At 38.1% G+C, this 144,179-nt stretch overlaps 3 protein-coding genes and 1 pseudogene across 7 annotated transcripts; 3 read left to right on the top strand and 1 right to left on the bottom strand.

Moving 5' to 3' along the window:
• Positions 1–9,695: 9,695 nt before the first annotated feature.
• Positions 9,696–46,518, top strand: LOC306872700 (hedgehog-interacting protein-like). Its single transcript, XM_079421457.1, has 13 exons — positions 9,696–10,367; positions 13,059–13,251; positions 18,187–18,328; positions 20,891–21,092; positions 26,658–26,809; positions 27,566–27,739; positions 27,856–27,999; positions 28,519–28,640; positions 29,951–30,074; positions 30,592–30,722; positions 32,066–32,150; positions 43,866–44,014; positions 44,103–46,518. The coding sequence occupies exons 1-13, from the start codon at positions 10,098–10,100 to the stop codon at positions 44,297–44,299; spliced, it is 2,085 nt and encodes a 694-aa protein (XP_079277583.1). The 5' UTR covers positions 9,696–10,097; the 3' UTR covers positions 44,300–46,518.
• Positions 46,519–82,978: 36,460 nt separating this feature from the next.
• On the bottom strand, positions 82,979–102,135 carry LOC306872797 (mothers against decapentaplegic homolog 1-like). Of its 4 annotated transcripts, XM_079421639.1 has the most exons (8): positions 102,059–102,135; positions 99,861–99,922; positions 94,872–95,461; positions 90,525–90,803; positions 89,273–89,389; positions 85,430–85,651; positions 84,993–85,249; positions 82,979–84,438 (listed from the first exon to the last, which is right to left on the bottom strand). In XM_079421639.1, exons 3-8 carry the CDS (start codon positions 95,269–95,271, stop codon positions 84,295–84,297), a joined length of 1,419 nt encoding a protein of 472 aa, XP_079277765.1. In that variant the 5' UTR covers positions 95,272–95,461; positions 99,861–99,922; positions 102,059–102,135; the 3' UTR covers positions 82,979–84,294. The 4 variants fall into 4 exon arrangements, with proteins under 4 accessions (XP_079277765.1, XP_079277764.1, XP_079277767.1 ...); XM_079421638.1 differs by lacking the exon at positions 99,861–99,922; XM_079421641.1 differs by lacking the exon at positions 89,273–89,389 and having other exon boundaries at positions 102,059–102,132.
• A 16,482-nt stretch (positions 102,136–118,617) lies between these two features.
• On the top strand, positions 118,618–125,332 carry LOC306872355 (methylmalonic aciduria type A protein, mitochondrial-like). Its single transcript, XM_079420869.1, has 7 exons — positions 118,618–118,775; positions 119,887–120,310; positions 120,411–120,533; positions 121,187–121,357; positions 121,463–121,548; positions 121,953–122,102; positions 123,450–125,332. The coding sequence occupies exons 2-7, from the start codon at positions 119,917–119,919 to the stop codon at positions 123,735–123,737; spliced, it is 1,212 nt and encodes a 403-aa protein (XP_079276995.1). The 5' UTR covers positions 118,618–118,775; positions 119,887–119,916; the 3' UTR covers positions 123,738–125,332.
• A 3,525-nt stretch (positions 125,333–128,857) lies between these two features.
• On the top strand, positions 128,858–139,228 carry LOC306872707 (annotated as a pseudogene). The gene is made up of 15 exons: positions 128,858–128,969; positions 129,579–131,344; positions 135,098–135,302; positions 135,395–135,591; positions 135,730–135,870; positions 135,958–136,072; positions 136,181–136,252; positions 137,200–137,340; positions 137,503–137,616; positions 137,694–137,767; positions 137,974–138,078; positions 138,173–138,288; positions 138,378–138,516; positions 138,674–138,794; positions 139,137–139,228. The product of its transcript is annotated as an uncharacterized misc_RNA (transcript).
• The last annotated feature ends 4,951 nt before the right edge of the window (positions 139,229–144,179 follow it).

The following is a 144,179-nucleotide window of genomic DNA, read 5'->3' as shown; positions in this document are numbered from 1 at the left end:
TCAAAACAGGCCGTGTGAACTCAGCGATGCAGATTTGCTGTGAGAACCCCGCAAATTTGGTGGGCCAAATGTATCCGATTGTAATGTCTCAGCTCATTAAACGTTTAATAAAAAACACACCTTGTGGCCTTGTTGCTTGGCACAAGGAACTACAGAGATGGACTCGCTTTGCAAGAATCAAAGGGGTGCATGCAAATGCTACATTGATTCAGAGATTGATTAGAAACACTGGAAGGATGTGTGATATGACACACACACACACAAACCAAGATGCTAAAATGAATACCTTCTGGATTAGATATTTATGCCTCATTAGCTGATTTTCAATATTTCCTATCCAGGCCATGCATTACAATGGAAAATTCCCATCTGTAGCACAGTGATGACAGCTGGAGAATACAGTATGTTTCTTTTCTCGATCCCGTTTCACATACTGTTCTCTTGATGTGTTTGTGCCTGTGTCTTCTGATAGATTACAGCACATCTCAACTATTGGAACTTTCATAAGCATTTCTGAATAACACTGTTATGCTGAGTTCAGGTGCTTATGACGTGTGATGCTAAATGGCAAAATCTAAAATATGCACATAAATTATAGCTGTGGTTTATACAGGTTTCCTTCTCTTCATGTTAAGTTTCTGCTTCATGAGACAGAGAAGAACCAGCAAACAGCAGAACACTGTTCTGTTCGGGAAGCACAGGCCTCACTGTCAAGCCACAAAATGGACAGCCAGTGTAGCAAAGCCCTTTATCTGAGTCTATATACATCTTAAGTCAATAAAGGGTACTTTGTGTCTTTGGTGGTCCGCTGGTGCTATCAGGATCTGGAATGCAGCAAATTCAGTGCGGACCACAACTAGCTCAAGGCCTGGCCGTGTGTCCTTGCAATTAGCTTAAGATAAACCTGGGGTTTTGCATTTGAACTGATTTATACTTTGTTCTCTTGGATATTTACATAATTGGCTTTCCAGCACAAAAGCAGCAGGACCTAGTGTCTGTTTGTAGTTATTGGCACTGCTTAATTTATTGCCAGTCTGAAGAGGTCCCAGGATGACAGAAGGGGATGATGTTTATCCAGAGATTCGGTGAATTTGTGTGGTCCAGAGATTGAGTGAATTTGTGTGGGATAGTTTACCCAAAATTGAAAATTCTGTCATTAATTACTCACCCTTACGTCGTTCAAAACCTGTAAGACCCTCGTTCATTTTCGGACCACAAATTAAGATATTTTTGATGAAATGACCCTACAAAGACAGCAACATAACTACCACGTTCAAGGCCCAGGAATATAGTAAGGACATTGTTAAAACAGTCCTTGTTACATCAGTGGTTCAACCGTAATTAATGACAGAATTTTTGTTTGGGTGAACCTTTAATTATATGTTTTGTGTGTGAGAGAATTTGTGTGCAAGGCTATTTTAATTCATGCACGTTTTTAAAAACAGGCTTTTAAACTTTTTGATCCTGAGGACCCTCAAATATGATGATACATAGCAGCTATATATATATTATTGAAGATCCATATAGTGTTTGTAAAATTTAATAATTATGAAGCCCAAAACATATTTTTGAAAAATATTATTTAAATGTATTTTTTTATAATTGATTTCAGTTGTAGTATATCATTCTACTTTCATGTATTTCTTTCTTTGTATTTTATATATATATATAGCAATTTTACAGTTTGACAGCCATACAAAATACAGTTTGTAAATAGATTTTTCTTGCTGTCTTTCCACAGAGCCACAAGAACCATTTTGTGAGGCCCCAGAGGTCCCAGATTAGAAATATAATATATAAAGTGCTAAAATATAGTTTATAAAACTAAAAAATATTATAATAATAAACACATAATACCTACATTTAAAATTTATCAAATCATAACAAAGTAAAACTAAAATAAAAAATAAATAAATTAAAACCGTTAAACCTACTAAAAACAAAAAACTTACAAAAAAAAGTTTAAATATTTGTTTACCTGCATGTCATGTGGTCATTAACCAACATCAAATAGCCATGAATATGCAAATGTGTTGTTCAATAATGAAAAGTTACTTTAAAATCCATTTTAGGTTGAAGGAATTTGGCTGACCCTGTTCTAGTCTAGCACATCTTACATGTATATAAACTATGGTGAGTTGAAGGACAGAAGTTGTCATATGCCTGCTGAGTTTCAGCAGAACAGACTGTCCCATGGCTCTCTCTGGCTCCATGACACAGCTGAGGAATGAGAGAAGACGTGTGGTTATTAGACAGGGTGATGACCCCACTGCTTGCAAGGGTGAAGGCCCTGATGGGAAAAGTCTGAGGCCCCGGTCCCACTAGCGAAATCACATTGGCTCAAGCCACCGCTCGCTGGGTGGACCTGATGGAACACCCTGACACCAGCGTCATCCGGGAGCTAATGAGAACCTTCAGGCGGACCTCACTAACACCCATATGTATGATAGAAATAACAGACGCATAAATAGCAAACGCTTTGACTGTCAGCAACTTTGCGAAATACTCAGGAAAACACTTCAGACCAAATGGAGTGAAGCAACACGGGAGGGCACAAAAGTAATTCCATGTGAATGCTTGACCTGCACTGTACAGCCAAATACTCAAATACTGTATCAGCAAATACAACACCGGCCGCAGTTTGTGTTTCATTCAGGGTGGCAGGATGGAAAAAATACACTGAAGCTGTTGTTCTATGGTTTCTTTTGTACTTACCTTCTCCTTTAAAGAGAAAAAAAAGATATAATAAAAACATATGGACGTAGAAAGCTGAGCTTACTAGTGGAATGAGTCGTTGCTGGTAATAAGATGCACGTCAAAGGGAAGTTTACACTTTGGTTTTTGATATAAAAGAATAGCCGGAGGACTAAGCTGGGAAATATTATTCTGTGAATGAGACCTCAGACCCTTCCCTGGGACAATAAAACATGGTGCAGTTACAAACCCGTGACCTTTTGAACTGAGATGAAAGTGAGAGCTCAGCACGGAGCACACTGGACCAATCTACCACCTGCCCACTGTGTGTCTGGGCCTCTCGGCACTATCTGATCTGGGCACCCGTTCTTACTGGGAAAAAAGGCAGACTGAGTCAACATTGTTTCCATGTCACATTTCAGATTCCCACACACATTGTAGATCACAACCTTACAGTGCAAAGGTTTAGTTCACCCAAAAATAAAAATTCTGTCAGTCACTTTCCCTCGTGTGTTTTATGCTCCTTCTTCTTCGTAACACAACTGACGATATTTTTCATTTATTTTGGTCTAAGTCTAGTTAATCAACATTTTTAAGCTTCAAAAAGTACATAAAGACATTGTAAAAGTATTCCAAGTCTTCAGAAGAGACACAATTGCTTTACATAAAGAAACAGATTTAATTTAGGCTTTTATTCACGTATAAAGATTTTACCATAAACAGAAGCTCAACCATACTTGCTTGATGCACAAGAACCAATAAGGTTTGAAGTACAGTTGAGCTTCCGTTCACCATACTGGACAATAACTATACCAATAAGGTAATGTAAGGAAATGAATCCAACACCACATTGATACATTTCCTTCCCTAGATCTTTTCTATCTCACCATCATGTTGTTAAAAACCCATCTGACTTTCTGTCATCTGAAAAACACACACAAACTAAATATATTTTGAAGGATGTTTCCACTTTATTTGACCATGCAGTCAATGATAATGGGTCTAAAACAACATTAGACCTTATTGACTTCATTGTCTTGTGTGGACAAAACCAAGAAACAAACAAACAGAAAACAGAATATCTTATCCACAGAAGAAAGTAAATGAGGTTGCATAAATAGTGTTTTTGAGTGCTTTAAAATATGTTGCAGTGCTAATATGCAACCAATACACAAAATAATATGTAAGTTCAAATATGCCCAAACAATTTGTACAAAAACGAAAAGTATCTTATGCTCACCAAGGCTGGATTTATTTGATCAAAAATACAGTAAAAACATATTTTTTAAAAAAGTATTATTACAATTTAAAATGTTCTTTAATATATTTTAAAAGGTATTTTATTCCTGTGACGGCAAAGCTGAACTTTGAGCAGCCATTACTCCAGTCTTCAGTGTCGTATGATCCTTCAGAAATCATTCTGATATGCTGATTTTATGCTCAAGAAACATTATTATAAATGTTGTACTGCTTAATATTTTTTGTGGAAACACCTTTCAAAAGTAACAGTAAAGATATGTGTAATGTTATAAATGTTTTCTTTCAAATGATTGCTGTTCTGTGTAACCTTCTATTCATTAAAGAATCCTGTTTTCAATGTAATAATTTAATGATAATAATAATAAGAACCATTATTAATCATTGAGCCCCAGTAATAATTCACAACAACTGAGCACCAAATAAACATATTAGAATGATTACAGTGGAAACTGGAGTAATGGCAGCTAAAAAAATGAGTTTGCCATCACAGGAATTAATTACATTTTAAAATATATTAAAATATAAAACAGTTATTTTAAATTGAATAATACTGTTCCACAATATTGCTGTATTTGTTGTATTTTTGATCAAATTCAGCCTTTCGGACCGGTAGTGTACATCTTTTTTTTTTTTCTCAGATCTGAGGAGCTGAGGACTCCCACATCGTTTGTGTGCCACTCTCTCATTTGTCACAAGCACACGGCGGTAGATTTGGTCAACACTGGTGGAGTGTCCTGTCAGTCTGGGTTTCATAAAACAGTGGAAGTCTGATAGAGATTTGAGTAGGTCGAGTCGGAACAGATGGGCCAAGCATGGGGCACTGGTGGGATCATGTTGAAGGACCACCATCAATGCCGCTACACACAGCACAACATGTTTGTGGCCCATTCCTCCCTTTCAACTCATTTGTAGTAAAGCTCAAGATGCAAAATCAGAACGAAGCCCCTGTTGCAATTTGCACTGACATATGGGAGGAAAATCTATGGGTCTACTTTGGGTAGTGCCGTTGGCCAGTACTGGAACCGTTTACAAATAATTAGCCTAGGGACAGGAAAAAAGAACGAGAAAAAAGAAAATCCATCTGTGTGCTAACCCTATGGTAACCTTTCAGGATGGGAAGCTTTGTGTGATCAGAATGAAATTTGGGAGGCCAAGCATAAAATGGACATAAATGATGTGGTTTATTTGACATTATCCAATCCGTTAGACCTCATAGCACACAGTGCAGGTTCCTTCTGGTCTGCGGAGGAATCAGAAAGAGATGGTCATGGATGATGAAAGGCATGTGTGAGTGTGCGTGTGATGGGGTGGTAGTGGTGTCGGGAGTGTGTGTGTGGTAAATGAATGCCTCTATGATGAAAAACCAGCATTACGCACAGGTCAGGGAACAGCTTTGGGTCACGCTTTGGTGGGGTCTCTTGAAAAGCCTGCTTTTGCCATATACCAATCACTAATCTGTGTTCTTGATAGGACTGCGCTTCCTGTAAGAAACTGAATCCAACACTGCACCGATCCATTTCCTTCCCTACAGCAATGTCTAGCATCTTGCTGTTTAAAAGTAGTATCGCTCTTTGGCTTTAGCATGAAAGAGGGCAAACATTGAAGAATCAAGTGTCGTGTTAACAGTTATTGAACTAATCCAGTTTCTTGACTTCTTTGCCTTACTGCACTGTCTGTAGGTAGCTATAATGGGATAGATGTGTGTCTTGTTGAGAATGAGTATTATATAGACGATTTCTAAGAAAGAATGAATGATCAAAGGAATATTCCAAGTTAAGCTCAACTGACAGCTTTTGAGTCATAATGTTGATCACTCCTTTTCTTTAAAAAGGTTACAGTGAGGTACTATGGGCCAATTACAATACAGTAATTCATGTGTTAAAATTAAATAATATTTCTAATCATTTTGATGTTTACATTATGATGTTTTCCAAGATGTAAATTAATTTTTATATTTTTTACATTTTGAAACTTTTGAAACTGAGTATTTTAAATGTTTGTAAATTGGTCCCATTCACTTCCATTGTAAAGACTTCAGTGTAACCCAGAGTTCTTTTTTTTTTGAAGGACAAGTGGAAATTAGTTTATGGTAATCAACATGCCATTATGCGGTCAATTGATCTGAACTTCAACTGCACCCAGAATATTCTTTTAACAGGAAAAAATGAATAAAAGATAAACAAGGGGACATAAGATGCATTAAGATGGAAAGAAAGGAAGAAATTAGAAAAGAGGAGATACACAGATAACTAGCTAAAAAATTGAATGGTAGGGATGTGACTACGTTTGGGAAAAACGGAGTGATACGAACAGAGGCAGGTAGTCAAACTGAAACGGATTAAAAGACGGGAATGAAGGAAACTTCGTGTGGTCCGATGGGAAAGGCCAATGATTTAGAGGTTGTTGATCCCGGGCAGGCGGCCCAGCGGCTCATCGCAACCAATGACTCACTCACTCTCTCACACTCACTGGGAGCTGGCTTTCTGTCTAAGTCACCACACTTAAAACATCCTTATGTGTTTAGAGTCATTGAAGTGGAAACCAGGGCCTGCACCCATTGCTGGAAAGAGCTACTGAATCCCTCTCTCCCGCTCTCACTCTCCAGAATGTTCATAAACAGATGGCCGGACCTCATTAGCCATGTCACAACTACTGAGAACATGATGGACACATTGCATTCTCTCTGAATATGAAAGCCTGAACATGAAAAACCATAAACAATTACCATTAGTGCTGAAATAAGAAAGAAGGAGAGTAGGTTAAAGGAGGGGTTTTCAAACTTTTTTCATGCCACAGACCCTCAAATGTGGTGATCCCCTTGAGAGGAACACTAAAATATAAAGGCAGCTATATATTTTTATGTACAAAGTCCCATTTTTACTTTATGAGAAAAATGTAATATTATTAAAAACAACATGTTTGCAAAATTGTACAATTGGATTTCATATTATTGCTGTACTGGAAGCTGAAATAATTTAGGCACTACAACATATCCACCACAGCAATTAAATGAAATAAACAGACTTTGTATTTAACATTTGGGTTCAAACATTTTTAGTTTTAGTCTACATGCCTTTTATTTATGATAATTGAATTCAGAGTGAACACTTGCTGGTGTACATGTTATTTTAGTTCATTTTTTGCCTGTGTTTCTCATTGTACATGCAGTTCTTGTAAAGATTTACCATGATGGAGACAAATAGTTTGCCGTTTTCCTCTCTGCTATTAAACTGCGTTGTGTGCAGACATTTGAGTGTAGCGTAATACTCAGATAGGCGCCACTTAAGAAAAACATTGACAAATGGCTGTCGACAGGACATTGTCACCTTTTCTCTTGCCTCTTAAGATATTTGCTTGAGTGTGGTTTACCACCTCTGATCTGTGAGTTCAAGGGTGTTACTGGATTCTGTGTGGTCAGGGACTATCCACCCCTTGGTGGGCAGTATTTTTTCTTCAAGGGCTATTGGACCAGAGCTGAGCCTTGTTATTGCTGAATGAGACAACAGATCTAACCCAGGGACTTTCCCAAATGACAAAGCAAGAAATGTCCTGCCATCTCCAACCTCAATTGACGACTATATATTAGGTTCTGGTCAGGACATAACTTCTCGTATAAAACCAAAAAGGATAGTGCATATTGTTGTTAACGTCCTCGGTACTAAATCAGAGCATATGTGAAATTGCGGTTTCGCTTGAAATTGAAACTTTAAGAGTTTTCTCATAACAAAAACTCATTTCGCCATCTGTTGTTTGTTGAAACAGGGACCTGGAAAGGGTTACAAATTACTCATAATGTCTAATAGAATGCCTAAATATTACCAATGGTGTCATAATAGTCACAAAGTGTTTGTCACAAAAGCAATGCTGAAAAGGACGCTTGAATGCATCATTTTAAAACTCATAAATTCTCATAGAGTCACGAAAAAATTGGAACAGTAACTCTCAGATATTTGTGGATATTTGTTGCCTTCATGGTAAGTAGCCATGATATCAGTGCAGCAGGATGCCGGTGGAAGAATAGTGTAGCTTCTGCACAATGGGAAGGGTTATATCTCTCCAGACAGATGTATACCCAAACCACAGCTGTATCGCACATGTCTTTATGTCACCCACCAATACTGGACTGATCACAAATCGGCCTAAGCCGTCGCTTGAGGACCTCAGCTTAGCCTCAGCATGTATGTGAATCACTGTGATTTTTGCAGTGCAAAGAGACAGTCGCTTCTGTACGCAGAACAGGCCTGGCTGGATATGGTGGCAGGCTGTTCAATGCTTAGGGCCATATCCATAATTACCCAACAGTCCAATCACTGTGGATTCCTGCAACTCCTGATCTCTGCTGATAATCAGCCTGTGTTCTGGTCAGCACTGGACCCCCAAGGATGAACAGGTGCGGTAATGCGACTGATTGCAACTGATGCAACTGAGGTCTGTTCAGAGAGGACATTCCCCTCTGGACCTGCAATCTGAAGATCTCTCTATAGATGAGAAGAAAAGAGGACTTGTCCTGCATTTGGCTCAGTCTTATCAGAAACCCTCTGAAGAGCAAGAATGCCAGACATTCTCACAACTCTGTTAACGTAAGAGTGTCGGACACTCGGATCAACAAACTGTCCTGCTGTAGCCCCTGATCGCCAACAGAGAACTTGGATGTTAGCACCTAATAGAAATAATTAATCATGCAGGCGCATAAATAAATAAACAATAAATGAGAGATAATGTATTAGTGAAATAAAGAATCACGTTATCTCATATGTTGCATTTAGGCTATTCAATAGCAATTGCTACATCTAAATCCACAGCTGTGTATGACTTTGAACTAAAGAGCAAATGCAAAGGATATACTGAACTTTAGATTTGTATAAAAGACTGATTTTTGTTGAGAACAAAATAATAATGAAAAAAAAATATTGAACATAATTTACTCCATGTTTGGATTTAAAAAAGAAATTTCAGTAAAAACAAGTATCTCTGGTTGTCAGAAAACTGTTATATAAAATATAAAATGTTAATTATTATTAATTGTTATTAATATCTATAATATTTAATAGTAATCTTTTTCATTAAGCTTCAACGTGTAAAAAAAAGTAGTACTCCTTCCACATTTGAGCACAAACAGAAATGCTGAAAAGTGCGAGCAGCCCTTTACACACATGCAAAGAGAGACATAATAGAGCTCTTAAACATGGGAAATAAAGTCCTTACATTTCTGCATTTCATTTAAAGGCCATTGATATTTGTCTTGATAGTACATGTGGCATTATGGAAAGCATCATGATGACTTTGGATGAAGTTCATTAAAAGTGGTCTTTCCAGCAACTGCGGGCATATTATTTATTACTTATTAGCTTATTACTATAAGGTAGACCACAGTGCCACACACAAAGACAAGTCAGTGTGACTCGCATGTCAGTGAAATAATGCAATCAACATTAAATTAAGATATAATGCAACATAAAAGACTCAAAAAATATATTCTTTTAATCTAGCCTATATTTTACAGTCAATAAAATGGTAACAGATTTGAACTGTGATGACCAAATGGAGGCGCATAAACATGCACTCAGTAAAATGTGTATTGAACGCGATGTAACATTATTTTCCGTGAACATGACACTTAGTGTGTATAATACTTTTCTTTACTTACACGATGACGCGCGTTCCCGGACTGGATAGACGTCATCGTGCGCGTTCCCCTTCTCGCGCGCTGGTTAAAAAGAAGGTGGAAAGAGCAAAGGGAAACATGTGAGTGCACTGAAGAGCATGCAACAGACAACTTAGTGCAACTTTTGATCACATGCATCAACGGGATTTAACTTTTGGGAAAGGAGACGTACAATTTCTGTATATGGGCTAATCCGATCCCTTCTTGTTTTTTATTGTTTAATCTCTTATTAAAATACAGTATCATGTTTTTTCCACTTTAACAACATCAACCAGCACTTGTCTTAATGTGTTATCGTAATTTCTTTATTTTTTCGTTCTTTTACTATTATTTAATTTAGACTGCTTTATTGGCGAATAGTTGCTTTAATCAAAATTAGTAATTTCATAACAACTTTCTGGACGCGTGGGGACTGTCATACAGCGGTCCTGATTTCTGAACAGTCGCGTGTTCCGCTTTTGGTTTAATCCCTCTGAAAATGATGCATTTGAAATTGGTGCTCTTGTTGGCCATCGCGGCCAATTTTGGGGAATGTAGTGATGCGAAATTCGGCGAGAAAGGAGAATTAAGTCCAAGGAGGAGGAGATGTTACGATGGAAGTCTGCCGAAACGCCTGAAGAAGAAGGAGAGAAAACTGTCACTGGAGGAAAGCGGCGGAGGGGAGGTTTGTCACAGGCTCTATCCTCGCGTGTCCTGCTGTCCGTCCAGAAGAGCTCCGTATCAGATCCTCCATCGGAGAGATGCTCGGGTATGTTCAGGCTTCCTGCAGCCTCAAACTGACCTATTGATTCTCATGCGTGTTTTGTTATGGCAACGGGTTTATGCATTGATTTAAATATGTTTGCAACAGCAGTATGTTGTGGGATAATGGTTGATGTTGTAATGAACATATGGACACATATGCGCACTGTGTGCATTGAACGCGTTTTGCATTAAAAACAGCAAGACGCAGCGCAGTGTAACAGATCGCGCGAGTCGCGGTTTTAAAAGTTGATAAATGCTGATAAACACGGCGAGATCGTTCACAATGGCTAAAGACGTCCGTCTCGCGCATGTTTACATAGAAAAACAATTAAAAACAGCTCGGTTAGAGCGCGTGCAGTGCTGTTCACTCGCGAGCACGAGGCGTATGAATGAAATCGCTTAATTTTCATGCTCCCCTGCTGCAATATTGTGCTTCCGAAATCGGAATCGCTGTTAAAAGCGGTGTTCCTGCAGTTAAATGGTTGTATGTATAGATTAGACGTTTTGCGCAACTTTTCGCGCTTTCAGTGACAGCATGTGCTTCTCGTAGTGATGGATATATAATTTACATAAAACAGATGGGAAACAAATGTCTCTCTATCGGTAATGAATCGCACCTTTCTGAGGCTTTCTATAGACGTGAGAAGATCCATCTCAATAGTTTTATCAATGAACACTTTCTATGCCGAGAAATCGCTCTCTTTTCTCATGTAAACAACCTCCGCAAATCGACATACGCGGCTGGGTGGCATCGCACGTCGGTTTGTGACAAAAAGCCATATTGCATCATTTAATTTGCTCAAGTCATGCAAATAAGAGCGAGGCTGAATGGAACAAAAAAGAGTCGACATCTCCTCCTCCCCACTACACTGCCCACACACGGAGTCTTTTTGCTTATGGCAAAAGAATAACAACAACACCATTGTGTTTGTTAGTTTCACTAATGGGTGAAGCTGGAGAACATCATTCTCCCCCAGTTCTTGGCTCTGTCCAAGTGTTAGTTAATGCCTTTGAGTGAGTATTTGTCCTGCTCCCCACCCCAAACTTACTTACACCAATTCCCAGAGGGCCAAAATGGTTTCACTTAAGCTGTTTAATACAAGCTTTCAGGTTTTGTGGGGACGTTAGCTCAGTTGTGGTTTCGTTTGTGGAGGGGGGGGGGATCATGTCAGGTGATTCATTCAGTAAATCGCCAGTTTGTTTAATCTTATATGGTTGTGGTAACTTCGATCATCGATCTCTTTTTTTCTGGATCCTTAACTTGCCAGCTGTAGTTGCCCTCATTATTTGTCATTAAATAACGAGCCATTTTTTTCAAATGAGTCTTTGTGTTTACGTTTGTTCTGTCAATTCCAGTGACAAAGGATACTGTGTGCTGTGATGCATAATCCCAACATCTGCTCAGATTTCGCTATTTAAATATGACTGTCATGACTTCATGCCCAACCACACTATTTCAAAGCATCTACTATTAACCAATAACTAAGTAATGGACAGTTATTTATATGCCTCTTATTTACACTGGCTTGATTCGACAGTTGTTACGTATGGCCTTAAAAGGCTGTGATGTAGACCGTGGTGTGATTTGAAGCAGCTTTGAACAACTTTTGGCATTTTTTGGAAAACACAAAAAACAAAGGTCTTCTTGTTGCTGGTGAGGGTGATGGCAACATTGGAGCCCATCCCAGCAACATATGGGTAGAGTGCATGGTTGAGAGCACACAAATGCTTCTCTCCATGGACCATGTGCCAGTCCATGGCTCACTAAATCAATGGGCAATTTAAAGCAGGAGAGTTGCCACTCACAGACCAGGCTAACACACCAACCACTGCAAGACTGAGAGCGAAGAGAGCTCGAAAATTCACGTTCCAAACTCTCTGGTTCATATGGAGGTATCAATACATTTTGTGGACACCGTTTTATCTTCCACCCACAAACATGGTTTTGATTCACTTGAAAGAATCCGGAGAATCAAAATCAAAGAAATCTGTCAAAATGGTGTACTACGCAGAGCAGTGGGCCGGGGGGGTCTATACGCTGTCTGCTGGGTGTGCTGGTCTAATTGACTTGGACAGACTGCTAATTTGTTGATACCAGCATGGGAATGATGTGCCCGTCTATCTATAAATTGGTGTTTACACATGGACCTCACACAGAGAGAGGGAGGTTTACCAGACTGCTGCGGCACAGGCGCATGTCTGGGGAAGGGAGCAGATTACATTGTTGTTTTATTACAGCTAATTTGTTACATAAATAAGCCTGCTCATTTTCTCGGCCCTAATCTACTGTTTACTTTTGTTTGGTGACTTAAGAAACATTTTGAGTATCCTCATTTTGGTCCGTTCGCTCCAGCATGAGTTCAGCTGCCATGCGAGGTGCAATTTTGGCTTGCTGTTTGTGAGCTCAAATAAACAAATCAGGAGAAATCAAGTCCACATGGATGTGTGGTGTTTGTTAAGAGAGATGTTTAGAATGTGAATTGCATCCAATTAACGAGAAAACATTCCAAAAATGTGTCAAACCACCTAGTTTGATTTTTCTTTTATTATATATACATATATACACACACACACACACACACACACAATACACGGTCATTATATAGGAACAGCTTTGTAGCTTGAGTAAAATGTGGATTAGGCATTCAATTAGAACCACAGTTCTAACCTTTACTGGTTGTTTTTTGCTCCTCAGATTTTCTCAACCAATAACACAGAGTGTTCTAGACTGCTGGAGGAGATTAAGTGTGCCGATTGCTCACCACATGCCCAGATGCTCTTCCACTCACCCAAACTTGAAAAGGCACCACACAGAGAACAACATCTACCCCACTTATGTCACGACTACTGCCAACAGTTCTACTACACCTGCCGGGGACACGTACCAGGTAACATACAAGATCAATGCAAGAGTTTTATTTAAAGAACATTAGTAACTTCATCAGGAACATCGCTCTTCTGACTCGTGTATTGCAATTATTCTAAGTCCAGGTGAACAAGTGACCTCAGGTTAATGCATCAGACTGTAAAGTTAGATTGTGGGAGGAAGCAAAGTATCCGTGACAGCTCCTGCACAGCAAAGTTACTTGAAACGGAGTTATTCGTTCATCTGACGTTCAAGAAATGCCATCCAGGAACCACTTGTTGCTGTTTCTTTCTTTCTTTTTTAAACTTTGTAATGACTTAAGCATCACAAAAGGCCTTAAATTATTGGTATTATAGAAATACAAATGATAAAAATGTTATATTTAAAATAAATAACAGAATAGAAGTTTGAAGTTGTAACAAACTAAATGAAGAACTCAAAAACACCCCAAACAAAGCTCTAAAAGATGTAGCTGTAAATGAATGATTTTATGACCTGTTTCTTCCCTTCGGTCCTTTGGCAAGCATCTTATTTTACGTCAACACAGCCTGCCAAGATGTGTTTGGTGTTTATGTGCGTCTGTCTCTGGGTATGTGTGTGTGTGCATGGTCTGACTATGGTCTAGACATGACTGACACTCACACCTCACACGACACACACTTTACAGGATGCAGCGGAAAACGAGGCCTGTTCAAGGCAATGTTCACATAATCAGTTTGTTTTTCTTGGTGGCAGCCTACATTCAATGAAAAGACAAACATTAAGGCCTCTGAAACATAAGGGGGGAAAAACAGATGGCAGTGGGGAGGAGTCCGAAGACCTGAAAAACTCTAAGCCATCATGAGGTTTGTATTTTTTCCCAAAAATGAATGACATCAGGAGCAAACATCCAATAGCTGCTCTATAGTGTTGCAACATTCGCTGCATGATGCATTCCATCAGATGGAATGGTATGCAAAAGCTGGCCACCAGACCGAACCTTCTTCCTATCAGTGCAGCCATAACAGATTAGATGGGGGCCGATATGCAAACAGAGAGCAAACGAAAGCCACACGCACATACGCACCCACGGAAATGCGAATTGACCAACACAAATGAGACAGTGTATGCATACAGTTTACCTTTCAGTCTTCCTCTGCTAAACAGATAAATAAGGGTGTGCTGTCTGTTGCGTCTCTTTGTAGAGGGAGTGAGCGTATGGGAAAGAGAGAGAGAGAAAATAGTGGTAAAGACTCAGAGAACAGGAGCTGGGGCCAAAAGACTCTATCCCCTCCCCTCTCCCCCTCCCAAATCAGCATATGTGGTGACGAATGACACATTTATTTTTCTACAAAGGTTGTGTATATGTAAAACTGCTGAAGTGCATCAAGATGTCAAGTACTTTGGGTGGCCACCCAGGTTGCTTTGGAAGATAACCAGATGGAAGTATAACTATAGCGCTGAGGATGTGGAGTCTCTTTCTCTCTGACCTGTTTCTTGTAGGCCAGTACAATAAAACTAGAGCATATTGTGGAGGGGTTGAGGCCACACAGTGTTTTCGCCATGTTTAGGGAAGTTATAAATTGTTCAACTTAGACAGTCCTTTCAGTTCATGTGATTCATTTCTATCCATATTTTTGAACCTTGCTTTTAGAAAGTGATTGCACATTGGTTTTCAACAGTAATAAAAAAATATTCATCCAAATATTCATTTACAGTTTTCTGTTCAATGTGTTGATCTCATTTGATTTAGTGAAGATTAAACTTTAAATTGGTTTGGTTAAGGTTAGCTTTTAATAAAAAAAAATGCATAACACATCTAAAATATTCAGCAATGTTATAGCACAACTGGTTGGGAGGTTAAGACTCGACCTGTGGCAGATATTGCCACCAAAAAGTAGTTTCGAGAAGATATATTCACACCCCACATCAGCAGACACCTTTTTTGATCCCCATGACCTCATAGATATAATGGAGACATAAACAGTTTCCCACACACAAAAAAGATTACAAAAGGGGGTTTTGCGATATAATAGTCAAGTCAAGTCAAGTCTGCTTTATTGTCAATTCTTCCACATGTACAGCACATACATACAGAGAATTGAAATTGCGTTACCCTCAAACCCTTGGTGTAAACAGTTAACATTAAACACGTTCAAATACAGATAATACAGTTTAAACATATGTACATACAACTACAAGTAAGGACATTGTAGAAAAAAAAAAAAGAAATAGATAAAGTGGCATAAGGCGCAGATAGTGCAAACCAGTTAAATAAAAACAAAACTGTGCAGATATATTTGTAGTGCAAAAAGAGCTCATCAATCTGAGAACATTGTAGAAAAATAAAAAAGATAGATAAAGTGACATAAGGCACATGGCAGAATAGATGGAGTGCAAACCAGTTAAATAAACCAAAACTGTGCAGATATATGTGTAGTGCAAAAAGAGCTTGTCAGTCTGTTAAATTGACAGGAGAACAGTCTTTTTATGAGACTATCCGAGGAGGTAGTTTGCAGTCAATGCTGGATGAGGTAGTGATCAGTCCAATGCTGCACAAGTGAGAGGTGCTGGTCACAGTTTGTAAGTAGGTGGGGGTGGCTGGTCCTGGGGGTGTGGGGAGTCGGAGGGGGGGGGGGGGGGGGGGGGGTCTCATAGTGTCAGAGTTCAGTGTTGTATGGGGTAAAAGCTGTCCTTCAGTCTGCTGGTCCTTGCCTGGAGACTCCGCAGTCTCCTCCCTGATGGCAGCAGACTGAAGAAGCTGTGTGTCGGGTGGGTGGGATCACCTGCAATGCGGAGGGCTTTGCGGGTGAGATGGGTGCTGTAGATGTCCTGGAGGGAGGGGAGAGAGACACCAATGATCTTCTCAGCTGCTCTCACTATTCGCTGAAGTGACTTGCGGCAGGATGCGTTGCAAGCGCCATACCACACAGTGATGCAGCTGGTTAGGATGCTCTTGATGGTGCCTCTGTAGAAGGTGCACATGATGGGTGTCGGGGCTCTGGCTCTTCTGAGTTTGCGGAGGAAGTAGAGACGCTGCTGTGCTTTCTTGGCCAGTGCTACAGTGTTGTTAGTCCAGGAGAGGTCCTCTGTGATGTGCACACCCAGGAACTTGGTGCTGCTCACTCTCTCCACAGTCGCACCGTTGATGGTCAGAGGGGCATGCTGAGTGTGTACTCTCCTGAAGTCAACAACAATCTCCTTCGTCTTCTCCACATTCAGAGAGAGATTGTTGTCACTGCACCACCCGGCCAGGCGGCTCACCTCGCTCCTGTAGTTTGTCTCATCTCTGTTGCTAATGAGACCCACCACAGTTGTGTCATCCGCAAATTTAATGATCAGAACCATTTTGGGTTTCCCAAAGAACCTTTCAAAGAACCATTTTTTCTTAGTATAAAGAACATTTTAATAATCTGAATAACCATTTTCAATTACAAGGAACCCTCTGTCTGTTGGAAATACTGCATTGATTTTAAGGTTCTTCATGGAAGTATTGATGTCAAAAAAGAACCTTTATTTTTAAGTCATGAAAAACCAAGTTTATTTTAAAATGTTGTTCTCTAAGGCTTAGAAATGCTATGGTCTTTATAAATAATGATTTCAAATGATTTTGTTGTAATTTTGAGCGACTCTTTATTTTGAATTGTTCATTTGAATAAGAACAGGTTGAACTGGTTCCCACATTAGTCTGAATGATTGTTTTTTTTATTTTATCCATCAATATGAAAAATGTACATTGAAGGATATGAAAAGTCATGGAGATTCAAAAGTGTGGGAACTGCATAAAGATTCTGACCTCTCAGGTGCTATTGACAGCAACTCCCAGACCCTTACCGCTCACACCAGCGGGCCCAAGATAACCACTGCGGTTTGCTTGTGGGTGGTATGGCAGTGTGAGTGGAGGTGGTGGTGGTGGGTGTGTGTGTGTTTGATCTCACTGTTGTGTTTAGATGTTTAGGGATATCCTATCACCTCTGTTGTTGGTGCTGTTGCTTCCCTCCCGCACACAGCCCCCTTCCTCATGTGGCATGAGGAGCTCGCTGGAGATGAAAGGAAGGGGAGGAGTGTGTTTGTGTTTCTATCACTGCTGTATTTGCTCTACTCCTCCCCATGAGAGGGCTTAGCTAAGGTGGTAACCGTATCAATGAGGTTTTTAGGTCACAGAGGCTGCCAAACCGAGTCCTGTTCTCCTTGTTGTCGTGCTGCTCATTCAACCAAAAGGTTCCTAGAAACCGACTGTGATTTAATTGCCACACAGTTCATTTTCTGAATTTTCATTACACATTCCTCAACTCTAGATGTCTGAATTATGGTGAATTTATTTGGGCTACGATTGGAGAAATAAATAAGTGTGTTTTCCATGGAAGTAAGCAAGCAAACCTAATCTTTTAAATATAATCAATCAGTTTGGGTGTGCACTTATCATTTATTTGGATTTGACCTGCAAGTTTCTGCAGAAAGATATAACGGCAAAGAAGATACAGACTGAGCGTTTGGGATTTTTGGGTTTAATTAAACTCACAAACTTTCCACGTATGGACCACACATGTCTGAAGCGATTTGTAATACCTCACTGGGGTTCAACCATCACATAATTGTAGCACCCAGAAGTGTTTATCATTGTGGCTCTGTCAGATATGATCGTTTTTAACAAATGGTTAAAGGTCTGGAGTCTGGACCGATATGAATGACCATGACTTGCACTTGTCAGATATGAGAGGCAAAAACAAATGTCTTGATTTGAGACCCAGTACTTCATAAATGCACCATAGTCAAGATAGGAATTAAGCTTGGCACCGGAATCACCACCAAAACGCCCACACAATAAGCCGTCTGATGGCTGAGGACATACTTGACTCGAGTACAGCTTTGACTGTAGGGGACTCAGTTGGTTTTGGAGGTGATTACATCATCCATGGACCCTGTGTGGTGTCTATCTCAGGCTGAGACCAGTTGTCTGTCTGTCTGTGTTTTTTAGAACTGTTCCAAGCCGACGTGGATGAGTTCTGCCATTACTATGGAAGGAAGGATGGAGGCCTGTGCTTTCCAGATTTTCACAGAAAGAAACTGCGCAGAGATTCCAACTACCTGTTAGATGAAAAAATAGAAGCGATTAACAGGTATGCTTAATTCAGTTTTACACACACATTTTTTTGTTGAACAGTAGAGAAATAGTTCTCCTGAAAATAAAAATCTGTCAATATTTATCTACTCATGTCATCCCAGATACAAAAGGTGAATTTATGAAGAATGTCCTGGTTAATCTTTTCAATATAATGAAAGTAAAATGGGGCTGTCAAGCTCCAAAATGCCATACCCCCATATATATGTCTTGACAACTGTACTAACTTTTTTACTAACTGGACTTTAATTAGTGTATGTAAGATAATTAACAATGTCTGATTTGTGAGTTAATTATTCTTTTTAGTAAGAATCGGTTGATCCAGTTCACAAAACCAGTCTGAATGATTCATAAATGGTTCTAATTGGTTCTAAGGTTCAGCTCAGAATCCTGTGGCAAGGAAGATTATCAGTGAATATCGACTTGGTTTAGCACAAATTGTACTGTAGAACTTTTTAGGTACTTTTGGATACTTTAGGTTCAGTTATTTTTAGGTACTTTTGGATCCTTTTTATTGCATGAGCGTTCCAGTTCCCATTCATTGTAACATTGTGACATGAAGGTAATTAAATAATGATAGAATTTAAATTTTTTGGGTGAGCTATTCCCTGTAGATGACATCTGCATGTAGCGACATTCATCATCAGGCATGAGAGAAGCTTCCTTACGGTCATCTAATGTCCCATGGCCCAGTATGACTGGCCTGCTTAGACTACTAGGTCATCATGACACCCCCAACAATGTCACTAGAGACAAGACACGCCTGACTAGCCTTCCATGTCACAACATTCCTGCATGTACTTTTTGACTGGTCCATTGCCCCCCTTTCCAAGCCAGAGCTTTGTGTCCAGACTGAGTTTAGCCAGCTTTAAGAACACAAAGAAAGTGCTTATACTGCAGGAACTATGAGCTCTTGGTGACAGCCAGAGGGCTTTGACCATTTGTGACAGGACATAGCAAGGGATGTCATTTGGGGCTGGCTCTGATTTAGCTCATAGCTGAATATCCTGTTGATTCTAACTTCATATTAGTATTAGGAAATGGCTTAAGTATTCACTTTTCGCAACTTACAATGATGGATTCATATGTTTAGTCAACAAGACCACCTACAGGACTCCCAAAAACATTGTTAGCCAACTATGGTCGCAAGTTCTATTGTTACTAACATTTCGGTGTTTCCCATTTCTCGCAACTATAATTTCTCTAACTATGCTTCATACCGTGGTAGTTAAAGGGATAGTTTACCTAAAATATCAATTCTGTCATAAATTACATGCCATTCCAAACCCGTAAGACCTTTGTTCATCTTCAGAACACAAATAAAGATCTTTTTGATGAAATCCGAGAGCTTTCTGACCCTGCATAGCAAGCAAGGGAACTACCACATTCAAGGACATTGTTAAAATAGTCCATGTGACATCAGTGGTTCAACCTTAATTTTATGAAGCTACGAGAATACCTTTTGTGCACAAAGATAACAAAAATAACAGCTTTATTCAACAATTTCTTCTCTTCCGTGTCAGCCTTTCAACTCGCATTTATGGCAGTACCACAGCGCATTACGGTTGAACCACTGGTGTCACATGGACAACTTTAGCGATGTCTTCACTACCTTTCTGGGCCATGAAGGTCTCAGTTACATGTCTATGGAGGGTCAGAACACTCTCGGATTTCATCAAAAATACCTTAATTTGTGTTCCCAAGATGAACAAAGGTCTTACAGGTTTGGAATGGCATGAGGGTGAGTAATTAATGGCAGAATTTGCATTTTTGGGTGAAATATCCCTTTAAGCAGTTAGTTAGTTCTTTCTTAATGACGGATGTGTAATTATCACCCTCAGCATACCTTCACTCCAGTTATTAAACCGATCTGATTTCATGACATCTATCAGTGCAGTGTGCCCTCAACACCTTTAGTTTTAACAGTAATAAATGCCTTGCTTTCGTGTGACCTTCTGAGGCAAATAATGATGAGCTGTGAATCCCACAACCCACAGTCATTGTAAATGAACGGCATAATTCTTAATCGGACCTCCCATTGCGAAGGGCCAATAAAGCAGCATATCTGATCAGGCACAGTCACTGCAAGCACGTCAGACTGACGTGATTATACAACTCAGGCACAAGATGTCAGACATACATTTGCTGCCAGTTCACCCCCTATTACATCTATGGAAAATCCCTTCAAGACTGCTTGTTAACAGGAGCACCCACACTGCTGATACCCTTGTTTTATTTAAGGCATAATGTGAGTTGGCGTGTCCCCACATCAGATGTGATTTGTGGTTATTGGAACACTTGTTTCAGAGCTTGAGAGCCCCCAACTTCTGACTATGTTAAATTAACTTCTCCTGTGGCGTTTTATTCAGTCTACTCCCAAACCAGTCTGTCAAGCAGAAAAGATTTTGTTGTGTTCCTAACCGTAATAAACTTGTTTATAATAATTAAACTTATACAGTTCTACTGTTTACAACAAAAAATAGACATTAGGCAACAACTTAAATGCCTGATGCATAAACTAACCAATCTAAATTTCTAATCTTTCATTCCTTTCCTACAGAAAACATAAGCACAACTGCTACTGCACTCAGGAGATCCTTAGTGGTCTTCGACATCCTGTTGGTGTGGTGCATTGTGGGGATGGATCACAGCGGCTTTTTATTTTGGAGAAGGAAGGCTTTGTTCGTATCCTAACACATGACATGGAGCTCCTGAAAGAGCCTTTTCTGGACATTCATAAGCTAGTACAAAGTGGCATAAAGGTAAGTGAAAGCTCTTGTTCAATTTATGCATTCATGTGTTCAAATTTTTTTTTGACCTCATTATGTTCAGTTAAAATGCCATAACTTGCCATTAAAATGCCATGTTTCACTCTGATGTACAAAAAATGCCATGTCAGCTAATGCAACTAAACCAAAAATGACTGAGAGCACCTTTGATATATGATACAATGCCATTAATTTATTAGGAGACTGTTTATTCTAAATCATATCCCAGTGGATTGGTACATTCTTTCAAGCATTTTTGTTAGGTGCTAATAATGGTGAATTTTAGCGTTTTCACTCCCGGCATTGCTGACATATCTGCCTCTGAAGAGGAAATAGCTCCTATTTGATATTCATGCAGCCTGACCTCCCACCATCAGAGAAGTCTGTCTCGCATAAATCAGGAAGCCTCGCTGAAACTTGAAAGATCTGTTGTTCATCATTTTGGATTGGCACCTTCTCAGATGAAGCCGAGGTGGGAGAAATGAAGCACCCTAACAGAATACAATCTTTAAGGAGCACAATAACAGCTTCTATGGATTTATTTCCATTTTTCCTCTCCTCCCACCACAAATCAAAACCTGAATGGAGGGTGATACTGACGCCAAAAATAGTGTTGGCGCAAAAATTTTATTATTATACAAATGTATTCTGTATGTGGGCTTCTATGTGTGTGGTTTTCTTGCTGTCAACCTGACTGCCAGCAGAGGAAACCTTGTGTTTGATTGTTGAGGATCAGTGAGAAAGGCTGAAATGTTGCCAGCTGTAGCGTTCGCTTACATGCATGTCTGTCAGTAGTAGTTATGGCGTGTGTCACAACAGATGTTTATCTGCCCCCACAAGAACTGAAGCATTCTGTAATTCGAGAACATTTTGTTTAGCAAGTGTCCGGAGATGTAGGAAGAGACCTGCTTTTTGACAGGAAGTTTATGTATATTGCATACTTCCTATGGCTTCACGTATAAAAGGCGAAAGAGCAATTGTGGAGTCAACATGCAACAGCCCCACAGGAAAGACCCCCAATGTGCCTTATCGTCATTAAACATAATTGGTTGTGGATAAAGCAATCATTATGACAATTAGAGTAAGCTCAAGCCCCGGCAGACCCAAGAGTGCTATTCTGTCAAGTTTAGCAGTTATCATTCCGAGTCGGCTGTGTTTACTCGGAGCATCAACAGGACATGTGGCCTTTGTGCCTGTGGAAGGCCTGGAGACCCGCTGGGACCCGACTTGGGCATGAAGGAGGATGATAGTGATTTATCATGACTTTGATTCTAATGTTCTGTATCTCCTTCAAGCCCAATCCCCTTACTGCCAGTTAAGCTAAACTGCTTGGAAACAATGCTCTGTCTACTTAAGAGAGTCTCCCAGAGCGCCGTGGGTGTTCTCTGATGAAACCGTATCTCTTCAGTCACTCACACACGCACACACACAAACTGTGTGACATTATCAAATATGCTGTGCTACTTGTGCTTCTCCAATTACTGACAGAAGTTTTGTACTGAAATGCAGAGACACGACTGATCATCTCCCCTTCCCTTTATTTTTACCACCTTTATGATGTTTTTTACATCACAGGTGGGTCAGTGAAGTTCTCATTTTTATTTTTTGTCCAGATGTATTGATAAAACATACAATAACTTGAATACGCATGTTATAAGATGGCATGGTTTTAATTTCTTAATTAAAATTCATTTTCATATCTTTTGGGGGGCATAAAGTCTAAATGTCCTAATATAATAAATAAGAACAACTTTTAATTGGTCTTTTATGATTATTATTGCAGTTATTTAAAACACCAAGACATTTGAACAGACCTTTGTCCACCAATTCAAAGTAACATTGATCACCAACCAGCAGAATCATACAGAAAAAGCAGGAAGTTATATGATAAAGAGGACACCTTCAGACACTCATGACTGTCAAGGTCAATAATCATCTTAAAATATTAGATAATTTGACCTTTTTTGATATTCATAAATTAATAATTCATGCTATTAAAAATATAAACTATTGAAAACTCACATTCATTCAAAATGTAAGAAAAATATGACCTTTTACTTTATGGTTACACCGCATGACATTTTTAGTGTCATCGAAATGTTTTATAAACTATACATTTTTTAAAACTGTATGATACCAACATGCATACAAAGAGCATATTCCTTAGAACTTGGTCATTTGATTTAAGTTAGATTTTTGACAGTCTTGTTTGTCACTGACCCAGATGTTTCAATTCAGATCTTCCAAATAAAGTGTCAAAGATCAAACATCTAATGCCTTATTGTTTTTTTGGCTTCTGCTGCATAGATCTAGCAAGGTGGATTGCACTGGCTACTGTGGAAGCATGTTGTAGGACTGCTGTCCTATTTGATTTATTGCAAACTAAATTACTTTATTACACTCTCACATCTGTGGCTGGTCTCCAAGCGCAACCCTGCACCATTCTGATTGGTTTCAACAAAGTAAGAGTGCTATCAGTGGAGGGGCTTAAATAGTTAACTAGCAGTTATTTATTTTGAGATATCTTGTAAACTAGTTACCGTGTCCCAAATGCCGAAAAATAGAGTCATACAGTGATCCTGAAGCGTAGGATTTCAGCGCTCTAAAGTGTTTATCTTCTAAACTATTTGTGTGAAAGAGCCCTGATTTAGTTCAGATTGACATGATAGGTACACAAGTATGGTACCACTTTGTTGTTGCCCTTGCTAGACGTAGTGAAGAAGACATCTGCACGCAATGTGAGCGGAGTTCCATTGTGGTGTATCAACTAACTCAAGGGGTCCAGCTGCAAAAAACTATTTCTTGCCGAAGCAAATAGATCACAGCATGTTGTGCACTCTGTCACTTGACACGCACAGCTGTTGAGCTCTTTCAGCTCGACGAGCAGGAGGGCTCTCGACTCTGTCAAAAAATAAGTATCCTAGCTTTGACAAATGGATCTTTTCCTCTCTCGTCTTTTGACTCTTTGAACAGTTCTCTTTGAGAAACGGCTTCTGCTTAGCTGTCATCTCACATAGCTTCCTGGCCGAGGTTTTGACTTTGCAAGGACCCCCGAGACAGGATGAGCACCTGTGATGGAGCCATTCAGAAGATTTGTGGATTGCTCCAGAGAGCTGCCTCTGCAATAAGTGAATGTTATCCTACGATTCGATCTGCTCTTTTCACCGCTTGAAAGTGAGCGATCCTCACTCCAGTGCTGTCACAGGATTAATGTGTGTTAACAGGTGGAGGAGGGGGATTTGACTTGGGTCTTGGGATTCATTGTGTTGAACTAAATGGAACTCTGAATTAGTGTGAGCATTTCAGATTGCCTTTGAGGTAGGCACGCATTGTTTTTCTCCAATCATCTCGGGTGGAATGCCTCTTTATGTAGGATTGCCTGAGCCAATAAGGATCAAAAGGTGCTCAGAAACAATGTGCAAGCCAGGCCATGCATCAAGCCCTGAAAAGCAAGCAGCTGCCGATGGGGAGGATGGGGGTCCAGGAGGGGGGCGGTAGTGCTCCCTGTTCCTGTCTGCGAATACATCTGACCCCGATGTATTCTCACTAGCATTCTTTTCAAGAAGCTGTTACAACCTAATCTTCGTACTGTCAAAGCAACAGGCAATGCGCAGAATGCTAACATAGCGTTGAACCTCTGCCCATGACGTTTTGAAGCCAGATTTCGGAGATGAACTGTTCCTATCGACATCAGCATGCTGCAAGGTTAACCTGATGAAATGTCTAAGCAAAGTTCTCATGGCTGCTTCAGTGAAACAATATGTACCAGCGTTGCAACTAAGCAGAGGCTTGAACACGTAGCCCTACATCTGCTATGATGGATGGAGGGAAAATATCATGAAGTTTGTCTTCTCTTAATTAAGTTTTTGGTAGCACCCAGAGGAACGGGCCTGGAAAAAGGAAGGGTTTTTTGTGCCTACTTGTTGAGGGAACGATCATTAGCAAAAGCTAATATTTCAGCTAATTTTGTTCTTTGGTGGTCCCTGGCCTAAGATCATACGACTTTCTGGAATTCTTAACTTGACCTGCTCCCTCTGTGTTTGTTTTGGGATTCAGGTCAGTGCATCAGGAGTCCAACATGTTGAGAGGGAGTTTTTGGGGAAAGGAAGAACTTTTCATTCGAAAAAGCAGAGCATGGATATCAACCTGCTGTTAACTCAACCCAACCTCGTTTTGTGTTTGACTAATGTAGAACAGACATTTAATGGGTACCACAAAGTTTTGCTTGTGATTTCACTCTTTGTGGTCTACTAAAGAGTCCTCCTGAGTGTTATTATTCATGTCCCTACAGATCCAATTCGAATTCCTCCAAAGCATTCCAGAGATGGAGCGCTAGCACTTGAAGCCTATTCGAATTGGATTACTTCAGCACAGCCCAACAGAGTCGCTCTGACCAATTTATGATCTGTATGTTTTGGCGTGTACTGTGAGCTGAACCACACCGTTAACTTGAATCCACAGAAGACCTCTCTTTGCTGAATTCCTGTGAGAAATCCTAAAGGAATGCCGCAGAGATGGCACAGCCAGCTAATTTCATGAAAACTCTTTGTTTACTTATTTGACAGCCAATATCACTAAATTGTTAGTGCATGTGCTGTAATTAAACTGGTGTTATGTCTTATCCCAAAGCATTAAATCATAATCGTTTTTTAAGGGACTTGCCTCAAACCCATTTGTTCATTCATTGATTCATTCATGAGGCATACGCTTAGCAATCTGTTCATTCATTTCATTTGTGTTGCCAGAAGGAAAACAAAGTTGGAAAGATGAAAGGGAGTAAAGCCCAACATTATTACTTTCCCCAGGAACTAAAGTGACATAGCTGCTTATTACAACGGACTATGATGAGTGGACCACCAGAGTAGTGACAACTCATGTAGTAGCCTCCGGGATGAGAGGTTTTACCTATTACGCAAGCAATTTCAATGTTTTCTAACTTTTTGCCAAGACAGTGGGAGTGTTGGGGTTTTTTTTTCTTTTCTGCCCATTCTTTTTCTTTCTTCTCTCAAATTTTGCACGGGTTTAAAAATAAAAAAAGAGAGAGAGAGGGAAGAGGGTGGACGGGGGGCCAAAGGAATCCTGGACTTTTGTGCTCTCTATGAACTGCGAGCGAGCTAATGAATTGTTTCAGCCACTCGGCACTGCATTCACGGATATCCCCCAAAGATTACACACACAAATCACTTGCACAATGGAGGCCGCAAGGAGGGCCTGGGCATCCCTGAGGAGCCTGGCCCCAAATACAAGCGCTTATAACCAAGACAGGGTTGTGGTGAAAAGGTTGGTGTGGGGGGGTTTGCTTGAAGTCAAATGTTTTATAATCGTTTGTAATGCAGTAGTCAAGGAGGGGGGAGGTAAGAAAAAAAGCAAGGGGGCAAGAGGGCATGGGGTAACTGGCCCCCATATGGAGAGAGACCGAGATGGAGAAAGGCTGAGAGAAAAAGGAAAGAGAGAGGGGGACATGGGGAGGCCCGGCTTTAGCTTTTTGCAGCCCAGCCCAATCTAAAAAAGGGACATAATTAACTTCTGGATTCTTTGTGTACCCCATCTGACTTGCAGGGAGGAGATGAAAGGGGCTTGCTAAGCCTTGCATTCCACCCCAATTATAAGAAAAATGGAAAGCTCTACGTCTCCTACACAACCAACCAAGAGCGTTGGGCTATCGGACCACACGACCACATTCTTCGTGTAGTCGAGTACACTGTGTCCAGGTAATGAGAAACCAAAACCTGAGCAAGCATAGGGACCACTAACCAGAGCTGTAACCATCACAAACAATTGGGGGATGTGTCCTTCCTCATATTCAGATATTGTCAAACTGTCCGCCTTGATGTTCCAAAGGGCAAAACAAGGAAGGGGGAAAAAATCTGTTAGGGACAAAACCCTGCCCTACCCCAATGTCAATTTGTGGTTACAGCCTTGGATCAAACACTTTACACATGGACATGTATGCGTAATGTTTGTTTTCCATGCGGTTTTGGATAAGTCATGAGAAGGCGAGCTCCTCATGAAATGCTTTCACTGACAGTGATGATTGTTTTATAGAGATATGTAATCACAACATATAATTACCACGAAGGCTGACATCCATTCTGATTGTTTTCAGCTCCCCAGCGGCAATGCAAAACACCCAGCATTAACAAACCCTCTAAAGTATACATTTTGAAAATTAGACTTTCAAATGCCAAACTAACCAGAGTCATCTGATTTAAACGAAATGTTTTTTTTTTGCATTTTCTGTGGTGATTTTTAGTAAATAATCACTTGCCAGTTTTAAACTATTAAATTAATAAATATATTTTGAAACTATTTTTTTAAATAATACATTAATTCAGTTTTGTATTTAAATGCATTTAGTTTTCTATTTTCTAGGCTCAGATAGAGAAAATGGATGGATTGATGGATTTAGGTTTATATATAAATGTTTTAATATATAAATATTGGTGTAATTATATAAATGTTTTAAGGAAAAACCCAAACCAGGTGGACACAAGAACCACTCGGGTTTTAATGGAAGTAGCTGAGCTCCACCGAAAGCATCTGGGAGGGCAGCTCCTCTTTGGCCCTGATGGGCTTCTGCACATCTTTTTAGGTGATGGCATGATCACTTTGGACGATATGGAGGAGATGGATGGTCTGAGGTAAGTACTGAATGCTTATGGCTGTAATAAATCAGGCACTAGTGATGAGTCAAGCTATGTAATAGTTATATAAGCATTGTTTCAAATATTTTCAATGGAGTGTTTTTCTTCCTTAGTGATTTCACAGGATCTGTCCTTCGGGTGGATCTGGACACAGATTGCTGTAGCACTCCTTACTCTATACCCAGAAACAACCCCTATTTCAACAGCACAAATCAGCCCCCTGAAATCTTTGCCCATGGACTGCATGACCCAGGGAGGTAAGGTCAAACATTTTACTGAATTTGAAATCAATCAAAAAATGGATTGTTAGATTGTTAGGGAAAGCTACTCTATGAATTCTTTTCATTATATGTTGGAACATGGATGTGAGAATTTGCACCTTTACATCAGTGAGCTCAGGCACTGATGTTGGGCGATGGGGTCTGGTTTGAAGTCCTCATTCCAGTTCATTGGGGTTCAGGTCTAGGTTTTGTGAAGGCTAGTGAAGTTCTTCTGCACCAGATGCAGTAAATCATTTGTTTATGGACCTCACTTTGGAAAAGCGCCCACCCAAACTGTTACCATAAAGGTGGAAGCACAGAGTTTCTCAAGAATGTAACTTAAGTGTTAAGATTTGTCTGGAATTAAGGGACGTTGCCAATCTTGCCTGTTAGAATGAGAAGTGCATGCCAAAACATATACCATATAATTAAATAAAGTGTCATATAAGAAATAGCAGTGTGGTTTACACTGCTGCTGTCTTGCAAAATGCATTAAAATGGTATTTTGTGCTCTAGGTGTGCAGTAGATAAGCTCCGCATGGACACCAACGGGAGTCTGCTGATCCTGTGCACAGATACTGTTGGCAAAAATACGACAACAGGCAGGATCCTACAGGTCATCAAAGGGAAAGACTACGGTATGTATGTTAGAAGTGGCTGGTTTCTAAAAACACGATGGATTACTGTACAAGCAGAAAGGCTTTTCAACAAGCCAAATCGTTCCAACCAGGCAACCACTCAAGAAGTTCCTGTATTGTATTTCAGAAAACATTAAATTCTCCCTCCATGTACTGGTTATGAAATAATGTTAAGATTTTATGCTGAGAACAGAATGTCTTCGATGGAATGGGGGTACGTTCCAAAACAATTATTTAAGACTTTCCGTACAAACCGATCAATGCTTTATTCAAGAAAACCATTACAACACTATCGTTTCATAACGTGAGAACACACTTTAAATATGAAATGCTTCTTTTAATGCCTGGGGACTTGAAAGTATATGTACAACTATGTAATTTATTGCTGTCGAAGAGCATTTAGATAGTCATTTAGTACATTGTTGAAACACAAAACGACCAGCATGGCAGTCCATCTCTCAGTCGTGCTGACTAAGACCCCTAAATCAATACCATAAGTGAATATATATTATTTCATATGGCCAAAGTAATGGATTGGCTTTCTCGTACTCCTCCTTACACATTGGCAGCAAACAAATATGGCTCTCTCCCAGCCAATGCATTTAAACTCCAAAAAGATTGTCTTGCAAGTGTGCAAAATTAACCCAAACTCCAAGCCATTTACGATGTTAAACCATCACCATGGTGAATGACTTACTTCATTAAATCACATTTTATTGTTTGACTGTAAGGTTATAATACTGGCCATTCCCTAAACTGCTGTAATCTTTGTAGCCAGACAAACTTAAACAAATATACACAAACACTCAATAGTAATTGTAGGATTACCTCACCCTTTCCTCTTGTGTCCTTTTCCTAATCTATTTGAGCTATAATGTGAACTTAACAGTGCTTAATAAGGACATTTAGTGAAATGAACATAGCCCTCGATATCAAGTTTACATTGTGTTTTTATAACCGTCTGGGGAATAGCTAATTAAAACCAGCCTGTGTGAAGTGCTAATGGTCTCTTGACAGATTGTGGTAAACATGGATATCCCTTACACAAACAAAGAAAACTGTTATTATGGGGATAAATTAACTTTGCGACACATGTAGGATGGTGATTGAAGACATCTAGTGTGGAAAAAAGTGTAAAATTGAGTTATCTAAACAATGCAGATGATTTCCGTTAACTCATTTGAATTTTTAAGATCTAATCTCATAAAAATAACCTAAAACTCATAAAATGTACAACCACATGTCGACTTGTTACCGGCTTGCTCTGCTTTTCTCTCTTGATGGTGAGTTGTTGGTGTGTCTGCCCACAGAAAATGAGCCATCTATGTTTGATTTGGGGTCAAATGAAGGTGCCGTCCCAGTTGGTGGATTCATCTACCGGGGATGCCAGTCAAGAAGACTTTATGGAAGTTATGTATTTGGAGACAGAAATGGGTATGTTGTGTTACTATACAAAACTACTTTGTATTTCCCATTAACAGTCAGAGAAACTGAATAGTTATGCTTCCAAAAAACACATATTGAACTTTCATTTTCATATTGCTCCTCTTTGGGTTTTTGTGGTAATTGTTAAACTGCGAATGGAAACTGCTATCTTTCCTGTGTTATTGACTGTGCCAGCACACACACTCGCCACATACCCCAATGAAGAAAAATAGCTTTTTCGGGGTAAATTGATAGCCGTTTTCCTGCCAGGTCAATGGGCCGCTGGTATATGTTTTTCACACTTTACGCAGGTTTATAATTCATCCTCACTATCAGCCTGCCTTTTTGTCAACAGTGAGAGATAAACTGTATAAAGTAAATTGTTCCTGGAAATCCAAAGCAGTAAATTATGCCTGATTTTTTGCCATGTAACTTTGTGTTTTGTAACAAATAAATTTGTTCGCTCAAGTCTGCTGGGTAGACAGAGCAATGACATTTTTAACCCCTGACTTTATGATCGTTACAGGAACTTCAGAATTTTTCAGAGGCCTTCAGAAGACAGGTCGTGGCAAGAGAAGCCTCTTTGTCTTGGTACTAGCAGTTCCTGTGGTTCCTCGCTGGTCGGCCACATCCTGGGGTTTGGCGAAGATGAATTAGGTCAGTGAGCTCTTAAAAAGCTTTATGTGTGTTCGTTTCTCCGCACATTTTGTGTGCTTCTGTCATAACCTTTCTTCATGGTTCTGTCAAGTTTAAAACTGTATTATGCAGAAGATACATTGTTCATTTTGGTTATTTTTTTAATTGAAAGAAATAAATGCTTTTATTCAGCAAGGATGCATTACATTGATCAGAAGTGACAGTGAAGACATTTACATAGCTACAAAAAATACATTTCAAATAAATGCTGTTCTTTTGAATTTTCTATTCATCAAAGAATCCTGGAATACACATTTTAAAAATATATTAAAATAGAAAACTCTTATTTTATTCATTTTATTATATAATTGTAATAATATTTCTGATTTTACAGTATTTTGATCAAATAAATGCAGCCTTGGTGAGTTTAACAGGCATCTGAACATTTGAACAGGCATTTCTTAAAAGGACTAATGCAAAAAAAAAAGAAAACAAAGGATTTGTTTAGTTTAGACAAGGTCTATTGAAGTGATAATTTTACATTAGAATGTGTATACCGTAGTCACAGGAAGGAGAAAAAACTGGCTCCTGAATCCAAGAATCGTCTGAATGATACAAAACAGAAAGAAAACCAATCCCTTGTCCTACCTCCCATTTTCAAATATATTTCCTCCAAAGAACATTTTGCTATGATACAGTACTCCTTTAGTTTCCTGACAGATTACTTCCTCTTTTTTGCTGCTAACAGAAGGTACAATTGGAAATCAAAGGTCAGCGCAATCCGTCACCATATAGGGTTTACATGTGCAATCTTCTCCATTTCCTTTGTTGTTCTTTCAACATTGATAACTGAATTCTGGCTTACTGGAATAGTAATGGGGGTCATTTTTATATGAACTTGATGCCAGCCCCTCCGACAGCGCCTTGCCAAAGCAAAGTTATGCACACTCACTGCTGCTACGCTGTACTCTCTGCCACCATGTAATATCCCCACAGCTCAGTGCATCACAGGGAACATAAACTCTCGAATCCAAACACCAGGTCAAGTGTGACAGAGAATAAATCTCGTGCTTTGCCAAGAGTGGGCCTCTGTGAGGGAGAGATAGCATTTGTTGCTGATTTGTAAGAGGGATTCAGTGGAAGGCTGTACTGGAGACCCACATGGCAGTCTCTTGACACATGTTTACAATCTGTGCACAGTGCTGCAAGCTTGCTCCTCATTAAATTACTTGCATGACGATTTAATGAGCCCCTCTCGAAACCCTGTCATGCACTAGTGTCAAGTGCAACGAGTAGGAAGGAAGGAAGGTGAGAGAAGACAAATGAGATCCCTGTAAGACCTACATGTTTTCTATCCTCTGCAGGTGAGGTCTACATCCTCTCTTCCAGCAAAAGCACGGCGATACAGTCGCACAACGGAAAACTCTACAAGTTGGTGGACCCTAAAAGGTGTGTTGAGCTTCAGATACACAGAGCAGCATGTTGTATACAACGGAGTTTATGCAACAGCCTCTCTGTTTTTCCGTTTTCATTGCTCGCATGTGAAATATGTGATGTTACTTCTGAGCAATGCTAATATTGAAACTCGTGTAATTAATTCCATTTTTATTCGGCATTACAAAACATCTCCCGGTATTCTTCTTACGTGCTATGGTTTGAACATCTGCGTGATTAGTTCATACCAAGAGAGAAGGTTATTTTGAAGAATGTTACAACTGGATTTGTTCATATAATGAAAATCAGTGGGGTCCAAAACAACATTTGTTGACACTCGTTGTGGTGTGTGGCCAAATATGGTGGCCCATACTCGGAATTTGTGCTCTGCATTTAACCCATCCAAGTGTACACACAGTAGTGAACATACACCCGGAGCAGTGGGAAGCCATTGCTGCCGTGCCCGGGGAGCAGTTGGGGGTTCGGTGCCTTGCTCAAGGGTCTCACCTCAGTTGTGGTATTGAGGGTGGAGAGAGTGCTGGTTATTCACTCCCCCACCTACAATCCCTGCCGGACCTGAGACTCGAACCCACAACCTTCGGGTTTACAAGTCCAACTCTCTATCCATTAGGCCACAACTGCCAACTGCCTCCATATTGACAGATGTTTGTGTGGACAGACATATCTTTCTTTTGTGGTTGAGTTAATGATGACAGAATGTTCATTTGTGGGTGAATTATCCCGTTAAAGCACTACTCGTTTTCGCTCACAGACACGCACAAGGACTCTAGCTTCCCTTAAACAAATCATCACACAACTGCCGGTCTCAGCCAACACAAACCTCGGCCATAATTGGAGAGTAAGCATACCATTTCCAAATGTTAGTGTAACGTGTTTCTAACACCAACACAGTCAAGGTGGCTTGGACACAGCGCTGGTTAACTAGCAAGCCTGTGTGGTCGTCGGTTGGGTGTTTTCCTTGCTTTGACAGGACTTACACACCTGTCTTCAACAGAGGGAATGTTTTCCTTGAGAACCTTGAGTACATTCAAATGCTGGGGTATCTTGCAGCCGAATAAAATTGATCCAATTGACATACATGTGCACCGGTTCACGGCGAGAGATTCAGCACATGTGAGTTGGTTAAAGGATTTAATCATTTCTGTATGCTAGTGGGCTTTTTTCAATATGGCGTAATTTAACCCGTGTGTTTTACACCACTAAAATCCACTTTTACGATAGATCTTGAAAATATGTCGTTCTCACCAAGCCAAGTACATATGAAAGGCATATCATCTATTAGAAATGAGCATATGAATTCCCACGTAACAACTGCCAAAAGTGTTTGCATTTTTAATAGATCAAATATATCATTTCCAGAAAAAAGGGACATTACAATAGGCACAGGCAGATCTGTCAAATCTCTAATTCAAACCAATCCCTCATGAAACTTGTTTTTGTGCTTTCTACGCCATTGAAAGTCCTTTTACTGGACCCTTTTACACCATGAGAGCTATATAATTTACCCTCAATTATCAGGTGAAATGATTCAAAACTTTATTACTTACGTGCTAAATTATTCAGATCCTAACCAATTTTATAATTTTGCTGAAGTACAAATGAAAATTTCACTTAAAATGTGCTTATTTAGTCTGTGATATGTCAAAGCATCTCACATTTTAATAAATCCACCTTGCAATAGTTGTACTACTCAATGGTCGAATGCAACTCTTAGGAATTGCATTTCATGAAAAAATGTTTTTTGAATAAAAAAAATCATTCATAATATGCATGCTTATTTAAGTAAGGACTGAAGGCTAAACGAAAACTACAAGCATTCCAGGGAAAAGTACAAAAAACGTGATTATCCAAGAGGTTCAGTTATCTGGATGTGGAAGGCCACCCATACAATGGCTACAGTAGGTTGTTCTTCAAAACTCTCAATTCAAACATGAAGCAGAAAGGCTTATGATCACTTTAAAAAGCTACGAAGTTCAATTTCTAAGAATTACAGAGAGGTGCACCAGTCAATTATAAGATAAGAGTTATTTGTAACGCTGATAGTTATAGGGGACCACGAGACGGCACATCTGAAGTTTGCCTTAGTAGTGGCCCTGTTGCAGTTGTGCTCCAGATAAGGCCTAGATTCAAAGCAATATGTGTGGTGCAAATCTAACACTGCCCACATCTTAGTGTATGCTATACCTGCAGTGAAGTATGTTGGTGAACACATCATGGGGGCTGTGTTTCATCAACAGGAAATGGCTTGTTAGAATAAAAAAGAATATGTACCAACACTATTTTCAGAAATTCCAGTAACAAAATTGTCAGTGCCCTATAATGACCTAGTCTAAAGGCCCGTTCACACCAAGGATGAAAACTATAAAGATAACAATAAAGATATAGTTCTAAAAATCATTCTCAATATTAAGGAATAGCAGAGTCCACACCACAGCTATAATGATAAAGCCACAGAGAAACAATATCGTTGGAATCACTTCCAGAACGATTATTTTTTCCAGCTGATGAACGATACAAACATTGAGAGCCAATCAGAATCCATCCTGCTGTATCGAGCTCAAGAATTTAAAGCAGCAGACGAGTGTGTGCTTAGAATAAACAGATGATATCGTTCACTGCTGTGGATGCTAATATCGTTATCTTTATAGTTATTTGCCTTGGTGCGAACGGGGCTCAAGTCTGATCTCAATTCAAAAAAAATTTCAGTCCATACTGAAACCTGGAGAAAATCTGTCTGGAAGAATGGGCCAATATCACATCTAATAAATAAATAGACATTGTAATTACTGTAAAAAGTGACTTTTAAAGGGGTCATCGGATGCAAAATTCACTTTACAAGTTGTTTGAAAATAAATGTGTTTTGGAAGTGTGTGTATACATACATTTGTATAAAGATACAAATCCACCCAGTTTTTTTTTTTTTAAATCCTTATTTTGAAATTCACTTTCTCAAATCAGGCTGCTCTGAGATTCCTGTCAGAATGACGTAGTTCTGTGCAGGCCGCTCCCACAAGAGTTCATTGACAAGACCATCTTACCTTAGACCTGCCCTGAGTGAGCTGTGAGCTGTCCTCCATTGTGCTGACTCCAGTGCAGGGGAAGACAAGATGTCTCTGATTAAGCGATTGAGGTGTTTTGTTGTTGGATGTAGTAATGAATATAGCAGTCGTCAGTTACTCCCGACATCTGAGCCGCTGAAGATGCAGAGAATTAACATTACTTTCGTTTTGAATGGAATGCACCAATCTCGATCTGCCTAAATGCATCTGTGTTCGCACAAATCATTGGTGATCCAGCTTCGTCTACAGAAGAAGTGAGTATAAGGGTTTTTTATGAATCTTTGCAAATCGCCTTTCCTAATAATGTGCTAGTTAGCAAGTTTCACGGCTGGAGTTTACAGTCTGCAACATGGCCTAAAAAACGGCTTGCTGAAAACTGCTGATTTTGACAGGGTAAAAAGGTTTTTTTTTTTTTACACTACCATTGAGAAATGTATATGTTATGTTATAGACTTTTCATTAAGACCCTAAAGAATCATATCAACTTGTGGAAAGTGGACATCCGATAACCCCTTTAAAATACAAAAAAAAAAAAAATTATTGAATCAGTATGCAAACTATGAAATCAGTTAAAAAAAGCAGATATCTCAGAAACCAATATTTGTATGTAGGATTTCAGCAAGCATTGAGAGAAAATTGCTTGAAGGTCTGAATATTTTTGTGAGGCACTGTATACCCAGGTGACGACAGTGCCACCCAAGTCTAATGCTATTAATTACCACAGATGTTTCCATGAGTCTCCTAAACAAGGCCCCTCAAACTTACTTTATTTATGTTTTCTGGCATTGCCGCATTTTTCCAAAGAACAATTCTTTCCACCATTGATTGGAGTTGTTTAGTCTTTTGGACCTGTAGTGTTGGGTTCACTGTTTTATATATCATGTCACTTTTTGTGATCTTATTACCAAATAAAAGAGGTGATATAACATTTCTGAGTGACTAGCACTGTCAAGTGGGGTGGTCTAGCATTTACATTTCTAGTATCTACATTTACATCTTTTCTGCACCTTTTAACCTTTGCGTTCTGGCTAGGGCTTCAAAATACCTACTTTGTGTTTGGAATATGATCTGCCACATTGCGTTTTTGGGTTGTAGAAATGTGGGGTAGGGCAGAAAGCATAAAATATATAATGGAATATCATATCAAATGTTTGAGGTATTGCAGTAAACCTCACTGGGATGACTGCACCCATCTGAGTTTGTTTTGCAGTCTGTTAATGTAGAAGCCACCGCATACTGAAATGTACATGTATCGAAGGCCAATGTGGACAAGAGAGAGGCTGTAGGATTGTTTATTGGCTGGTAGTTATAACTGAGAAGATGCCAGTAAGTGAACTATTTATAATTTGTTTTTTTTTTCTGTAATATTAAATACAAACTGATGCACATCCTCAGTTTTATTCATTTTTTTTAATGGTCCAGTATATGCAATGTTGAAATGTTTGTTATCTCAGTAGGCGTACTCCCTGTAAGCAAAATTTAGCCCAGCAAGCAAATTTTACCCCATGTAGCAATTCTTTTGGGAGATACAGTCTGTTCTGACAGCTGAATGACAACATTTCAGCAGAAATCAAGGAATGTTTGAAGAACACATCTCGTTGTTTCGTCACCAAAAAAAAAATGTTGAGTTTTGGTTGAGTGTTACTTAAGTGATTTCTGAAATGACCTTAAGTCATTTTAGAACCACAGACGTGAGGATATGTCAGAGAGAAAACATGGAGTTTATCTCCCATGACTTTGGATTTTGTTGTATGAATGTGTCAAATAGGTTCTTTAGATGCACTTTTCTATAGCAATATAGAGGTAACAAATTCCTCTAGGCATAAGTGTGTGTGTCAAGAGCAGGATATACAAACACTTTAAAAAGTGCTCACATTCTCCTGGTCTCCATCCTTCACAAGTCTCCTTTATTTCATGGTCTCTCCTAAATCTCTCCTGCTCACAACCGTGTTCCTCCCCTTGACAAAGACCCTTAGGGGTGGTACTGAATGAACAGCTACAATACACAGTAATTTTTTTGATACAATGTAACCACAAAGAGGTACAAACAAAAGACAGACATGACAAAAAGGACAGAGGAGTCACACAGAGTGCCTTGATGAAGGCTTTTTTATGCTGTGTTCGTTGAACACCCCTCAGCCCTTCACTCACCCCTATACTTGCTTTCATCAAATAATTCAACTTGTTGGCTTTGATAGGAAGAAACAGTTAATCCAAGAGATATTAAACTGTCTCCTGAAGAAAAGCTCAGAGCTACTGGAGTCATTACCCATTCTGAAATTCCACAGAAAGCACCACAGATTTCCACAGAATTGGACCACTCATCATTCACCAAGTTGTACAAGTCTCCCACCCCATTTATACAATATTTTGGCTTAATTTTTTCATTTACAGCATTTAAAACACCCACAACGTCAATTTCTCAATTCCAGTGTAGATTATTTCAGCCTAGGTAGATGGCGTAGAACAGGGACTGGGATCATGGCTGGCATATTGTGCCAAACAGTCCTTGAATGGACAAAAAGAGAAGTTGTGCAGCTGATGTGTTCAACCTCCCATTCAAGCTACAGGACAGTCTTAAACCAATAAGCTGGGGCATTCTTTTAATTTATCAGTCTGTTTTATGCAAGTGGCCTCACAGAGCTGATACATTCCCACAGTGCCTGTTGACCCAGCTGTCTTTGTCAAGTTCCACGGCAGCAGGTGTTGTTTTCATGGCCACCCTGCCAGTAATACAAACTGTTTAGTAGCGCCACTGACCCCGACGTCATTAACAGTGTTAGTCCAATCCTTTGTAGCGCCTCTTTCTCTCCTTTCCCTCCCTCCCTCTTTTTCTTTTTCACTATCCATCTCTATTTATTTCTCTTCCTCATCTTTTCTGTCTCTTTCTGATTTTTAACATCCTAACAGCCTGTCACAACAACACAAAAAAACAAAAACAAATGTGGATGAGAGACAAGGGAGACCTGATATGGGTGCTGAAAGTGGTTAAGGGGAGCATGGGAACTGCACCCCCAATAGACCCCCCAGCACATCCTGACACAATTCCCTTGTTACCACCCTATTCCTGCCATCAGTCACTGAAGCTGTCAGTGGTACTCAGAGGTCCAACATCCCACTCTCTCACATAGACATTCCCAAGGCTGGTTCATACAATGCTGACAAGCACCGACATCCAACGGTTGTTGGGTTTCATCAATCAGTTTGTTAAACCTATAGATTGTAAAAAAAAAAAAAATAGACATAGTGTCCGTGACATCACCTGTAGGTTTCTGAAGAGCATTTTTGAAGCTCAAAGTGCGCGGAGACTGCCATCGCCACCTTGGCAGCCGTCACTCCCGGATAATCGCAAATGGACAAAAAGGCAGGACATGGGTGGAGCTGGTTGCTGAAACCACGCTCACCTAGCGCAACAGTGGTGACAGCAGCAGCAATTTACCTGTCACGCAAGTGGCCACGCCCTTAATTATGCAGAACTTTAAGGCTTAATATAATTTAAACGGATGAGTTATAAAAAAAAATCATCCCCCTCACAGTTGTAATGAAGGGCAAAGTTAGCTATATAGACCAAAACCACTTTTTATACCAGACTGTAAACATATTTTTTCTGCTGTAAAGTTGGGCATTTTAACATGGGAGGTCTATGGGACTGACTCCCTTTTGGAGCCAGTCTCTAGTGGCTAGTCGATGAATTGCAGTTTAAGTCACATCCGTCTTGGTTTCAAGATGGAGACCGGGAGGTTGCCACTTGGTTAAACCTGATGGCATCTGTTTTTACCAAATTAACATCAGTTTTTTTTTTTTTTTACAAATTCCAACAAACACTGACATAAGACAACTGCAAACCCTTGTTATAGCTGAGAGGTAAGTATCCCTGCCAGCTCTATAGAAACAACTGTGCATAGCTGTCCTCCCCGGAGCCCATTGAGTTTTATCAGACCCCTAAAGCATACGGTGGGTTTGGTGGGGGGTAATTGAGAATGAATGGGGGAAAGTCACATGAGAGGAGGCAGTGCCCCGCAATATGATTGGATATCACTGGTTATGATCGGCTGTGATTGGTTCATATGATTAAATAGCGCCTCTTGTGTTTGTGCATGCTCCGCATTCACAAATCCATCTAAATGAACGATATAATGGCATTAATAGGAAGACAAATAAAAAAGTAAGTGAACAACTCACACATATGTATCACCACTTTGTCAAAATCAAACTTCAAATGGCCTGAAAACAAGCTCTGTGGGGGTTTTAGTGAGCAAACAGCTTGTTGAAATTAAAGGTACATCTCCGCATCTGTGACCAGTGTTAATCCAGCTCTCATGATTGACGATCTGAAAATAAGTTTTATTATTAAAAAGAACAGCTGAACATCAGTTCATAAATAAAATATATTTTTTTAAATAAACAATTTGAACTTTCCACCTACATGTCGTCAAACTCTCAGAGTATTCTGCCGTGCAAAGGCAAAAGACTGTAACTTCGATTTTTGTTGAAAATGAGCTTTGGGACATTCAAGACATCCTTTATCATGTGCATAAGTATCTTGAGTCAATTTCGTTGTTTTTCCGAGAAAATAATGGGTCATCTCAACCGTAACTTCAAAAAGCCCCGGAGAAAGCAAGGCAGAACACCGTATAACACCAGTTACTGCTCTTTCACTTTGTTTGGAATGCTCAAATTGAGTTACGGCGTTCTGCCTTTGTTTAACTGCTCGTCAAAATGAAGTTACGGTTACAGCTTGGAGTTATACGGTGTTCTGCCTTTTTTTCTTTACTGTCCATTAAAGTCTGCCACATTTTAATTACAGTGTAGACAAACGAATTAGATCGCAATCTACCAAACAGCTCCATATAACAAAGCACTGTAAAGACTAGACACCTTGGCAGCAATACATAATCGTGAATAAACTTTAAAGATTTTTTTTTTCCTTTTTGTAATGCAGATTATTCACCGGGCTGTCAATTTTAGTTGGACGCGTGTGTACTTGAATGCCATAGCATGATCAATCATAAAATCAGTAGCCTAACATTTCGCAATTAAATCCATATCCTACCTTTTCTTGTAACCTGATAAAATCAATCCATGGTGCTGAACGTCGTCGGAGATGTTTAACCCACACGCATTTCTGAGCATGCCTGCTTGCTGTTCACATAAATCAAGTCAATATAACCAATTATGCTATGTCTAGCATTCTTTTACGTTACTGAGCATAGCAAATAAATTTGTTGCAAAACGGTATCAAAATAATAATATTAATAATATATTACGGTCAAAATAATAATAATAATATAGTCGCATTACTATATGCAATAGCCTATATGAGATAGCCCATGATCATTAGGTTTTATACAGGTGTTACTATAATGATTTTGTAAATGGTGATCAGCAACCAAATAATGATCATGTGGAAGTGACTGTCTTTTGTCTTGGTATGACTTCACTTTTTGCTGACAATGCAAAAGCAGAGTACATTCACTTCAAAATAGGGTTAAAAATCAAGTTTGAGCTCACCATTTTTTAATGTAGATAATTTTCATTACTAAAACATCTAATTGCCCAATTTCCAGTGTCCTACCTATAATAAATTTGGCTGGACAAGTAAAATAACTTTAAAGTAATTTTCTCAGTTTCACAGTCTAGCGAGTTAAGGTCGTTTGCCAATCTAACACCAACCTTACCACTCTACTAATAGTCTACTAACACTCTAGTGAGACTTAGTAGATATGTTGGTGCAACGTTACTTATAGTCAACAGAATGTTTTAAAAGAGCAATAAAAATGGAAGTGTATAAAGCCAAAAAAAAAAAAAATAATAAAGCCTCCTCATTTCAGAACACCACTGCACACCACTAAAATACTACAGATATGTAATATTTATTCCATATTTTATATATCATGATAGTCACAATTAAATGCAAGTAGTGATGTATCGTTTCTCATGCATTATAACATACATCAGAGTGAAATAGAAAAAAAAGCAGGGCGGAGACTTGGTTTTGTCCATCAGATGTTGATTGGATGCAGACTAAGTGATTGGAAAATCCAACTAATATACAACTAATTACAATAAATTATGATAAAAAAGATGCGAGTCAATAAAAGACACATGCAAACACTAATTGTTCATAATAAGAGCAATGATATGCATTTAGGAAATTAGAAGCTAACTGGATGCAGTTAAAATTGCCTATAGACCACTAGATTGTCATGAGATGGCAACTGAAGTGTTGATATTTATCAGTAATGTGTTAGCCGATAGCAAAAAAAAAAAATGTTTCAAGCTATCGATTGTGCCCGATGTTGCCTAAGCCCACACTATACAAGCTTCATAGAAGTCAAGCTTAAAATAGCTTACTTGCCTACATACTCGGCTCTGCACATTAAACGTAAGTATTTTAACATAGGAAAAATGACACACTTCAGCTTTAAATGCTCAGATTCCACCTCCATTCTTTTCCACAACCCTCATCGTTAAGCACAGAATCATTGGCCACCTAACTTTCCCATACGCCACCTTTAGTGAGATAGACAGGATGTGAACTCACCAAGAGCTCTCCAGCCCGTTTCCCATACAGTTACTGCTTCACTGGAGTCCAATTACAGTGTGTGTGTTTGTGTGTGTGTGCTGGCCTGTTGGGTATGTCAACAGCCCTGCTGCTCACTAATAGACAGCCTTGAAGAGATTTGCCTGGCTCATTAAGCAGTGTGTTTAGCTGAGTGAGGCATAAGAATGTTTGGAGAGCTGAACTTCAGGACAGGTTCATCACAAACCACTTAGTTTGACACTGAGGTTTTGCATTTGAAATCCATTACACACAAAAGCATTATTGTTTCTAGATTTTGATACACGGAGCCCGAAATTTGATGTGTTATTGCAGGAATTATGCACAAACTGTTCATAGTGCAGGAAATTCCCATTCACTTGAATGTAGGTGTGGGGTAATATAAGGGTGTAGGAGAGAATTAAGTAATTCACAAACATTAACTAATGAAATCAGTAAGTCTGTCTTCCTGTCTATATTCATATAAAAAGTATCATCTTTTTCACATTTACAGAACTTCTGCCAATTGAAACCTAAATAAATGTGTTGCTTATAAGCATATTAAGCTGCAGTATACATATTACAAACACTAATTTCACAGTACAATACATTTAGTCAGTTACTTGTTTGTTTAAAGATTTTAAAATAAATTGTAATATAAATACATAAACTATACTATAAATAAGTAAATTAAATATTGACTTGTACTCTTAACAACCAGATTAAGTAATTGCCATTGGTTTATTTTGTATAATGTGTCTGTGACACAACAGTATATAAAAAGATCAGCATATGATTGCATCACACAAACAAGTGACTGTAAGTAAATGACATACAGTATTTTTTTACAGTAATAAAATTAGATGTGACAGTTGAGAGTCTGTTTGAGACAGACAAACATTTGTTAGTCTTTGTGTAGGGATTCACAAATATTAAAATTCTGCTCAATTGGGCTTCACATATGTACTTAATACACTTACAGAATTTAAAATTAAATTGCTTTGTTTAATAGTTGTAATATTAAAGAAACATGTAAGAGATATTAAATATCGGTATGTTACTGATATATTGTGCATCTTTATCTTTGCGAATAAAGTCTCCACTCAATTGCTGCATCTCATTTTGAAGGCTGCATTGTATTTGTCGATCACATATATAATTGAGAATCTCATTTAAGAAAAGTAACCGATAGATTGCAAAGAAAGAAATTACAGTATTTTACACCTCACAAGGTATAACAGTCTGTTTTATTACAGTTACTTTTCTTAAATGAGACATCCTTGATGATGCATGCAGCCTACAAATGCAACCTCTGGAGGACACAGCCTCTAAAATGAGACGCAGCTCATATTTCAAAAATTAGCGTGACCATCCCATGATAAAATGACTCTTTGTCTCTAAACAAGTTTTCCAAATATGTAAGATTGTTTATGAAATACTTCCCTGATTAATACACGTTTGAATGCTTGGCAAGTGTTTAGTTTGTGATCTGCAAGGGAAAATACACTATATTGCCAAAAGTATTGGGTCACCCCCTTCTAATGAACATGTTTGTCTGCTGCTGTGCGCACGTGAGACTGTTACTTAAAACTGTGCTTTATGCTGGACAGTATTTATTTATCGTGAGTTGTTCAAATCGTGGGAATTGAATACGGTTTTAATGATAATTCAAAAATGAAATGGTAATACTAACCGTGGGGAATTTTATCACGACATTGGCTCAAGGTCTGCATTTAAAATCACACCAGAGGTGTTCAGCTGGGATCAGGACTTGGCTTTCTGCAGACCAGTCAAGTTCTTCCACACTGACTGAACCATCATGTCTTTTTGAACCATGCCTTATACACAGAGGCACTGTCACGTTAGAATAGAAAAGGGTCCTGTCCAAACTGTTGCTATAAAATTAGAAGCACACAATTCCCTAGAATATCATTATATGCTTAAACATTAAGATTTGTACGCATAGAAATGACTAAAGTAGTCAAACTTGTTCATTAGAAGGGGGTCTAATAATTATACCCAATACTTTTGGCAATATTATGTATGTCAGAGAGTAGGGTGAGAAAAGCAGACCTTTAGTTGACCATCAATGCTCTGTGACTCATGCAGGCCACAGGTCCCTAAGGAGTGCAGACGGCCAGTAGAGGATCCAGAGATGCTAAGCACCGCTTGCTCCCGTGAATGCAAGAATGGCCACTGTACACCAACTGGCAAGTGTTGCTGCAGTTCTGGCTGGGATGGCCCCTTCTGCTTACGAGGTACAGAGTTTATAAGAGCAATTTATCTGTGTCAAAGTTGGTCAAACTTCCAACCTTTTTTAATGGCTTCTATGTTTGTCATTTGCAGCCAAATGTGAACCGGCCTGTCGCAACGGCGGGGTCTGCGTGGAGCCCAACAAGTGTCTCTGCAAGGAAGGTTTCTCTGGCAGCCAGTGCGAGAAAGGAGAACGAGGGACACGAGGGGACGGTGAGAAAGACAGCATCCTGGAGCACATCATTGACATGACGTCTTACCTACTGGACCTCACCAGTTATATTGTATAAAAAACAGGGCAGGATGATAACACGCTCTTCACCGGTTGGCAGACTAAACGTTAAGGAGGTCTTTCAAGAGTTTGCCTTCAGGACACCATCCCCAATTTCCAACTGCCCCTCACCTGATCCTCCTCTCCCACCACTGTTTCATGAGCCACAGGCTTTGATCTCCATGCTCCCCTACACCATCTGCACTCCCAACCCTATGCACAAATACACACGGAAAACAATAACAGGGTGGCCAATGGAACCTCAAGGCGCATAGCTGAAGGGGTCGCATGTTGGAGGTCCCACGCAGGGCTCCCCGTTTTTTTACTGCTGGTATGGTGTGTAAACTCTGGTCCACTTTAAAGTCAAGTGTCCCTGCAGGTGGACTCGCAAAGCACTGGAAGCCCCACATGAGACCAACTCGGATGTTCAGTCCAATCCCAACATGGGCACCAGTTTGTACTACAGGACTAATTGGGATTTTAGGGAGTCAAGAATAGCAACACTCATTTAGGAAAGTCAGATGAACAGTCTACCAAACTGAACTGCACCATTAAGAAAATCACTGCCATGGATTCACAAGTTGTTTGAAGAACGGAGGGGAATTAGCTGTCAATTCAGCCACAAAACATACTACAGACATATCCAGTGGGTCTGTGTATAACTGGAGAATCATTATGATGGGACTAGATGCCAGTTTACATGCAGTTTAGAAACGCATGCAGTATAATTGCTGAAACGCTCAATGAGGATCCAGCAGAGTCAGTATCCCATTGACATTTCATTTAGATGAAAACGTCAAGTGAAATGTAACTCTATAAGAATGTTTGGACAGTCACTTTGATTATGTTAATTTAATACATTAGTTGGAGTTGACTGGTTAAGAGGTAACTGCTCTGGTTAAAGTTGCAGTATCAGCTATATTATTTTCCAATAGTTGTTCATGACCATGCACGCTGCTTTCATTGCAAATTGTATATCTTATCATATTTTAAACTGTTCATGTATCTTCTTTCTGTGTGATATCGAGCACAGAAGCTTGTTTTTTCTTCATATGGAAAACCCTTGTAAGGTGATTTTAGCAAATACTACAATCTTTTCACAGATTCTTTGACTCACAATGGAAAGCTTCATTTTTAATGTCCTCCATATTTTTTTTTTCTAAACACCAAACCATATTCAGTTTTGTCATAACAAAAGGGAACAAGACTGGTGACTGGTGTACATTTCATATAGTACAGATACGTACTACTTAGATTTGCCATTGTTTTAATAGAGGAGGGTTTATTTTTTTAAGGAATAATATATGGGAGAGGAGCAGTTTTGCATTAAGCCTGTAAATTCATTTTATGGATTTTACTAGATACTTACACAGTTCTGTTGATGATACAACATCTATAAAAGTCTAATTTAAAGCTATAACATTGTTCTCTTACGACAAGAGTGCTTTGACAGAAAAAAATTAAACACAGATCTTTCCTTCTGAATATTTGATGTTTCTCTAAAACAAGGCTCAAGCTAAAATTTTTAGAGCGTTTTATTTTCCCCCGACCTGCTCATGAATGGGAGGATGTTAAATATAGTCCATGATGTAATCAAGACCCCATAGTATCCTTTGAAAAACCGATGCTTTATAGAGCGAATCCAGTAGATGAATTAGCAAAATGCACTCTTAACTCAAATAGAAATTTTCCCATACTTTTTTTGTTTTAATCTGAATAAAATGCGACCACATTCTGTTCAACTTTAGAATTTAGAAATGTGTAATCAGTGAGGTCATAAATATTACCCAGCTTTCATTGAGCCTATTTTTGATGTGATTCTTGTCATTGAAAACTTACAGTGCCCTCTGAGATTGACAGGTGTATTATATAATCACTTATTCCTCCCGAAGACAAGTACATCAACAACAACCCCCACATGTTTATGACTTTCTATTCAGTGCATTTGAACATTCTTTGTTACATGTAAGGAATCCATGCTGTAAATCTACTCTATAATTTTAGCACTTAATGTGAAACCTGCATTGGAGCTGCTGGGAAGGTGTCATGTGAATAGAGTAACCCTGATTCTTTTATTATTTAAGTAGTTACGCCTTCAAGTTATTTAAGTTGTCTACAATGTTTTTACTGTTGTATGTGAAGAAATATGGTCATTTATTGTAAATAACTAGGTTTATCTTGGGTTCTTCTCAGAAATATCAATATGTTTATTAAAGTGTATAGCATGTTTGGGAACTTAATGAAAGACTCCTTTACATTATTTTTCTCTAAAATTTGATCTGATACGTGATGTAACTCACCATGGGTGTGTTTCATAAATGTTTTACTACGTGAATCTATATTATATCAGCTTATAGTGTCTATATAGTTTTACAAACATGCATATTTTTTGGTTTTCCTGGTTAAACTAAGGAAAAAGGAGAATATTTAGCAGTAAAAACAAGGTATTAGATTTTACATTAAATTTGTTTAGTGCCAGGAAGTGTCTAATTTTTTCCATTTCCATTTTCTTCTTCCACTATGGTACCGTGGACAGAAAGGTGCATTGAGAGGTTGTCAAAGAGGTCAACGTGACTCTTTGAAATTTTTGTGTGTTTTTTTCGTTTTTTTCTTATTCGTCATCCTTTCTACGAATGCGAAAAGGCAGAAAATTGGACCTGACCCAAAAAATTTTATGACAGACAAAAGTTTCGGAGGAAGTGTGTAAACGTGATTGACACAATGTGACGTCGTATTTATTTTTTAACGTGTGAAAATTTCGGACGCAGTGTGCAATGACCTTTAGTCCATCATTTTTTCACTTATAAATCACTTCTGTCACACTATAAATCGCACTTATGAAAATAATGTATTTAAATGAGGGTGTTATACGGAATGCCCACAACAACAGCAAAAAAAACGTTTGCTCTGAAAATGCCCGTTTGGTGCCGTCCTCAGCAAATCTTTACTGGAAACTTAAACAGAGTGGTGTAGGTTGATAGCGTTATTAAATTCCATCTCCAAACATCAATCAGGTTGAGTGGTCGTTATAATAATGAATGAGGACCACCCACATCACCTAGTCACCCCAATGTATTTAGAGTAATGTAATACTAAGTTGTCTGTTCGTTGTTCTGAGCCAATCAAAATTGTGTTGGGGGAACAGGGCCGATAGCGGTGTATTTGAGTTTATATACTATCTGTGGCATGAATCATTACTTTTCATTTGGAATGGTTTTCTTTCTCTTCCCCAAAGGGCCTTTGCCTGGCTATATTTCATAAACAGTGTAACCCGGCACTCAGTATAAACATGACGAGTCTGTATACTAAATATTTGCAAAACTCTGATGGTTGGAAAACTCGCTTATAATATCATATACACAGAATAAAGACTTATCGGGCAGATAATGGGTTTAGATAAGAGAATGACAAGAGATAGGGACGTACCATATCTATACTTGATATATGTATATCAGTGAACTTTCACCAACACCATACTTAATCTATTAAACAGAACACACACGTCTACTTTTATCACGCCCACACTTTAGCAGAGTATTCTATTACTTCATATATTTATGTGACTGAGTCAATGAGGACTACCGCTGAAGTGTGTGTGGTCATTACTGAGGAAGTCTGAGTCCCTCAGAACCTCACTGATGAAGCTATGCATCATAGCGCACCCTCAAAATTAGGTAGTCTTCTTTAAATCACCTCCTTAAAGTTCAACCAAAATGAAAATTATGTTATCAATTAGTCATGTCATTCCAGATTTATATGATTTGCTTTCTTTTGTGGAATGCAAAAGTATTAAATGAATGTTTCTGCTGTATTGTAGTGAATACAGTGGGGTCCACCACCAAAAAGCACATTAATAAAACATTAGCAGTGTAATTAAAGTAGCATGATCACTTAGCAAAATTTAAGCAGTAATTTTCTTTCCAATCACATCAAACCCAAATCAAATATGGCAATAAGAGACCTTAGTCAGGGTAGTGTCATTTAATTTGACAGGGATGAAAATGAGGCTGTGAGGGATAGAAGTACACACTGTACTTGTACTGTTGTTTAACAACATACTGATTGTGCAGCTGATGAAACATTTTTGAAAGTTGTAAGTTGTTGAAATTACCATCATCTTTTATACTTTTATACAGTGCGTACTATAAAAGACGGTAAAGACAGCTGTAAAGACTGTAAGTCTATCCCTCACATTCTCGTTTAATATGATGTCAAACCTGACTAAGGTCTCTATGGTGAAATGTTGATAAAAATCAAACCTCATTTGTTCTTGAGTGAACATAACGTTACATCAGATGACCAAGTTACGGTATCGCTTCAGAAAAATTTGAATTTAAACCACTGGAGTTGTCTGGATTTTTTTTTAGGAAATCCTTGTGTCCTTTTTGAATCTTAAAGCTTTTGGACCCCATTGATTTTCATTATATGGGTAAAAAAAAACAGCTGAAAGATTCTACAAATATCTTCTGTCGTGTTCCACAGAAAAAACAAGTTTGGAATAACATGAGGGTAAGCAAATAAGAAACTGACAGATTTTGGTGAACTATCCCTTTAAACAAAAATGAAACCAGCACACAGTAGTGTTATACCCTACAAGTCAACAGGTCCATGCTATCTTCCAGGCTTTACCTCTAGTAGAACTAAACTATCTTTGTCAAGCACTCTAGCATATTGCATATGGCAGATTAGCTTAAAAGAGAAACTCTCTCCAAGGCCTTGGATCTTCAGTCCTGACTCGCATCCATGAAATGATGCAATTATGGTTCCTACTGGGGCCCAATCTGTCATGTAAACACACACCCAGCCCCATCCAAGGGCAAGGACTGGAGATTGGCAGGAGGAGACAGGTAGATGTCAGGATGAGAGAATGATAGAAGGGGGATGGGTGTGGAGGACTTCAGTTCGCATGCCAATTTGCTGTTTACGTGTGGTATTTTAGATGCAGGATGTGGATGCAAACATGGGTGAATGTGTGTGGCACTGCATTCATGTGGTTGTGCAATGAGACACTTTGTCTTTTTTGTCCATCTTCCTGTAACGCGATCCTTAGCGGGGCTTAGTAAACAATTGGTATCAACAGAATGGGACCACCTAGGTAAAAGTTTCCATGTTGAGGCATTTTTTTCAAACTGTGGCCGCAAATTTTCCCAAACACATTAAAACAAGCTATGCAAATGTTTTATGATGGTACTTGCATAGTGTATTGTTATATTAACCTGAGCAAACGGTCATTCATCTTGGCAAACTCGCTGTGTTTCTGTGCTTCAGATCTGTGAGGCCCCTTGAGCTTACCTAACTAAAAAGTCAACAGGCTACAGCTTTCTGCAGTATGATCAAAGGAGATGAAGTGGCTTTGGCTTAAAGATGTGCACTAAAGACCTTGTAAGGTCATCTGTAAAAGTGGATAAAGGAAATTCTCCGCACTTTTACATATTCTGTCACCAGTGAAGTGATAAAACGTTCATGTCAGGCCAGACAAAATGGCACTGAACATATTATACATAAACTTCGTATTTTGAATACTGTACATTTCCAGTACTTCTATCAAGTGTACTTTAACTTAAAGGCATAGTTCACCCAAAACTGACAATTCTGCCATAATGTACTCACCCACTTTTTTGTCTGAGGAAAACAAAAGATTATTTTTTGAAGAATGTTTTTACTGTTTTTGCTCATACAATGGAAGTTTTTTAAACTTCTTCTTTTGTGCTCTGTAGACCAAAGAAATACATACATGTTTGGGTTAACTATCCCTAAGTGCATTCCAAACATGCATTCTATTAGCCTATATGTTATAATGTAATTTATTCCTGTAGTGTCAAAGCTGAATTTTCAGCAGCCATTCCAGTCTTCAGTGTTACATGAATTATCAGAAATAATTTTAATATGCTAGTTCACTGAAGAAACATTTCTTTTTATTAGCAATAATGAAATATGTTGTGCTGCTTCATATTTTTGTGGAAACTGTAATGCGACTGAATAGAAAATTCAAAAGAACAGCATTTATTGGAGAATTATAAATTATATGTATTAACAGTATTAATTGTGTTACCATAAATATTAACCCAAACTTTGAATGATAGTGTATATAAACGATTCTTTGGACCTAAACCAACACAATCAAGATTGTACAGAACTAACAATTAAAAAAAGAAAATCCACTTTAAATCCTCAGACTGGTAAATTTAGACATAGACATGGCAGTCATATAACTGTTTTTGTGTTATATTCCTCGCAGTAGAACTTAATCAGCACAGTATGTGCTTATGAGTCAAGCTCTCTGTGTTTACAATGGCTCTTTTGTGTATCAGTTGGTTAATGAGGCCAGGCATAGCTGGACCATGATGTGCGTGATGATTTCTCGTGTTGCTGTTGTCTGTGTAAGTTGCCTTACTGTCTGTCAACTCCCTCAGTATCTGGAGTTTACAAGCTGCATCGTGAATCTGAAGGGATAACAGTCAAAACTGACAGCCCACACACGCTCCTGATAAACATGTACTTGTGCATGCAGAGAAATACACAAACACACACATCCTTAATGGGAAACATCCTGATCTGACCGTGGTCTTGTCCACCCTGAACCAGATGTGCATGCCGAAAATAAATTAATCATCCTAACATAACCTGCATCATTTAATATCATAAGAATCCAGTGTTGCTTGTATATTGACATTGTTATCTGTATCTGTGGCATGTGGTGAGAGGCAATGTACTCTGGGTTTATGATTTTTCTTTTTTTTTTTTTTAGCAAATTGCTCAGTTTTAAGGCTTTCAACGGTGAAAAATATTTAGGCCTAATGCTCCATTCACGTGCTATCGGAATTATCTTAAATACGAGATTCCTAGTCAGAAATTGGACGTGAACGGCCTTAGAGAGGCCTATATATAGCCAATTTCCAACTAGGAAACTCGTATTTACAATAATTCCGATAGCACATGAATGCAGCATAAATTTAATATTGATACAATTTCCATACAACTGGATTACACAGTTTCAACATAAACTAATTAACTTCAATGTGATGCATATTTGTCAATCATGCAAAAACGAAACAGAAAAGTGTTTTAATTTCTTAAGTGTTACTAATTTTCATTTAGTTAACTGAATGTCACATAAAGCTGAGACAGTTGTTAATAAGTCATTCTGTGGCACCTACAGCTATACCTGATAAACGTTTTCCATGTGAATATTTCTTAGCAGTTACTATGTTTGTCTTGTATTACTGTTGACTGATGGCTATCCCTTGTTAATTCTTTTAAGTTTTTTTTTCTTTTCTTTTCTTTTCTTTTTAGTGAAGTGGTCAAACTAAATTTTAGTGATATGAGATTCTTAAGAACATAGAAAACATGCATGTGGTGCTGATGATGCAGGAGCCAGCATTCTGACGTAGAACCCAGATGTGCTGCGCCATGTGCGCTGTGGTACCCTTGTGCATCGAAGACTGACATGGAAGAGAAGAAACTGTTGAATAAAGTTGTTATTTTTCCATTACTTGTGCACAAAAAAGTGTTCTGTAACAGTGTGTGGTTTAGAATGAAGGAATGGTTAGGGCTAGAAGGGATACATCTACGGCCACCTGGGCATGCGCACATCAATATTGCGTAATTTCTGGCACACTGAACAATAATTACTGTATTTGCATTATTGTAAGGGTAGATTTATGGTTTGGGTAGATGTAAACATTAATAAAAACACAACGTGATAGGTAGCAAATTTAATTTATTCTTATTTTATGGCGAGATTTTGCATCAATTGCGGTCATAGCTGTATCCCTTTGCACAATTTGTTTCCCAAACCAATTCAGCGAAAATCCCGCCCAGCAGCTAGCTGATTTCACTGGTTAAATTTAGGGTGAGGGGTAGGTTTAGGGGTTGTGCTTGGTGTAGGGATTCATCACTGTGATTGACATGACCAATGAAATGTTTAGCATCAGCTCCATGGGTGGAGTTTGCGCTGAACTGGTTTGGGAAAAACAACTGAGAACGATGGAGGCTACACAGTTCCAGGTCACACATGTTTATTACCCATGTATATATAGTGTGAGCAGTCAAGTCGCAGCTCAACATTTGGACTGTATAGTGTGAGCACATAAATCCTGAGCTTTGGATTTACTCGTACAGTGAGAGTTCGTAACAAAAACGTTGTTGAAATCGCATAGTGTATGCCCGGCTTTAGATACTGCACTGCTGTCTATCAGCATGATTAACCATGATCACGTACAAAACAATTAATTATCTTACGTCCACAAAGTAATTTGTGTATGCTACCAATGTTTTTGCACGATTTATCTTTGTTGGTCCTTACGTCTTCTAGCTTCAGACCATTTCTGCTTCTTCACTCGTACATGTGATTTTCCAGTTGTCCCTCCTGGTAAAGCACAATAAGAAGTTTGTATCATTGTTTAATTTTCTCTCTTCACATCACCAAACTATGCTACGCTATTAGCGTATTGAGGAGGCCGTAGTAGCCAGTGAATGAAGGGATTCTCTCCTAAGTCGAGTAAAATTCCGCGCCTAACATCAGTTCAATATGATGAAATACTGAGGGGGTGAATTAAAGTTTTTATAGAAAATTAATATACAGAATTCATCTCAATGAGAGAACACTTTTCACAAAAATACAATTTATTTCTTAATGTGTAAAACCTTTTTAAATTAGAGGTGTGTTCACGCCGTATTGTAAAAGTCATATTGTAAAATGCATTCACATCCTCGTAGAACTCGTAATTACAACTTGAGAACTGGAAGTTTTCTGAGAGCTACGACTTGTACCAACTGACCCCCTCAGATTCATTAGGCGCTATGCTTAGGCCTTGATAGTGTGATCCAAGTGTGTCAACAGCTCCAAGTAGAACTTCACGTGTTGTCATCTCGAAATCACAGTAATTACAATATGGCATGAACGCTACATAGCACCAGACTACTGAATGCACCTTTAATGAGATATTTAGTATTATTTATTTTGATTTACTTCTATATTTACAGCTTTTTTCTTGACTGAATTTCAAAGGAGGCATTGCCTTTGGCCTCACTGAACAAACCTCACTTCTTATCATCAAACTCATTCTTGCTATTTTTTTTATTTTATTTTTTAAGAATCCAGCCGTACGATTTTAACAAATAGCTGAGAGTGATCACCAGTGCCAAAATATACATTTATCCTCAAGAATAATTCCTATTTAGACCTGGCTAGTTCAAAAGATCTCTTTTCATTGAGACACATATTTGCGTGTTGACGTTAAAATAAGTGCTTCATGGAGTGAGACAGAGGCTCCCTCTGGTGAATCACTTCTCATTATCACGATCTGAAGAGCATAAAATTATTACCCTTTATTGTTTTTTATGAACACATCTGAATAAGCTGAATGGCATGTAGCTGGCAGAATAACCAGTGTGCTGAAATGCCAGTAACACTAAAGATAAATATAAGACATGTAAGAATATAATAAATCACCACTGCCACAGGTGTCATGTATATAGAATGTCTCATTCAATGAGACGGCAGACAACAAAGGGCCTTCCTGACTTTGAGTTGTATATCTATGACCCACCCAAGAGCTCATCATTTTGGTCCCTCACCCCTGTTGTGTCAAACGTGTCACAAAGTTATGAATCACTGATGCCCCGTCAGCCCCTCTGCAGGTGTCTTGTCACACCCTCTGAACCCTGTGGCTTGACCTGTGACCGCCAACACCTGGAAGAAGCCCAGTTCCTTATGACCTTTGACCCTGCTGTGTTCATCACTGCCTGGCACCTGTTGAACACATCAGAGAGCTCTACTATTCACATGAGAGACTTTCAACATGAGGTCAACAGGTTGTGAGGGAAAGAATCTTTGATTCACTTCTTAAATGTCACAACTTTCAAGTAATATATCATATTCGGTATATCCAAAAGAAATCTATCAAGTCGAATATGGAATGTAATGACATTCCAGAATAAACTGCTATAGATCAAAGCTGCGAACAGATAAATCACCACACAGAACAAATAATTTTCTTATCTTTTCAAGGCAGACAGAAGATGGCAGTCCTTCCACATAACTTCATGATACACATCGTTTCAAAGCAGCTTTAAAGGAGATGCATGTTTCTATAGGTAGAAACAGAGAAGCAAATGGAGAATAATTTGCGTAACTGCCGTTCATAACATTTCGAGCAAAGAATAATCATACATTTGATCAGATTTAACTGGAGTACAAGGTTATGAGATTCATCATTTGAATTGCATTTGTGTTTTGTTGTGATTCAGGGGGATCGTTCCTTTTATAGGGGGCCCCCAAGTAGTCACACCCTGGTTGTAGCATGATACAGACTCATGACATATACAGAAGCAATTTAGTGCCTTATAATTAGCTATGTTTTGTATTATTAGAACACTAGGATTTTCACCAGCTAAAAAAGTGGTTTTAAGTCAGTTACACACCCAGCTCTTAATGCATTGTTTTGCCTTCTTGAGCATCAGTAATTGTTTTCACCTTATATAATAGTTATGTTTGAGTCCCCCAAGTGTCCACCATGTGAAAAGATGGATCTCAAAATCATACAGTCACTGTTGGAAAGGTTTCAAATATACAGAAAATGTTGGAAAACCAAAGAATCTGCAGGAGCTGTAGGATTTTTCTGAAGAACAGCAGGCGGAACTGTTCAGAACCAACAAGGGACTCATGAACAACTATCACAAAACAGAAAGACAGTTGTGGATCATCCAGGAAACGATAGACAGTATTAAGATTCAAGGGTATGTAAACGGGGTAATTTTTTATTAATTCAGTTATTATTTTGTCTTGTGGAGAATATATAAACATCAGTTATGTGAAATAGCTTATTCAGGACAGTATTAAATAAACAATAACATGCATTTTTCATGATCCCTCTAATTTTGTTAAAATTATTAACTTTTTGCATATTCTGCCAGGGGCATGTAAATTTATGAGCACAACTGTATCTCTATCTTTTGTTGTAGTCTGTCAGTACGAAATATCAGTTTACATTTCCAAACATTCATTTTGCCATTAATTGTAATAATCCAGTGATACTTTTGTTTGCTAATGTAGAGATTGTAAAATTAGGGTGATGTGATCATAATTTCTTGACCTTTTAAGAACTCTATCAGCTGCATTTTGGACTAACCTGTTTATTGAAGATGCAGGACAACCACCTAGCAGTGTAGACTTCCAGTCTAGAGGTCATGAAAGAAGACAAATGTCATACAGATTTGGAACGACATGAGAGTGAGTAAATGTTGACAGCATTTTAATTTTAATCTATACAACAGTTTGGTCCTCAAATCCGATTGACCAATCTGTTTGTATCACTCTGCCTGTCTGCCACCTACTATGTGTCACTCACAGATGCGCAATGGTTCTGCTGTGGCTTTATTGGAATTTTTTCTTCCTTTATTTATTTTCATTGGTGAAGCTTAAAGAACTGGTAATATTGTGTCTAAAATGTAAGTTACTCAACATTTGACTTCTTGTTGTTTGAACTGTTGTAAAGCAATGTCACACTTGCAAGCGTGTTGTGATTTGGCCATAGGTGTGATATTGCATAACTACACTTAAATCATTGGAATCAGCTTGTAATTTCCAAAAATGACTCAGAAAGGTAAAATTAGTTTTGAATTTTTTGATATTTTGATTATCTATGCAGTGAGATTAAGTATGTCTTAACTGTTCCAATACTTCTTGGTGTCAAGAAGATTATTTCTATAGAACATTTTGTTGTACTTTACGATGACTTCCATAAGTGACCTTCTGAAGTCTCAGATCCATTTAAAATGATGTAGAGTTATTTGATGTGATGTACAAATAGTTAAATCATCTGGTGGGGTGAAGGGGGTGGGTGGCATCGCATCAATCTTAGAACCACACACTGTGCCAACCCAGGAGCTTAGCATCGCCTCTGCATGATAACACATTCGCTCAAGTACCAGGATTATGTTTAATTGTGTTATCACGATGAACAGGCTCTGAGCTTTGGCGGAGAGTCAAAGGCAGATAATGCTTACTGGTCTTTCTACCCACCCAATGATGTGCAGTGGTGCACTTAACAAATCCAAGAAGCTTTAACACAGTGAAATGCATCGCAGAACTGCTGCTCCTCTGCACCAAGTGTGTCATTGTAAAGACTAAAAAAGGTACTGTGGCTGAAATACCACACATGCTTTTCTACCGTGCCATATGAGATTTGAGTTCTGCCTTAAGGGTGAGTCATCAAGTACAGTAATCTCATAATTAGCATAGTGCTCTGCCACTTTGCACGTCTACAAATTCTGTAAAAAAAAAAAAAGAAAAAAGGTATAATTCACTCAAGGTTCATACTTGTTGGAGCTATATTACCAATTGCGGGCTAAACAACAGTAATTTGTACAAAAAGTTTTGTTGTTTGTGTGTGTTCAAGTGCCAGCAAATGACAATTTTGCATGATCTGTGTGTTTTGGACAACATTGTTCTGTTATTGGCTAACTGGCTTCTTTGTTTGGTTCAAAAAAGAAGAAAGAAATGCTTTATTTTTCCTTAAAACTAAACAGACTTCCTTCTTAACTTAATTGCGTACTCAGAAAATGTTTGTTTACATTTAATTCTTTGTACCGGCTGTACCAGTGGTTTTGAACTTTGTTCTGACACCTATAAGTGATGTATAAAGTTTATTTACTACTGCTATTTCACAACAAAGCAGTTTGTTTATCAGGGTTGTGCACCATTTAGAATTGAATGGAGAATTATTTTTAAATTCCAATTTAATTCCTGAATTTGAAATGAGGTAGAATGTATTAATTATTTTTTCTTCTTCAATAGAATATCAAATGATGTTGGCTTAAAGATGCTTTGAAATGCCAGCTATAAAAATTTGTATTAGGTTTATGTATTTGTATTTAGTTTAAGGGGTTAATTTGGTTTATATATTTCACTTAATTTCCTAGAAAGCATTAACTGTTACATTTCTTTGAATTGCAGTTTAGTAAATACCTTTATCTGTCATTCCTGATTTCAAATTTACTTTTGTATTCACACCTTTGTAAATTATGCTCAGGAACTTAAAGCTATTCAAATCTCAACTCTTGTTTTGTTCCTCTTTTCAGTATCGCAGTACAAATATAATGCATTTAGTTTGGATTCAGTTTTTTAAAAACTCTTTTTTTATTGTTCGTGCTGTATTTGGCTGGAAACTACAATGCACTGCTAAATGGTTGCAGTTAATTCTCTTGCTGCAGCGAGAGAGCTGTTGGAGAGAGCCCATTTGCTGTGTGTCATGTGTTTGCATTCACCATTGTTTGGTCATTTTATTTTTCCACTGTTACTGTTTGGACCACTGGTTTGCACACATGCTAATCCTTGAATGTTGCAGACTGTGGTATATTGTTTTTGTTATATTGTTTATACTGTTAATGCATTGTAAAACACCCTGTATAAAGTACACATAACCCAGTGAGTTGCATGTCATGGCTGATCATGTGGTGTAAAGATGTCGGTACACATGTGGGGGCGATCTGCTCCATGTAGAATAAAACAACCTTCTCTAAAAGACTGATTTAAAGTAAGTGTCTTTAACAGGTCTGTGACCTACTAAGGGTATCTTCTAATTGTGGTACTGCAGGGCATCTGCAAATAATTGTTTGATCTTAAACTAATTTTTGTGATTAAGAATTTGTGTGAAAAAGCCAAAGCCAAAAAAGTGACACTGTAGTGATATATTATATGATGAATTGTAGAACATATTTACCACATATGTGCAGACATTATATGTATTGCAGATGGTGCACTTAACAGACTGCCCGACTTAATTTCCCTAACTATTCACACAATCACATCCTACCAGACAGAGTTCCCTTTCATCAGCACACAGGTGACATGACCTGTCTACACTTGCACACAAACACACACAATTCCCATCTATTTGTCAGGGATTTATCAGGGACTGTCCTTTGTCACGTCTGGCACAAATGCATCTTCTGCTAGACAGAAAAACAGCTGTGAGGGAAGTGCTTTTCAATGTCTACTGAAAAAAAAAAAGTTCTATGTCTAACTTGACTCGATATGATGCAGTTTAAAAGTGGTATCTATCAACACTTCTTCATTACTGGACTTCTCTTTGTAGTTCTTGATATAGCCATTCCCAACAGGTAAGTAGAAATTATTATTTATTTCACCATGAAACTGTCTAATGAGGCTCTATAAGATCCATGCATGACTACAATATATTGATATGAAATTTTAAAACTTAAAAAAAAATCCTTCATCCATAAATAAGCTGTTTTCAGAGCGAAGTATACATAATTAAAAAAATCTGTTAAAATGTGGCAATTAATACTTTACAATATATGTTTGCAACATATAAAGTATAGTTGATGTTGATGATATCTGAATGTGTGTTCTTTTTATCTATTTCTGCCAATATTGTTATTTCTATGGTTAATTCTTAAGATACAGGAGCAAACAACAACAACAATATAATATAATATATAATATGTATATATATTATTTTTGTTAATAATTTTGAGCAGTCAAAAATACAATACAAAATGTTCTCAATCCTCTGTCAGACTAAAGACAAAGACAGACCCCTCAACAGAACAAAGGAAACCAGGGGTCTTTGCATTAGAGCTGTCTATGTCCTGCTGCTATGGATGGAGGAACGTTAATGGTGTCTGCCAACGTGAGCAATTTAATAATTCTACCTGTATTTTTGAGTCACATGGCTAGATCATACCTTTAATTAAATTTATGATGTAATTATTGGCTCACTGGGATTCTGTGAGAATGGATTCTGCATTGGTCCTGACCGGTGCTCATGCATGAAGGGTTACAAGGGCAAAAACTGCAACGAAGGTAAGATTGATAAAATAATGTTTAAAATAGCTCTGGTTTTAAAAGGATGATACTGAATGTGATTTGTTTAGCTTTTTTTAAAACAATAAGAGTGTAACAGTCAGAAACTTGGTCTAAGGAGTCACAGTGGGATTAATAAAGAAGGAGTAAGACAGATACCTTCGTTTAATGACACCAGAATAACTATCAGTAACATTAAAAGGTGGCAACATCTGCCAAAACATGCATTTGTATTGGCTGTGTGTAGCACCTACAGCACTGCATATCCTAAAGAATCCCAACCTCAGGAAAGAATGACTCAAATTACCATTTTTTTAAAAGTCCCTGATAATTTTAGAGGGCAAAAATATTATTAAAATCAAAGTAATCATTGTTTTTTTGTGCAAACTTGTATGATATGATCAGTTTGAAGTATTGAAAGTATAACAAAATGTGCTATATCAGGATCGACTGAGATGTGGTCTACAGATAAACACAGATTTCTTTTTTTTACTACAGAGCTCAATGAGTGTGGGCTACCTATAAGGCCTTGTTCCCACAGCTGCATGAACACTATGGGCAGTTACCGTTGTTTCTGCAATCATGGATACACACTGGACACTGATGGCAAATCCTGCATCAGTAAGGCAATACATAATGAATCAAATAATCTTTGGTGAACCAAATGGTTGCCAAATTTGTGATAATAGGAAAAAATAACCTTAAGTCAGGCTGTATACATTTCCCATGTAGCCAAATTGTTTTCCATTTTAGGTATTGTATTAGAATGTGTAAACATATGCATTACATTTTCCAAGCTTCCACGTGTTTTTTCTCCCTTTTTTTTATTTTCTCTCCAGAGAAATTGAACTGCTCCTCCCTTCGCTGTCAGTTTGGTTGCCAGATTGAGAGAGATGGTGAAATGGGCTGTTTGTGTCCGCCAGGGCTCTACTTGGCTCCAGATAACAGAACCTGCAAAGGTGATCCTGTATTCCCAGTGTTGCCTTATCCCTGCTTCCATTGTGTTAAACTTTGTTTGAACTTGCTGTACAGACAATTGTTTAGCTTTTGCATTATGCATTGGACCTGTGCAAATTTAATGATTAAACCTACGGTCGGTCAGTGAGTCCTGCTATAGGCCAATGATTGGATATATATAGTAAACTGTACAGCATAAATGGCACTGTTACAAAAATGTGCCATTATTACTTTAGGCAAAATTTTCTAAATGCACATTGTTGCTAGGTAAGGGATGGTGAAGGAATCAGCCTCCTTTGAACTGTCAGAACTGTTGGAGTGAGGTGAAGGAGCCTATGCCAAAAGATATCACTTTGGCATCCACTGAGAACAGGTGTGGAGACAGCTTCCCATGCAGCATACAGGGCATTTCAGCAACCCCCACATAGCAAGCTAATGGCTCCCACCTACAAGCCAGAAAGTCTGTCATTAGCAAACCCTCAGCCTAAATGTTCATGATATTCTCCTCCAGCACAGGATATTTATCAGTTCATTTGTCAGAAGATCTCTAAAGTTGTAGAGTGACCCTGTAGAAAAAATATTAAGAAGACCTCATCCAAAAGAAATTTAGAAGGCAGGTCAAATGAAGATGGACTTGTTAAAGATTTTTAAGCCTTTTCTATCACTGCAGCGCCACTTTAAGCATATTGTGCTTTGTTCTTTTCATTATAGAAATTACTAGCCACTGTGTTTACAGCCCTACAGATGACAGTCTAATGTAAAGGTCACAAATTAACATTGAGCAAGAGCAGCACAGCATATGCAAGAAATGTTGCCACAAACTTCCATGGAGCCTTTAATTTACTTGCTTAAAGAGTATAAATATCTTCTGTTAAAGCAGTCACTTGTTCTATTCTGGCTTTTATCCCAGTGTAAGTGTTATAATGGGGTTGTATTTGTTTTATAGTCTGTTGGAATTCCTTAGCAAACGTTTTTGTTTTTGTGTGTTGTTTGATCATTCAGACACTTTTCACATTTCCAGGTTTTTTAGAAGTGGAAGTCATCATAGTTGGGTGATCAGAAACTACAACAAATATAATTTCTGCATTCCCGTTTGCTCAAATAGCAAAAGAAAAAAAAAAAATATGATAGCATTTATATGACTTTAAAAAAAGAGGAAAAACATATTGCGAGATTATGTTGGTCAGAAGGTTCCTCAGAAAGAATTCCAATTTGTTGTCACTCTCTTAGCCGTTGTATTCACACAGTAATGTAATTTCATGTTATGGTATTAAAACACAAAGTACATTGTTATAAGCATACATCAAAAGAACAAAAAATGAAAATACATCCCAGTCTGTGAAAAGGGTCTACTGTTATATTCATATTGTCATATTACTGAACTGAAACACATTGGCATGCAACTGAAATGTTAATTTGATCTTATGACAGTTTCTTATTGCATATACTAAACAATTTTGTCTTTTGTAGACATAAATGAGTGTGGTGGTCTCTCCCACACCGGCACAGAGAGCCAGTCCTGCAGGAACACTTTTGGGAGTTTCATTTGTCTGTAAGGATGGATATGTCTTGGGAACTCTTCAGGATGCAGTCACATGTCGAGGTATCCTTATCTACCAATGCCTAAAGTTATTAGTTATTAAAAAATTGGCTAATTTTGAAATGTTTAGTTTCAGAGTCATAATTGTATAAATATCTGATGATTTAGAAAAAAATAAAAATAAAAAATAAAAAAATTGATGGAAATTGCAGTTAAAAGCAGAAATGTCGATATTTTAATTAATGACAGTAATTTTATGCAATGACAGATAAAGTGGTTTGTGTTTGGCTTGTGTGTTGCAGGGAAATATGCTTATTTGGACAGGTTAGAAGTGATTTAGGAAAAATTACTACATTGTGTATATTTTATGCAATTAATTTCTGCAAAAAGAGCCTTTTAAAGTGGTCTGATTAAAAAATTCAACAGTCAAATGTCCAGTCTAAAATATAACCATAGTGTTCATAGTGTTACAGAAAGACCAGTTCATCAACAGCTCTCACCTGAGTTTTCTTCTCTTATGTGTTACAACCAGATAAAGATGAGTGTTTGACAGGCAACCATCGCTGCAGCCACCAAGCCAGCTGTGTGAACACAGAAGGATCGTACACTTGCCAATGTGATAAAGGCTTCACAAGAGATGGCTTCAGATGCTGGAAGAGGAGCAACAGACTGTCATGGGCCGCTATGTACTTCCAGTATAAACGCTCCAAACAGATGAGGCCAGTGTAGAAACTGCAGTGCTGGGATGGCTGTTGGTGTTTCAATCATTATGAAAATATCAGAATGTGTGTCATGAGCCATAAGTCTTTGGCTTAGTTTTTAATGCATTGACCAGGAAGTCAACCCAAGAACACCTCAGAGCATGTTACATTGAATATATATTACAAATACTACATTCATTTGAAAGGGACAGGTATCATTACTTAAAACTCAAAACTACTTCACACTGTAGTGCTTCGCTAGTTCCTAATGTCAGTTCTTCTTAATAAAATACTGACCTCTGGTGGAAAGATGTTTTCTAGCCCTTGACCAAGGGTTTTCATAGAATTCTTTTATCTCGTAGATCTTCGATGTTCACTCAAGTTCTCTGTATTCTGTATTCAAGAGCACATAATGTGGAAAGGCTTACTAACTTAATTAAGGGAAACCGGAGTGCGCTGTAGCTCAGGTCGATCTCTTGCTGGTACTGCGGTGGGAATGGGCAGCTGCATCCAGACTCCCTTAACTACATTCACGTTCACCACAGCAGGTGTCACACTGGACCTTCACAGAGAAACAGAGAGCACTCGAAACCCTGGAACTACTTACGGGACAGCCTAGAACAAAGGAACGAAACAGGGGAACGTACAGTACGCCTCATCGAATAACTCAGACCACAATGCCTGGAGAGGGGAAAAAAATTCCACAAACTCACCACAAGAAACGCGATAAAACCTGCTCTTTTTCATTCAAAGCTGTCAGAAAGCATCTATACAAAGGACGCAAACAGAAACATTTCAGATAAAAGGTTCCAGGCCCCTTTTTATGAAGCAGACCTCACACCAAGTTGTATGTAATTCCTACCAGAAACCGGTTTATTTACCGAAAAATAAGATTTAACGCCAAGCTTGGCACTACAAATAAAAAGCAAACAAGTGGAGGAAGCTAAGAAAGGAGAGGAGGGAGTGAGCGTGAACCTGGGGAGAAAAGGAAACTCACACAGCAGTGGAAAGTTTCTCTCTGTCTTTCTAGATATTTTTCTCAGGTCTGTTTATGTGACACTCTGAGGGCCTTTGCAGGCTGGACGCTTGTACTAATGGTGCTAAATTAAGTGAAAACAATTCATATGTAAATCTAATTTGGACATCTGCAGCTACAACAACCCCTTTGGCCCAACTATTTAGGAATTCAGCCCTCAGCTCGGCTTTCATTATTAAAAAAAAACAATATTACCATTTTCCGAGCAGCTGAGCGATGACTAGAAGGGCTGCAAAGAGCCAATGACAATACAGAGCTGAGGGGAGGTGGAGGGTGGAGGGATGATAGTGTAACCTGCCACCCACGTTGCTGCAAAGAGCGCACGCTCAAAACTCAGGCACTGAACTATAAAACCAGACAGACCCCTGTATTACTCGTACTGTCCCATTCACTTAGGGTGACCTCAAACAGGCTTTTTCATCCGCAAGTATTTCCACGATTATTGCAGCACTACAAGTCTCTGTGAGACGTAACGCGCTGTTTCCGAGGGCTTAGCCCGGTGATTGAAGTGGCCACCTGCCCGGTTGTAGAAGAAAGTGGTACAGGTCTTAAGCATTTCCTGTAAATCCTAAAAGTATGTCCTGTTGTGACACTAAGGCATCTAACCAGGATGTTTAACCCTAGAATGCTTGACCCAAAACTTACATGAATGCAAAAAGAGGGTCAAAATGACTTAATGGTTTTATTCAAACATATTTCTTTTTAGTTTAAAATGTTCATTTGTGACCTTGGACCACAAAACCAGTCTTAAGTGTCAATTTTTCGAAATTGAGATTTATACATAATCTGAAAGCTGAATAAATAAGCTTTCCATTGATGTATGGTTTGTTAGGATAGGACAATATTTGGCCAACTATTTGAAAATCTGGAATCTGAGGGTGCAAAAAAATCTAAATATTGAGAAAATCGCCTTTAAAGTTGTCCAAATGAAGTTCATAGCAATGCATATTACTGACCAAAAATTAAGTTTTGATATATTTACGGTAAGAAATTTACAAAATATCTTCATGGAACATGATCTTAATATCCTAATTATTTTTGGCATAAAAGAAAAATGGATAATTTTGACCCAAACTATGTAATTTTGGCTACAAATATACCCCAGCGACTTAAGACTGGTTTTGTGTTCCAGGGTCACATACGTTCATGTACAATATACAATAATAAAACAATTGTGTTTATGTGCTAAATGTATTATTTATTACTCAATGTGATCTTTTAAACCATGAGAAACATTTGTGTCTTTTGATTTTGACTTATATTTTATATATGAAAGAGGCCTGTTAATTGATTATATATTTTTTTGTAAATTCTTACACACTGACCCTTTCTTTTTTGAAATCGACAAATACAAACCAACATTATCCAACAGTGTGTGTGTGTGTGTGTGTGTATATATATATATATATATATATATATATATATATATATACACACATTCAATTTGAATTAATTTTTTTTTATTTTTTATAAAAATCCATATGGTTCAATTCGACTCTCTTTGACCAACAAATATGGAAATTACATGCTTAGGTAATTAATTAGGTAATATTGAGGTAACAGATTTTTTTGAATGAAAGAATACTCCAAAAATCACAGACTATTGAATAATTTTCTGCCATTTATGCAGGTTCCTCCATTACAACAACAAAATACCAAGACATTCTCTTCGAAAAGTCAGATGTGAACAGACTGATTTCATTTTCCCTCACATTTTTTGGCATCAAAGGGTTATTTTAGTGCCTAAATATGGTTTTATCCCTATATGAGTCAGGTCTGGACTGTAGTTCTTTTACTGAAACTGAAAAAAGTCCTCATACTGTAAATTTCATAATGTTCGTCTGGGAAGATTTAACTATTCTTTACGGTGTGGAAAAACTGTTATAATATGGGTGGCACAAGAACAAGAGAAGTTCAGCTTTTGGAAAAGTTGTCTTAATATTTTTAATAATCTTAATATGAATATCTTTTATATAAAAAAAGCTAAAATTGTATATTAAAACGCTTGAAATCCATTAAGTCTGGGCTTATCTTTTAAAGCTCCTAGAGGGCACAGACCTGCTGGAACAACAGGAGTGGGCAAACTAGCCAGAATATGAAGGCTGTGATGATGTAAGATATGTTCACAGAGCACCCTGCCGCAAGGATTATCCTGCAAGAGCAGGAAAGATTTTGAAACTAATCTAGAATGGTAGGCTTTTCTGATGTTGAATTTCCAGAATATACAGGCGGTGAGGAATGAGGTCAGGAGAAGAGTTATAAACTTTCCTGAAACAATTTTTGTCTGGAATTCCAGAAGACTCTGGAAACAGGGCCAGAAAACATTCATGACTGCTGGATAAAAGGAGTATGTACACCTGGTCACTTCATGTGTTTTTTAATGATCAGATTTCTGTTTGATCATGAAAACACAAGTGTAAATGCCCTCTAAGACATATTTGAGATGGAGATCCTCAAGAGGTTGCTTGATACTAATACAAGGCACAACAATTATTAATCTGGTTGTTCAAGCGACATCCCCCACACCTCTGAAATGGAACATGACCAATGCCACAATCCACTCATAAGGGTCTCTTTTCATCAAGAGAATGTGCAAACTGACATAAATGAAATCTAATGTTCATCGCTGCATCAGTGCACTGTTGACTAGTGACACAAGTTACTCTCAGGATTAAAGATGACCAAATGATCAAGCATTTTAGCACTTTATATGATGAATTCATGCAAAAACAAATGAAGTTTGTTCTCACACATCTAGTTACTTGCTGAGCTGCTGAAATAATGTGTCAATTATACCAAATTTAAATTCAGAGGAGAGGCCATATGCCATACATTTAGCTCTGAAAAGGCTAGTAACTCAATTCAAATATGCATTCTCAGGATGGGGGTCAAAGGGTGGACGCTTTCTGGCAGTGACTGAGATGGCGTATTAGAACATTATACAAGTGGAACAGTGGGAGTGTTGTGGATTATGTCAGAACAGCTGTGACACAATTCTAGATTGTTAGCTAAGTGGCTAACAGAGTACTTTCTCCATTAGACTCTATTTATTGTGGTAAAGGTAAAGCCCCATGAAACACACTGCAAGAACACACATTTGGAATGTATGGGACATTGGCATTCTGTCAGAGGTGCACCACCCAGTGGTGGAATCACTTGCCTCTCACAAGCACCTGCTAAATTCATGTCACTCAGTTACCTGGAAAAACAATGGCAATGTACCAGTCACAAATAAATAAATCGTTTTAAATTGCCCATTACTTAAAATACTGATGTCTAGTGGTTCTGAGTGGAACTCTTTTTAATGTAAGGAACTACTATAATAATAAAAATAACACACTTGCACATAGCTACATTATTAAAAAAGAAATCACATCCCCATTTCCAGTTAATCAGGTCAAAACCTCACAGAGACGAATTAAATGACAGAAACAGTCCAAAACATGCCAATAAAACTTGATGACATCAGCCGTTTTATGTTAGTTTTTCAGAACCGTTTTTCAGTGAATAGGCTTTTGTTAGGAAATATCAGCCTCTTGTGGTCAATGAGTTACATGACATCTAATAGGTGTTTAAAGTTCATGGTCAGTAAGAGTAAGAGCATTAAATGCACTGAGAAGCTGCTTTCCGTACACATCCAACATTCAATGACAGTGTGCATTTAATTCTAAATTGTAACATTTAAAGATGCCATGTACTGGATGCTGATGTACCATCCAATATGCATCATCATCAATTTTTTGGAATTATGACAAATTATAATGAAATTATATTCAAACAGTAAACTAGCCTACTTAATTTGCAGCATAAACATAGTAGTAGTAGAGATAGAAGGACATGCTAAAAGTAGCTTATTTACTGTAAACCCTTCTGGAACACCCGGATCAAGAGAATCGTTGAAAACAAGAGAATGGCATCACGATTCTCCCATGATACACCCCTTAACATGTGTGAGTGTCATATGTAATCAAGAAGGAATGAGTGTTCTGAACAATTTAGGTTTGTCCATTGATCAAAAGAGCGATACTGCTGTTGGATAAAGGTGTTGAGTAAGACAGGCGTTTTGTCAGAAAGAAAACTGCAGCTCCAGTAAATTTGCATAGGCCTCCTAAAGAGCTGAGCATGAGAAATGCATGACTAAAGTTTATTATTATTGGCAACCGAGCAACTGAAATATAATGTTTTCATTTGTTCCTCACATTTCACAATAGACCGTTCTGTGAATTTTTCTAAGCATGCTGCTGGTTTTTCAAAACATTTTATTGAAAGATACAGCAGCAGTGCCAAGCATCTTATCTTTAGATGCACAGGTAAATACATTTATTTTTAATCAACCAGTGTAATAAACATAAAACCAGCATTTAACACTATTAAAACACTAAGCATATCCTTGTTTGAGTGGTGCTAATAAAATTAGCACATACTTAAATGCATGCATGCAGAATACGATAAGTAATAGTAAGTACTTTTAAATTTATATGCTAAAAATAAAGATAGCAAAAGCAACACATATAAGGGGACAAAAGTCTTTTGATTGAATGCAGTTGAATGCCTTTTTAGCACCATTTGAAATATTCACTTGTGTGTACTTATATCATTTTAAAAAAAGGATGCATTGCCTTTTTAAATTTCACATTTAAAAACCTAGTGTTTAATCATGTTCAATATTTACTCAAATGCAAAACTTAAAAGCAAGCAAGCATGTATGCTATACAGGTACCTAGTGCTATACAGGTACCTAGTGGGTAAACTATGGCATTACAAATTCAAATTATTTTTCCTACCTATCTAAATTACTCTAATTTGCCTCTTTGCATTGGAATTTAAATCCCTTCTCTCTATTCTAACCTTAAACACTACACTAATTGTAATACAAGTAATAGAAATATTAGAGGAAAAAAATGGTCATTTAAGGACCTTAATTATTGCACAAATAGTTTTTAGTACCAAAACCTATTCTCAAAATATTTAATAAATATTATTGAACTGAAATATAGAACATTTAACTGAAAAAAATACTTGTGTAAAAAAGTGTATGTTTTATATGTAAGGTATACCTGAGGGTTAAACCTACCAGGGGATGCATAATCGCCACGACAATAGCGGCGACATCAAAGAAGCATGTCGCGATTTACCTGAGGCGCTACAACGAATTGCGCCACATTAAGTGCACCAAAACGGTATTTATTGTTTGAATTTCGTATTAAAGCTTACAAAATTTGAAAGCTGAGACTTTGTTTCATATCAAGCAGGTTTGCCACTTTGACGTGAGATTTACATGGGTAAAGTGAGAGTGTGCGACAGACAATAGAAAGCGTGTGTCACTGCAAATGCGTGAGAGATGGTAACCCTGATGTTGCAATCATTGTGGTTGCATTGTTTCAATTTCTTCTGCCTCTGAATCTAACTTGGGCTCAAACATATACGGCTCAACCACAGCTCTTGCCATCTTAATGATCAAAACTCACAACATGCAGTATAGGGGATGCCAGCAGTGGGCATTTGCCCAACAAACACAGAACGTTCCCATTTGGTTATTTTTTGGGAACCAAATAAGAACTTTCTAGGAACGTTCCCAATAGGTTATTTTAGGTTTAATTTTATAACCTAAAAAGAACCTTCCCCGAACGTTCCCTGCAGGTTATTTTCAGGTTTTAATTTTATAACGTATAAAGACCTTTCACACATACAGACTTTTCCGGAAAATTACCGGTAAATTGCCGTAAAGAGATCATGTGTGAACAAGACCTTTTCAAAAATACCGGTAAATTCGTTCCGGCAATTTACTGGTATGAGAAGTTGTAACATTACCAGTAAATTGCCGGAATTCTGAGAAGGCAGAAGGAAAATTACCGGGATGAGCACGTACGAGTTCAGAACGCGCTGACGTAGGACGTCTACTCCAGGCCAATCCAGAGCCGTTGAAATTAAAAATTCAACAGCTCTGGGCCAATCATAACATTCTGATGCAGATGACGCATTTACTCCGCGCTATGTTTGAAGTCGTGTAATGCGATGTCTCTGGGCCAAAAGAAGCAGCATGTGAACATTTGGCACAAAAATGAAAACATCAACAAAAACACAGATCGTGCTTAACGTACCCCTCCATGTTTACAAACACAACACCGGAAGGCGCAGCCGTTTAGAGGTCATTTCCATTTTATGATGTCAAAGGATTTACCGGTAAAGTCGTTATGGTAATTTTACGGCAATTTAGAATCATAATCATAATGAGCTTTATTGGCCAAGTATGTTTACATATACAAGGAATTTGTTGTAGTGACAGAAGCTCCACAGCGCAACAGACAGCAACAGGATAGGACACAGATAATAAAATAATATATACAAATCCAAATAGGCCACGAAGCAGCAAAAACACAATAGGCCTATATAATATAGACAACTATGTATGTACAGGTCCAGTATGTGCAAATTAGAAAATAAAAATAAAATAAGTGAGTGTGGTGAATGTATAGTGTATTATAGTTGTGTGTTCCATGTTTATTGTTGAGTGTTCATGAGATGGATTGCCTGAGGGAAGAAACTGTTCCTGTGTCTGGTCGTTCTGGTGCACAGAGCTCTGTAGCGTCGACCAGACGGTAACAGTTCAAAGAGGGAGTGTGCTGGATGTGAGGGGTCCAGAGTGATTTTACCAGACCTTTTGCTCACTCTAGATAAGTACAGCTCTTGGAGAGTGGGGAGGGTTGTACCAATGATTCGCTCAGCAGTCCGGACTACCCTCCGTAGTCTTCTGAGGTCAGATTTGGTAGCTGAGCTGAACCAGACAGTTATTGAAGTGCAGAGGATGGATTCAATGATGGCGGAGTAGAACTGTTTCAGTAAGTCCTGTGGCAGGTTGAACTTCCTCAGCTGGCGAAGAAAGTACCTCTGCTGGGCCTTCCTGACAAAGGAGTCTATGTGAATATCCCACTTCAGGTCCTGGGAGATGGTGGTGCCCAGGAATCAGAATGACTCCACTGCAGTCACAGTGCTGTTCATGATGGTGAGTGGGGGGAGAGCAGGGGGGTTTCTCCTGAAGTCCATGATCATCTCCACAGTTTTGAGCGTATTAAGCTCCAGGTTGTTAAGACTGCACCATACAGCCAGCTCCTTATCCTCCTGTCTGTAAGCAGACTCGTCACTGTCCTGGATGAGGCCGATCAGTGTGGTGTCGTCTGCAAACTTCAGGAGCTTGACAGAGGGGTCTTCAGAGGTGCAGTCGTTGGTGTAGAGGGAGAAGAGCAGTGGGGAGAATACGCAGCCCTGAGGATTTTTCTGATTATTCTAATGCTGAAATGTGAATTTTTTTTAATCTTTTAAAAAAATCTTTTAATCTTTTTTAATTTTTTAATACAAGCTACTTTTGCAGAATTTAATGTCTGTGTAAATAACCATAAGTATATTTTTTGTTACAGAAAGGGTAGTCGTCTTTTATTTTGAAATTTATATAGTGAAATGGTTGACTTCTGGTTTTAAGCTACACGCTTTTTCTGAGTTCCTGTGGGAGGCGCGCGTGCTGGCTAGCGCAGTGGACAGTGTATAGCTTGTTAGTCCGAATGCGGCAGTAACTTCGACACGGAGCAATGATCAATGTTGAATTCATATTTGCAGCCCCTCCTAAGAGGCAAAAATCAATGAAAGGAGATCTTTATTACATCAATGAGATGCAGAGAGCATGTCAAGACAGGAGTTGAAGGAAGATATTGAACGCAAAGAAACCCAATTAGCCGAACTTCATAAAATGGAGGCTGCGACTGAGTTATCGTTACCCAGGCATTCAGAGCGGCCTAGTGTGCTAACAGAGAAAATGCTAGCCTACCAAAAAGACGAAATGATAAAAAGGAACAGAAGACTGACGAGTCTCTACGAACAATGGAAAGGGCTAATCAGAACATCCAGAGAAAGCTTAAAAACTGATTTATCAGAGCATGAGTTGTGTGTATTGGCCGATGATATTGAAAAGGGTTTGAACGACATGTTGAAGGTGTACAGTGAAATAAGGGAGCGTACTATGCCAGCCGCTGAAACAAGACGCAAAATGGACTCTTGTGAAGCAGTAACTAGAGATAAGAGATGAACTCTGCTATGCTCAAATCAAAGAGTATTTCTGGACTGATTCAAGAGTAGTTTTGGGATACGTAAAAAATGAGGTACGCCGTTTCCACACTTTTGTAGCGAATAGGGTCCAAAAGATTCGCCAAAGTACAAACCCTCAACGATGGTTTTACGTGCCTTCGGAAGAGAACCCAGCCGATAGCGCATCTAGGGGTAAATCTGTCACTGAGCTTCTCTAACTGGTTCACAGGCCCTTCCTTTCTCTGGGAGAGGGACCTGCCCATACCACAAAAGGTAGAGCTAGAGTTGTCTCTTGGTGATCCAGAAGTCAGAAAAACACAGGCAATGTTAACCAAAATTACAGAGACATTCAGCCTTGCAGAACGTTTGTCTAAGTTCTCGTCATGGTCCAAAGCAGTCAAAGCTGTAGCACGACTCATAAGGAGGGCCAAGAAAGTTAAATCAGATGCTCCGGCTACAGTGAGTGAACAAGAAAGTGCATTACGTGTCATCATTCAGGATGTACAAACACACACATATGGAAAGGAGATAAAGCTATTAAACAAAGGCAATCAGCTCCCACACCACAACAAACTGTTCCACTTAGACATTTTCAGGGATACAGATGGTCTCATCAAGGTCGGAGGGAGACTTTCATCTATCAAAGACTCTTTCAAACACCCGATCGTAATTCCAAAAGAGCATCACGTGACTAAACTCATAATAGCTCATTGTCACGACAAGGTAAAACACCAAGGAAAAGGCTTCACCACAAATGAAATCAGATCCAGCGGTTATTGGATCCCAGGGATGAGCAGAACCGTTGCTTCTTTCATCCGCCAGTGTGTCATTTGTCGTAGACTTCGCAAGGCTCCGGAGGGTCAGAGAATGAGTGACCTGCCAGCAGAACGCTTAGAGCCCTCTCCACCCTTCACATATTGCGGTATGGACTGTTTCGGCCCTTTTGTAACTACAGAAGGACGAAAACAACATAAAAGGTATGGACTTTTGTTCACTTGTTTTTGCTCTCTCGCCATTCACATTGAACTTTTAGGAGACCTATCCACTGACACATTCATTAATGCACTAAGTGTTTCATTTCTATCGGAGGGGAAATTCGACAAATCCAATGTGATCAGGGAACAAACTTTGTTGGCGCAAAGAATGAGTTTAAAACTGCCCTAAGTGAACTGGCCACTCAAAGACTGAGTACTTATCTGTCCCAAAAGCAGTGCGACTTTGTGATGAACGCACCACACTCCAGTCACGCAGGTGGAGTGTGGGAACGCCAGATAAGGACTGTCAGAAGTGTATTGAATACTACTCTGTCACTTACACATGGTAGATTAAATGATGCTTCACTAAGGACTTTATTCTATGAAGCTATGGCCATAGTAAACAGTCGCCCACTGACTGTGGACAATCTTAACAACTCTGACAGCTTGGAACCACTTACACCTAACCATCTGCTCCACTTGAAATCCAGCACAACACTGCCCCCACCTGGTGTCTTCTCAAAAGAGGACCTCTATGGAGCAAAGAGATGGCGTCGTGTGCAGTTTTTGACTGAACAGTTCTGGTGCAGATGGAGGCGTGAGTATCTGCAAAACATTATTGCTAGACAGCGCTGGCACTCACCAAAAAGAAATCTAAGAGAAGGTGACATTGTGTTGGACATTGATGAACTGTCACCCAGAGGTGAATGGAGACTCGCCAGAGTCCTGGAGACCGTTAGCAGCAAGGACGGACTCGTGCGAAGAGTGAAAATCTCTTTTGGAGACAGGAGACTGAACAACAAAGGTCAACGCAGTAATAAGCTCTCTAGTGCAGAGCGTCCTGTGCAAAAGCTAATTCTGATATTAGAATATTCATAAGATAAAAGAAATGGTTACTCCTGTTTTGGAAATTCTTCGTTGTTGTTGTTATCTTGATATAACAAATCACTCATAATTTGGTGGGAGTGTAAATAACCATAAGTATATTTTTTGTTACAGAAGGGTAGTCGTCTTTTATTTTGAAATTTATATAGTGAAATGGTTGACTTCTGGTTTTAAGCTACGCGCTTTTTCTGAGTTCCTGTGGGAGGCGCGCGTGCTGGCTAGCGCAGTGGACAGTGTATAGCTTGTTAGTCCGAATGCGGCAGTAACTTCGACACGGAGCAATGATCAATGTTGAATTCATATTTGCAGCCCCTCCTAAGAGGCAAAAGGTATTTACATAAGCTGATATATGATCTTTTTGTTTGAGGCAAGAACGAACACTTTATCAATGTCAGTAATGTTAGTATGTGAACTATGTTAGTTAATCGGTTAACGTTATATGTTTTTGTATGCATTCCAGCTCTTACGTTGGTGATATGGTGTATGGATTAAGGTTCAAAGGCAAGGATTAAACATCATAAAACCATCAGTAAAAGTCTCATCCTTGTACGGGGGGGTCACAGTCTGAAATAAGCTTTTAATAAAGTGTAGACATCAAAGTAGTCAAATCGCATTATGATGATGATATAATTCCAATTTTAGAGCTGAAAAGTAAGCCGAGGTTAAGCATAGTCTGAAAAGCATACCATAAACACCGGGTTTGTTTGTATGTTTCTTTACAGCGCGCTTCTGATCTGCACGCGCTTTTCTCCTGTGTTCCATATAAAGCCACGCACTCCCCATAATTTTACAAATTAACGGTCATTTTGTTTTACTGACTGACAGTCATTTATTGATCTCTTTATTGAATAATTACTAATAATTAATAAATATTCGAGAGTAAATATTGTGATTTCAGAGAGATTTGACAAGTAATTGAAGAGAACATGATATTAAACGAGAAGTTTTTGTTTACTGACCAAAAGAGAGAAGCGCATCATTGTTAATTCAGTGGTAAGAAATTAATGTAATATTAAAGTCAAATAAATGTAAATTTTTAATGTCTGCAAAAATAAAATTCACATTTTTAAAACCCAATATTTTGTTGAAGTCATTGTTATTTGGTGCTTAAGAACGTAATATATCTGGGTTATTATATGGTACACGGTAGTTATACTAAAGAAATCTTACATATTAACGGATAATTCAATCTCATTTAATGCACCTTATGATGGTTAAATGTGCTCTGATTATCTTTACTGATTAAACAATAGTTTGAAACAAGACGTTTACTGATTATTTAGGTGCATATCTGTCCGTCTTCCATACCGCTTATACTCAACGGGACTCGGGACGGGAGTGCTGGATGATTACTGACAGCAGCGGTATCGGAGTAAAGGGGTTAGGTTAGGAGAACATTCTGGGAACCTTAAGAGAACTTTCTGGGATCCTTCTAGGAACGTAAATAGAATGTTCCCTTTAGGTTAGGAGAACGTTCCAGGAACCTGCAGAGAACATTCCCGGAGGGTTCCCGGAACGTTCTCCTAACCTAAAGGGAATGTTCTATTTACGTTAAGAAAACTTTCCTGGCTACCCAAAAGGGAACGTTCTTGAGAACGTTCTGGGAATGATCAAATGTGTATACTTTGGGCTACATTATAAAAGTAGCCCAAAAAAACGCAACCCACGGCTCTGTATTTTTTTTCCTACGACTGTATTTTCAAAATAGCCCAATTGTGCAGGGAAACCGCGACCCTGGCAACACTGGTTCACTGTACCCTTATCACATATGAGTAGACATATCTCTCACGCACTGTAGCTCTTTCTGCGTTCGCTTCACTTTTGTCTAGCCCAGCGCCTCATAATCACACAATCCCTGCGTCTCAATGTGCATACTGTCCACCCTATCTGCCCTAAATAGTATTGAAAATTACTAATCACATAGAATTTAGGATAAATAGTGTGCACATTGGGAAGCAGGCACAATTATTACCTTCAGTGCTGCGATGACAGCAAGAAGTTGGGGTCAAACCTTATCAAGCAATCAATTTGTGTTAAAAAAATTACAATTACAATTTTTAGATTAATTTTATGCATTAACGCGTTAACGTTGAAAGCCCTAGTATTAACAGTGCTATGAAATATTTGTTATGATTTAGTGCTGTATAAATAAATAATAGTGCTGAGTTGAATTAACCATAAATGCAGATCTGCTTGATATATATCTGATGTAAACTTCATAAACAAGTTTTTATACAGTAAGACCATTTGTGATTGTGATTATTTTTTTATTGTCACCAAAATGCGGCCTTTCAAAACCTTTATAAAGTCCTCCTTTCTCTGGAAACTGTCTCCTAATGGCTGACACAACACATGCAGGTAAGGGCTTCCTGATGTGCCCAGAATGCCATAGGCACAGTGGACAACTTGCCTGTATGCTGTCATTATTGATTGTGTTATATCAATGGCATCAAAAAGTGTTAATTATAGGTAGTCATGACCTAAATATAGGCAACTTGCAATTGAGAAACAAAATTATTCAGATTGTTTTAATTTTCAAATCTTTAATTTACTATGCATTTACAAGTATTTAGCTCAGAGTAATAATTTGTCTCTGCCCTAAACATACATCTCTGATGGGCTGGAGAGGTCCATGCTCCAGTCTGAAGTACATATAGGATATCTGTAGCACTTATGGGTTCAGACAGCAAGCCTCAAAGCCAGGGTGCAGAGTCAGACACTGCACATGAAGTGTGGGGGTTACATTCTCCACTAACTCCCTGCAGCACTGACTTTCCTCAGCTGTAACCATGGCCTTGCATTTACCACACAAGCACCTATGAATCAAAAATGTGTATCTCTCTCTCTCTCTCTCCTGCGGTGATGAGAAACCGCTATATCACAAAGTTAGTGTCGTATATTAATGAGCGCGACACACCTGATCAACGCTTATTAGTTTCTATTACTGGTAAGTATCAATACACAGTCACAGATGACCAATACTAGCTTTGCTATTGCCTGATTACATATCGTTAGCTAACGTGTGCATATCAGTACGCTAACACTGGTCTTTCACAAGACACCTGTCCTGTTCTCGCACCACAACTCAATTTGTCTCCTCTGACCGTTGTTCTGTCTAATCCTGGCCTGTCCCTGCTATCTTGGCTGCATAGCAGGCTCATAATTGTACCTGTGGTCCGTCATACAAGTGTAAATAAACATTTAAGATTTCCTCAGCGTCCGAAATGTCATTGCGATCCATTGTTTTCCTATGGTTTAAATGGACCGCTCTCCCTTTTGATGCGTCACTTCTGGTTTTGGTGCTTTGTCAGATACAGAAGTAAAATTCTCTCAAAAAAAACACTCCAGAAAGCTTAATAGCATATATAGCGACAGCCTATAGCCTCTGAGAGGCTAAGCAGAAGGATATAAATCCATGACGCATTCCTATCTGTTGCATTCTTTTTGAAGATTTATTAACACGATGTAACAAACAATTGCATGATTATAAAACAACTTCGAATGGCCTAGAACGGTCAACAGAAAGTGAGCGTTCCCGCTACTCACCCCCTCTCTAAACACTCATGTCAAACAGGAAACACAATCAGGTAAATATCCACCTGCACCCATGTGACCAAACACCCAGAAATACAAAATCACAATACAAAATAAAAGACAAACATTTTCTGCACTTACAGCATATTTTAAAGAAAATATAGTTCCTACATTATTTGACCTTGAGCCAAAAACTCATCACCAAACACCAATGACTTGTACATAAAGGTACTGTCATGTTAGACACTTCTAAAACTGTTGCAACAGAGATGGAAATACAATTTTTAAATACATTAATTATCTTTCCATCTTTGTTTCCACAGTTTTGTTAGTGCCTTTTTCTGAAGGGGGTGTCCCAACACTTTTGTCCTTATAGTGTCTATACAAGTCATTGGTGTTTGGTGATGAGTTTTTGGCTCAAGGTCTGCATTTAAAGTCACACCAGAGGTGTTCAGCTGGGATCAGGACTTGGCTTTCTGCAGACCAGTCAAGTTCTTCCACACCGACTGAATCAATCATGTCTTTTTGAACCGTGTCTTATACACAGAGGCACTGTCATGTTAGAATAGAAAAGGCCCTGTCCAAACTGTTGCTATAAAATTAGAAGCACACAATTCCCTAGAATATCATTATATGCTTTAACATTAAGATTTGTACTCATAGAAATTACTAAAGTAGTCAAACATGTTCATTAGAAGGGGGTGACCCAATACTTTTGGCAATATAGTGTACATTGACTCAATGGGTTCTCTAACCTGCAATATGCCCTTTAAAAAACTGTTCCTCACATCGATGTTGATGTCACTTAGATGAAATGCCCCACAGAAGACATGAGTGAGTTCCTTCAATTTTAACTTTAAACCAACTGTATGTAGGTTTTTTTTTGTAACTTAAGAGCCCCCTATAAAATTATATATATATATACACTGACCAAAATTATAAACACAACACTTTTGTTTTTGCCCCCATTTTTCATGAGCTGAACTCAAAGATCTAAGACTTTTTCTATGTACACAAAAGGCCTATTTCGCTCAAATATTGTTCACACATCTGTCTAAATCTGTGTTAGTGAGCACTTCTCCTTTGCCGAGATAATCCATCCACCTCACAGGTGTGGCATATCAAGATGCTGATTAGACAGCATTATTATTGCACAGGTGTGCCTTAGGCTGGCCACAATAAAAGGCCACTCTAAAATGTGCAGTTTTATCACACAGTACATTGCCACAGATGTCGCAAGTTTTGAGGGAGCGTGCAATTGGCATGCTGACTGCAATAATGTCCACCAGAGCTGTTGTCTGTGAATTGAATGTTCCGTAACCGACTTGAGTGGGCAAATGCTCACATTCGATGGCATCTGGCACTTTGGAGAGGGGTTCTCTTCACGGATGAATCCCGGTTTTCACTGTACAGGGCAGATGGCAGACAGTGTGTATGGCGTCGTGTGGGTGTGCGGTTTTCTGATGTCAACGTTGTGGATCGAGTGGCCCATGGTGGCGGTGGGGTTATGGTATGGGCGTAGTTATGGACAACGAACACAGGTGCATTTTATTGATGGCATTTTCAATGCACAGAGATACCGTGACGAGATCCTGAGGCCCATTGTTGTGCCATTCACCCACGACCATCACCTCATGTTGCAGCATGATAATGCACGGCCCCAATGTTGCAAGAATCTGTACACAATTCCTGGAAGCTGAAAACATCCCAGTTCTTGAATGGCCAGCATACTCACCGGACATGTCACCCATTGAGCATGTTTGGGATGCTCTGGGTCGGCATATACGACAGCGTGTTCCAGTTCATGCCAATATCCAGCAACTTCATCAGAGGTGGGTAGTAACGAGTTACATTTACTTGAGTAAATTTTTTGGGAGACTAATACTTTGACTATATTTAAAGATGGGTACTTTTACTCTTACTCAAGTACATTTTTAGTGAAAAAACGGTACTTTTACTTCGTTATTGTAGGCGACGCTCCTCTCGTTACTTTATCTTAATGCAATACAAGTTAAAAATGCTTAAATTTATTCCTAACGCGCCGTCTACTTTTCTCTGGGCAATGAGCGATGCACATTCGCGAATGATTCATTCTTTTGAGTCAATTCTGTTCAAAGGCTCGATCAAATCAGTGAATTGGTTGGCGAATTAGTTTGAATGATTCGTTCAGTTCCCTGCCGCACGCGCTCGTCTGAAGTTAATTCAGTGATGCAAATCAGAATTTATCAGCTGTTACTCCAGTTTCCAGAGTCATATGATCCAGGGCCAGGGCCAGCGCCAAACGAGTTACTGTGCCCCACCACTTTCCATCCTCCCTCCTCCTTGTTGAACGCGATCGATTTTGAAAGCGAAAGTACTGATAGAACAGCGCACATAAGATAGTTAATATTTTTTGGAACCTGTGACATTTTGTTCATGATTATTTGAGGAATAGAAAGTTAAAAAGAACACCATAGATAACACATCAACATATTGGAATGATTTCTGAAGGATTATGTGACACTGAAGACTGGCATAAAGGCTGATGAATTCTGATTTGCATCACTGAAATAAATTACATAAAAAACATAAAAAAATATTTTTAACCGCTATGTATGTGTGCGTGTGTATATGTGTGTGTGTATATATATATATATATATATATATATATATATACACACACACACACAACGTAAATTTAATCTATATAAAGATAGACTATAGATAGACAATATATGATCCAAAGTAAGTAACTACTTTAGTTTTTTTTTTTTTTTTATCCGATACTTTTTTCCTCTTACTCAAGTAACTATTCAGACTTTTACTTGAGTAAATGTTTCTAAATACTTTTACTTGAGTACAGTTTTTGGGTAATCTACACACCTCTGAACTTCGCACAGCCATTGAAGAGGAGTGGACCAACACAGGTGCGCTGATGGCACTAGGGACGGGGGGGACATGACCCCCCCAGATTCATAGTGACCTGATCCGTCCCCCTCACTGTCTCTACGAAAGGCAACATCAGTATACAGAGGATAAATCAGGGTTTCCGCTATGTACATTAGCCTAAGTAGTGGCGGCCAGGCCACATGCACTAAGCCATTTTTGAAAAACGCTTTTGACCGCAGTGTCTGACGAGTCCAAAAACACGTGTAGCCAATCAGCAGTAAGGGGGCGTGTCTTGTACTGGTAGAGCGAATGAGAGCGCTCTGTTTGAGTGCACAGGACGTATATTAGCAGATCGACTATAGATGGCAGATAAAAAAAGAGAGGAAAATATCATAGCATAGAAACAAAACATTAAAAAGAAGGTTTACGATCAGGCAAGAGGTAGGACCCGTGTAAATATAGATCGGAGCAGCTTTCCAGCGGTGGAGAGAAACTCAAGGAGCAGGAAGGGCTCGAATTGGACACCGAGGTTGTGTTGTTTCTTTTTGATAGGTGAGTAACGTTGATTTTGCTTTGTCTCACACAACTTATCCTTGTTGGCTTTTGCTTGAATATGCTTTTGTGTCATCTTTGCTTGTTTCCGCGATTGTCGTTGCCATGGTTGTGTATGTAGGCTAGGCCTACATGTGGATGCTGATATTTTTTTTATTTTCACTTTAACTTTCGAGATTCGCAATCGCACATACTCTGTTTATACTATGAAGCTAGATTCATACTTCGGGCATACCCCCACCCCCCATTTGTGGACCAAGTCATTATTTGGGAAACCAACTCCATCTAAGCGTCATATTTCCTTTCCTTTAGCCTGGTCATCCTGAAGAGGTCTCCATGGAGATAGGCCTGACACTCATGGCCAATAAGAGCAATAAGGACAAGAAAGACCACTATGTCATGGTCATGGAGCGACCCGTGCCCAGCATGGACTTGAGAAGTGTTGTTAAGCTCCACGGAGAGAGACTCGACGAGGGGACAGCACGAAAGGTCATAAGGCAGGCTATTGAAGCCAGTACCGTGTGCATCAAGCATGGTGTCTTTCATTGGGACATCAAAATGGAGAACCTGCTGGTGAACCAGGACACCATGGAGGTGAAATTGATCGACTTTGGGTGTGGGGTGCAAATGAAGAAATTTGCCTACGAAGTCTTCAGTGGTATGTGTTATGAATGGCTTTGTTAATTATCGCACAGATTTGCATCTTATATAGTCAACATGATGTGGAAATGTATTAAATGGAAAAAAATATTTTTCCTCCGGGCACAAAAGCGTACTGTCCACCAGAAGTCACCGTGAACGCTACATTCCACGCAAAGCCGACAATAGTGTGGTCACTAGGGATACTCCTATTCATGATGGTGTGCGGATATTATCCCACAGACTACGACCTGGATCGATCAATAAGAAGAGCTGGACCAGACTTGGTCTGTCACATGGTAAGTTCTTCATGAAAGAAGGACAATCTGTGTTCTAAATCACACAAAAAAGGCATACCTTGAAAGAGAGCAGGTGTAAATAAGTCAAATGTCTCATCTCTTTGCACAGAATGCTGCCAGCTGATTTCTGCAGTCTGAGCAGAGGATCAATCTGGAGAAGATGCATCTCCATGACTGGTTCAAGGTACCAAGTCTTAAGATGAGCTAAATGTTTTTTGTCGTTTTTGGTTTGATCATTAGTCATAAACTTCTTGCCAAATCAAATTTGCTTTAAATGTAATGTATTTAGACTATGAATGTTTTTTTTTTTTTTTTTTAATCAGGTCATGGATTAAGACATGAAGAAAACCACTCCTGTCATGGCCACCCAGTTGTTTTCTGTCTTCAGTCAGCTTTGATTAGAAAGTGTATAAGATTATTTAATAAGGCAATTGTAGTAGAATTTGTAAAAATTTGTCATTTATTTCTAAAGTTTGCCTTGTTTTTTGATGTGTCTGAGTCATATTAGAACATCCAACATACCAATGAATACCAATTTTTAACAATGGATCATATGGTTATGAAGTTAAAGTGGTTTTTCATTTGTATTGCCCCATTCGCTGAATTTCATGAAGCTTTGTATGCATCCTCAGAATGAGCTGTTGTGTGTCCAGTGTCTTTAAGCTTTGACATTGCATTCAACAGATATATGGCAAAAAATTCATGAAATTTCTTCAAAATAACTTGTTCTCCATATGGACAAGGTTTGAGACGTTTTAACTTTGTGCACCCACCATACATGCATGTAGTCATAATACCAGATAGCCTAAGTATTAAAACAAATCCGCTAAACCGTTTAATATATCAAAATTCTTTTGAGAACTTTTTGCCAGCAAGGTCTAGAGCTGACCTGCAAAGTTTGGTGAAGATCTGACAAACGGTCTTGAAGGGGTTCGAAAAAAAAGTATTTTGATTTATTTGTTTTTAATCAAATTAAAATGGCGGGAAACGTTTCTAGATAATCATAAAACTTAAATGCATTCTTGTTCAGGGTTAAAGCAAGAACTCGTTAAAAGAATTGAATCTATCGCACTTTTGCGGAGTTATTTAACTAAAATGATTTAGTATATCGCTCCAGCGTGGCCACTTTTTAATGAAATACACTTTTGCTTTGCCACGGTGTGAGAATATACATTTTCGTTATTTATACGGTTGTAATGTTTAGAATCTTCATTCACCTCCTGTTATGCTGACTAAAATTTTATAATTTTAGGATGCAGTTAATAGTTTGCTTATGAACTATTTGTGTTTTGGGAATACATAATATATACATAAACTTATATAGTTCCCAACTTACCTTTTGTACCTGGAAAATGAGAGTTTGCTCTACTGAACTTATTATGATACAGAAATGTGCAGCACATAGTTTGTAACCTTTCAATAGAAATGTCAGATTTGACACTAGATGGCGCTGTTTTCTTTTCTTTTGATCCTACTGGCACCATCACGCCACATGCTACAGGTCTGCATTTAAAATACAGTGAACACAAGACCGGGATCAGATGAATGAAACTTGACTGTTGAATTGAATCTTCTCATTTGAACTGTACATTAATGCCTTTACCATCAGCATCATTATCATAGGCTTACAGAGCAGGTTATTTCTATACTATTTCAACATTAAGTTACAGATTATGTAATACCTTAAATTTGTTTTAATGTCACTGTATATCCAAATAAATAATATTATTTACATAACAGATTGCATTTATAAAAGTGATTAGTTTGCCTTAAAACTTTCTAAACATAAAGAGACTAAAAGACAGTGGTAATGAAACAATTTTATTGAATCTTCCAGTAGAGACTTGATATTCATGGAATAAAACTGCTTTCTGATAGTACAAATAAGCAAGAACAGCACAAAAACAAAAGGGACAGAGACAAGAAGCCGCTTATGAAAGTGCAGATATGAAGGAACATGATATATTTTCTTCAAAAAAAATACAAAAATGTTTACATTTTAACAGTGGATGGGATTTCACTATGAATAAAAAAACTGAAAGCAAGTTAATCAAAAATGAACTACTTTTTACAAAACAATATCACTAGTGCCATTTAGAACTTAGTCAACAAAAAATTATTTTACTCTAAAAATGCCGAAAATGCATAGGCATCATTTTCTCTTGCTTTTTTAAAGGTGTTTTATGAAAACACATTTTTCATGGCATTTCAGGAAAAAAAAACAACAGAGAAAGGAGGACGTTCTTCCGTGCAGCACAGTGGTGCAGCGCACAATATACGGACAAAGTAAACAATGCCTGCCTCTGCTTTCATAGACTTACAATCCTGGGGATCAAACCACACTTGCAAAAAAAACCAGACTGCACAGCACTTTCCCTACTAATAAGTACATTTACACACCCATTTTATAAATCAGTCGAACACAACTGCAATAAAAGTAGCGCAACATACGCATGAGTTTGCTCATGCATCCCTACCCACTACTAACATGCCCTAACTCCCCATACGTTTATCCCATTCAAAGGTTTTCTGTGTTCAAATATATGTATTTTTCATCCTACAACAGACATTTTTGTCAATTTTTGCTACATTTTTTCTTCTTGTCGGCTGTGAACATTTTTGCATTAATGACCTTGTTATCCTTCTCACAGCTTCATGCCATTCAGTTCATTTAAAGCATTATATTTTCTTACTTTTTTCTTTTACTTTGTTCACGCTACACTACTCTGTACAGCACTGTACTAGTCTCTAATCTACGATGCAGATCTTTTTTCGCCAATGGAAAACTGATTTGTAAACTGCAAAATAGAGAAAAAATGCAAAAGAAAGAAAAAGAAAAACAAATTGGCTTAAAAACCCAACTTCTCTCACAAACAAGACCAAAGGAGGATACTTGCCACAAGTATGATGGCCTCATCATTTAACATGCTTGGTCACACAAAGTTGTCAAGTATCTTCCAGATTCTCACGGGCTGAGAACTGAGGACTCTTCAGCCAAAATGTATGCCCCCAAACAAACTGCCTTCAAGTAGAAAACAAACCCCTCCCTTCAACCAATCAGCTTGTGCATGGGACCCCGGACTGACAAGGTTACATCTGCAGTTGCCTTATGGTCAACTCTGCCTAGGACACGGAGGAAATGGGGTTGTGAGGAGAGCCCATCTGGGTGAGGACTTTATCCAGCCACTGCAGGGGCCCGTGAAGATGAATCTCAATCCAGCATGGGGTGCTTGTCACATCCTGTCGATGATACTCTGCACCCCAACCCTGGAACACAAGTTCAAAGATATCAGCTGTATTTCTCCTGAAACTGTGTGCTACATAAAGAGAAGATTAACTCAAAAATGGAAATGGGAATTGAATTCTGATAATAACTCACCTACATAGGGTTCCAAGCCTGTATGCACTTCTTTCAGCGTCAGATTTATTTTTTCATACAGTAAAAGTTTCGTCCAAAGCATATTTCTGAAGCATAATGTGACTCTGAAAACTTTAGTAATGTCTGCTAAAAAATTCAGCATTGTCATCAAAGGAACAAATTACATTTGATTAAAAATAAAACCGTTCTCTAAAATTGTAATAATATTTCTTTTTTTACATGATTTTTGATCAAATAAATGCAGCCTTGGTGAGCGTAAGAGACTTATTTCAAAAACATAAAAAAAAGAATTTTTTCTATTTGGTGATCGATAGAAGCATTCTTCAAAAGTATCTTTTGGGTTTTACAGAAGAAGAAAAGGCATACAGGTTTGGAACCACATGAGGAGTACATTTTTGGGTGAGCGATCACTTGAATTATTCATTTATATAGTCTAGTTTACCTTGACAAAACTCATGCGGATGGTGCACATCTTGGTGAGTTCATAGACGGCTTCAAAACCGTGATTGACGGACTGTGCCAAGAGCTCGGCAAACTCCTGGTTGTTGAAGATCTTTAGGCTGCAGCGACTGGGAATCTTGCATACGGTGGTGGGGTGGAAACCATGGTGATAGTTGCAGTTGCGGCTTTGAACAAAGATACTGCTGTCACTCAAACATTCAGCGTATACCTCTCCTCCCACATAGTACAAATGTACTCCTGCAAAATAAATGAAAAGATGATCGTGAATTTACATGATAAATATTTAGCTTATTAACAGCATTTCAGTATCATGTTACTATCATATCATATTTTAGTGCTATATTATAGTGCAGTTCAACACAAAATAGGCAGATACTGTAGAATAGTTGTTTTATATAGTGATCATTTCAATCAAACCTTTTCCGATGTGGCGTCGAGTGTTCTCAATGGTCGAGTTGCGGTTGACATTTGACAGCAGACCAAGGCAGAAACGGTTCCGGTTGTTGGAGGGGTCGGTAAAGCCGTCCACCAGTACGCTGGTTGAGGAGGCCTGGAAAGCCTCTCCCACACGATTATTCAGCTCATAGTACACAATGGAGCACCAGTGTTTGGGTTCCGCATATGCCACAGGCTGAACATCTGCACAGATGGTTATGAACTCATTGAACACGAGCACACATACACACACAGTATTAAAGCCAAGTAGAATGGTGTCAAAATCAAAATACTCTTAAAGGGATAGTTCACCCAAAAATGAAAATTCTATCATTAATTACTCACCCTTATGTTATTCTCAACCTGCAAGACCTTCGTTTATCTTCGGAACACAAATTAAGATATTTTTGATGAAATCTGAGAGCTTTCTGACACTGCATAGACATTAACACAACTAACACATTCAAGGACCAGAAAGGTAGTAAAGACATATTTTATGAAGCTATGAGAATACTTTTTGTGAACAAAAAAAACAAAAATAACTTTATTCAACAATTTCTTCTCTTCCGTGTCAGTCTTCGATTGGCTTTCATGAATGTACAAAGACACGTGTGTGGAACCAGCGTTTTGACGTAGAACCCAGATGTGCTGTGGCTTATTTTCAATCAGAGGAATACACACTCAAACTGTGATTAATGCACGGCGAAGACTGACATGGAAGAGAAGAAATTGTTGAATAAAGTCATTATTTTTGTTTTCTTTGCACACAAAAATTATTCTCGTAGCTTCATAAAATTAAGGTTGAACCACTGATGTCACATGGACTATTTTACCTTACTACCTTTTTGGGCTTTGAATGTGTTAGTTCCGTTGCGGTCAGAAAGCTCTCAGATTTCATCAAAAATATCTCAATTTGTGTTCCGAAGTTGAACAACGGTCTTACAGGTTTGGAACGACATGAGGGTGAGTAATGACAGAATTTTCATTTTTGGGTGAACTATCCCTTTAAGATCACCAAGGCTGCATTTACTAGATCAAAAATAGTAATATTGTGAAATATTATATTATTTAAATTTTCTATTTTATTATGTGACCCATGACCACAAAACCAGTCTTAAGTGTCAATTGAGATTTATACATCGTCTGAATGCTGAATAAATAAGCTTTCCATTGATGTATGGTTTGTTAGGATCGGACAATATTTGGCCGAGATACAATTATTTGAAAATCTGGAATCTGAGGGTGCAAAAAAATCAAAATATTGAGAAAACCTCCTGTAAAGTTGTCCAAATGAAGTTCTTAGCAATGCATATTACTAATCAAAAATCAAGTTTTAATATGTTTATGGTAAGAAATTTACAAAATATCTTCATGGAACATGATCTTTATTTAATATCCTAATGATTTTTGGCATAAAAGAAAAATGCATAAGTTTGACCCATACAATGTATTTTTGGCTATTGCTACAAATATACCCCAGCGACTTAAGACTGGTTTTGTGGTCCAGGGTCACATATTTTAAAATGTAATTTATTCATATGATGCAAAGCTGAATTTTCATCAGCCATTACTCCAGTCTTCAGTGCCACATGGTCTTTCAGAAATGATTCTAATATGCTGATTTGATGCTCAAGACACATTTATCAGTATCGATACTGAAAACAGTTGTGCTGCTTAATATTATTGTGGAAAAACTTTTTCCCCCTTTAAGTTCAAAAGAACAGCATTTATTTGAAATAGAAATATTTTAACATTCTAAATCCTTGCTATCACATTTAAACATTTGAATGCATCCTTGCTGAATAAAGGTTTTTTTTTAACTTTCCCAAACTGTTGAACAGCAGTGTGTATGTCTAATATTAATATTTATATTTTATGACCTTTTACAACAATTTGGCAATTTCACAGGTTAACAATAAGCATATTATTATTATTTTTTATTTGTTTTAAAATAGCCAAAACATTTGATTTGGCTATTTTTGAATATATTAATGCACCTTTAGTGTTGGATTGTGTCTTGAATGTGATTAAGCAATATGATTAACAGATTTAGACTTGCATCTCATCTCTTACAGCAGAGGGCATATCGATTTTACTAGGGTATTTATATGAGGTCACTGTTGCTAGGCTATTATTGGTAACACTTTAGTAACAGGCTGCAGTGATTGGCTATTACCCTGCACTATTCAAGGGCCGACAAAATGCAACCAAATCAGCATAATACAAGTGGGATAGCTGTCCGTATCAAATCGCACCCCAGTGCAAGCAAACGTGTGGGTCCCATAAAACACCAGTCATTAATATGTCCTCTTTCTGATACCGACAGCTCATCTGTGCCAACTGTGCAAATCCCAAAGAGAGGGTAATGTGTTTATCTATGGCATATTTCTACCCAGCTTCCTCTGGCCTGTGACACTGGGCCACAGGTGTGTTTTGTCTACTCTTTTCCCATTAGCCTATCACAATAGAAATGAGCGCTCCCACAGGATGCAGCTTGAGTGTGCATCCCAAAATTTTGACGGTACCACAATTTCCACAAATATTTCAACAGCTCGCCTTTTCTCTGCCCACCCCCTCGCCTCCTGTGCATCACTACATACAAACTGTATATTAAATGTGCTGCATAATTGGAATCATTGATTCTGAAGTTCAGAGCTGTTTTCATGGCATGAACACAAATTTGAAAAAAAAAAAAAAAAAAATTTTTACAAATGCATAAGAAATAGAAATGGGAAAGTAAAACCTGATATTACTCATTTTAAAGGTGTTTACAGCATTCAGGGCAGTAATGTATGCAGTGTTCATTCAAGCTTTTGCTATCATTGCCTAACTGTAAATAATGAGCCATGTCCAATACTAAGTCACAACCCAACAGTGCTGCAATAACTAACGGATAATAGAAATAATGCGTAGAGAATAATCTCTGCGCTGTGCACTTTAACTTCCATCAGTCATGGACAAAATGCAGTCTATAGACAAAACACACTAAAAAAATAGCAGAGAGTGCATGACCCTAGTTGTCCTAAACATGAGAATGCTTTATATTATATATTCTTTAAGCAAACGTATGTACTCGTATAGTTTACTGGATTCAATTGACAGGTGTCTTTGCTGTTTAATGCATTTCAGACATGTTTTCCCAGCACATACAGCACAGCACATTACATTTTATGGTTATATTGTCCTGACAGCAAGCAAGTCTCGGTTAAACTTTATAGACTTCACTGAGAGGAAGCACACACATGGTTTCCAAACAGACAGAACACAACAGAGAACTGAATCACAATAATTCTGACTAAATATTGTTGCTGGATGTTCAAATTAGTCAATTAATGGTATTTCTATGAAAGCAGTAACTGTAAAGTTATCGTAACAGATTTAATTGGATACAAATGTAAAATCTCTTACATTTACATGTCAGAACTGTGCACATACACTTGAAAACTGTGCACAATTTTATATTTACATTTGAAATCTTTTTTGCACATGTATGGCACAGCCTGCATATGTAAGTCCACTTGATTTATTTTCTTAGACTTCAATCTGAACAAGATTATTTTCTGATATTGTATAACTGTAACTTAATGTATGTGATTTTATTACATACTTTGCTGCAAGATTAACCAGATATAAAGAACAAAAAGTCTGACTGTCTGTAAATTTGTGTGTGTGAGAGTATGTTTGTGTTTGGACTTCCTGCACCTGCAGTGTGGGCAGGCAAGCTGCTGATAGCTATAAGCAGCACATGTCATGCTGTAAGGAAAGGGCAATATCTTTGCCGGAGTGGCTGAAGCATAGTGTGGTGTCTCATTAAATGGAGTGTACCTGGTTGGTTGTTGAGCTGCAATGGCAGATTCTGGCCTAGCAGGTTAGTGTCCATTGGTTGAGGACAGTCCTGTGTCATTGGCTCCTCTGGGGGTATATAAGCTGGTGGAGGGGTTTCTTTTGAAGCAACAACCAAAAAAAAAAAAAAACAGACAAAAGATATTTTGATAAATAAGATAAATATACCTATTTTTTTTGTTTTTTACATTCACAGGTTTTAAAATCTGTAGTAAAATCTGTAGTGTAGATTTCTACAGAAGAACAGCAAGTCTTATTTTTAAATTCATTTTTGAAAAAAAAAAATGAAAAAATCAATATTGTGTTTCCACTATTTTCCAAAAGAGGAAAAAATGGAGAGATTGATCTCAGTAGTCAGAATTGAGAAAGATGTCCAATTTGCAGTCACTCCCTTAGAAGCAGTAGAAACACCATGGCAGCAGTGTTGTTGACTAGTTTTGTCTTTTTAAATTCCGTCTTAATAATAACAAAGTATAGTGGTATAACTACACATGAATTAAAAAAAAATAAAAAATCAAACTCTAAAATACTTCCGTTATACTTTTACTGTTATACTCAATTTACAACGCTACAGTCTGTGTAAAGGTTCCATAATATTATGTACCTTTAATTAACAGTCTTCTACCATAAAAATTCATTTTCTCTTCTTAAAAGGTACAATTACAAGGCAACTCAATAAGCAAACAATGTATCTACTCAATAAATAAATAATGCATCTGATATTATTTGCAGTACCTTAAAGTATACTTTCAGTATAATCACACAAGTACATCATCTATGGTATCTCACAACATACCGTTTTTTTGTTTGTTTTTTGGAAGTAAATAAATGCTGTTCTTTTGAACGTTCTTTTGATTAATCCTTAAAGAAATGTATCATTGTTTCAAAAATATTGCAACATTGATCATAAAAAGAAATGTTTCTTGAGAAGCAAATCAGCATATTAGAATGATTTCTAAAGGATCATGGGACACTGAAGACTGCAGTAATGGCTGCTGAAAGTTTAGCTTTGCGTCACAGGAATAAATTAAATTTTATTCTTATACAAGAAATACAATAAAATTTGTAAAAAAATAAAATAAAATTATATTCCTTTTTGTTGCAGTTTTGATCAAATAAATGCAGCTTTGGTGTGTGAATAAGACACTTCTGTAAAAAACACTTTTTTGATTGATTGACTAATTTTGATTGTTACTGTAAAGACAGTGAAAAGACTAGCATAAGCGCAGTTCACCTGGCATCTGAAAAGGGCTGCCTGGGTCCGAACTGGATGGAGAATGGGGGAAGGTGGCTGAACTGCCTGTGCCGCTGTTGGGCGAGCTGGGGTAGCTGTTGGTCGGGGAGTTCGGGGTGAAGGGAAGGGCGTTCGCTGGCTGCTGTTGAAAGGAGTCAGGGAAGGTGGCGTTCTGAGGCATAGGGGGTTCCGTCTGGTGGAGTGGGTTACGGAAGCGTGGCAGCATAGAGAGTTTCGCATTGAACTCGCTGTTTCGTGGCACCAGCACAGGTGGCAGCACTGAAGGAAGAGAGGAAAAATATGCCAATCAAAATGGATTAGGTGACAGGAGAATCCATCAAACTTTGACAAATTAATGAGATATGAATTAATGAATGGCCATATACACCCTGTGACCACCAAATCAGCCGCGGAGCTAGAGTTTTATACATGGGGTGGCCAAGGCTAATTCAGGGGGTCCACAGACCATGACAGAAAATCTGAAAATCTGGCATAAATATATATATTTATTTATTTTTTTTATTAGGAGTGCAAAACATACAACATACGGTGAACACAAAACACAAAAACAGCAATAGAACAGCAATGATAATAACAGCAATGAAAAAAACCGCAATGACAATCTGAATAATAGTAGTAGTATATAAGTAGTATTAACATGCATAATAATAATAATAATAATACTAAAGATGGTGATGATAACAATATTCTGTGATGACGGCAACAGTAATATCAATAATAATAATAGTAGTAACAATAGTAATAATAATAATAATGTAATAATGGCATATACCCAACACATACCACACCTTTCCTAGCTTCTGTGTCAGTGTTTTTTTTGTTTAGTTTTTTTTTCTGGCATAAATGTATAATTTGGCTCCATGTATAACCTGGCATAGAAAAGCATGACTAAAAATCCTACAATTGCTGATTACTTCACATTACCACACATTAGATATACATTCCTACCTTAACTTCAAATGTTAGTCTATTGAAACTTATTTCTCTTAATTCTATCACCTCATTAACCAGGGGCTGGAGCAGCCTGAAGTGAGAATTATTCATGAATAATTAACAAGCCTGTGATTACTACCAGTCAAAAGTTTTAGAACAGTAAGATTTATAATGTTTTTTAATTCTCTTCTGCTCACCAAGCCTGCATTTATTTGGTCCAAAATACAGCAAAAGCAGTAATATTGTGAAATATTTTTACTATTTAAAATAACTGCTTTCTATTTGAATATATTTTAAAATGTAATTTATTCCTGTGATCAAAGCTGAATTTTTAGCTCAAAAAACTTATTTTTATTATTATTGAAAACAGTCGATCAAATAAATGCAAGCTTGGTGAGCAGAAGAGAATGCTTTAAAAACATTAAACATCTTATTGTTCAAAACCTTTTGACTGGTAATGTACACTTAATTTTTTCTCATTTTTTCTAAACTAAACTATACAGGGAACCCTATTGTTAAGGTTAACGTAACAATTGGTTTGTATACAAGTTCATATTAGACCATTTTTATAATAAAGTTATATGTATTCATTTTTATTAATTATAATAAAAAAAGAGCAATTATGAGTATATATTTAAAGGTAATTTTTGCAAAATTCTCTCAATTTTTCTCACAAGTTTATGGACACTGGGTGGATTTTCTGTTGTTATGTGACAATGTTTTCTAGCTGCTGGCTTTCCACGGCTGAAACACTCATTGAATGATTACATGAGACACTATATATTCAGTAAGTTGTAGTGTATCTTTCAACATGGATTGGATGTTCATTCAGTGTTTACTTCATGCTAATAAGAATTCACTCCTGTTTTGCTTGAACTTAAAAAGTGGGAGCGCGCATGATCTGTCACGCCAGCCACTAAACAGCCCCAAAACGGTTTTTATCGTTTGAAATTCTTAATAAAACTAACAGAATCTGAATGCTGAGACTTTGTTTCATGTTATTATAAGTGACCTGTTCTGTCGTGTCCGTCAGCTCGTTGTCTGTGTCCTCTCTGCGATGTTTTTCGATTAAACAAACAAAAATTAAACAAAAATTTAATTGTTGCAAATTAATTTTTGGGGTGGCACCCAGAGTGGCCGATCCGATGCCACCCTGGACACTCCTCTGGCTCCGCCACTGCACCAAATCAAAGCATATCTGACTAGCTACAGTACACCATAATCACTGAGAATAAGAAAATCCTACAAGAGGTATACTGACAAAAAAATAGATATAATCTAGGTAAGCAGCAGTATATCTGCACTAGCCAAACTTTCTTGATATAGATGCACAAGAACTAATGAAATCCTGAAATTTGAGTAATGATAACAGCATATTCATGTTTTGGGTATACTATCCCTTTAATAATTTATGATTATCTTTAGTATTGTTTTGTCGTCCACTGTTTTTGTAAAATATACAAATTCCCTCTCTCATCTAAGAGACAGTTGTCACACACGCCTGTACGCTCTAAAAATAGTAGAGCAATAAAATGTGGAAACTGGTGTTTCTGCCTGTGTTGCCCACATACCCTTTTATTTGTTTGCAGTGAGATTGGGAACATGTATTTCAGTGACATAGCAATGAGTATTGTTAAACAATGGATGTGGAGAGCGTACTGCCGTTCTGGAGAGGGGGGTGGGGGGTAGACAGGTGTCCCGACATCCACTGGCCTGCACTACACAAGCGTGTGCAAGGCGGGCAACCAGTCTTTCCTGCTATTATCTGTGTGGGTGACAGGAGTTCCTGTAAAACTCTTCCTCTGTACAGCCACGTTTCAGCCTCCGCACACACACACAAGTGTACACAGACCCTGGCCTAAACAAAGCCCTCATTCTGCCCCCGCCTGGAATTTCCTGCTCCTGCTCTCATAATTTGCACACACACACACACACAGCTGTTTCTGTGTTGTCAGCTGACCCTCATCTTCTGCTTAGCCAACAAAAAGGGGGCTGTGCGTTTGAAGTCCATTCTTTCACCATAAGCAGAGGTAAAGAAAATGTTCTTGTTTAACATTAAGACACACACAAACACACAGAGCACAGAAGGTTTTTAGACTCCACAGTTTTCTCTCAAGCGGTATCAGGATCAAACAAATGAGAAAAGCACCTGGCAGAGGCCAGAGAGAGATCTGGAAGGGGAAGGACAGAAAAAGAAAGAGACCATCTGCAGGAACCATGGGAAGGGAAAACTCAGACACATGCATGAAAAAAGGTACATATGGGCTATATAATCCATATGGGATTCACTGACAGAGGAAGAGAAATTAATAAATGAAAACTGCACACCATTTTCATACAAGATGATATCATATTATGTTTTTTAAACAAAACATTCAAATGGACAGGATCGCCTTGCTTTAAAAACAAAACGTCCAGTTTAGTGATAGTTACAGGATCCAACACCTTTTAGCAAATGAACATCCATGACTTTTCCAGTTGTATATGTTCTGAAAAATTATTTTTTACAGATTTAAATCACAAGGAACAAATTATAGTGGATGAAATATATGACTTTAACGTTTTAGTAATTTCAATGACATTTACAGACCATGACATTTAAAAAATCTTTGATATTTCCAGGTTTTCTATGACAGTGGGAACCCTGTGTGTAGATGAATATGAGTTTTTGAACAAATCTATAAAGAGAAAAATCATTCTTGTTTCTTTCCATGCATCATAATTTCTGTTCACAGGAGTCTTGCCCTTTTGAAGCACATGACAGTTTATGAGCACAAGCCAACATTATTTGACTGATGATTGTGAAGCAGCAATTCATCAGTTTCACCTACTGAACCAATACAGTCCATCTAGAACGAGTCTTTCACAAAATGGAAGCGATTAATAGAAATTATAGATCTGCTTTTGTCAAGTGGGAAAACAGCTTATGATGCTTAAACACTCTTTCTAGAGTCTCCAAGTAGATTCTGTGGAAATACAAATGTTAATGATAAGAATAATAAAGCGAAGTTCAACCAATAACTCTAAATATACTGCCACTGCAACAGACGATAATATTCCCTTTACTATGAGAAAACGAAGTCAAGTGGATGCTGATAGGCTGTTATATCGTCTTTGGTGTGAATGGGCCTTAAGACTTGTGTCAGTAGACTGTCTTTAAAATATTAATAATGGGAATGATTCAGTGACTACATCATAATAAACTTGGCACCATCTATTGTCATAATGATGTAGCCTAAAGAAAGGGTCACTGAATGAATCCAAATGAACAGATTCAAAAGATTCATATCACTGGGATGAATCAATGAATCCCAACCACTAGCACAATTAATCAATCTGCTTCTATTATGTAGTGCTCATGAACAAACGGCTCACATATATTTAGTCACTGACCTGGACTGTCCACCCTCTTGTAGTGGTAGGGATTAATGCACACATCTTTCTGCTTAGATCCAAAAGGGAACTCGCAACACTCCAGGGCCTTGAGCTCATGGTGTGACTGCAGGTCGGGCCAACGCCATACACGGCAGTAGATGACGTGAGGCAGCCCTTTCCGGTGTGACACCTGGAGCCTTCCGTCCAGCGAGCGGGGGATAGTGACACAGTTGCTTGGCTGACCGGGGCAGCTGAGTGCCCGCTCCAGCTCCTCCATAGCACCCTTCTTCTTCTTCAGCTTCTTGACAAGAGCATCCACCGCCTTCTCTGCCCACTTCTCTTCTTCGTCGCCTTGCTTCCAGCCCAGCAGTCGCTTGACCGCCGGGCTGGTGAAGGAGAAGAGCGAGGTGACGTTCATAGTGGCGCCACGTGCGCCCCAGCCAAAGCTGTCACAGTTATTCCGTAGGATTCAGCCACACAGGAACAAGGAACTTCTGCTCTGCCTCCTCCAAGAGAATCAAAATACTCAACCACAGCAACACATGGACAGGGGTAATTATTGAAAGCTGTGCTGTTCCAGAGTTAGACTGTCAGACTGTAAAGTGCACCTGTAAAGAGACAGACAACTCAGTCAGACATTTATACTTTGGGATCAGTTTGAGATTCCAGCACTGACACTAAAACACAGACTGTTTTTTTTTTTTTTGGCTTCAGACTAGTATTTTCTCGGTACCTAATTTTCAGTAGTCGGTACCAGTACCAGTAAAATTCCACTGCTCTCTGTACAAATGGAGGTATCCATAGCAAAAACTATTGTAACCTCTCAAAAAATTCAAATATCATGAAAACGTTCTTTCATATATTGATGAAACTTTGAAACGTGAAACTTTGATATATATTAGATTCATTACATGTAAAGTAAAACATTTCAAAAGTTTTCTGTTTTAATTTTGATGATTAGCGCTAACAGCTCATGAAAGTCAAAAATCCAGTATCTCAAAATATTAGAATATTTACATTTGAGTTTCAATAAATGACCATCCCTACAGTATATATTCTGGGTATCTCTTGTTATTTGAAAGCACAATAATGGGGAAGACTTAACTATTTGAAAATAATAAGATTAAATAAAATTTGTTGACTATTACTGCTATGTAAAGCCATGTAAATTTAAAAGAGGTTCAACTTTTGTTTCAGGAATTTGTAGGTTTGTGAGTTCCTGATGTCACAACTTATTGGCTGTCTGCTTGTCATTCATAGCACGCCCATATAGCTTACCGGGGAACCATTTTGGGCTAGTTTTGAGTAACAGTTGATGGGTTTTGTTGTGAAAACCTGCCAACCCTGGCTATACAGTAGATGATTTTACCATTACGCTGCATTAGAAGCCTTTCTGAAATCAGTTTAGTGAGGTATCCTTGTGCACAAACACTTTAATGCTGCCAATCCAGAGCAAATGACGCAATGCATCTTCTACCCTGAGATCACTGTGATGACGACATCATTCTGTTACGGCTTCTCGGAATGGCTGCCTTCAAAGTCACAGCGTAAAGATTCCAATTACATCTGCTCTACAGCAAGTTCTCAAAATGGCTTTCAGGATATGGGAAGTGGGATGTGTTCATATGGCATGCTAAATGATACTGGTGTGACACACTACTGAGTGATGCTGTACAGCACTGAACAATGTCCTGACTCATATCAGTTTCCTCATTCGTGAAGATGCAGCAGCTTATAACATGATGCCATTCAGGAGACCGCTGTAGGCTTTGAAACATATTATAGGTTCTAGTTAACCAATCACTCGGTCAAAAAAAAAAAGTGTAAAACGGAAGCCTTTCCACATTCTGAGAATAGAGAGGAAACGCATTTGGGATAAAGATAAAAGTGTCCATTCAGAGAGATCCCAAAGCAGCCATTCACTAACCAGCATTCAGGGAAGGGAAATAAGAGCGCACAATGCAAGAGTTCACACTTCTTTTGAAGTTACCAGATGGTTCGGCATAGCATCCTCATTGGAATAAAGCAAGAGGCCTGAAACACATTTCTCGGGATGGAACGCTTTCACATCGAGTACGAGAACTCTTTTTTTCTCTTCTTTCCACACATATGAAAAGTCTAAGGTTATTTTGTGTGCCAAGGACTTTTAAGTCTCTCAGAGCCTGAGAGGCAAGAAAGCTTTTTTCTACTGATTCTGTTCTGGCCCATCAACACTAGATAAGTAAGGTGACATCAGATAGCAGCTATTTGAACTATGCTGAGTGCTAAGAATAATGTTGTCCTCTGTGAGTGTGACTGCCCTCAGCTACTGTTTCAATTTAGAAAGCTTGTCTGATGTAGGTTACAAATACAATCACGGCAAAGTATCACAACACAAACGCCTCTATAGTTTAAATTTGACAATATTTTAATTCAATACAATTTTTACAAACTTGCATCAAAGATCTAAACAAAATCACAAAATGTCATTGGCTTATAAACTAGCATGAACTCTGCAGTGCACATCACAGTTGGAGTCATTCAATAAAAATAGTTATTTATTAACTACAGAGAGAGTAGTAGCTGTTATCGTGGACAACAGCAAAAGGGAGGCTAAAAAGTTGCTGCTATATTTAGCATCATCTCGCAGCCAAATACTAATTTAAACCTTATGCTGTTGTCAGGGAGAAGATGAGCAAAGGGCAGGAAGTGCATCACCAATAACCTGCTAGGGGTTAGTCTCTTTGGGTTCCCTTTGCTTAACACAAGGGATCTAATTTTTGTAGTCTTTCATAATAGAACCTAACATTTCAGTGGACAGGAAGCAGGGATTCATGACAAGTTCTTTGTTCTTAAGAAAGGCTAAAGAAGATAACAGATGGATTAAAGATAAATATGTGGGGAATGTTCCATCTGTTCTTGCTGAATAAGGACCAGGTGAGCTTGCAAAGACTTCATACCATGGAAGATCTGTCAGTGAGTGAATCAGTGTGTATGGATTCTTCTATAGCTTAATGCTTTTTCAGATTAACAGTGATACAGTAATACAGATCTTTCAGCTCATCTCATCAAATTTTCATCTTAGGCGTAATGTTTATATACAAAATAATAATTAATAATAATAATAATTCTTCATAATGCATTTTGCTGTATTTTTACCTGGAAGAGATCAAAAAAGCACTTTATTTTAAGGTGTCCTTGTTACAGTGTAATTATACATTTAGGTACTGAGTAATATTAATTAACTACATGTAGTTACTATATGGTTAGGGTTAGGATTAGGGTTTGGCTTCGGGCTACTTGCATGTAATTATGCATAATTTATTGTTATTATAATAGTAAGTACATGTAACGTGTAACAAGGACACCTTAAAATAAAGTGATAATAAAGTTTGATCTCACACACGTTTGTAAAAACACACACACTTTGGGACTGAATTTTAAGAATATAGGCTACATGCCTATTACAGCATGCAGGTTTGTGCAAGTAAAATAAACATATTTAGTTTGAAAATACTGCAAAGTAAAATTTTGTTGTTTTGATGTTGTCTTGTTAGAATCTGAATATGGACTGTTTGAATTGATGCTAATAATTCTCAGATAATATATTCTCATAAACATCATATACTGACAATTAAAAAAAAATCTCAGGATTACTGAAATATATATTTTTTCTTTCATTTTGCTTTTTGTTTTTCTGTAGTTCATCTAAAATGTGAAATGCCAAATAATTTCTAAATTTTATAATTAATAAAAAGATGAAAGTGTAGTAATATCATGGTAATACCACTCTTACATTCTGAAAAATATTACAAAATCATAGTTTAAAACTAATAATAACATTAACATTGTGAAAGAAAAATGACAAACCTTGATAGAAAATTCAGTTAAATTCAGTCAATAAGCAAATCTGAGATTCTGATATCAAAGTGACGACTAAATACTACAAGGAACATATTATGACACACTAAACTCTCTCTAATAACTACGACTAAGGAGTATAGTAACTCTTCAACACCTTTGTGTGACTGTTACAAGTATCTCCCTGACACATCAAGAGCCTCTTTATCTTTACGTATCACAGGCAGCCAGTGGCTTCTCATTGTCAAAGGCTGTAGGGCCACTTCAAACTCAAATCCACATGCAGCTGTTCCCTTAGGGAAGCTGTCATACATGTTGAAAGAGCCCTTCCCGAACCCAAACACCACACGGATCTGGTATTCCCACAGCAGGTGCTGTTTGAACATCCGCAGATGCTGTTCTCAAACCAGGCCCTTGGGTTTGGTAAGATCTTTTGGTCTGTCTGGTTAGAACTAAGCTTTGATGACCACCGACAGGTCTTGCTGTCCAGCTGCCTTGTTTAATTTCCACGTCATTTAGAAAGGAACTCCACAGTCCAAACATCTACGCAAAGGCAAAGGCTGTCGGAGTGATGGGAATTGCTACATATTATTAAGGATTCATAAAATCTGACCACTGGTCTGACCACACACTTACATAAAATGTCAATATACCATTGTATTGACTCAGACAATGTTAGTTTGGGCTGTCTGGAGCCCAGACAAAACAACCAATACTTGAAGGCATGTTCCCTGTTTGAGCCAACTGCCTAGTGCACCGACACGGGATGCAAAAATTGGGTGGAGACAAAATGAGCGTAAGATGAGAGTGAAGGGGTCTTGTCAGTGAACTGTGATTGAGCACTTGCTGCTTGAAAAATTGCGCAAATGGAAAAAAATGGCACTTTTGGTTCAACATTTGCAATGCAGGGCAGCAATTAAAATGCAATCATTGCGCGTTCAGCTAGTGCTCTCCAGGCCTGAGTGCATGTAAATATTAGCATTAGCTTGAGGGTTGGTGCAGCGGGCAGCGCTAATGTGGCTCCCATCACGCAACTTTGACGGCCTTGACCCCCCGCATCATCTCCATGTATCATTTTGCGCTGGTTCAGTGCCGTTAATCAATTTAGGAGGCAGTAATGATGCTCTCTCGGCCTTCCCAGGGGACTCTGCATTATAAAGAACTTACATTATTTATCAAGGGCTGGATCTGAGGCCTTCCATTAAGAGCCAGCTCTACTGCGATGTTCTCTAATAAAAAAAACAAAAAACAGGGGTTGGATAAATGGAGAAGGAGGGATAAAATGAAAGTGAGAGCGAGACAGACAGACACTCAGAACAAGATCAAGTGCGCTTCGAACTCCCTGTGATGCCACTTTTAAATCAACCTGGCCAAAGGTTCATGCACAACAGCTAATGCTCTGTAAACTGATGGCTAATTGTTTGTTCTTGTTATGTTGTGAGTCACTGTGGATCTTCGCTGATACTATGAGCCAACAAACCACTAGGATCACAAAAGAAGGTTGACCTGTTGCACTTCTTGAAAACAAATAATTGGAAAGGCATTTCATATTTTTGAGTCCACACACAGACCTGAGCATGCCATGGATGCATTCACTTCACACTTAGCAATCAGAAAGTAGGCTCACTATGTTGGTCTGCAAATAAAATACCTGTCTGATGTCTTGTAGCTATTATGATATTGTGATGGTTCGTTATTTTTAGTTTATGTATGTATTTATTTATCTATTAGATATCTGTCTCTTTCTAACAATATTACCACCAACAATAACAATAAAAAATAATGATGAAAACTACTTTTACTTGTGAACAATATGCCAGTTACCTTATATTATGATATACAGTTGTGATCATTTTTAACTATAGTGGACAGAAGGATGATGATTATTATGATTAATATTATTATTTAACAATAATAATAATAATAATAATAGCTATTAAAATAATAATGAGCAGCATTTAAAATCTGTACACGCAAAATTGAATCACTTTTATTTTTCACTTTTTATTTATTTTATTAAAATTATGAATAAACATAAATAAATGTATAATAATATTATTAATAATAACGTAAAAAATTTCAACAATTAAAATGTTTCCTAAAATTGTAATAAGCAAACGTTTAACTGTGACCCCATGCACACACAAAATCTATCTGAAAATGTACATACATAAAATTTAGACAAATTTTATTTAAACAATTTTTAGGTCACTGTTCAAACCTCAGTCTTGTAAGCTTTGATTTTCAAAATTGGGTACCACAGCGGATCTGCCGATTACAGTTTGATCCCAAAGTTTTGTAACAAAAAGTTAAATATCCATTTATCAGAATCACAATATTCAATGAAAGCTAACATTAAAACACTAAACTTTAGCTACATGTTTTATTGTACATCTTGTATTAATGTACTGAAAATGTATTAGTATAATGTCTCTATACAGTGATTATTTCAATGGCTTTCTAATGTACTGTACACATGTGGCCTAGTTACAGGCCAGCCTTAAAATGCAACACTCAATTTTATACAATACGAGAGAGCCAGTGCTCATCTCAGTCAATACAGTACAATACAGTAAGTTAAATGCTGATATAGGACAATGACACACACACACACACACACTCCTTTTCTCTATCTGTCCCAACACACACACAATGTGTGAGAATAAAACAATCCAAGCAAACCATAGACAAGGACAAATTCTTGTCCTTTGAGTAATCTGATATGTCATCTTCAATGATGTCAGGAAATCTGGCTCAGGTCTGGCAGGCTCTGCATGCATCATGTACCAGGGCAAATATTCACTGTAAGTGACCTGTATGATTTATTGACATTTTTTAACAACCAAAAAAAAAATCCCCTACAACTGCACAATAAACCAAACTGGGTGGTAAAGCAAGAAATGAAGCATAATGAATGAATAATATATAAAGGAATGACTAAACAGATTTGAAAACATTTGTGTGGATTTAATAATAATCAAGGTCAACTGTTATAAAGCATATAAACAATTAGCCTACAACACAAAAATGAAATATTTGTATTATAATATTGAAACTGGCTGCAAACATCAACAGCACAAACATCATGTGACAGTCAAACAAAATTGTACTTTATGCACAACAAACAGTTCATGAGAACAACAAGCTGATGCGCGCGCGCACACGCACACGCACACGCACACACACCATAGCAAACACTGAGTGATTTACTCTCTTGAGTTGTTATGAAGTTGGATGCTTCATTGCTGCTCTCAATGCGCGATGAACACTCGCAGAAGAAGTAATAAAATGCGCGTTCCAAAAGTGCCGTTTGCAATTTCACAGTTTGTTGATGCGTTTAAAAAGAAAACTGAAGTTTACTGTACCTTGTGCGCCACCTCGACGCGATCCTTCACAGCGCTCACACACAGCCGGACTCGCCGCGCTCTCGCCTGGCGTCAGTGTGTCGCGGGCCGCCGCACCCTCCGCACCGGACTCGTATCACGCCGCGGGATCTAGTGAGGGGCGGTGCGTAAATCCTAACAAGTCCTACTTTTTTACACATTCACCGTTTTCAAAGTACTGTGGCATGAATTATGTAACATTGTAACAATATAGCCTACTCTTTCTAGGGCCGAGGAGGCCAGGCAGTCTGTGGCCCATCACGGCACTGTCCTGGGTAGGACCGTGGGGAAACATGTGGTGCAATATCAAGTGATGCTGTGTTAATTCAGATCAACATACATCAACTTCGGATGTGATTTATCACTGTACAGTACAGTAGCGTGAATACAATACAGGTAGCGTGTGACAAGTGGTAAAGAAACCTCCATTACTAAAAATTATCAAATAAATTGATGCCATTTGGATTTGCAGGTTTTAAAAACAACGCTTATGACAAATTATCAGAACAATTTCCACCCAGTATTTTAAGGTATCATGTTGATTGATTGACTCACATGCCACAAGTGCCTTAATTGCTAATGTAAAATAAAATAAATGTACAGATATTTTTCTTGAAAGGGATTTAGATGATATTTTAAAACTATGAAGCGAGCAAAGTTACATTTAATTTATTTTATTTTTTTAATTTATTTGAATAAAAATAATAAAGAAGGAAAGATATACACACACACACACACATATATATATATATGTTTATTATGTTTATTATGAGTGCGAGAGCTCGTGGAACTATATTATCCTGTGGCGGCGCTGGCGGAGGGACACCATCGAGAGTAGCAGTGCTGCTCGCGCAGATTACGTCACGCGGTTGGCGACAGAATGTCTGAGTGAGGCGCGAGTAAACTGCGCGTGAATGTGAAATCTGGGAAAACACTGCGAGCTGAGAGTGCGTTTCAAGAAGTGTGCAGAATTATAAAACACCTCTAATATGTCAGAAATTCATCGTATATTAACAATATATTTCTGGGTTTTTTTTGGGTTTGTTTTTAAATCTTGTAATTGATCATCATCATTATTATAGCCTAATTGTAGTTGTTTTTTTGTTTTTTTTGTACCTTGCAACTGTCATACTAATAAGCTGCAGCTTACTTATTTTCACTTTATGAATTTGCATAGCTTCTTATCAGCCAGTTTTTTTTGTGGTAGCTGCATTGGATTAATTTTCATATCACCAAATTTGTCTTCTATGTAGCCTAAATAGGTAACAGTTTGGATGTACTGAGACTAACTCAAAATAACATTCCTAAATAAAGTTTTCCATTGTGTATTTATGCAATTATTTTATAGAAATGGACTAGACAGTCACTAATGTATTCTCAAACACTGATGAATGTCTAAAATATTCATACATACACCTAGGTTTAAAAAGATAAAGTCGCCTCCTAATGAGCAAGCAAACTACAATGCTCGTCTTGTCTCCCACTGGGCTGCTGTCAGGTGCACTTTCAATTTGAGTCCTTTTGTCTTAACAGTATCAGCCACTGCTGAGGGCAGAGGAGAGGTCGGAGGAGGGCCTCTCACCTCTGTCACTGAGCTTTCATTCACCCTCATCACAATGGAGCCGGGCGGTTGTGCCATGGGAATGGGAGGTAGTGCAGAAACACTACAGGACTGCACAAAATGAAGAAACACTCTAAATCAGTGGTATTTTCATTTCTTTTTGGGGAGCCAAGCTTTGCGCTTGCTTACACATGCGACTCATTTGTGCTTTGGTGCCATCAGCGGTTTTTGGCACAGCACTGGTGTTTTCAGTAATGCTAAGCATGATGGCAGAGAATCAGGCAGCTCGCAATTCAAACAGGCGCCTCCATTGACACCATGCTTCTGCTCTTCTAGAAATAATGTCTCGAGTGGTAATATTTAAATACTGTCTCCAAGGGCTTTTTGTTTATCCTGCGAACCATCACGGACTATAAGCTCAACTGCATAAGTACATGTTAATTTGATGCTTGAGGTAGTATGAAAAAAATGTGGAACAGCATTAAAGGAATATTATAATAGTATGTGGGTTAAGAGATGAGAGAGCACAGTGGCCTTGACAGCTGACGTGCCTCCTATTTTCCTCTGTGAAAGGGTAACAACTTTGGTGACTGGCATTTGTTCAAGTGGACAATATGTTATTTGTAAATGGGCGGCGTGTAAGATGAAGCTCCCCACCCTGGCCTGGCTAGAGCTAACCCCTCTCCCCACCATCAGCAATCCCCATGGTTGCTAGGAGGGTGGTCTGCCATACCCCAGGGTGGAGAGAGGAATAAGAGGACAATTGTGGGGCTTTGCATAAGGCTCAAGAGGCTGGAACAGCTGCCATGGTCACTTGGTGGAGGGCTTGCATACTGAAGAACACGCTAGTGTAAAAGCATTTGCCAAGGTCATCCTTGTCATTTGTGATAAAAAGCCCACTGGGTTTGGTTTTGTGAACACATTGTTGGTATATTGTTCAAATATTCAGAGTTGTAATCCAAGGAAATTGATGAACTCATATTCAATTTATTTAACAATGCATTATGTAACAACTACACTTTAGCCTTACACCGTAAAAAAAAAAAAGCTTTTTTTCTTTTTTTAAATAGAAAAACACTAAAAAGGCTTTGGTAAATAAATACCTGTTAATTGGTGAACCGCGAGCATTTTAAATGGTTGAAAACTGTACCTGGCAAAAACTTTTGATGCATTTCAGCAATGTCTTAATATTTTAGAATAATAAAAAGGCAAAATACTAACTCACGTAAGTAATACCTCTAAGCACGTGAATAAAGCTACAACATCTAAAGGAATGGTTCTGCCCAAAAATAAAAATTTTCTGAAAACGTAATTCACCCTCTAGCCATCCAAGATGAGTTTGTTTCTTCACTGGAAACTATTTGGAGAAATGTAGCATTACATCACTTGTTCACCAATGGATGCTCTGCAGTGAATGGGTGCCGTCAGAACGAGAGTTCGAACAGCTGATAAAAACATCACAATAATACACAACTAATTCATACAACATCAATTAACATCTCGTGAAGAGAAAAGTTGCATGTTTTTAAGAAACAAATCCATCAAGATGTTTTTAACTTCTAACCTAGCTAAAATACAAGTCCTCTATTCATAATATTGCTTCCTCCAATGGAAAAAAACAAAAACAGTTGGTGTTTTTATTGGTGAACTACTCCTTTAACACACATTTGTGTTCCTTTGGCAGGTGTAGGTGATGCTATTGTTTGCATGTTCTGCAAATATAACTGCATTACATCATGCAACTTTGAAGATGGAATTACATATTCCCATATTATCACAGATGTTCCCTTATTTCAACACTGTAAGGTCATTTCTCTTGAGACGAGAGCTGTGGTGCTGCGTCCATCTGGAGATATTGTAAGCGATAGTCCTCTGACATCATCCTTTCCTGTAACACGGTTGTTTCCTGTGGCGTATTCTAAACAGAGTACTGTGTGGTGAAAATAGCTCCAGCTGTAAACAAAGCTTCCATGTCTGATTTACTTTTCTTAGAAAGGAATAACAGCATATGCACTATAATGCCAAAGAAAACATAAGAGGGATGACTACAACAGTTAGCAAGATAATAACTCATCATTTACACAATGAAGCTTGTTACAACAAAAGCCAGATCCACCCTAAACTCATTTCCATCTGCAAAGCATTTTAAACACATATGACTTACAGTATATACAATGCAAATATGTGCGTTGTCAGCAAGTTAAAAACTTCATTCCACTAGACCATTCAAAATATGTTTTGTAATATACTAAATATAGAAAACAATCTACGACGTAAAAATAAGGCCTTTAGAATCTTAGCTGCAGGGGTTTCCTTTTATTCACCAGTTGTGAGTATACGCTGTGCAATGATGTCATCCCCATCGCTTCATTGATCGTAGCTGCCATGGCTACCACAGTGCTGTAAATGTAGCAGTGGTAGGTCAAAGGTTACAAAGATAGCCCTGCAATTGAATTTATGGGAGGGCTTGTAGGTATCAGGTTTTTTCATTCACCCCCCACCTCTTTGTTGATTCTGAAGCTGCCTTTCCTCTACAATCCTCCTCATTCCCTCTCTCCATAATCCAATCAGTGGCAAATAACCACAAGACCTAGTCAGCTACCTTTTACGATCAGTGCTGGGGAAAGTTACTTTTAAAAGTAATGCATTACAATATTGCGTTACTCCCCCCAAAAAGTAACTAATTACGTTAGCTACTTTTTATGGAAAGTAATGCATTACGTTACTTTTGCGTTACTTTTTAAATATGAGCAGGTAAAAATGTAATGAATAAACCTCAGGCTGAAGGAAAAGTAATTTCACGTCTGTAAAGTAATTCAGCAATAAAAAAAAGAAGCACAATTATTGTTTGCTTATTAGTATGGTTGAACTGGATCATCAAAGGTCAGCAGCAAAGACATTGATTAATAAAATGGGATTAGATACATTTGTGTTATTTAACATTTAATTATTGCAGGTTTGCATCATATTCTGAGTTTTAATTCATTTTGATCAATACTAAATGTGTTTTTTGCGAGTGGGATGAATTAATGCACATTCACACTTAGTATAGTACTACATTAAAAGCATGTTCCCACAGCGCACTGTCAGTAAATAAATGGGAAAAAAGTAACTGGCGTTACTTTTTTGAAAAAGGCCAATGAAAAAGTAATGTGTTACTTTACTAGTTACTTAAAAGTAATATTATTACGTAATTTGTGTTACTTGTAATGCGTTACCCCCAACAATGTTTACGATGATAACCTCTGCCCAATGGAGATTGCTGTTTTTAAACCTCTATGCATGAATGTTTTTGACCACACAATACTGATACACTAAATAAAATAAACACAACCTTGCTCTATTATAAAATGTCAGTCAAAACTAGTCTTGGTGATACCTACATCATTTTTTCATAAAGGTGAACATATCACTTTATTAATAACTTTTATTAAGCTTCAATGCATTGCATTTGTATCATAAGTTCACCATAAAAACTCTGTGAACAGCTCCCTCTAGTGTCAAATCATAATCAGTTCAAATATTTTTTTGCATATTAAATACATCAAATTATTGAAAAGTTTAAATAATTGTAAGTATTAGTTAGTTCTACTTTATAAAACATTTAGCATGTCCTGGATATTTAAATGAAGTTATGCTTTCAGACATAATTTCGAGTTAACACAACATCCATCCCTGTAAAATAACAGTATAAAGAGGATCATGTCCATCAAAAAACTAGGGACGAAACTTTATCTTTCGTCCAAAAGGCGGGACCGGAAGACAATCACAAAAACAATACAGGTGCATCTCAGAAAATTAGAATATGGTGAAAAAGTTAATTTTTTCTTGTAACTTTCATATATTGTAGATTCGTTACATGTAAAACACTTTTTTTGTTGTTTTAATTTTGATGATTAGAGCTTACAGCTCATGAAAGTCAAAAATCAGTATCTCAAAATATTAGAATATTTCCTAAGATCAATCAATAGCAGGATTTGCAAAACAGAAAAGTCCAAGTTCTTTAAAGTATGTTCATTTATGCACTTGTGGCGTTCTCTATTCTAAGGGACGCAATACCTTATCACCTAGTAGCCCTCACACGCACTTCGTGACTTAACCGATCAAGCCACCACAAGGGGGCTGCCACACAGACACCGACTACGCCACCCCGTTTTAGTGTCCGGGGAACACACCTTGCTCAATAAAGCAAAGCTCACAAGTTCGATACGGTGAGTCAGGTATCAGGCGGAGTGGAGTCACAATTAATGAAAGCTTTATTTACAGTAATAAAATACACACTTTATTAATATATGGCATCAACTCAAAAGAAAATCAAATAAAACTATACTAACGATACACAACAGCAACTCTTCATAATTCCGGGTGGCACAGACAGGATATTGTCTCAAGGTATTGCGTCCCTTAGAATCAGCAGTGCACACTCACACCACACCACACTTCCACAGCACAGCATTTAGGCAAAACCCTCCACCACACACAAAGGAAGGCTGCTCCTCCCCAACTGGCCACCCGGTTCTGATGAGAAACAAAGACAAAACAAAAAGAAATCAATAACTCAAACACGTAATCAGGTTAGAACATCATGGTCAAAGCACATATTACAATACACATTTTAAACAAAAGTATTCGCCGTCTCAGTTCTGCCAAAATAGGCAAGGGGCCGCTTCCAGCCCCCACGGCTACAACTCTAACAACTGGCTAAAACCAGACCATAACAACAACCTGCTTACAATGAAAGAAACCATACCATAACACATTAGAATAAACCAAAAAGCCCAAATGCAGAAAACAACCTTCATTTAAGAACCAAACAATAAATAAAATAAACTCAAAAAGTTTGAGAGAGGAAATTTTGATTGTCTATTGTACACCGCTATAGACTTTAATTGCAATGTTTCTCAGTTTCACTTTACTCACGACCCGTCACTGGAGTGGGGAGAACACCACAGCACAGTCCAACTGATCCCGCGAGAGCTAAACACGGTCAATATCCTCAATTACAGATAAAAGAAGTGCACCGCACAAGGCAACAACTGATTACTCCAACCAATCTGACGGCTCAATTCAAACGCGATGTCATACGATCCCGAACAACGAGGTGATAATCCCGAGGCCGCAGCACAAAGCCTCAGTATTGAAGAACCTCCTTCTATTATGGGGTACGTCACAGGTAGACCGTACTGCTACATATTCAATACTTGGTCGGGGCTCCTTTAGCACAAATTTCAGCATCAGTGAGGAATGGCATGGAAGTGATCAGCCTGTGGCTCTGCTGAGGCACTATTGAGCCTTCAGCTCATCTGTATTGTTGGATCAACTGTTTCTCATCTTTCTCTTGAAAATATCCCATAGATTCCATGTTAGAGGTATGTTGGCTGGCTAATCAAGCAAAGTAATATCATGGTCAGCAAACCACTTGGAAGTGGTTTTGGCAATGTGGGCAGGTGCTAAAGTCCTGCTGGAAAAGGAAATCAGCATCTCCATAAAGCTTGTCAGATGGAAGCATAAAGTTCTCTAAAATCTCCTGGTAGATGGCTGCATTGACTTTGGACTTGATAAAACACGATAGGCCAACACCAGCAGACGTCACGGCACCCCAAATCATCACTGACTTCAGAAACTTCACACTGGACTTTAAGCAGCTGGGATTCTGTGCCTCTCCAGTCTTCCTCCAAACTCCAGACATTGATTTCCAAATGAAAAGCAAAATTTACTTTTATCTGAAAAGAGGACTTTGGACCACTGAGCAACAGTCAGTTCTTTTTCTCTGTAGCCCAGGTAAGATGCTTCTGACATTGTTTCCGTTTCAGAAGTGGCTTGGAAGGCCTTTTCCTGAAGACGTCTGAGCGTGGTGAACATATCACTTTATTAATAACTTTTATTAAGCTTCAATGCATTGCATTTGTATCATAAGTTCACCATAAAAACTCTGTGAACAGCTCCCTCTAGTGTCAAATCATAATCAGTTCAAATATTTTTTTGCATATTAAATACATCAAATTATTGAAAAGTTTAAATAATTGTAAGTATTAGTTAGTTCTACTTTATAAAACATTTAGCATGTCCTGGATATTTAAATGAAGTTATGCTTTCAGACATAATTTCGAGTTAACACAACATCCATCCCTGTAAAATAACAGTATAAAGAGGATCATGTCCATCAAAAAACTAGGGACGAAACTTTATCTTTCGTCCAAAAGGCGGGACCGGAAGACAATCACAAAAACAATACAGGTGCATCTCAGAAAATTAGAATATGGTGAAAAAGTTAATTTTTTCTTGTAACTTTCATATATTGTAGATTCGTTACATGTAAAACACTTTTTTTGTTGTTTTAATTCACACTGGACTTTAAGCAGCTGGGATTCTGTGCCTCTCCAGTCTTCCTCCAAACTCCAGACATTGATTTCCAAATGAAAAGCAAAATTTACTTTTATCTGAAAAGAGGACTTTGGACCACTGAGCAACAGTCAGTTCTTTTTCTCTGTAGCCCAGGTAAGATGCTTCTGACATTGTTTCCGTTTCAGAAGTGGCTTGGAAGGCCTTTTCCTGAAGACGTCTGAGCGTGGTGACTCTTGATGCACTGACTCCAGCTTCAATTCGAATCGCCTTTTCTTGACAATATTCTCAAGCTTGCTGTCATCCCCGTTGCTTGTGCACCTTTTCCTACCCAAATTCTTCCTTCCAGTCAACTTTGCATTTAATATGCTTTGATACAGCACTCCTTGAACAGCCACCCTTTCAGTAATGACCCTCTGTGACTTACCCTCTTTGTGGAGGGCGTCAATGATCGTCTTCTGGACCATTGCCAAGTCAGCAGTGTTCCCCATTATTGTGGCTTCAAAGAACAAGAGATACCCAGAATTTATACTGTATGGATGGTCATTTATTGAAACTCAAATGTAAATATTCTAATGTTTTGAGATACTGATTTTTGACTTTCATGTGCTGTAAGCTCTAATCATCAAAATTAAAACAAAAAAAAACTTTTGAATGAATCTAAAATATATGAAAGTTTCACTTTTTGAAATAAGTTACAAGAAAAAATGAACTTTTTCATATTCTAATTTTCTGAGATAGACCCGTATATTGTTGTATGAGTTTAATGTGTAAAAATTTGACATGGCTTTAGGAATAAAACTGGAGGGAAGTCACTGGTTCACTTCTTTAGGTGCTTCGGCTGAGATTCTCATCTGACGTTATCATCAGTGTGGAGAGCAGGATGTTTGCTGAGGTGACTGGTGAAGGTCAAAGTGATGCAGTAATGTCTTTTAAGATGAAGGTCATAAATTATAGAATGACACAACAGCTTCTCTCACAGACCATAACCGTAATGTAGGCTTAAGTTTTCTCAACGCTGACCATCGAGGTACACTGTACTAAAGAGTTTACAGTAACTCCAACACTGATCAAACAAACTTGCCTGTAACTTTCTAGTAATCGTGAAGAACGTGATTAACTAGTTCATTATGTGTTTAATCAGGGATGGAACTAAATTCTACAGCACAGCGGACTTCAAGGTTTGGATAAAAAACTGCTGTAGGCCAACTGCCATCTCATACAATAGGGGCCTAGAAAAATGAATTGTATGAAGTTTGAGTAGTCCAATGTAAGTAGTGGTCCCTACAGGTTGGAAGTGGGGTTGTGTCAATTGGTTATTCTAGATGCCCAGTAAGAAAAAAAAAGTAGATTATTTGTTTTTGTTTTAATATTTTAAGTAGATTATGAAATGGCACAGCTTGAACCCCAGAACTGTCTCTATTGTGTGTTTGTTTCGGTATCTATTGTCTTATCTGGCCTCAAATATTGTTTTAAAAGATAAGAGATCCCAGAGTTCTCCTCAATGTTAAATACTTTTTGAGAGACTTCAGTGCTCCACCTCAATGCTCAAACTCAGCACTGCCCCCTGAAGTCCACAGGGGTACAAAACAGTCTCTGAACCTGATGTGTTTCTGAAGACTCACCAGCAGATAGAGCTAGTGACGCCTAAAAGATATCATTATTATACAGAGGATAAAATAACACATTTACTAACACTGTTGTGTCCTATTTCGATCCCTTATTTAACTGGAGTCTTTATCATTTTAGATTTGTCAAAAGTGCAAACCATTTCTTGTAGACAAAACGTAAAAAGTGCACATTTTACTTGTATGGTCACTTTAGTGCCTACATGCATATCATTTAAAAATTACAAAATAATAATCATAATAATAAAGTCTATCACTTATTTATCCATGATATCACAACTTAAATGAAATTGTTACATTAAGTAAACCATGAAAATTGAGTAATAAACTTCAACCATTCCCTACAGACTTGCTTTTCATTCACTGATTTTAATATGTAGATTATAGATATATTATCTATATTATATAGACCAGTGCTTCCGTACATATAATTTCTCTGTGGTGAACCCTAATAGGAGCAGCCGAAGGAAAGAGATCGATAAGTGCTTCTGCCATTATTCAAATCAACATGTCCCTTTCAACGCCACACCTCTACAACTCACGTATCATCTAGAATACCAAGTTTACCACTTGTAAATACAACTTTACATGGTCATTCATCTGCTCAGAGCTATTAATTATGATATTTCTGACTACACTTGAAAGGCACATTAGCTCCAACCCTAATCAAACACACCTGAACCAGCTCATGGTGTGCAGGATTACTAGAGCGGAAAACAAAACAGACAAGTGTGATGGAGAAGGGTTGGAACTGAAGTCTGCAGGAAGGGAGCCCTCCAGAAGACATAAGAAGAAGACATAACATTTTTAAACTTCTGCCATTTGACTTAATTAGGAAACAAACAAAACGTACGTGAGGGAAAAGTGATTGTCTGGCCCGGAGCTGGGCCAGAAAACATTTGCTATGTGAGGTATAATGCTACAATTTATTTCTGAATGTGTGAAGATGTTCCTTCTGGAGTTTTTTCCAGTCAAACTTGGGCAGGAACAAGGAACCTCTGAGGCCTCCATGACAGGGAGCTCTGCTTCCTTGTCGGCTTCAACAGGAAATGAGGAACCTCTGAGGTGGATGAAGTGGTCAAAACAGGAATCTTTTGGACTGGAGTGGCAATAAAATGAACTTTGGGACTGGAGAGGCTGAGACAGGAGCTCTTGAAATGCGCTGGCGGCTCTGGCTGGGGCATTCCATGACAGGAAGTTTAGAAACTGGATGCCCATGATGGAACTTTGGAGACTGAGATGGTCATGGCAGAACTACTGCCTACTACAGTCACCAAAACAAAAAGCTGCAGGGGCATCTTTGACAGGAAGCTCTGGGTAGCCATAACAGACCCTCTGGGACAGCCAAGATTAAAATCTGGCACAGGTGTGGTTGAGACAGGAAGCTCTAGCAGTGGGCAGCAACTCTTGAGACCGGGGTGCCCATCATAGGGAGCATGAAAAAGTTGCAAACAAAAAAACTATACACAGAAACCTATGTACACATCCCTAGGCAGCAATACCGCAAGACGCAAACATTGCTGCCTCAAGCCCTGGCACCAGATGCTACCAGAGCTTGTCGGCCTTGCAAGATGCTAAGGACTGGAGGGATAGAGGGGCCACTCGTGTGCTGACACTAAGCTGACTAAAGAACACTTTGGCAGTGAGCTCTTGTCTCCACGACTTATGGGATGACCTAAAACAAAAACAGAAACAAAATCAGGTTTATTGACTAAATACTTTACATTTAGAACAATTTTGACTTTGGCATTCATTACTTACATATACAGCAAATGAAACATCTAAAAAGAGAGTAAAAACATAATTCTATAATTTTATGTTGATACCTTAAACCAGTCATGGAGAAGGAGTCTGTCAAGAGGTATTCTGTCCTCAGGGTTGGGATGCAGGCAGGCATTGATCAAATGGCTGCATTCTGTTCAGAAAGAAAAGAGGTGTTTGACTAATATCTTAAACTTCCTTTACATCTGCTCACCAAAAATCCAGCAAGATGGCCATCTTTTATAAATCCACTTAGCTCAGATTTTACTTTTTCTTGTTTTTCTATGATATAGAATTACTGTTGGCCTTGTTTGTGAAGATCTTACCTTTTGACAAGCTGGGCAAATACCACAGCCAGTCCTTTATCTTGTCCAGATCGGTGTGGTCTGGATAATAGCCGCAAACCAAAGTGTACAAAACAACCCCCAGTGAAAAAACTGTTGCTTGCAGTCCGTTGTACTTGCCCGTCTGTAAATATTCAGGGGGGCAGTACTTCCTTGTGCCTGGAGAAAAGAGAATTGTTAGTTTGAATTGCCACAGCATGTTTTCTCTGCATCCATTAGCATGTGCAATATGACAAGTTTGTCCGTCTGCACTTGAAAGTTAGAAATACTGCAGTCACCTATATACATACCACTATAGGTGTTATATGGCATTTCATGCAGAAGGTCCCCGCAGCCGAAATCAATCAGTGTCACGTCCAGGGTGTCCGTGTTCACTAACAAGTTCTCCAGTTTGATGTCTCTATGAAGAACTCTGCGGCTGCAGCATTTGTCAGCAGCCTCAATGACCTGCTGCATCACATGCCGCGCGAACTCTTCGTCGAAGATGCCCCCACAGCGCTCGGAAAAGACGAAGAGATTCTCACAGGGCGAGGGGCGCTGCAAGACCATAACATAATGGTCAGGGAGCTCCTGCCAATCCAGCAGCTCAATGATGTGGGGTGAGCTGGGACCCTTGTTGGCAAGGACTGTCAGGCCGATTTCCAGGGGAACGGGTTTGGCATGATCAGGCTAGAGGAAAGACAGTTTTTAAATAAATAATAAATAATATGCCTGTCTATGATTGATAAGTTGATATAGGCTAAAATTGAAAACAGAGACTGAGAAGAGATAACAGAGAGAGTGCAGCCTACTTACAATGTTGATATATTTCATGTTTTCCATTTTGCTGGCAAATTTCAGTGCCACCTGATCAACAAAACAAATAATTAATTAAAATGAACATGTCCTGTTGAAAAATGAATGACTAATCAGTAATATAAAACCATGTAGATCATGTTCTGATGGGTCAGTCTGATAGTTTAAACAGGTCAGCTTCTCTAAATCATGTACACAAGACAAAACAATAATTTATTAGATAGTTATATAGTTATATATATAAAAATTACCGGAAGGCCATCCTTGCATCGCACTCCCTCAAAAACGGCACCAAATCCTCCTTCCCCCAGTTTAGAGCCGATGTTGTAGTTCAAGCAGATGTCTATTAAAAGATAAAACATGTTTTCACATTCTCATATATGAGTATGGCCTAATATTAATTGAGAAACTGTACGGAATATTTGTGGTGAGACTTTTTTCCAATACATAACCTGAATGTCCATGTCTCTATTATACTGTGTATCAAGCAGCCATAAAGTACATGTAGGCTTATGTGTGTATGTTTTGGATTATGGCAATAACTCACTCACTCTCAGTGCTTGTGACCACGTCATTGTCCGGTTGTTCTGTCAGGGGGGACACAATCTCACCTTCTGACAGATTAACTGGACTATCATGGACATGAGGCTGAAGATGCTCCTGCATCTGCTGCTCCTCAGAAGAGGAGAGGACGTCAGAGCTGCTGCTAGGAGCTTCCTGATGAGTACAATCCTTTGTAGTACGTGTGATGTGCTGTAGAGAAATTTGATCTAAAGAGGGGAACAGAAACCAAAATATTGAGTAATCATAAAAAATAACACTATCCCTAATATGTACATCATGACAGCAGCATTAAGAGACTTTTTGATTTACAGAGCTCCATTCTATGTATATTTACATAACGTTGATGTGATTTACCATCAGTAGAGCACCTAGAAGATCCAGCCTGCTCCAGTTTCTCATCCTGAGCTTTCCCGTTCTGCCCAGCTCTTGGGCGAGAGAAATGGAAACAGGCCAGCCTCCTCCAAAACCTCCCTTTCTTTCTCATCACCCTCTTCTTCTCTCTCAACTTCAACTCTCCTTCATCTTCCTCAGCAGTACTAGCACGCTGATAAGGATTTGGCATTTTGGACTGAAGTGGTGTACTAAGATGGGAATTGTACACACACTTGTTATCTAGCGCTTTCTTCATACAAGATTTTTGCTGATCCATGATCACGAACACACTGTCTCTCACGTTTCACGTCTTTGCATGCTTTCACATTCCACAACTGTCCACTTCAAATTCTGAATGTGACATCATAAGGGAATCATGCAGGAAAGAATCTTGTCTAATGTTCTCCATTTATATCATTCAATATTTGTATCTAATGATACGAGCAAATTAAGGATCCCCAAAAAGACTATTGCTGAAATGCTGTTTAACTACTGCACACAGCTTTAAAAATAAATAGTTATAATAGTTCATTAAATACATATTATATTTTGAATATTAATATTTGTAATTAATTTTCACTTCATTAAACATTACAAGCACTTTTCAAGCCAAATATTTCCCAAAACTATGTTTGTAAGGTTTTAAATGTTCAAAACGTAGCATTCGTGCTGCTAAATTGTATACAATTATGTAAATAAAGATCACTTTAAAGTATCTCTATGGCTATAAAATATTATTCACATGCTGTACAACAACTAATGTTGTTTTTAAACATTGCACAAACTCTATAGTCATGCTTAGACAATGTAAAAAACTAAAGAAAACAAACTAACAAACAAAAAGCTTCATGTGCTTTTGGATAAAGCTGATGATATTTCTCTGCATTCCTGGAAGTAATGCTGAATACTAGGCTTCAACAAAAATGCTTTATTGTTTCAAACTAACCTTTCATACCACTGGTTAAGAAAACAAGAATAAAACAATTTTGTTTTAAAACCTTTTATTTAATGAAATGTAGTGACCATGTTATATTGGCTTCTATTCTTTTGGGTTTCTCCCAAATAATTTAAATCTAACAGTCTTTCTAACAGAATGATGTGATAATTTTACACTTTTGAATATCTATTTTACTCATTCTCTCTCTTGGATAATTGAAACTTCATTGGCTATTCGAAGATTTTTCCTCTTAATGGTTGTGTTTTCTCTCACTGCCACAGGAGGAGGACGGCAGACAGCTTGTGGGGTCTGGACAGGATACAATGCAGGTCAGGAGTCCAGGGGCCCGTTTCAATAAGGAGGTTCAACCAACTCAGAATTTAAACTTGAACTTACTCTGAGTTGGCTACTACCCCACCATCTGGCCTCCTTCCATTCCATACAGTAATCAGTTTCATGAGGTGTGATGGTGGGGGTATGCTTGTCATCAATGCATCCAACCACACTGGAGATCCTGAAGGAAATTCGGATTATTTCGGGTTACTTCCACAGGTCACAGAAAGATGTTATCAAGTGAACATCATTTATCAGATTAGCCTCATTTAAACTGACCTACAGTCCTGTGAAAACTCCTCTTTGACGGATTTGTGCAGGAAAAAAATCTCAGAAAGAGCGTGAGAGTGATGCACACTTTCCTTAAAATCTGCATACAGGATTTATAATGTGCTCTGCATCTCCGATGTTTTAAAGAAAATTACCATTTCAAATGCCACCGCTCAAATAAATATGCACATGAATACGGTGTAAAAAAAAAAACCTATATATATATATATATATATAATAACATAAATAATAGGCTATAAGGTATTTAGTCTTGTTTCCATGAAGGGAAAAACAATATTTAAAATATTATTTACCATATTCATTATCATTATATAATTAATATAATATAATAATATAATATTATATATTATTCATTTATCTGGCAATGTGGTAAGAAATTAAAAATAGCCTATTCTTGTTTCCGTTTGCATTAAGATTATTTTTCTTACCCTGTGGAGAACAATTTTATATTTTAACAACACTAAATATCTAGATCATTTTTCATCTATAGAAAATGCATCTTAACTTAAGAGTTTTTTAACGTTTGTACTTGAAATAAGACAAAAATACTATTTTGCAGCGTGAATGAATGAATGAGGTATTAAAACGTCGCTTACACTTTAAAAAGGGGGAGGAGACGGAAACTCTGGGTTTACCAAAGAAAACCTGCTCCCGACCTTAGGTTCACAGAGTAAGTTACCTCTCTTTCGGAAACGGGTTTGATTTACCCTGCTTTACCGGGTTTGACAAAACTCCCATTTTGAAACGGAAAACCCTGAGTTTCCCTGATTCCGGGGTTAACCTACTCAGAGATTTCACTGAAACGGGCCCCAGTAGTCTGGCACTACTGGGCATGCGCATGCGCAATACAGCGTGTGTTTTTATCGCACTGTACAACAATAATTTATATTTTTTTCATTATTGTAAGGGCTAGGTTTAGGGTTGGGGTGGGTGTAGACGTAAGTGTTGTCATGCAGTGTTGTTGGCATCTATATATTCATTCATCATTTATTTTAATATGAATTAATTTATTTAATATTCTGTTCATTCTTAAAAATAAATTATTAAATCGTTGGATTTGTTTTGTAGTAAAATGAATGATTTAATGATTGAATGAATAATGTATCGGATTAATAAGGCATTTAAAAACGTGACGACAGAATCAAAAATACTACACAAAATTTTCAATGGCGAATTTTGTCAGTGCAACGTGATAAAATGCATTTATATTGTGACAAAAACAAACAAACAAACCAATTTTTTTTTTATCGTTTTAGAATTTGATCATCTTTATCAACACAGCAACCACAATAAAAGCGTTGCTCCACGTCGTGAAAAAACTTTTATTGCTTGCTGTGTTGATAAAGACGATACAATTCTATACTAGATTAAAATATATTTTTTAATAATCCCTTCCATTACAAATATCCAATCACAGCTGACTGTTAAACACACCTACAACTTCATCACCTAGGGTTTGAAGTGATTGTTTTTGTGATTGTTATTATTATTTATTTATTTTAGTGTGTGTGTGTGTGTGTGTGTGTGTGTGTGTTTGTGTGTGTGCAAATGGGGACTTTAATTTTGAAGAGGGGGCACTTTTATTTTAAATAAAACATTGATGTTCCTCCCTTGCACGACCTCGGAGCATTGGTGAAAGTGTCAGCTGATTTTGGGAATCTGTGAGTTATATGACCGAAGATTTCCCTTATTAATCAATCGGCCCAAATGAAGGCAGAACCTGAACTACAGATGGGTTTAAGACGATAAGGCGACGGGTTAAGGACACTTGGTGAGCTTTGAATGATAATGTTTTCTATTCCAGATTTTCAGGTTCCTGTCCTGTCTGATTCAATGAACACGCTGTCATTTATGTGATCGGACTGAAATGTGTTATGAACTGATGTAATCTAATAACAAAGATCAGTTGCTCCTATATAATTTAATAATCTGCTATGGTAAGAAGCTAATAGTTTTCGTCCAAATATCCCGGTTACTACATTTTTTGTTATCGCTGTTAATTGATCATGAGTTAATATGGCATTTGCATATTTTACAGAGCTTTCAGAGTCTATCTCTGTATTATTATTATTATTATATTATTATTATACCTATCTATCTCTGTATTATTATTATATTATTATTATACCTATAGAGTCTATATCTGTATTATTAGTATATTATTATTATACCTATAGAGTCTATATCTGTATTATTAGTATATTATTATTATACCTATAGAGTCTATATCTGTATTTTTGTCTAATCCCAAATTAACACAATGTTGCAATAGAAGTCCATGGGTAAATGTCTGTGGCCCTACATTTATTTTAAACTATTATTACATGCACAAATCCTATGTTTTTAAGATAACAAGATTCTATATGTTTTATAAAGTATTTCATAACATTATATTTTTATTTTATTTTAATACAAATTTTGGCCTCAAATGTTTCAAATCAAAACATTCTAAAATTTGATCAGTAACTACGTAAACACATTTGGTCCCTAATGAGTGACTGCTTATTTTCAACACTGTTATTTATTTATAACATAATTTACATAACGTTAGAAATTTTTGTCAGTTTATTTCTATACTAGTCAATAAGTAAATTAGTGTTTTAAACTCTATTTCCCAAATTTTAGTAACAGTGTTACAATTTTACTTCATTGAAAAGTTCTCATGATATTTAGTTAATTTCCTAAAGGTTAAAACACCTTCTTTCAATTTATTTATATGTAAAAAAAAGAAACAAGGCCCTACTTTGTACATTATTCATGGAACATGACATGATATTTTGCATACATTATGGTTACCATGGTCAATTTTAATAAGGCTGCAATGTTTACCACTTCTACACATGAAAGCTATACACATAAATGTTCTTTGCTATTTTTTACAGAACAAGTTCTACTCAACAAGAAAAAGGAAGATGGGTCTGACTGGAGTTTTTCCAATTCTCCATCGTGTTGCTGCTGTTTCTTCTATACGCAGTACAATGGCATTAAGACATTCCCTTTGTAAGTCTACTGTAAAACTGTGCTATGCCTCCCTCTGCACCCTCCAGCAGACGAGATCTGGTTCAACAGAGACTGCCTTAAGCCATCACATTTCAGACCTGACTGACAGGGAAAAAAGACTACTGACCAAGCTTTATGATGGACTTATCTGGGGTCAAAGGGCAGCTCTCGCTGAATCTATAACCCTTGTGGAGACCCAACATCCAAGGAAGAAGGAGTTGGCCCAGGTTCTGCTTCAAAGAGTGCTGGCCTTCCGTCAGGAGCAGGAGAAGCGCAATGGTGGAAATCCAGTGGCCTTCAGAGTGGGTCAGTAAGGTGCTGTGAACTGTAGGAGTGCAGCTGAAGCGTATTGCTGTTTGCATGATTGCCTCAATCTTCAATCACATCTTTGTACGTGTGACTTCAGGACTGTCTGGTCCCCCTGGTGCTGGAAAGTCTTCATTCATCGAAGTCATTGGGAAAATGCTGACAGGAAGAGGACATAAAGTGTCAGTACTGGCTGTGGATCCTTCCTCGTGCACAACTGGAGGTGAACAGATGCTCAAATATCAGAAGGTTTTGGTGCCAGTTTCATCTTTGTGCTTTAGATGTTTGCATATATGAGTTTGTAAGCCACTTTAGTCGGTTTTTATGTGGTTACAAATTTTCATATTGACATGATTTTCATCATATTTTCACAATAATGTCAGTTTCACTGCTGAAGCTGTGCACACATACATTATTAATCAAAAGTTTGGGGTCGATCGAAGTTCGTCATCAATTCTGCGTGCATTTAATTGATCACATACAATTAATCCAGTAATATTGTGAATTAATGTCATCAAAAAATTCTTTAGAATATATATATATAAAAAAAAAGTCATTTATTCCTGTGATGCAATGCTGAATTTTCATAAGCCATTACTTAGATTTTCAGTGTCACGTGATCCTTCAGAAAGCATTATAATGTGCTGATTTGCTGCTCAAGGAACATTTCTGACGTGTTAATACTGCAAACAGTTGTGCTGTTTCATATTTTCATGGAAAATGATTTTTTTCAGGATTCTTAGATGAATAGACAATAAAAAAACAGCGTTATTTGTCTTTACTGCTACTTTAGATCAATTTAATGCATTCTTGCTAAATAAAAATAATTTCTTAATCAACAGTTAATCTTACTTATGTAGCTACCTTTGTATGCAGGTTCACTGATGGGGGACAAAACACGAATGACAGAGCTCTCCAGAGACATGAGCGCTTACATCCGCCCATCTCCCACATCAGGTACCCTCGGTGGTGTGACGCGAACCACCAACGAAGCCATAGTCCTCTGTGAGGGTGCAGGCTATGACATTGTTCTAGTGGAAACTGTGGGTAAGCCTTTGTTACAGTTTTTAATTTTGAGTAATGCTCATTTAAAAAACATCTATGTATGCAAAGTAACTCTGCAGTGTCACTTAAGTTCAAATCTTTACACAGGTGTTGGTCAGTCTGAGTTTGCTGTGGCTGACATGGTGGATATGTTTGTGCTGCTGATCCCACCAGCAGGGGGCGATGAACTCCAGGTATGAACACTTCCTTTACTTGGCCCCTATTCCCATAGCAGTGATTCTCCAAGGAGGAACCAAGGAGCATGGGGCCTCAGCAAACTTCCATGGAGACCTTAAAATTATTTCAGTTAAAATTTTAATTTATTAAATAAAATATTTGAATTGGATAGAATCTGTGAGTAAAACATAAAAAATATTAGAAAATAATATTTTAAATGCATTTAAAAACATAATGCCTTGGAGTTAAAAAGATACTACTTTTGAAAGAAACAAACTACTGCCATTGTCTGAATTTTCTGAACCTTTTATGTTTTATATTGTACGTTTATATTGTATTGTAAGTTTTATAATGTCTCATATTGTGAATGTTTGTTTGTGAAAGTCTTGCTGAGAATGGGTTATACTGTATTTTTAAAAAGGGAATCAAAAGAGGAATTATTGAGATGGCTGACTTGGTGGTGGTTACAAAATCAGATGGCGAATTGCTTGTTCCAGCACGGAGGATACAGGCAGAATACACAAGTGCCCTGAAGTTACTCCGAAAGAAGTCCAAAATCTGGAAACCAAAGGTGTGCGGCTTTACAATCATGCTTTTAATTCACAAATTGCACATACTCTACAAGAAAAGCATTATAATGAAATTTGTTCAATTTTTTATTTAGTGAAATATAATATGACCATCCGTTCTGCAAAGTCTAATCTTGTTTAAAGGAAGTAGCCATTTCAGAACATACAGACAGCAGAATTGTTTTTAGATGTTAGAGGGAAATATTGGGAAAAATTCACACATACACACTACCATTCAAATGTTTGGGGTCGCTAAGATTTTTAATTTTTTAAAGAAAATAATATTTTTATTCAGCAAGGATGAAAGGTGACAGTAAAGTACTTTACATTTGTCAAAAGATCTCTATTTCAAATAAATGTTTTTTTTTTTAACTTTGCATAAGGAAGAACATAAAATAATGTTACAACAATATTAAGCAGCACAGCTATTTTCAACATATAATAAGAAATGTTTCTTGAGCAGCAAATCAGCATATTAGAATGATTTCTGTAGGATCATGTGACACTGAAGACTGAAGTAATGGCTACTGAAAATTCTGCTTTCCTTTCACAGAAATAAACAGCATTTTAAATATATTCAAAATAAATTGCAATAATATTTCACTTTATTACTGGTTTGACTGTATTTTTAATGAAATTAATGCAGCCTTGGTGAGTGTAAGAGACTCTTCAAAAACATCTTACCTACCCCAAACGTTCCAGTAGTGTGTATATATAGCCCTCTCCTTATTTTAACACGTTTCCTTCTTCCCCTTCCTCCCATATAAGAATTGCTTCCATGTTAAACTTGTTTTATTTATGCATCCTTATTCTCTTCTAAAAAGAACTGTCCTGGACAGCGGAGTAGTCTGTTGTCTTTTCTTTATCATGCTCTGGTCTGGGTTGTCAAGTCTTTCCTCTTTGTCCCCTCACCCCCAGTATTACTTCTACCCGCAGGGCACAGAGCCAACATAGGCAGCCCTTTGAATGGCCAAATGCTGCCTCATGCATTTCACTGATTAGAGGCCACCCACATGGATGAAAACCACTAAAGCCTTTGTCTCCTCTCAGCAGCATGATTTCTGAGCTCCATCCCTGTACTGGAGAATGCGACGGTCATATTGATTTTTTTTTTCTCACCCTCCCTAAAGACTGTAGTATATAGGTCTTTCAGTGAAAACGAGGATGGAGTGATGTGTGTGGGCAAGCACCCTTTACATTTCCACATTCTGGCTGCTCAAAAGTATAGCATCTGCCCGCTTCCATTCTCTGTTCATTTCTTCCTCTGCTTTCTGTTTTTTAATCTTTCTTTAGCTCTCCTGCACCAGCACATTTTATATGCTTTCTTGCTCTTTCCCATTTGTGGTCAGGTGGTCCGCATATCTTCTCAGACGGGGCAGGGTGTGCCTGAGTTGTGGGATACCATGCTACAGTTCCGGGACGCGATGCTGAGCAGCGGGGAGCTCCGAGTCCGGCGGCAAACTCAGCAGAAGGTGTGGTTGTGGAATCTGATCCAGGAGAACGCTCTGCGCCACTTCCAGCAGCATCCAGCGGTGCGTGCCGAGCTCCCGGAGCTGGAACGAAGGGTCACGTGTGGGGATATCTCACCAGGCCTTGCTGCTGACCTCCTTCTGAAAGTTTTCTCCACCGTACAGTGATGGAAGGTCATGCCATGGGAAGCTATAAGCCGAGGCTTATTGGAAAGATATAACAGAAAGATTGAGTCTTACAACATTTGATTTCTTCTTATTGTGTTTCATATGGTTTTAAAGAATTTTAATAACCGATGACATTTGATAATTATGATAGGTGAGATAACCGCCTCTTTATTATCTGGCAAAGTTGGTGAAATTGTATTTAAAAAAAAAAAAAAAAAAAGGAAATTAAATGATTAATGACTTTTACACCCTTTGACCTGAAATCTGTTACTTGTATGGAACCCAACAATAAAATATTTATGTTGGTCCACTCGGGCCACTGATTAATTTGTTTTTTTTTTTACTTGCCAGCAAACGTTTAAAATAAATAGATTTATTAGGAAAAACATTCACTTTTTTTTTTTTTTTTTAAATAGCAGTAATATAAAATAACAGTAGCATAAAATGCATAAAATATTTTAAAAAACCTAGAATTATATATTTTTGCTTTTTCCTCCCTTGAACAGTTTCTTTACAATTTCTGTTTATTCTGAAAAGCTATGATATATAAACACCTTTGTTGGAAAATAATAGCATTTGGTGGAAAATATTGCTGTTTGATATTTACTTTCCTGCAAACATTTGCACTGATCCCATAAAATAAAATCAATAGAATACAATGCAGTCATTTTTTCTTTATACAGAAATATATTATACAAATTATACAATTCTTTCAACATTACCATATTTTTCATTGAACATTTTCTTTATCAAAAAAAAGAAGAGAAAAGCTATATGTAAACACTTTTGTGTTTACATGACTGACTGTTGATTTTTACTTGCCAACAAATATTTCCCTTGATACAGTATCTTTTCTTGATACAGCATAATATATATATTTATATTTGTTTGTTTGTTGGAATATACTGTGTGTGTGTGCGTCCTGAGATTGTTATCCTGCTCACAAATTTGACATATCTTGATAAAATATATATGATATCTGGAACACTATGGAAGATTCCATTCCATGTAAATTACCTTTGATCTTTTCAACAGTATATTGTTTATATTTATGTATGTTTAAATGGAAATCCTATAGACTGTACACAGATGCTGTGTAAACTATTAACATTACTGTAATATACTGTTGTGATAAACGTTTCCCTGTGAAAAGATTAAAGTCTTGGGGTGTTTGTTCCAAATCACCAGAACAGTTATTTTTACAATTACATTCTCTGCAAGTCAGCAAATGATATTGCTGATCTTTCATCATAGCTCCATTACATGAATTTAAATGAGCTCATACAGTAAAGTGTTTTCCAGTAGTTGATGTTCTCTCAGGCTGACACTAGATGGACCTGCAGACCTGGAGAGATCTTTGTCCATTATGTAAATAAGCTCCTCTGCATGCCACTGCTGTTTGTCTCAACCTACAATAGTGTGCTGTTGGCCTGCCCCTTGCAGACTCCAAATATGCTGACTGCGATTCCAGTCCTGTTCATTCCTGTCCTGATGTTGTACCACAACAGAGATTTACACACTCTTAAGAGAATAAACCATGTTGAACGCTGCCACGTTGTAACCCAGCATTGTTCTGTTTCAATAAATCCCAAGTTCATGTGACCTCGTCTCATCGCTTTTGTTCTGCAAGCTGTGCGTGTTTGCATACAGACACGTCCTGCCTCCTGTGCACATGCTTTCTAGTCATTATGCCTTGTGCTTCTGTCTTATGACTCAGACTGGAATGCTTTGTGAATACTGATGAACTCCAAAGACCTGAGGGCCGCCCTCTCCATCAATCACGAATAAAAGCTCTTGGCCCTTCTCTGTAAACAGAGATACGTTAGATCTGAGCATCTGGACTGTATACCCGCACAGCCCAGAACTGTGGTTTGTCTGGAGGAAACCTTCTTCAGTTTATGATATCATGTTGCAGCCTAAACAGCGCATACGCATTTAACATTTAGAAAGATTGGATTTGTTGTAAGAACAAGCAGCACCCAAGGCCTCACTGGAATCTCATCATGTTTAAAAGTTGTAAATATGCAGTACTGTACAGAAGTTTTTTAATGTTTTTAAAGAAGTCTCTTAAGCTCACCAAGCTGCGTTTATTTGATCAAAAGTACAAAACTGTAAAATTGTGAAATATTACAATAAAAAAGTATTTTCTATTTGAATACAAAATTGTATTTATTCCTGTGATGCAAAGCTGAATTTTCAGCAGCCATTACTCCAGTCTTCAGTGTCACATGATGCCTCATAAATCATTCTAATATACTGACTGGCTGCGCAAGAATTCATATTATCATCATCAGTGTTGAAACATGATACATTTTCTTTGATAAATATAAAATTTAAAAGAAAAGCAAACTGATTTTTTTTCTTCACATGACTGATTTTGCAGACAAAAGTTTAAACAGTAAACAGTGAAGGTTTTTTACTTTTTCCTAACAAATAGTAATATAGAATTGCACCAAACAAATTAATAAGGCTTTTTAAAAAAAAAAAAACAATGTTATTCTTTTTAGGATTGTTTTCTTTATTATGATGAACAGTTATATAGCCATGGCAAAAACAATCAAAATTTATTTTAACATTAAAATTCACATCATAAAAGAGATGTGGACTGCAGTGTAGTTTTGAACAAATTAACAGGGCAAAAAAAAAAAAAAAAAGGCACATAAAACCACATTTTATCTGGATTCAGAAGGCATTCACCAGCCATGCATTCTGAGATAATGTTAGCATTCAAATAAAACAGAACAACAAACTGAACAATGACATGTACTCTATTTGGGCCCCATTAGTCCACCTATAAAGCAACAGTTCCTTGTAGTTTTTCTGGTCTCTCCCTGCTGCGTTCGTGCTATTTGCCTCTCTTACATCTACACTCACATGTGCATGTGCTCGGCTGGCTGCCTCGCAGTCTCTCTAGTGACTGATGAGTGCGTAAGGCACTTCCTTCAGGGCAGTGCCTTACGCAAAATGATCCTATGAGTGACAAACTAATGGGACAAGCCTGGAAGTGTGCAAGGGAATAATACAAACTTCAGCTAGCACACTTAGACTGGACCGGCAGTCCTTTCAACTGTAACTAAAGTGATTTCAGCTCGGTTGCGATAAGCCTTTTGTAATCCCTGTGGCCACATCTGCAAATGACAGTATCATTCTGTGGGGTGTTCTACTGTTGCAGAATAAATATTATATTTACAGTGCCTTAAAGGGATAGTTCACCCAAAAAAATTAAAAAGATATTGGACCCCATTGCCTTCCCTGGACGTCATGGTATGGACAAAAAAATACAGTGTTCTACTGACACTGGAAAGTCATATGTTTGGAATGACATGAGCAAATGAAGACAGTAGTTTATCCTTTTTATTTTGGTGAATTGTCTGTTTATAACCTTTATTTTTAAACTTTAAGGTATGGCAAATGTATAATATTAAATGTATAAAACGTATAATATTTCAGGTATTGTTTAGTGTGTGCAAATGTACAGCTCCCAAGGCTAAATGCTTTCAAAAAGAAAACGTCTGCTTCAGAAATAAGAGAAGAGGAACTCAACTGACCTGTAGTAATATATTTGAGTGAATAATTATCCTTAGAAACTATTGAACGATGGTATCGAATAGAGATGAATTCCTTTGAGTAACTCAGTGAAAAGCAGGCTTCCGCCCGTCTTCGTTTAATGAATTCCATCTGGTCTCTGCCCCAAAATCAGGGTTTGATCAGGCCATGGTCCCACTGGTTATACTATTGCCTCCACAATGCTGATGTCACAATCAACCTCTTCAGATACAAATGTATTTCCTGGCAGTGCAGAGTGGCTTTTTTCTGCCTCTACCCTCAAGCGGTAACTCAGCATGGCTTGTGTTCTTGATGGTAATGGAGTGTCTTGAGATGCCAGGCAAACTCTCCTCAGGCCTCTAAACTCAATCCTTTTTAATCCCGAGTCTAATTGCTCGCTTTGCCAGCCAAAGTGAATTCAGCTGCTGGCTGTCTGTGAGACCAATAGTCCCTTTAGAGCACAATGTAATAACATCATAGATTTACAGAAATTAAAAATTTAAACAAAAGACAGCAATGTGGCTGCTCGCCTGTCAAAGAGGCCAGCGGCCTTCGTACTCCTGTTAAGACGAAAGAAAAAGAGACATCAAGATCAGCGTGCCATTCGTCTCCCTCGCTGCTTTATCCCTCCCTTAATAAAAGTAAAGTTTAAAAAAATAATGGGTATGAAAGGAACAAACCCATTGTACTCTCCTTCTACCGGTCTTATCATATTTTACTCTTTATGCAACTCTTGTCATGAGCAGATGAGATTATTTAAATCAGGCTGACACAACATCCTTCCATTGTGGTGCTGAGTTGTATTTTCCACTGAAAATATCAAAATCTATTTTATTTTTTCCAATGGTTTTGTTATGCACTTTTCATTTTGTGTTAGCCTATTTTAAAAGGATGAAAAGTATTTAGCCTAAATAGATTGCATTTGCAAATTCTTTGATTGTTTGGAAGTTTATGCAGGGGTGTATTTCTTTTTATTCTGTGCATGCCATAATTTAAATTATGGCATGCACAGAATAAAGAAAACAAGAAAACAACTAGATTAGCATTTTTTGAAGGAAATTCCATGCTTGCAAAGCAGCACCAGCACGGAACTAATCGGTACTGTCTAAAACCCTGAAGACAATTAGCTTTTTCGAGCCATATTCCCTAGAGAACTTTCGTTGTTTGTGTGTTTTGTTTTAAGATAAAAATGGCATACAATCACAGCTCAAATGTGAATTATGAGGCGCTATCCGTGAGTTTTTAACTCAAGCGATTCATTGAAAAGATTCTGTTCCAAAGAACGGTTCATTCACGAATCAGATATCGCTACCAATCAGCCACACCTGAAGATGGGTTAATTAAAACACTACCAGCCGGCGACGCAGCCTAAATCCTTCCCAATTTCACAAGCGCTAGGCCTTTAAAATTTTGATGAGAGCAGAGCCTCTTCTTCACACTGACTTTGTTCTGTTTTACATCTGGTAAAAATGTGATCATTAGATGTTAAACCTCACAAGAGATAGAGAAAATGCGTTATATTGACAATCAACAGTGCACAGAATAACTCGGTATTTCGTGTGCTGGCAGCTCTTATGTTTCCTTCCACAGCTCTCTTCCATGAAATTGATTGTCCCTTTCTTCGATGGGGACGATGCAATCGACCTTATTGTTTATATAATCATACGTCTGGCGTGACTACAACAGGTAAATAAAATCATGATTTATTGTTATTTTACATTACTGAACCACGCATTTAAATCATTTTCAATCGAACTGGATGACAGCGTCTAAAAGATTCGAACTGAATGTGTTGTTGAATACCTGGTTCGCTTCGGAAAAAGGTTTTGATTAATGGGCGGAAGCTAATAGCAGGATAGAAGAAATGTTCACGAATCAAAGTTGGGCTTTAATAAGTTGTAATGGTTGTAAGTCATTGCCATATAGTAATGTAACTGAGCCATCACCTCAAAGAACTGCGGAATAATTTTGACTGATTCTTAATCTGAAAGAACCGATTCACTGATATGAATTAGATTACTAGAGTTTACTAGACCTATTACTAAACTATTTTTATGCCAATACATGGCCTTAATTAATTCACAGTGCTTTTTTTTTTTGCGGATACATTGATTAAATTAACTATTTCTCTAGTATTCTAAAAATAACTTCCCAACACTTGTGTGTGACAAATAGCCTAGCTAATAGAAGGGGCGAAAAACATCTGTATAACAATTGTGCCCTTTAGAGCATTGTTTTTGGGATTTTTTTAAAAAATTTTTTGCTTGTGATATTTTTCCTGTGCTTCACATTTAGAACTCGGAGATCCTGAAGTCACTTCTGCCAGTGGAGCCTCTCACACCACTGAGGACAGTTATGCTTGCCTTGAGGAATTGGAGAGGATCAACAAAGAAATAGAGGCAGTAAATTGTGAGGTGGAGAAAGAACAAAAAAGGCTGTCTCGTTATCAGACATCACAGTCCCTCGTGCAGACAGATGCAGGTCTTTGCTCTGAGAAATATTTTAGAACCACCAACAGTAAGGGTAAGGACCAGAATGGAAACCATCTGAGATACAAAAAACCTGTTTCCACAACTAGCGGTCTTAAGTATGTGGTTGACCGTGCCTGACCCAAGACTGATTTGGAATATGACCCTTGTTCCAATTTCTCAGCAGACTTATCTAGCAGCTCAGTAGACTGTAAGCTAAAGTCAACTGATAAAGCGGATACTGAACATAGCCTAAAGAATAACCAAACAGGATAAAATGTTCAGTCTCTCTCCTGTCATTTTGATGACTCTGACGATGAAGGTACCTTGGTCATTGACATTCCACCTTCAGCAAAAGATCAGGTAAAATGCAGGACCAAACAGAAAGGCAAGAGTATTCCACATTTACCTGAGGGGAATTATGCTGTTAATAATGATCTTCTTGCAAATGACCAAACAACACCCAGGCAGCACAAGGAAAAGTTGTCTTCTGACAGACTTCAAAATCATGAAATTAAAAATAGAGTGGTTGACCAAGAGAAAGAAAGGACCTCAGTGAAACCTGTGATGATTCCTCAAGAACAAGAGTCTTCTGAAGGGGAACTTGTCATTGATGTGTCACCTCTAGAAGATGAACATACGATTTCAAAGCAGTGTGGAAACACAACCAAGGAACTACCTAGATTATGCCCTGTTAGCGATGCTGAAGATGGTAAAGAGGCTAATGAAGGGCCCTTAAATAAACAGGTTATGAGTGCAAAGCACTCCGCAAAAGAAACCAAGCCTTTTATGGAGGATCTAACAGAAGTGTCTGAAGCAGTTAACTCTACAAATCTCAATATGGAAGCATTTGTTACACAAAAAGAGGAAAAGGCTCACAACATGGAAAACGTCCTGCATGACATTTCTACATGTCTAGACAATCTGAGAAGTGAGAGTGAGAGGATCAAATGCAATCAAGATGTTAAAATGCTTCCTGTCAGTTCTGTTTATGGAGATGTATGTATTTCGTCTCAGTCTCCTGCGGTTGTTGTACAAGATGCAACTTTTGAGGCAGAACCGCAAATTGACATCTTAAGTTATACTCAAAAGTCAGAAGTTATTCCTTCTAACAAGATTTCCCAAGAGCAAGCACTTCAGCAGTACTTAGCCATGGTCTCATCTCAGTCCTTTCCTTCAACCTTACCTAAGGTAGAAGAGCACAGGTGTAGTCCACATTCTCAAAACCTGGCTGAAACATCTTGGTCAACGATTCCAAAAAGTCAGAATATGCCTGCATATGTTTCACGGATTGACAACGGAACTGTTTCTGCACCAAGTCAACTAAACTTAAGAACAACTGTGGCGCAAAAATTACCAACATCAGTTGCATCATTCCCTGTTCCTTGTGACATACCTGTTCCTTCACAGACCTTTGCATCTGCAGCAATGGCAGGAAGTAATAATGGAGCCATTGTGATTGACTCCAGTTCTGATGAGGAGCTTAGGTACTCTGACCTAGATCTTTCAGAATCTGACCCAATGGAAGAGTGCTACAGAATCTTCATGGAAGCCAACCAAAATGAAGGTCCTGTGGTTCAGTGTGATCCTCCTGTAAGTGTTCATATATTGTCATTTTCTCTTATGTAGATCTTCTGTTGTGTGGCCACACTACCGTTCAAAAGTTTGGAGTTTATTAATTTGTTTGTTCAAAAATGTAGTAAAAATAGTAATTTCGTGAAATACAATTAAGATTCAAGATTTTTATTTGTCACACACACAATTATACAGAGTATAACCAGCAGTGAAATGTAGGTCAGGTCCGCTCCAAGGACAGTGCAATTATATAGAATACAAATATGATAAAAAGTAAAAAAAAATAAAAGATAAAAAAATAGAAATAGAGATGTGCAGGTCAGTATGTTGTTGACTTAAATAGTAATAAAGAGGAATGTGCAAAAAAGTTGTACAGGGTATTTAAATAGCAGCAATATGAGGTAGAGAAAAATTATGACTAGCTTATTGATATGGTGATATTTACATGGAGTCAAGTGATGTTATGACACAGAGTTAGAGTTTAGGAGCCTGATGGCCTGGGGGAAGAAGCTCCTCCTAAGTCTCTCAGTTTTTGCCATCAGGCTACGGAAGCGCTTACCAGATGGAAGCAAAGTGAATAGACGGTTACCAGGGTGATTTGAGTCCTTGATGATTTTGACAGCTCTATTTTTGCAGCGTTTGAGGTAGATGTCCTGCAGAGAGGGGAGAGCAGACCCTGAGATGCGCTCAGCTAAGCGCACAAATCTCTGTAGTGCTTTGCAGTCCTGATTGGAGTTTTCAGGATTGCTGGTGAGACCCTGAATTTCCACAGCTGTCGCAGATGGTACAGTCTTTGCCTGGCTTTCTTAACTTGTGATTGGATGCGTGTAGTCCAAGTCAGGTTCTCGGAGATGTTTACACCGAGGTACTTGAAGCTACTCACCCTCTCCACAGGGGTCCCACTGATCATAAGAGGAGTGTAGGGCTGCCGCTGTCTCTTCCTAAAGTCCATGATCAGCTCTTTAGTTTTGCTCACATTCAGAGAGAGACCGTTGTCCTGGCACCATGATGTGAGTGTCTCTACCTCATCCAAGTATGCGGTCTCATCATTGTTGGAGATGAGGCCCAGAACCACAGTATCATCAGCGAATTTGATAATAGATGCGGAGCTGTGAGAGGACACGCAGTCATGCGTGTAGAGATAGTAGAGCAGGGGACTCAGGACACAGCCCTGTGGGGCTCCTATGTTCAGAGTGATGGAGTTTGAGGTGAACTGGCCAGCTTTCACCACTTGAGGTCTGCCGGTGAGGAAGTCTTGAATCCAGTCACAGAGTGAGGAGTTTAGGCCAAGGTCTGTGAGTTTAGATGCCAGCTTGATGGGGACTATAGTGTTGAAAGCTGAGCTATAGTCAATGAATAGCAGCCTTACATAATTCCCATTGTTGCTGTCCAAGTGTGTGAGGGAAGAGTGGAGGACGTGAGAGATGTCATCGTCAGTGGATCTATTTGGGCGATAGGCAAACTGAAGAGGGTCCAAAGTAACCGGTATGGAGGAGCAGATGTGGCTCTTTACAAGTCTCTCAAAAACCTTCATGACTATAGATGTGAGGGCAACTGGGTGATAGTCATTCAGGCAAGAGGGTTTATTGTTCTTTGGCACAGGGATAGTGATGAATTTTTTAGGTGGGAACCATGGAGGTAGCAAGGGACTCATTAAATATGGAAGTGAACAAACCAGCGAACTGATCGGCGCAGGACCTCAGAACACGGCCAGTTATCCCATCAGGTCCGGCTGCTTACCTGACGTTCACTTTCTTTAGCGCCCTCCGAACCTCATCCTCCGACACGGTGATTACAGGATCATCGCTGCTCTGCCTGCTGCTTCCTGACGCGCTGGACGGCAGAGACACGCCGCCGCCATTGCAATCGAAGCGGCCGTAGAAGATGTTTAACTCGTCGGCCAGCAACGGATCTGCTCTCACCTCAGTGGAGGATTTGTTTCCGAAGGCACAGATGGTCCTCAGTCCCTGCCACATCCGTCGAGAGTCACTGAGCTGGAAATGAGACTCAATTCTCTCTCTGTATCTGTGTTTAGCGGCTCTTACTGCGCGTCGGAGAGCATAGCACGATGCTTTGTACTCGCTCATATTCCCAGACAGAAGAGCCTCATTTGTAAGTGGCAGTGCGTTTGTTAACCGCAGCACGGATTGTTCTGTCCTCCCACGGTTTCTGATTGGAGAATATCCTTATAGTTATTGTTTCTGTAGCTTGCTCGGTTAGCGTGTTTACAAAGCTTAATGCTACATCCGTGAACTCGCTGATGTCAGAAGAACTCGCCCGGAACATGTCCCAGTCGATGTCATCAAGAGCCTGTAGCATAGCCTCTGAGTGGGAGGACCAGCGCGTCACTACTCTCTGCACCGGAGGATCCTGAACGAGCCTTTGTTTATATTCCGGTGTGAGGAAAATGGCGGCATGGTCCGATTTGCCGAAAGCTTGTAGTGAGCGGGCTTTGTAGGCATTCTTGAATTGAGTGTAGCAATGATCCAGTGTGTTTGGTCCTCTAGTTGGACAGGATACATGTTGATAAGTTCGGCGTGACCTGCCTGAGGTTGGCTTTGTTAAAGTCTCCCGCGATGATAAAGGCAGCGTCAGGATGTTTGTTAGTGTAGCCGCTGAGCACATCGTGAAGTTTAGACAAAGCCAAGCCGGTGTCCGCCTGTGGTGGAATGTACACAGCAGTGACAATGATCGATGAAAACTCCCGGGGCAAATAATGGAAAGATGCTCCAGATGAGGAGAGCAGGAACGCGACAGAGTGGAGATACTCCTGGGATCACACCATTTCTTGTTAATCATGAAACGCACTCCTCCGCCCCTGGATTTACCAGCCTCTGCTGTTCTGTCCGTCCGAAAAACAGAAGTTATCGCTTGGCATAACAGCAGTGTCCGGGACCGAGGACGAAAACCACGTTTTGGACAAACAAAGGATGTTACAGTCCCTTATGTCCCGTTGGAAACTAATCCTGGCTCTAAGATTGTCCATCTTATTCTCCAAGGATTGGACATTTACGTGCAGAATGCTCGGAAGAGGAGGACTGTGAGCCCTTTTCCGGAGTCTGTCTCGAATCCCAGCGCGTTTCCCGCAGTGTTTCTTGATCCATCACCTCGGGGGGTTATTGTTTATCTCTGCGTTCTGAAGAATCTCCAGTGGCCATGGTGGATTTGTGGCTAAAGTGTCCTGGAACAGGTTGGTGTAGCGGTTTCCAATGTCCAAAAGTGTTTCTATGTTATAGGTGATCAGTGCCGACATGAAATGTGTAAAAAGAGAAGGTAAAAGTAAATTAAAGCAAAATCTAAGCTGAGCGGCCTGTACGGCGTCTGAACACAGCGGTGCCATTATGATCGAGGATTACAAATTAGCTCTTCTATTTGAATACATTTTAACATTAATTTTCAGCAGCCTTTACCCAGTCTTCAGTGTCACATGATCCTTCAGAAATAATATACTGATTTGGTGCTCAAGAAGCATTTGTTGCTTATTGTAATGTTGCTTAATTTAATATTGTTTTATATTGATTGGCACTGGTTTTTACTGATTGATCAATGTGAATCAGTGTTTCTTTGGGTTGTGGAATGTCTAAAAGTGAGGTAATGTAGTCAGTTAGTTTGAATTGGCCTTATAAGTGTCTTTTATTGTCATTTTAGTTAATTGACTATTCTTGCTAAATATAGGTATTATAAAAATTAAAAATTTTTGTAGAACAAAAACTGACAATTTTATTTATGGAGTATAACAATACTGTTCCTGACTTCATCTTTATTCAACAGCCAGCCAATAAAAGCAAAGCACAGATTATCGTCCCTCTACGAGAAGGAGGCACCCAGTTGGCCATTCCCTCCAGAACTCAGTTATGCCAAAGAAGAGCAGCCATTTTGACTGCTGCTGTGAAAGGGTGTCAGTCCCAGGCCATAAGCAGTGCTCCAAAGAAGCTTTATACACCCAATGTGATTCATTCAAGTACAGTGCAAAACTGTAAGCATCATATACAGTTTTTTTTTATTTTATTAGATTGGTTAGTCCTAATTTAGGGAATTGCCATTTACTTCGGTTTTATTTTTTTTAAGCCTGTGTTGGTATTATTCCGTTTGGTACTACTGTACAGCTGGGGGCGAACTTGCACCTTATCGTACCTGAAGGAAATTGTGCTTTACCTCTGACACTGATTCCCACCACAATACCCATCCAACGGCCACCTCAGCCTCCATCTTTTCAGCTTTCACGAACTCTACATCCTCCACCAGCCAACTACACACCAGCTAAGGTTTACCTCGCTCTACTAGTGTCAGTGTTTTCTCTTAACCCTTTTCTACAAGCCAAGTTTTGTATACTGTAACATTAATTTGGTAGTTTGTTTTGTGTCATTGAGATAAAGATATGGATATTTTTGTGCATTGTGTAGGCTATGGGTGTTAAACGAAAAGCAAAAGTACGCCAAGAGGTTGGGGCAAAGGTGCCACATGATGTACGTCAACGATACGTGAACCTCTTTGTGGAGGAGTTCCTGAAATCATCTGTGACAGTGCAAGATGCGTTTGAGAAGGTCTGTGTGGAAGAGAATGCATTATTTAAAGTCCTGACTATGTTTTCTAATGTGTGTTGTTCCAATACATCTATTTCAATGCTCTAGGCTCTGGCAGAAGAAAACATTGTTTATGACCGCAGTATCAATAAGCTCAAGTATCTAAGCATAGCTGTCAATGCTCTCAAAAGACTTAAAAACCAAAACATCTTGCCTGCCAAAGGTATGTTTGCTATATTTATGCATGTGCTTTTGTTCAAATTACTTCAGCCACTTTTGTTTACTGCACTGTACACTCCTATCAGGTCATTCTCCTTATATGTACTTACAGCTCCCAGTGAGAGAGATCAGCATGTGTCTAGAGGCAATGTACCACTAAATACTCAAGCACTTCAGGGACCCGGTAAGAGCTGGCTCTCATTTCAGGGACAAACTAGAGTGCTCACCTGTGTCGCTATAATTATTTATTTATTTTTTTGGATGGAGTTTATTAAAATGCACAGTAGGCTGTACTCTATTTTCATATTGTGATGTTTATATGTAGTACTAATTAAAGTTTTTTTTTTTTTTTTTTTCTCAACTCCTGCTAAGGTGCTTTAGGGAGTATACCGACACACATTGGGACTATATACCGTACACGTATACACTACTACTCAAATGTTTGGGTATTTATTTAGTTTTTAAATTTGTTCAATGCTGCATTTATTTGATCAAAAATGCAGTTAAGAGTAATATTGTAAAATATAACAATTCAAAATAACCATTTTCTATTTGAATACATTTTAAAATGTAATTTATTCCTGTGATGGCAAAGCTGAGTTTTGCAGTCATTGCTCCAGTCCAGTCTTCAGAGTCACATGATCATTCAGAAATCATTTTAATATGCCGATTTGCTGCTCAAGAAGCATTTCTTGATATTGTGAATGTTAAAACATGGTTTCCACTACTACATGTTTCTTTCAGGGTTCTTTTGAACAAAGTTTAAAAGAACAGAATTTAATTGAATTTATCAGTTTTTACTGACACTTTTGATCAATTAAATGCATAAATCTATTGCTATTATGTGTGTCCATCTTTTCATGTCATCTTTATTTTAGATTTATTAATTTATTTAGATCAGTGGTCTCAAACTCAATTCCTGGAGGGCCACAGCTCTGCACAGTTTAGCTCCAACCAGCTCCAAATCACACCTGCTTGGAAGTTTGTAGTGATCCTGAAGACCTTGATTAGCTGGATTAGGTGTTTTTGATTAGGGTTGGAGCTAAACTGTGCAGAGCTGTGGCCCCTCCAGGAATCGAGTTTGAGACAAATGATGTAGATGAACTTAAATTTCTTGTTTAACTGATGCAGGTGATTTGACACTTTATGAGCAAATGAAGGAACACGTACTATCTGAGGACATGTTGCGAGTAAACAACTTCCCTCGTAAAAGTAAGGATAAAGATGATTTTGCCATCCAGTATGGAGATACCAAGAAGGGCATAAGTCACTGTGAGTGTAGTGATTCATAATCATGTTTAAGTTGTGGCTTTCAAGTCACTGTATGATTTTTATTTGGCTGTTAAAATCATTAAGACAAAACAATATTTAACTTGAATATAACTCAAGCTATTGGGGTTTAAAGCCTTTTAAATAGAAATTCTCTGGTTACAGCTTTGAAGAGAATCTGCTGTCGATGTGGAGCAACGTTTTCTGTTGACAAAAGTGGAAAGCACACCCGCAGAGAAGAGTGTAACTACCATTATGGAAAAGTCATTGAGAATCGAGGTAAGAGGCTTAGAATGTCTTAAAGTGAAATTTTTATTTCTAGCATGATCCATTGTGTACTTTGTATGTTCTCACAGTGCCGGGAGGTGTTGAGACGCGCTACAGTTGTTGTGAGAGTGCAGTTGGGTCATCTGGATGCCAAGTGTTCAATGTATTTGTGTTGGAATTATACTCATACACTCAGGCTTTGTCAGAGGGGCTGAAAACATTTAATCTGCTTTGTCTTCACTCCTTTATGCCATGATTTCTCCTTGAACTGGGTTTTCAATAGTGATATTGTAACCAATAACTTAATATTCCATTTTCAGTGACTACAGTTGAAATGTTCACTGTATGTTCTAATGTACATGTTTACAGCTTCATGTCCATGATGCAGCAAGTCTTCAGGGCTTTCTGAACAGTCTTCCTCAATCTTCAGTGGCCAAAACATGTCCAGGAGTCTTTGCTGTTGACACACAAACAGTAAGGCTTGGATTAACCATAATTAGGATAAAAAAAAAAAACGAGCCTATTTAAAATAACTTATTTAACTTATTTAAAATTTGTGTTTTGCCAGTGTTTTACGACTCATGGTCTGGAACTAGCAAGAGTGACTGTGGTCAACAGCAGTTTGCAAGTTGTCTTTGACTCCTTTGTCAGGCCTGATAAGGATGTGATTGACTATAATACCAGGTGGGATTGTTTTAATGTAATATTTTAATCCATTTCAGAAGAGCGAACTGTAATTATGCTGTGAATCTCAACTTTTTAATCCTGCTCAGGTTCTCAGGCATCAGCGAGGATGACGTGAAGGGTACCAGCTCATCTTTGCGTGATGTACAAGCAGCACTTTTGAGCTTTATTAATGCAGACACAATTCTGATTGGCCATGGCTTGGAGAATGACTTAACTGCTCTCAAAGTGAGTTCTAGTGGAAAGCTCTCAAGGTTTTTGAGCAATTTATAGCTGGGATTCGGATGTAAACCTTTTCAACTTGGCATTGGTTTTTAGACTCAAGTTTGTGGTTTTGATTAGAAGCTCTTTAAGAATTGCATTTTGGTTGTTCTGCCATCTTTAGATTATTCACAGCACTGTGATTGACACCTCTGTGGTGTTTCCTCATCGTCTGGGTCTGCCACACAAAAGAGAACTTAACAGTCTGACTGCAGACTATCTCCGGAGAATTATCCAAGAGAGCGGTATGTTAGCCTGCTAATTGCATTCGTAAGAAGTTACCATAAACAAATCTCACTGAATCAGAAGCTGTAGCTTTCAACTGGAGTCCAGAGTTTTTTTTTTATTTATTATTTTTTTTTTAATGGCACATTTTCCATACACTCAGAGGGGAAGTAGGGGCAATGTACACAGGGACCATTCAGATGCATTTAACTCTTCCATGAAATTGCTGTTGGAGTAATTGTCTGTAGTGAAGGGAAACGGGTCTATTTAGCACACCTACCACCATGACTTGCATACACTAAACAACTCATGCTTGTTTCTCAATAAGAAAACAAACAAAACACATTTTTCATTTGCCACAGTGGCGGGTCATGACACAAGCGAGGATGCCACAGCATGCATGGAGCTCATGCTTTGGAGGGTGAAAGAAGACTCCAAAATGAAAAGATGGTGACCTTCAATAAAATGTATTCATTTTTCTTTATTTATTCAAGGCATGAATAGGTGCATTTGGTTGTTTTTGCTTGCATACAAATCTGGGTGGAGTGGTGGGTGTTTAGTTTACTATGAATAGGTGTATGATATTGTATTTGTTCAAACTTTTTTTTTTTGGTTTTATACTTTTTTTTTTTTTTTTCTCTTATAGTACACTGTGGGAGTAAATCTTTCAATTCTGAAAATAGGGAATGAAATAAATGGCAATAAGCAATATCTGCATCATGTGATTTCTTCAGTCATATTATATCATCCACAAGTTTTGATTGACATCTAGGTCAATATAGTATTAGCAACATGTATAAAATGTTTTATTTTTATTTTTTCCCTTTTACTTCGTGCAAAACTTGGTGTAACCTTTAGCACTTACTATGTGAACCCACACACACACAAATCATGGACATGATTTGAAAAGGTTAATTGGCCCTGAAAAAAAAAAAGTCTCACTTGTACTCGCTGTGGTCAATAATCTATAATCTGCCAAGTGTCTTCTTTAAAAGGAGGCCAAACTTAATTCTGTGCTCCAAAGCATTCAAAATTTATCACAGTTTTAAGTTGGAAATTTCATTTTCAGGTCAATACACAAGCATTTTGATTATAAAGATCATTTCAGATAATTTGCCAGCTGTTGGTAATCACAATTTAGTAGTTAACCTAATTCGTAATGCCAATAATAGTAATTTCAGACCTGAAGGACTTCTAGGTCTGGCCTTATATGTCGACTGTTGAGAGTCTGATCCAAACCAGAATACCTTGAATTCATTCTGATGGGACTGAATCCGGGACAAGGCTACTGCTCTGAATTGACTTTTAAATGGCACCTGGTGGAGTTTTACCTGCTGCTTGACTCTTTCCACTCTTTTGACAGGTGTTTGAGGGCTGTGGCTGCAGTGAAAAGCCAGTGTGAGGGCTGGTGAAACAGTGGGATGACATGCCCGGGAGCAGTGCCAGGGCGCTGTTGGTGCTGCCCGTTTGGGCTCATGCTGTACAAGCTGTGTGAGCATGGCCCAACTGGCTGCTGGGAATGCCTCAGCGACAGCCCTGGACTACTGTACCAGCATCCAGACGAACACACTGCTCTTGGCACAGAGAGAAAGAAACCAGATGCTCTCCCTTCCAGTTGGGAATGTAGGCAAATCTGTTTGCATGGAGATTAATGATAAGTTTACAGAATATTTTGAAAAACATATAATGTCTATGTGATTGGATTTCTTTTATTTCAGCCCCATATACAAATGTATTATGCTTTATGACGTAAAACCTATTAGAAATTGGAACAAGTTCATGTTTCATCTTTTGTATTCACTTATAGGCTATAATATGTATTTGAAAAAAAATATTCTAAATAGATAAACATACATATTTTGCATGTGTTGCATAGATATAAAATGTATATCTATATATTTGACACGTATAGGTTTGCTTGCTACATATAATACCATATAAAAATTATATAGATGTTAATGTGTTTAAGTATTTTACCATGGGGATTTTGATTTTTTTTTCCTTCAACTTGCCCCTCATAAGGTGTGCATTTGCCTTGCCTCCCTTGCTCTACCATGGGGATTTTATCAATCTTAAAGTTGGCTATACTACTAGTGCACTGTAAGAAAAAAAAAAAAAAATATTATAAAACAGAAAATGTACTAGTAAGGACATTATCCATTTAATTTTATGGACATTTCTGTTAAATGTGGAAGTCGTGGCCTAATGGTTAGAGAGTCGGGCTCATAACCCAAAGGTTGCGAGTTCGAGTCTCAGGTCCGGCAGGAATTGTAAATGGGAGGAGTGAATGTACAGCGCTCTCTTCCACCTTTAATACCACGACTGAGGTGCCCTTGAGCAAGGCACCGAACCCCCAACTGCTCCCCGGCAGCATAAATGGCTGCCCATCGCTCCGTGTGTGTGTGTGTGTGTTCACTGCTGTGTGTGTGCACTTAGGTTGGGTTAAATGCAGAGCACAAATTCCGAGTATGGGTCACCATACTTGGCCACATGTACCTTTTTTTTAAAATGTAAAACACAATACAATGTCCAAAATTCTAAATGCAGGTAAAACTAAAAAAAAAAAAATCAATATAGAACATTAATAATTTTTAATACTGTACATTGGGACAAATTATTATGGGTTCTTTTTTTACATTATAGGGCGGTATATGCCATATATTACATTTCCTTACGGGACTTTTAACAAAAACTAAATTTATGGTTTAAAGATGTGTAAAATATATTAGGGTGTTAAATTTATTTAGAAATATCCATTACATTACAAGGCTAAAGAGCAGTTTACAGTGGCAAAGGAGATATTAGGACTGTATATATATCTTTTCCTTCAATTAGTTTGGCCAGGCCTTCCCTCAAAACAGAATTAATGACTTGTTATCCAGTGTCTTAATTGTAAGACAAATGACCATGTGGTACTATGCTAATTGACTGAAGACAGGAATTCAGTTTGGTTAACTGAATGGCTTGGGAAAAATCATTCTATCTAAAGTGTGTTGCATTCCTTGAAAACTCAACGAAGGTTAATTAGTTTTACCTTAAAATCAATAAAATGAAACAAAGAAAAAACAACCTTATAACCTTTTGCTTATGTTCCTATATACACAACTCAAAAAATGTGGCAAGATAACATTTAGATGACTTTTTTTTTATGTGATCCAGCGTTCTGTATAAGAGAACATTTCAAACAGAATATGTGTAGAATCCTTGACTGTTAACTTTCAGCAAGAAGCAACAAAATCGAGCCAAAATTATTTATTTCCAATACATAGGCCATTTGCCCCCAAACCAGACACTGAAACATCAGAAAATTGGTAGCAATTTCAAACATTACTTATTTGCTCTGAACCCAACTGCTAGCGTGCAGCCTGCTGAGTGCATATGAGATAAACCAGTGTCACAAAGTTAATTGCATTACTCAAAACTGTTGGCCTAGCGTTATCATCTGGATGAGCACATTTATGATGCATGTCGTCTTTGGACATAATTCCAACATGGTGCGATAGTAATATAATAATGTTTCTTTGATTCTCACTAGTATAAATATGCAGATTTCCCCCTGCATTCAAAATAAAGACTTCATTATAATGTTGAATAATTAGAGACAGTAGTACAACATACATTTAAATCATTAGTGGCATAAATGGCATTTTTGAAAAAATGGTGCTGCTGCCACCTATTGTTCTATTGTAGCACCCAGTTCCAAAATTATATTTCCTGCAAAATTGCAATATTTTTTAAGCTCTGGATAGTCTTGTCAGGAAAGAGGTTGTGCTGTTTAGAGTCTGAGTTTGTTCAAGGGCTTTTTGTCTTTAATGATAGAATTGATGAAACCAGAAAGAATAGTTGAGGGACAAAGAGGGGAAACAAGATAACATGATGCAGGGTAGATCCGAAACTGCATCCCTAAGGGGACAACTCCTTACATCTGGAGCATGTGCACTATTCACTTTGTGATAAGGTTGTGAGACTTGCACATCACAAACCCTTATGAACCCAGTATTTATACCAGTTTTTGTTATGAAGATTATAAGAAGATACCAACCTCCACAGCTCTATTAGAGAAAGTTTAATGGTCAACTTGCATTTTTTTAAAATTATATTTATAATTCTTATTATTTATTTAGAAATCAATTGTGTGATACATCAGGTTGAAACAGACTGTTGATAGTAGATAAGATTGCTTCAAAAAACATTCAAAGAAAGAAAGAAAGAGAGAAAGAAAGAATCTCCCCTTTTCCCCCAAAAGCAAATTCAAGATTCTGTATTTGGTAATGTATTATAGGGGAATTAGAATTTCCCCATAAAATGTTTCACTATGTTTTTATTAATAATAAGCATTAAGGACTTCTTTAGTGACTCAATTTCTAGAAAAATAGGTTACAATATCACATGCCTTATAAACCAATACAATTATAGCCTTGATGTCATTGAGCCACTTTTGGAGTTGTGTTTGCGGTTATCATAAAACGTGAATGAGCAGTAGCATACACAGAATACTTCCTATTGAAAAAATTGGCTGTGACCTCTTTAATAAAACAGCATTTTTTCATCATATTAAACTCTGAAATTAATATTTAATGGACAACACATTGAAGATTAGAGAGTTCATTAAGCTTAAGCATCTTCTGTATTGACATCAGTCCAAAAAGAAAGAAAGAAAGAAAGAAAGAAAGAAAGAAAGAAAGATAAAAAAAGGAGGAAAAAACCTCTCATCTCATTTTCAGTGTACCACTACCTTGTTTTTTTTTTTGGGCTAACCTTGGAGGCTCCCCTAAGGCGTAGGGCTCTGTGTATACTCTAATTGGTTACCATGGCAAACTGACATCCTGAATGATAGCATCATTCAAAAAAATTGCAACACACTCTATACAGTAAGATAGTTCAAGTATAGTGACTACACAAACAATCCCCTCCTTAAAACCACCCTGTCTAGAGAGGCCAGCTTGCCAAGGACTTGTGTATAATCCCTCTTCCCAGTGAGCGTTCCCTGTTGCGCCTCCAGATTGTCAGCATTCCCACTGAGCTACACCCCTGGTCTTATCTGACACGTGGGATCACGCTATGGGTGGGTGTGGCCTGTGTGGTCATCGATAAATCATCTTGAATGTTTCACAACACATAAAAATCTCATACCAACTTCCCTACCCCTAACCGATAATGTTAAGCAAAATGTGAGTTAAATATTCAAACCATGCCATTTTAGTTTTCTTCTACAAATCTTAGTGCTCTTTTAAAATGACAGGACTATGTTCGGGTTTCAACTCGTACCCAAGCAATGCTGTACCAGGTGAGCTAATGAGCAAGTTTACTAGAAAAGCCATACATATGGAGCTGATTATGTGGTCAAAATGTATTTGCAAAATGTAAATGTAAAACAATGCACTATGGTAAAAGCGTTTTGAGGT

Source organism: Barbus barbus, assembly GCF_936440315.1.
Source record: "Barbus barbus genome assembly, chromosome: 7".
Classification (NCBI taxonomy): Eukaryota; Metazoa; Chordata; class Actinopteri; order Cypriniformes; family Cyprinidae; genus Barbus; species Barbus barbus.
Note: the sequence above shows the minus strand (reverse complement) of the source record. Positions and strands in the feature narration are given on the sequence as shown.

Excerpts from the sequence above, each read along its gene's own strand:
- LOC306872700 (XM_079421457.1), top strand. The coding sequence starts at position 10,098 with ATGATGCATTTGAAATTGGTGCTCTTGTTGGCCATCGCGGCCAATTTT. Across the intron at positions 18,329-20,890 it reads AAAATAGAAGCGATTAACAG|AAAACATAAGCACAACTGCT; the intron begins GTATGCTTAATT and ends CCTTTCCTACAG. Across the intron at positions 30,075-30,591 it reads GTATTTGGAGACAGAAATGG|GAACTTCAGAATTTTTCAGA; the intron begins GTATGTTGTGTT and ends TGATCGTTACAG.
- LOC306872797 (XM_079421639.1), bottom strand. The coding sequence starts at position 95,271 with ATGAACGTCACCTCGCTCTTCTCCTTCACCAGCCCGGCGGTCAAGCGA. Across the intron at positions 90,804-94,871 it reads CAAGAGGGTGGACAGTCCAG|TGCTGCCACCTGTGCTGGTG; the intron begins GTCAGTGACTAA and ends CTCTTCCTTCAG. Across the intron at positions 85,250-85,429 it reads TCGACGCCACATCGGAAAAG|GAGTACATTTGTACTATGTG; the intron begins GTTTGATTGAAA and ends TTTATTTTGCAG.
- LOC306872355 (XM_079420869.1), top strand. The coding sequence starts at position 119,917 with ATGGGTCTGACTGGAGTTTTTCCAATTCTCCATCGTGTTGCTGCTGTT. Across the intron at positions 121,549-121,952 it reads CAGGGGGCGATGAACTCCAG|GGAATCAAAAGAGGAATTAT; the intron begins GTATGAACACTT and ends ATTTTTAAAAAG. Across the intron at positions 122,103-123,449 it reads CCAAAATCTGGAAACCAAAG|GTGGTCCGCATATCTTCTCA; the intron begins GTGTGCGGCTTT and ends ATTTGTGGTCAG.